We start from the raw sequence: 144,179 nt of genomic DNA, 5'->3' as shown, positions 1-144,179 counted from the left end.
TTTTGCTGTAGAGTCTGGATGGAGATCAGCATCTCCAGAGCATGGCTCTCACCATCCTCAGGTAAGTGGAATGAATTGTCCTTTGGAGGTGCTGCCTTGCTCCCTTAAGTAAGAAGAAAGCTTAGACAATTTGCTGCTTCACACAACGTGAAATGAATTCCAACCAAAGCGAGTTGGCACAAGCACCCAGGAGATCTGTGGCAGAGTGAAAAACTGAGCTCGAGTTTCTCATTCATCCTCTTTTAGATCCCTGTTTGTGGCAACAAAAATACAGTCACGTGAAAGTGGTTGCTACTGAGAATACTATGGCTCTCTGCTAAGGCTTTAGAATGGAGTTTCTTGCAGGTCCCCCCAACCGAAGATCCCTTGTGGACTCACAGTCTTTTTTATAGACCTGGCTGTGCTGCTTGACTGACTAATTAGGGATTTTAATATTTCTCCTTACACTTCCAGATGTTTTCTCTCATGGTAGAATATGCATTTCCCTAAGAGCAGAGGCCAGGAGCCAGGGAATCATCACATTCTCACACCTATAATCCATCACTGAGAAAAAGTTACAAGTTACCAAATTTGAAAATAAATTCTAAGATAACTTGCCCAAGCCTTTTAGTAATCCCTGCAGAATTAGGGAAAAGAACAATTAGGTAGAGAGAGCAGGTTGTGTCACGACCCAGACTGGACAGACCAGGGAGTTGTGTTTAATTCAAAATTCCCTTGAGCTAAATTAAGGTGAAATGACACCAAACGATCAGTTGTTAAAGATTTTATTCATGACAGAAGCAAACTGAACTGGGGAGGCATGGTAGTAGGTGGCAGGGTTTCTCACAACAGTAATTGGCATAAGACTACTTTTGTAAACTGTGTAACCCAGGGTAGCCATATACATTGATTCAGGGAATAAGATCCCTCCCGTTGAGTCACGAGGTTCAGAGCAGACCCCCTTGCTTTCTAGACTCCTCCTCAGAGAAGGGCCCAGGAGCGGCTGGATCCACTCGTAGTCTCAGACTTGGTCAGTGGTTTATGTCTTGAAATGGATGAGGTGTAGGGACTGTGGAAAAGGAAAAGGAAAGAGAGAAGAAGACAGAGAGAGAAAAAGGAAGAGAGAAAGATTTCACCCGTCCTGGGTCCAGCGTTGGTTCAGTCAGCTGAGGGGTCCAGTCAGCGACAGGTCCACTTCTGGTGGGCTTGCACACCCAGGGCTTCAGTTTGTGTCCTTTTATCATCCTTGCCCCTCCTTTGGGTGGGCACTTGAACTTAGTAGGCTAATGAGCAGTTTGTGAGCCTTTGGGCTTGGGGGTGGTTTGTGGAGTAACTTCTCCTTCCCTGCAGACACGGCCATTGTTTGATCTTTGTATCAGAACAGCTTATCAGAACAGGGAGCTGTGCACCCTCCAGCACACCCTCCCCCTCCTGTTGCTGATGTCTGAGCTGATGGGCTTTTCACCTTAGTTCCTTGCTGTGCAGGGTTTGTCCTTAAGCAGAACTTGCCCCACCACAATGTTTGAGACATTAACTCTTTCAGTCTCTCACAGGTTGTCAGGGAACAGGGTCAGGAAAAGCAATTGGAGAAGAGGGAAACCTGAAGTGAATTTCATGGTTTATTATTGTCATATGCTGAATAATAACTCATCCTGTGGCTGATGTCACAACTTCGATATTTTTTTTTTTTCTAACCATGTCCTGTGGATGATTCACGTGTAAACATGGTATCTGGCACAGTCCCACGAGCAAGCAGTTTTACAGTATCTTTACTACTGATGGCTGAGAGAGACTCTGGCTCACTTGACATCTAGATACTTCCAAGCCTTGCATTGATCCATCTGGCATCTTCATTTCCTCTTTACCATAATTACTTCATGGTTTTACCTTTCTTGCCTCAGAGAATATTACATAATTTTGTTGGATACTTTGTTAGATGTGCCTTTGCTCCAAATCAGTGTCCACCTTAGAGCTGTACCCTAGCGAAGGACTCGCACCCCTTTGCACTCATGGGAAAGGGACAGGAAAAAGGCCATTATAGATCACTTAATCCCTATGCCAGGAACCAACAGTAACATCTCCTGAAGTGAGCTATTTTACTCATTTTGTCCAGTTGAAGTCTCACTACTTTATTCTTATGGAAATGAATAGGAAAAATGCTACCTTCAAGGAAACATTTTCAATGGGTGATTCTCACTAAGGGTCTAACACTCAGAGTATGCATGTGCCCGTCCTGAATGCTTAGAAACAAACTTCTACAAGAAAAGGCTGTGACTATGCAACCATGCACATGCTATTATCTACAAAAGAAGGCTCTGACCAAATTTGTCCTCAGTCAGAAAACATTCAAGCTTTCTCACCATAATCTCAAAAGGAGTAACACTGATTGACAAAGAGGACTCAGAATTGTTTGAGGGACGAACCCCAAGTAGCTTTACTGACAAAGTCAGTATTGCATTAAACAAAGCATTCGCAAAGCTGTACTCCAATACAGGCTTAAGGAACTAAACATTTTCCAGACACCTTTTTAATCCTGGAGCTGATGGTAAAGGGCTTGCACTAAACATACTCTTTACAATGCTTGTTGTAAATTGTACAAGAAAAAAAATACATGTACCAGTGTAAAATGTGTCTCAGTCAAGCAATGGTCCTCCTAGTACATGTGCAGATCTACTTGCCTTAGGCAATGCCTGTATCACAGACTGCCTGAGCGACCTTGCACCAAATGGTTTGAAAGCCTGTGCCTCAGTTTCCTCACTTGGGGGAGTAAGGTAACAATATTCCCCTGTTGCACAAGCCTCTCTGCATTTGGGAGGTGGCACAGAGACCACTGGTACTGGAAACTTTGCAAAACTCAGACTATCGGATCTAATGCTGTTTTGCATTAGCAAACTATTTATTAATACACTGTCACAGCAATCAAATATTGTCCACAGCAGCTTCTGCGGTTCTCCACAAATAATGACAAGCCCTCACAAAACTTCTCTCTTAATCCAAGGGCCAGAGTGCCTGCACTGGTGACTCGGTTTCTTAATATTTCTGCCTTTAATAGCTGCAGCACTGATTAGATTGCTTGGAGTAGCCCATGTTCAGCAGTTTAATGGGTACCAGCCCAGACAGAATAACGGATCTGGAGACCAGGAAAGAGCACGAAGGTGAGCTGAGTGGAGAATATTGAGGCTTTTAAGGCAGAAAAGTAGCAGCTAGACATGGGGTAGCTGACTCACAGAGCATTGGTGGAGACAGATACCCTCGCTGATCATCCTCAGTCATTCATCACACTGCGACATGCCCATGAAAACCGGTCATTTCTAGAAACAATTTGCAAAATGCAAAGCAGATCTGGAAAGGGTTCCTGGGGCTCAGGGCCAGACAGACAGACAGGTGAATTATTGTAGAGTCTGAGCTCACAGGCTTTTCCTTCTCCTAAAGAAGTGCATTTCCATTCCTGATGCCTCGTATTACCACCTAGGAGATGTCAGCGCCTCAGAGAAACCACAAGTCCTTGCTCCATCCAGCATGATCCATTTTTCTGGCTCTGAGACGTTGTAAGAGACTGTGTTGGCTGGAAATGTTTGTCTGGACATTGCTGCTGCAGAGAGCCTCAACACTCTGTTGCTGTGGGGAAGTACGCGCAAAATGTCCCTGAGGAAACCACCATATCCGCTCGAAGCTAGCAGTGCCTTCTAAGCTGGGAAACCACCGTGAACACCTGGGCATGCGATCATGGAGGAACATGGGGCGGCACGTATGGTAATGAGCTCCGTGGAAATGGGCGGACTTTTTGGGGAAATCGTGGGGACTGGGACAATAAAAGAACTGCATACTCCCCTCTCAAAACCGGGAAAACACTGGAAAGAACTGAAAGACTGAAAAGGCAACTGAAGAGCACCTGCAGCTCTTGGGACTGGGACTTTGGCTGGAACCCGGACTTGGACCCTCCATCACCCGCATCAAGACTGAGTCAATGGGACGCTGCTGGATTTGTGGTGATAGTAACTAGTCTTGCTATTTCTCTTCCGTTTTCTTGCTTAGGTCTGCCTCTTTTTCCTTTCTCCTTCCCTCTGTCCTATCGCTATCATAAGCTGTTGTAGGAAATAAAACTTGCAAGGTTGTGCAGCATCTGACCTCGTTTGTGTCTTAATCTTGCTCTTGGGATCGTTTAAGAACCCTCCCCAATATTGGATCGGGAGAGACGTCCAGACAAGGAATACCTGCTCCTCCTTCTCATAACTACCAGACCCTAATAAACAAGGTCTGCCATGGAGAAAAAGGTCTTGGATTCAGTCCTGTGCAGGTTTTTAGGCCCCTTCATCCTGCAGATGTTTCTGCTGGCTTCATTCATCCCCCATGGGAGTTCATCTAATGTTGCAAGTGCTGCAGTCTCCTACTGCCTTGCTGCAGGTTCCTTCAGTGGAAAGCAGCTGAGGCTTGGGACGAGAGCTAGCAAGTAGTTTGCATCTCATACAGTGTCCTCAGACCTTTAAAATGCACAGGAAGAGGTTCAGCAGATCATACGTTTGCTGCAGTCCTTTAGCTACTTTGGACTTCACTGAAGGAAGTCATTAAGGAAGTCATACCGACGAACTGAAATTTCTGCTCTCCCCTCTGGTCAGCCCCATATTTTGAAATTATACAAACATTTCTTTATGTATGATAGCCTATAAGCATTTTTTAATATTGAATTGTAAATAATGCCAAGCCAAAAATTCAGAGCTAGAAACATCAGCTTGTCTCTTTCAAACGTCCTCCTGGCTTGCCTAAGTACTGGAGGAATCTCAAGCAAACATGTGATGCCTCAGACCACGTGTTTGTTGTGTTAGTTTGGCAAGTTGGCTAGGGAAGATGCCACTGAGATACAACACAGATCTGTGTTGTATTATACCATCAGGAGCTCATAGAAAGACACAGAAAAGGAGGTATAGGCGACTGTTGGTGTAGCTTTGACCAGCTAGACAACAACTAAGGCATGAGTTCACTTGTTACAAACAACGTCGTTTAAAAGTGCCTAAGGGAGTAAAGTTTTCCTTTCTTGCATTTTCATCACTATTATATTTATCAGACGGTACCACAAGGTAGTCTTCAAAACTGAGACCCTTTGGGTTTAAAAGGATAAATTTAGGCAAAGGCTTTTTGTACTGTCATCTCAGGAATGGATCCAGATGCCTTAGGATTCCTCCAGCCATTCTTCCAGCATTCATGTCCCAAAGGCAGAAAACACCTATCATTACCACTCTACTGTTAATGTAGCAAGTGACACCGAAATAAAAAGAAAGATGCTAACTCAGGTATGCAGGAATATTTCTAATTTTAGAAAATTCAGTCTGCCTATCGGAAAAGCAACCCTATGATTTCAGTTGGGCACAGTGCTCTTTATCTCCTTCTGCTCATTTATGCTAACGTTAACAGGTTGTATTTAAGAGAAATGCTATTAACTTAGACAAGTCTTTAAGTTGAAAGCTTACTTAGCTGTATTTAGGAATAAATGAAATAATCTACAACCATGCTGTTTTAAGAAGGTACCTTTGATATACCTGGGTAAAAAAAAAAATTATATATAAAGACATTCTATGTAAATTTTATTTAATGGATATATCCTTTCAGCATTTTTTTTTTAAATATAATGACACCATTTCTTCAGCTAGAGAAAATGATGAATTGCAGTGCTACAAGAAATGGATTCCTGAGGATGACAGGGAGGTAAATATTTTGTTAGGGAGTTATTGATGGTTTTATTTGCTTTTTTCTTATTTAATCTAACGATGACTTTCCCCTTTGCCTGTTCTGAGCCAGGATTCACTCTAACAGCTGGTGACCAGTCAATCACACTCACTAAGGAAATGATCAAATACCGGGGGCCTTTGTTTGCTTAGCCATGTTAATCTGGTATTCACAGCACATCCTTCAGTTCACCTTTAATAAATAAATCCCACAAAGAAAACAGCAGATGGGAATGAAGGTTGCTGTGCTTCTTTACAAAGCAAGCAGTAGCTCAAGCAGCCTCAGAAGGGATGGTTTTGCCCCCTCTACTGAACAGAACAGCACCCTCCTCCGCAAGCAGTACTGCTGCTTTCATGAATAGGCTCTCTGAAATAAGGTGCTCAGTGTAAGGGTGAAGAAATCAAGCCCAAAATCAGTTTACTGCTGGGCCAGTTCCTGGCTTTGCGTTTCCCACGACAGTCAAAAGGAAAATGGATTCCTGCACTGTCAAGACAAATTTTTGATTTTCAGGCAAACTTTTTCCTCCTGTACCATCAGACCCTGGAGCCTGATGCATGGTTACACTTCTTCTAACCTTGACACATCACTGCTATTGCAAAAGCTGCAACAAATTCCTTTTGCTCTCTGTTCAGGGAGAGTTTCACCAATTTCCAGGAGAAAACAACAGCCCCAGTTTAAATCCAGCCTGCAGTTTCTCTGTGCAGACAGTAAGAAAGAAAAAACAAGACGTGAAATGTAAGCCAAAGTACCACTGGTTTCCTAACCAACCTACTAAAAGCATAAAGACCCCGTCCTTGAAACAAAACAGTAAATGACCCTGTGACAACAAACACAATCCCAGAGAGGTCACCATATGCAGAAGTACATCCTCCTTTCTCCAGCACCTTTTCCCTCAGCCCCCTCAAATGCTGCCCGTGCAGGCTCCAGCCGCCTCCTACCTCTGAAGCACCTTCTTCCACAGCAGCAATGTTCTTCTGCAGAGTTCGACACCTCTATCACCCCAACCTTAATCACAGGATAAATAAAGGTCTGAGAAAGTCTACAATGGGTCCACCTTTCTCAGCCTTGTCCTCTTTTTTAAGTTGCGTGGCTCTTTCTTTTCTGAATGAAATCTCTGTAAGTACAGCTGGTAGATGAGTGTTGGAAATTGGTGCCAGGAGCTGGGGCTGAAAGAGAAGACAGGATTTCTCAGCAGGAAGGCGCAGGAGCCTGGGAGGGGGCAGAAGAGGGGCTGTGCAGCAGGGCGAGGGGCTTTGCAGTGAGGGGTTGCCAAACAGGGCGAGGCGCAAAGACGCATGCGATGATAACTCACTGGGCAAGTCTGTATTAGCGACTACAGTCTGTATTATCACCCCCCTTCCACCTTCTGGAAGGAGAGGGGCAGGAAGATTCCCCCCTGTGGGAAGCAGTCTGGGACAGGACGTGGGGGAGACATGGGGTTTGCAGAAGGGCTCTGAGCGAGCAGCAGAGGCTGCCGAGGTAGTGGTGCATCAGGAGCTTGGGGCAACAGGGGCAAGGCCTCTCCCTCCGTGCTGTGCCCCCACACTTACATTTGGACACCTGTGGCCAAGGCTACACTTTGGGGTGGAGTACACAGGCAGGAGCCCCACTGCCAGCTCACCCCCTGCTTACACACCTACCCCATGCACAGCACTGCTGCTTCCTTCTCCTTACAAAGGAAGGAAGAGGCATAAGCTACCCCTCCAGCACATGCAAGCACAGCAGTACACTTTGAAATGCGTTTCCTCTAAAAACATCCCAGACAAAACAGATGCCAAGATTGACAGCATAATTCTCTGCCTCCAGAGCAGCGGGGTACTGCTGAGACTGTCTACTGCACACAGAGAGAGCACTTTCCATGAGCCGTACCAACACACCCTCACCAGATATTGCTTGTTGAGTAAGTATTTGTACTAGCAGATCTTCCCCACATTGAGTTTCGGAACATTGGGCCATTATGGGACTTGGATTCCTCCCATTACGAGGCAAGAGCATCTTTTTAAAGAAATAAAAATAGCACTGCTAAATGGGTACAACTACCTCTTATATTACTAGAGTTACCACAGAATGCATCGTTGGTATAATTCCACTCAGTCTGGTTGACTTATTCTGTCTATGATTTTTTGAGCCCTGACATCTTACCAGTTTACTGAAAAGGTTTTTTTTTTTTTTTTTGGACAAAAGCCCAAATAAAATACTTGGCAGTCCATGTAATATTGGGCCTTCCTATGTTCCTATATCTCTCTTTGTCTAAAGCGGATAAATAAATCATGCATTTTGTTTTCAAGTAATGCTATCAAATGTCATACAGACATCAACTAACCCAAGAACCCATTAACTGACCCAAGCTTTGCTCCCCACGAGACGAAATGTTTTAACAGACTCAAGATTTAAATGCATTTTATCAAAACTGTAACATACATACGTATACATATACCTCACCCCTTCTGCTCTAAACAGAACCAGGGAAAAACTGAAAAAGCTTAATTCCAATAATTTACTCCAGAGCTGTCTTGTGGCTCAAGAGGCTGATTCACAGGTCAAAGAAACTCTCAATGAAATAGCAGCAGAGCTATTTTCATTCTCCGTTTCCCAAGAAAGAGTATTGCAGTTATGTTTGCCAATATTCACCGTTTACACCCATTAACCAAACATCCCTACTATTTATAACTTCTTGGGGTAAGATTTCATCACTTTTACACATATGTCCTTCTGCCTCTGACTAGACCCAGGATCCTACTTGAGGTTGCTCACTGAGTACAGTACGATTTCACCTTAGTAGACTTAGAAATATCTTTGTGAATGATATTTCACAGCATGGTCTTGCATGTCCCCTTCAGTTAGCAAAACATCATTGATATGCTCTATGTATCGGTATTCCTAAAGTTGTCCTGTTTATGTAAAACTGATTTTAAGTCAAGATGTTATGCAGCTGTTCCATAATTAAATTGGATACCATAAAATCTGATGTAGAAAGTATTACCGGGTTGCAGAAGGTAAATATTCATAGATCAAGCTTGTTCTCTTTAGCTTGAAAAACTAGGTAAGTTAGAGATCATAACTTCTAAAACCAATCAAATCCTTGGCAGATGTATTAACAAAAATAAAGCTCAGTGTTTTAAAAAAAAATAAAAATAGTCCGCTTTAGTTCAAGCTCTGCTAAAGTTACCTGATGTATAGGTGCCTAACATGCATTATGTGCAAGACATTCTGTACGCACAGAGACCTTTGTTACACACTTTCTTAACTACTTGCATTGCTTATCAATATTCACTCAGTTGTTCATATACGCATACTCATTTAAAGCAACTTATCTTAGTAGGGCTATTTTTATCACAGCTTTCTTTGAATACCGTCTCATTGTCAACATTAACTGGTCAAACCCTAGGTATACATATGATTCCCACAGGTACCCGCACATACAGAATCTGGCATTTGTGAGACAATGCCTGTGCAAAGGCTAACGAGGTGGGTAAAACAGTCTCATTTGGTGCATCCAAGATGGATGCTGCATCCTCTATCCACAGCGTAGACAAACACAAGACTAAGATTCATGTGATACAGTGAATTTACTGTGTGAGAAGGGAGAAAATGGAAGAGGATTTGCCTTCTGAACTGGACAGTACTCTTCTCAAGAGCAAGAAATGCCGCTTTTATTAACTGTTTTCAAAAATCTGCAGCTAAGAGGACTCCTCTGAGCTGAGTACTTAACAGTCCTTCTCCACTTGTACACACTTGACAAATACAAGTGTACTGCCCCTTAGGGTGTGTTTTGGCTTGATGGGGCTTCTGTTTGTTTTTCCAGAAGAAATTACCAGAAAGTAGTAAATGCCAACAGCTCTTCAAGTATGCTTGCATGTTTCTGTACGGTTTGTAGCCCTGCCTCCAAAGGAAAAACACATGCACACAGTTTAGCATTAAAAATACTTCACACTGTACTGATGGCTTTTTTTCTTCTGAATCTCACTTTGTAATTGTTGGAAGCAAGTTTTCTAGTCATAAAGTTAGCTGAGCTATTGGAAAAACTTGCTGTATATTATCATTATACTGCTATCGACCAGCATGGAACTTACTGTCCTGTAACTACATATCTCAGATTATAAAATACATATGCATGTGTTAATTTCAAATAATCAGTTATTTATTTCATAGCTGAAGAAACATATCTCAACGTGAGAAAACAAGTATACACCTACTCACTCAACTGGTAGTAAGCTTCACTGCAACACACCTTACAGTTTTAGTTTCTTTCCAGAAGTGAAGATGACAACAGAAAGACTAGAGTGAGTCCAATGCTGTTTTCACCTACCCTGAATGTTATTTCAAGTTATTGCCCTGTTATTAATACAAAGATTACACAGTGATATGGCTTGAAAGGCTGACCATCTTTCACGCACTCTGAAGAGTATGAGTTTTTGTACATGAATAATAGAGAAATGTGAATCAGCACAGGTAGATCAGTGATTTGTTTACGTCACACGTACAACAAAGTGTTAATAGGTTAATTTGCAATTTGTTTCATTTTTATCCTTACATCTCTACCACTGGTAAGCCAGTTGGGCGAGATCCTTCATTTCTGTAATTCCAACTGTTTTACACTGTACTCAATATTTCCATCTCTAAACACGGGCCCACTCAACACAAACAACTGATTTCAGGTTTTAAAAACATTTTTTGAGTTTTAAAACATCTCAAAGTTTTGTAACAGTCCAGTTGTATGTGCAAGTCCAAAACATCCCTTGCCTGTAAATCCACCAGTCTGATGCTCATTTACATCACAGGTCTTTCACTGAGCACAATGTTCCTGAGGTGGGTACAATGCAATATATGCCAGTGTAGACTCTTTTCCATTGCCAGGCAAGTTAAAAAGATGCTTTACTATGACTGATAATTCAGGCTGGATGGAAAAACACACAAGTAGAAAATGCTGATTTAAAAAACACCAAGGTACATCCTTTTATTGCCCACACGGAAAACCCATAGACCAGATATGGTTATGGAGATCTCTTCCTCCATCCCACTATTGCCTAAAAGGACAAGGGACAGATTTTTCACACTGCTTGGGACCCACAAAGATCTATAATTTGGTATTATGTTTCTGCATGCAGCCTCTGCATCATGCGGGACCAAAGAAATGCTCCTGCTGCCTTGCAGCCCTGCTACTCCACAACTCCCAGGACACCTCAGAGCTCTGCACATCCACATCGGTTCTCCTTGGGTGGACATTCCCAGAGGAATTACGCTGCTGTGAGCATGCAAAGCCGAGTAATCCAAGCCACTTGCAGGATACACAAAAAAATTGTACATTTTCTCCTTAATAAACAGTCCCTCTGGACACAGAAGTCACAGACTGTCTCTGCTCTGCAGCACATGGGATAACTGCCTCATCACAGCTCTCTATTGCCTCATAAAATATTAAATTCTCCTGGATCACCTTATTAGTACTCATCTATTAATAGCAGACTCCAAAAAGTCCTCACTCCTCAATTAATATTGCTCAGCCAAACATCCCATGCTTGAAAGGTCTCAGGATGACTACGGAAAGCTCTCTGTTGCAGGAACTAACAACCTTGAAAGATACCTTAACGAGGCCAAGAAGATCTCCTCAAGTTTATTAAAAAAAAAGTTGTGCTAACTAGTCAAAATGTTTGCATGAATTTGGACCAGCTTCTGTAAAACTTCCTCTTGTTCTTGTTTGCCTAGGAGTCACTCTTAGATTTTAACCCAGTCACCTTTGCACACAGGATTTGTTCAGAATTTTAAGTTTCCCTTAAAATGCAGAAAAGTCTTGAAAGCTAAAGTTATTTCCATTTTCCATACAGACTGGTACACTTGTAGAAAAAGCTCCACTGTCCAGAAGGCTGTTGACCACGGCCTTCATTTGCAGCTTGAACTACAGCCAATCCAGATCACTGAAGATGAGGACAAACACTCTGAATTTGACTCACAACATCATAAAAAGTCAGTGTAGTAAGTCAAGCACATGCCAAATAATTTACTTTTTACATATATGACTTCACTCTCCACAAGGATGAATCAGCTCAGCAGCAACAATCCCATACTAGTGGCAAAATACAAGAGTAATACATAGCAGTAGGTATCTTGCAAGTGCCACAAAAACGTGAAACACAAATATAGGCAACTTGCTGTATACAACTGATCACAGACTCTGGCATCTGAATTACAGGAAAGTGAGCTGGAAGCTCTATGTGTGATACCACCCACACAATTCTCCCACAAACAGGGCTCCTCTCTTGTCTGAGAACAGTAAATTTACATTGGGCTACAGCAAAACTATTTCCAACAACTGAAATGAGAAAAGGTTGTGGTATTTAATTAGGAATTTAAAAAAATGCCATCCATTAAATATAAACTGACAGGACTTAACTGTTTCTGTCTCAGTGTTGTTCATTGACCCCTTCTTTGCTTTCTTGAATAATAGCCATCATGAATTTTGGGAAGGGTGCAGAGAGGATTACTTAAAGTATAGCAAGGGCTGTGTCCTGTGCCAGAAGCTTTTAAAAAAAAAAAAAAGAAAAAGAAGAAAGAAAGAGAACTGTGGCAAATGGAAAGAATGACCACTTCAAATCTGCAAGCACATAAGTGATCAACAAATGCTGGTTGATAGCCTAACATGGCGAGTAAAGCAATCACAGTACGCCTGCTCCTGCCGTGACAAGGGCCAAATGAGAGAACAACCGTCAGTCAGGTGTCATGGCAAGCCATCACTTCTGCACAAAATTAAAGTACAATGGAAACAGGCTGAAGAAAGACAAATACAGAGAATGGCAGTGTGGAAAGATGCCCCTCTGCCTTACTTCAGATGTTCATCTATAGGAAGTGAAGGAAGAAAACAACAGCTATTCTATTCATGATTTCCTGCTGCTGCATGAGTGCTGAACTGGCATGATAACATCTTCCTCCACGCAGGTGTGCTAGAAAGGGAATGCTGCACACATCAGTTACTGAATTAAATTAAATAGATGCAAGTAATAAGTTCATAAACTGATCTCTAAATCGCTGCTATTTTTGTGGACAGACAAGGTCAGAGTCTCTGTCCCTGTATTTAGTTTCATCTACAGGCTTGGAGTCCATTTGACTCTCACTTAAAGTTATTCCTGATTTTACTCTTTAACTGAACAACGGTGAAACAAAAATGGACTTCTTGGATCCCTATCCCCATGGTTACTGGCAACTAATGATAAAAGGATGGTCACAATGCATGGGTTTTGGGTTTTATCTGTCATTTGACAACACTTCTAGTTACCCACTGGTCAGATAAACCCTACAATTAGACACTGCGTAGAGGTCTGGCTTATCAGAGCTCTCACTCCTCTGTCATTGGTCCCTCTTGTCCATAGCTTTTGTAGAGCCACAGCAAAACTGCCCTCTTATCTCCCATTGCATATACATAATGTACAGCTACACTCATCAGCTAGTCACAGACCTGTGGCACATGAAAGAGGAGCTGAGCATGACCTTCAGCATCAAAATCACCCACCTCCATGCTCAGAGCAGCGTGGCAGCCTGCCTCCCTCAGCGAGGAGTAAGGCTCTGCAAGCCAAAACAGAGAGCGGGCAATGCACTGCCTCCTACTATGGACGCTACCCTCACACCGTCATCAGTTTTAATTGTGATTCTCCTGTAGCAGCATGAACTACTCGTATCAAAAATGTAACGACGACAACAAAACATTTGAAACCAACTTCCTGTATTCTACATGAGAGTGAAAAATACGTGCTTTCCTCCAAACGATGCTGCTTTTTTTTTTCTTCTTCCTTCTTTTTTTGCTCTTTTTGCTTAATATTCAGCTGTGGGTTTTGCATATCCTCAGAGATGAGCACAACATAGCGGGTTCCTCACTGGACCTGTTCATGACAAATTTCACTGCCAGTTTCTAATGCTTCTTCTAGCAGCTAAGTTTTGTCCCTCGGTATGGTTTCAGGCTTCCCACCTGGCTGAGTTGTTGCAGTGTGTTCGTAGGTCTCAGCCTAGGATATTGCCCTGGAAGGAGCAAAATTTCCACTTGCTGACACTAGAGGGGAAAGCAGGCCTCAGTCTGTGACAGGCCCAAATTCCTCTTCTATCAGGGTAAAAAAAAAAGCAGGTACTTGGTACCAGACACCCTGCTTTTCCAACATATGCCACCTTTTTCAGGCTTCTCACAGACAGAGCACTGGAAGAAGGAAGACAATCCGGGGCTGAGTTATCCTGCAGTACTATCAGCATCTCTCAGCAGGATCCTGGTCTGACATTCATGAAATGGTCCAGGGCTCTTCCTGCCTACACATGCACACACACAGAATACCATCCATCTACTCTCATTCCTCATTTTCCTTTCCATGGCATTCACATTTTTGCTGTCAAAAACTAGGTATCCCAAGGAGAGTGTTGCAAGGAAGGTCCTTTGCAAAGCTGGTTCCTTACATGACTGTTTGGTAAGGACTATGACAAACCACTAAACAGGGATGTAAAAACCACAAAGCAAATTATTCTGAAAATCATGCATTACCATTTTTCTCTGCATTTTTTTCATGCTGCTCTGCAGTGTACATTTTCATATTGTGTTTTAACAGTGAGATTGATTTAATTGGCAATTGTTTATCTAATATTGCTACTCTCCTACATTATTATTATTTTTACAGGCATCAAAAAATTCTGATGAAAATGTTTTAAAGTTGAAAGAACACCCATAATAGAAGAAAGTTCCAAAATCATCTAAGAAATTTCCAAGGTTTACTTTCTTCCTCAGAAATACAACAAAATAATAATGATTTTCATTGCAATTTCATTTAACAGAAGTCTATTTTCTACCTTGTGAAACGGGAAATAAGTACAGCATTATTCTCAGTGTTAACATACTACTTTCAATTAGCTGTACCTTTATATTAAGTTTAGCTATGAGACATTTACTTGCATGCTTCTAAATATACAGTTGGGTTATTTCATTGTATAGTCCATGCTGCCTGGAAACTACGGAGCCAGAATTTTTTTTTTTTTTTTCTTAAAGAAGAGTTTTATTTTAAGAATATATGACCAAGAAGAGTAAAGCTGAGAAGAAGAAATCTCAGGAAATAGGTATAAAATGAACTCAGCAACCCTCTCTAAACTCTATATTGGTTCTATTGAGACTATCTTCTCAAAGCCACTTTGCAGGCTAAGTTGGCCATATGTCCATGCTGCCTAGGCTGCAGCAAGGCACCAGCCTTTGTTCAACAAGCAGTAACGCTTTGAAAATAGTAGGCTTTTGATGCACTTTCCAGTCGGCACTCATACGTAGTTTGGATGCATCTTCTGGATGCAAGCCACCTGAAACATCACTAGTCAATGTACACCTGGAGAAGAGGCATAGCCCAAAACACTGTATTTACATGGCCAGGTCAGCAGGATGCTATAGCCAGTGTGACCCGGAAAACTAGATACAACAATGCCACACAGTAACCAGTCATATCATCTCAACAGGGGCACCAAGCCAGGAGGTTTCTGATCAGGTAACTGCCACTGGGCTTCACAAGACTAAACTAACACCTGGGACTTGACCGCTTACAAGTCTGGGCCAGACAAAAGCCCTAAAACACGCAGAAATCGTAGACTTGATCAGCAACACTAACATAAATGAAATGCTTATGGCAGTCATCCCAGGAAAATGGTAAGTGCCACACAAATGGACACTATCCTCCAGTAGATGCTACACAACAGGGAACCTGTGGACATTGTAGTGAGGTGAGTGTTGGTCTCTTCTGTCACATGGCTGGAGATAGGACAAGAGGAAATGGCCTTGTGATAAATGAATTTAGTCTCAAACAGGATTCCAATCAAAGTTTACAATTTATTAAATGAATAAAGGCAAGCAAACAGCGCTAGGTGCGTCAGGAATCTCTGCTCTACCAAGACGCACACTGTGAAAAACAACTCAGCTTCTTTTATAGTCTAACATTAGTTACATATTCATACTAGGCGTGTCCTTCCAAAAGACTCTCCACCTCCTGGTTGTGCAGGTGCAGTAGTTCTCCTAGAAACTTCTCAAACTCTCCTCATTGGCTGAGGGGTCTTCAGTTCTCCTAGAAACTTCTTGAACTCTCCTCATTGGCTGAGGGGTCTTCAGTTCTCCTAGAAACTTCTCAAACTCTCCGCATTGGCTGAGGGGTCTTCAGTTCTCCTAGAAACTTCTCGAACTCTCCTCATTGGCTGAGGGGTCTTCTGTACAATGTATCTCCGACCAAGCTCCTCACTGCTCGGGCACGACAGCAGACATCCTGTGCAACAGGCGACACCCTGCACAGCACCAGCTGTGGCCATCAAAACCCAAGCAAGTTCGCAACAGACACCTCCCCCCCAACAAATGCATATAACAAATTGCTTACACACTGCCACTTCAATACACCCTCTATTCATACATACTAAAGATCAACCCGTTCGTAACCTCGCTTAATACTATGATAAGTGCCTCAGTTCTCCCCTAGGATCTCTTGTTTAACACTGCGCAGTTAACAACAAAACCAGTTTTGGGCTGGCAAACAAGAACTATATACATATCATCTGTTTCCTCCCGGCCTGTGGTTATACAAGGACCGACAAAATGGTTACAGTGAGGGTCACATTTTATTATGCGGCCCTAGCATTGTTTATATTGACACGAATCAGATGAACACATTTCACAGCCTCAAGTTGAGGCAAGGGAGATTTAGGTTAAATGTTCGGAAAAATTTTTTTTACTGAGAGGGTTGTCAAACATTGGAATAGGCTGCCCAGGGAAGTGGCTGAGTCACCATCCCTGGAGGTATTCAAAAAGCCATGGACGGGACACTTCAGGACATGGTTCAGTGGGCATGGCTGATGGTTGGACTTGATGATCTTGAAGGTCTTTTCAAACGATTCTATGATTCTATGATTCCCAGCCCAGCCAAGTATGGCCTTCTGTCAGAAAGCGACTGTTATGTCGCAAAAAAAAAAGCAAGTTTCATTGCTAAGTCGCGGACAAGCCAGATGGCTGTAGTTTCACACACCCACACACTCCAATGCTGACATTGAACAGGCTGGTGCCAAGTGAGGAAGGCCACAAGGTAATGATTTGGTGCAGACAGAGGATGATGACCACCACCCTCTCCTTCTGGACTGGGCAGCTTGTCCCAGACCTGGCACTACTCCAGACTTTCTGCCAGCTCATTTAGCCCACAGGCCAGTCCTGCAAATCCAGTCCTACCAAGGGATGCTGGTGCCACTCTGCCAGAAACAGCCTGAGGTGACAGGCCTTGGTTCAGTAAGAATCGGAAAAAAAAAACTAAACCCCAAAACAAACAAAAAAACCCATACAGAATCCCACACACAACATAAAACTGGCACAGGAACTAGACCCCTGCATGTGAACCAGCTGGCTATCCACGACCACAAGGAGTTCACCGCGGGTCACCTCAGCTCTCTTACCTGCAGCTCTGGCTGTCCCTCACAAAACAGCTGAACCCCTCCTGCCTTTCCTGTCTTGCTAGTAACATCCCACTGAACAGTAATCCCTCCATGATCACTAGAGAACAGCCAAGGAGGACACAGGGCAGAGCCACTTACAAAGGTAACAGTGAGGTGGCCCTGGGGTCCACATGGTTACAGAGAAATCAAGTACGGCACAAATGCTCGCCAAGACTAGGCAGACCATAGTCAGGTGCTGTGGAATAGCAAGTATCCCTCGCAGCACTCAGCCTTTCTGTACTGGTGATGTCAAACAGCATGAACATGGATGCAGTTGTCTAGCCAGAGCTACAGCCATGGGGACTTACTCTGAAAGTTGCACATACCTGGCCCTTAAAAGCCAGCATTTTGTCTCACAGTTCAACAAAGCCAGTGTTTATCTCAATGTGGTCACATAGCAAGTCTGTTTCTTTCACCTTCTCCCCAGAAAGTATCTCCTGTTCGAAAAAAAGACACAGATGGCCGCTGTTCATGCTACCCATCTGAAATTTTGAGTCAAGTTAGCTTTTGGTGCTTTGTTTCTATCACCAGATTCCTTAAAATTCCCACAGAAGTATGAAGACACTCGGAAGAGAACAGAGAACTGGTTGATTGATTACCTTGCTCTCCATCTGAATTGCATTCAATTAGCTAATGCCATTCAGCTTGTGACATCTTAGTTGCCTTAGGCATATACTGGTACAGCCCTGCTAAAGGCAGGTACTCTGATAAAACTGCATGGATAAAACTGGCAGAGAACCTGGTCTCACATCTGAGGCCATGCCTGGGCCAACAAAACCAAACAAAAATAGAGAATTTTAGAAGCCAGCTACTGAAAGTATTTAACAGATAGTTCCCAATAAAGTGTCTGCGGACAGAGAAGTGTCATTAAGATGACTACCTTTGACAAGACAAAAGAAAAGTATAATCACGTTTTGCACATCAAGAGACACACAGATTCAGCAATTGAAAGATTAATGAGAGAACGGGCTTATTTGCTTTCCTATCACTTCATCTTATCTCAGTGCTGGAGGAAATACACTAGAAAATTTCTCATGTAGGCGAAGTTCTCTGTTGAAATCAACATTAGTAGAGAGTACTGGTTGAAAATAGATGACACCTTAGTCTAGTATCTCTGCAAAGATCAATATTTAAGCAATATTTTTTAAGACCTAGAGAAAGGTCAGCAGGACCCTCAGAAATGCTTCTGCAGAAGCAACAAGCAGTAACCTCTGTTACCAGGCTTCAATTCAAAACAGATGAAAGCATTTGGCTGACCCTGGAAATGAACTAATGTTTTCTAAGGCTACAGATAATCTCACTAAGACCATTACCCAGCTCACAATGAACTGATAAAAAAGTTTTCACTACTTCTTTACGGAAGTTGTCTCTGTTATTTGCACTTCCCCTCCCTTCTTAGAGGAAACTTGTTCAGACAAATTTAAATTACATTTGAGGACCTGTATGAGTATCTCGTTACATGAGTTTCTTCTTTCCCATCATCTGAGCTGTGAACTCAGTGCCACTTTCTTTCGATGACTGGGAGATGTAGCTTGCCTTTTAATAAACTTCTCTATGGAGGACTCAACTCACAAAACACTCGGTTTACAGAGGAAAAAAGTTAAAATATGTTATCCTGGTTTGTCTCAAACAGATGGGGAAACACTCTGGAGAAAAATCCCAGCTGTCAATCTGCACTGCAGACCTCTACTTCATACCGATGTTAGAGGGAGTTCCATGCAGCAGATGTGTGCAGATGATGCAACAAAAATCTGCAATGCAGACAACAGATCTGGAATGCAGATCAGACACTAGGATTTTACTCACAGGCTGATAATTCAGCTTCGCTGTTCCCACTACAGAATCACAGAAATGCTGAGGCTGGAGGGGGGCCTCTGGAGATCATCTAGTCCAACCCCCTTGCTCAAAGCAGTGTCAGCTACAGCATCTTGCCCAGGACTCTGTCCCATCATGTTCTGAATATCTCCAAGGATGGAAACTCCACAACCTCTCTGGACAACCTCTGCCAGTGTCTGACTACCCCTCACAGTAAAAAAAAACCCAAAACAAACAAACAAAAAAACCCCCAACCCCAAAACCTTTTATTTAAAAAAAAAAAAAAGAGCTTTTTCTTATGTTTGAATGGTATTTCCTGTATTTCCTTTTTTGCCCTCTGCCTCTTGTCCTGTCACTGGGCACTACTGAGAAGAGTCTGGCCCCATCTTGTGTGCTCCCTTCCATCAGGTATTTATATTGATAAGCTTCCCCCAAGCCTTCTCTCCTCCAGGCTGAACAGTCCCAGCTCTCCTGGCCTCCCCTTCTATGTCAGATGCTCCAGTCTCTTCATCTTCTTCATGGTCCTTTGCTGGACTTTTTCCAGTAGCACTCCACATGTGGCCTCACCAGTGCTGAGCAGAGGGGAAGAGGGACCTGCTGGTGACGCTCTTCCTAATGCCACCCAGGATGCTGTTGGCCACCGCCTTTGCTGCAAGGTCACTTTTCTGGCTCATGATCTAAGTTGTTGTCCACCAGGACCCCAAGCTTCTTCTCAGAAAAGATGCTTTCCAGTCAGTCAGCCCCCAGCACATACTGGTGCATGGGGTTTTTCCCCGCCATGGTGCAGGACTTTGTGCTTCCCCTTGCTGAGCTGCATGAGGTTCCTGTCAGCCCAGTTCTCCAGCCTGTGGAGGTCCCTCTGGATGGCAGCACACCCACCTGGTCTACCAACCACAGGGTGCACTGTGCCCCATCATCCAGGTCATTAATGTTAAACAGCATAAACCATAGTTGTATAAGCCATAACACAGCCATGCTGGAGGACGGGGGACAGGGGCAGAAATCGATCTGTGTAAAATACATTGAATTAATTTGTGCTATTATAAAATTTTCATTAATTAATGTACAACTGCTTCAAAAAGAATGACATATAGAAGATGACAAGTCTGAGTTTAACCTCACTTCAATTCAGAAAAAAATGAAATTAGTTTGAAAAAAAGAGAGCAATATGGCTGATATTCTGCTGCAGCGCAAAACTAAGGAGCCTGTATTCTGTTGATACCAGCCAGCAATTTTTGTAAGAAGTTAAGACAGTTTTGCTAGCAGAAGAACTGATATGTCAGGATAACACAATTATTTATATTCTATAAAGAATTATAAAGCAAAAAAGCACTAAGTACATTTTTTTTTCTGAGAACCAATGCAATGAGCAAACATGTAAAGCCCAAGCAACACAAAGAAAACCTACATGTGAGGTCATGGCTTGCCAACATCATCCTCAGGTGCTCAGAAAGTGCCTTGGCTACATTAGAATCAGCATTAAAGCAGTGGAGAAAAAAGGTAAACTGTTAAAGGCCATACTGATTCGAAGTCTGTAAGCTTCACGGAGTTTTTGTGAAAGCCAGTGGGCATTCCTCAGATGGGAATTTGCTGTATCTAGCCCAGGCCACTTTGATTAACATATTATTCAACAGCATCAGTCATGATTCAGCTAAAACACTGCCAAGTTTATCGGATTTGTAACATTCATCAACAAATATGCACATTTCAGTGCACCAGCACTGTTTTGAAATACCAAGCCACACACTCAGCTGCAGTAAATCAGTATAATTCCACAGAAGTCAACTGAGTTTTATGCCAATTTACACCAAATTTGGCCCACTCCATTTACACTACTGCACTCTGTAATTCTTTTACTCAAGTACTGCAGACATTGCAGATAATTATATTATGAGCAACTTTAAAACTAGGAAGCGAAGAAACCCTCACAAGGAGGTACAGTGCCATAAGAGGAATCCAATTTTCCCAACATCTTCAGAATTAATCTGAGTATTATTTTATTATGAATAATGCTGTTTGGAATTAGGGCAGACTTAATTGTAACTGCTACAAGCAGCCGGTAGGATAACAAGCATCTTTTTGATTCAGGAGCAGATATTATTGGTGACAATTATGATACCGAAAAGCCCGTTGAAGAAACTCTCTAAGACTCGTTTTGGAGTTTTAGAAAGCAGGCATTCTTTATTGCAGCACTGGATGCACGGGGGATAGTTCCATCTAGTGTGCATGCCACAGCTTTAGCACTAACAGGTTATATAGAATAACTAATTGCATATTAATCAGATTAGTATACATATACATAAAAATAATTGCAACTGATTATCTTAGTACTGCCTACATCCAATCATGCACAATGAAGGATCCATTTGAGTCGAAGGGCTGCTTTTGTGACCACCGACCCATTTGAAGTTCTTGTTGGCTGTCCTTAAAGTCTTTATTCTTGTCCTTGTTCTTTGATCTTGAAGCTTAACGCAGCTTCAATCACATGTGGTCAGTTTCAACATTGTTCTCATCTAGCGTACAGGAACATCTAGTCGTAACAGCAAAGAACTGCAAAACTCATAACTACCTCTACTAGTTAATTGCTTGGCTATACTTTTGTCTATTGTTTCAATCATAGTGTTAGTATAAGATTTCTAATAATTATTTACCAAATCTCACTTTTACAGTCACCTAGCAGCAAACCAGTTTCCACAGCTGCTACAAAATATTAAAACCATCAAAATATTTAGACATACCATACAGAATGTATGGAAATATGCTACCAATCGTATGACAAAAGTCAATCTTGAGGTTCTAAGTACTGGAAAGAGAAATGTTACCTTCATTTTAGAAACTGCAACTACAGATGCTCACACTGATCTAAATGCTGCTTGCGCACATCATTTAAGAGGAAGGAAAAGCTTCTGATAGTTTTCCTTTTTACGATAAACGCTCTTCAGTAGCTCACATTTAAAAGAAACAGAACTTCAGGTCTAGCCCTTTCTCAGCTGAGCTGAGAGAAAATTTGCTCTGACAAGGAACTGCAAGTGCTCACATGAAAGAAGAGACAGATCAAAGGTACATACATAGCAGAAGGAAGCCCTGGGCAAAAATGGGGACCCAAAGCCCACATTCCTGCGTCAATTTCCACACCTTAGAATGAAAGCCTTTCCACCAAAAGAAGATACAAGATTGCTTCTTGCCAGAGTAAGAGCAGCACTGACAGCAAATTTAAACTATAGGCCTGGTTTCAAAACAACCTGAGTCAATTCATAAAGTTTAGATCAATTTATAAAGTTCACGTGGAAACCAAGTAACACATGATAGTTTTAGCAGTCTTGCTGTGAACACTTCAGCAGATTCAGATTCAAAAATTATTAGAACTAAAAATAAATGTCCCAATCTGCAAACTACAGACACAGTGGCTCTGACATCAGCAAGTGCTGAGTACTCAGATGGGTAGTGTGATAATTTCCAAATGAGACCTTTCTATGACAAAAGACTTTCTAGAAATTGCCAGCTGGCAGCTTAACATGCAAAAACCAGATAAAGAACAGCCATTAGCAAGTTAGGTGGGTAAAGGGTGTTGACAGTTCACAGCAGCTTTACTTACCTAGATGTTGCTATCTATCTGCAAAGCCACTGGTAGGCTGGGCTGAGAATTTCTGGCAAAAGAATTTCCAGCAAAATACAGCAGTTACCAAAAATCATTCTGCATGGAGAGGCAAACCAGACAAAACCTTCATCAGAAAGCACAGGGTCAAAAGAGAGATACACAGAGCAGGGGGTGCAAACAGGGCACTCCAAGCAACCTATAGCCTGGTATTCATAGCATTCCCATGGGAATCAACAATTCAATCCATTGGATGCGTGACACCTGCAACAGGTATGAGGATTTCCAATGTGTCCCAGGTAAATGTTTAGCATAGATTCTCTCTTGGGTTTCATGAAAAAAACAAATCTCAAATTTGTATTTCAATGCATAAACGGCTAGTGTCTTCCCAAGACAGAACACAGTTTTCTCTCCAGATCATTTAATTGTCATACTCAATTAAATGGAGCTAAGTATCCCTTCTTCCTCCTCCTTCAAAGCTCTTCACATTAAGAAGAAACGCAGGACATTAGCAAAGATTAAGCTCTTATCCATCAGCCTTAAGGTTATTTTGGGTAATTTCATGATTGCTATTGTTGTTATTCAGTTCAAAATATTCCTCAACTCTTACTTGCAGGTTTTGTGGTCTTAAAACCAAACCAAATCTGTCCCTGACTAGACTGGATCTGGAGAATGTTTTACCACATCCTTTAGGAAAGCATCACAGTATAATGTACCACTTAACTTCATTGCCATCAGCCAGCCATTTAAAAGCAGATGAAACTGTATAGGAATTTCCTCTGAGTACCTTTTTAATACTTCTTGCTTATACAAATTAAAGAACTCAAAGCTTCAGCAATTCATCAGTCAAAGACACTTCGCTCAGCTCATCACACTCTCTCTGACTGCCAAGAGTAAGAAAGCCACTATCCTATTTTCTCATTGGGAATGAAATATACACCGTGACAGTCTTAATTCAATAACAGGATGAGCAACTTATGGCCCACAGGACATGCACAGACTGCCAGGACAATAAATCTCTTCCAGAGCCCACATTCCCCTCCCCTCCCCCCAAGTGCCCTTCAAGGGCAGGCTGCAGGCTGGAGGAATAGGCCAGGTGGCCACCAGCCCCTTTCCAGTTCTATTTTGCCTGAACACCCAGCTGCTCCTCCCCATTAGGTGACACGCCATGACAGTCAGTTCACATCAGGAAACCCTTGACCTCTGCGTGTGCACAGAAAGACCACGTCACCCCATGGCAAGAGGCGAGGGTGTCATGGCATAGAATTCACTTAATCTACCCGAATAAGATATGTGGTCCACTCCACCAGGGTGATTAGACACGATTTATAGCATAACAGTAGTGACAAGAATACCTTTCATTAGCATCACTTAGAGTACTCAAAGCTGCAGCACAAGCTGTGACTGGTTCTTATGCGCTTGTGCTTTACATCTTTCCTACCTTCCCCATAGCAACACATTCTGTGACCTGCTGTGTCTCCTGCTGCTCTGTTCTCCTTGGGCTTTTCCTCCAAATATTGCCCTGCCTGCTTGTGTGGTCACATATGTCACCCCGTTCACAGCTACAGATGTGCCGATTAGCTAGAGAGTATGTTAGCACTGGTCAGCCAGACAGCAACTCTGGGAAGTCAGCTTCTCTCTCTCCTACCCATTCCTTCACTGGGACCCTTTTTTATCCTACTGTCAGTTTTCACAAAACAGAGAGGAACTAAATACCTTTGAGATGTCTACCATTCTGTTAAGCTACTGATCAAGTTCAGCTATGTTTAAGAAGTTAACAGGAAGGCTGACTGAGAGATATACAGCAATTTCCTTCAGAAAAGGATAGCCAGTTTTCCTTAGGAAACCATGCTAAAAATTATGTCAACGGGAATTGCAAGGCATCCCAGTTTGATATTAGTATGTAGAGGCTTTTAATCTCTCGTGGTGGAGACAACTAAATAGTGCATTATTAAACACTTCCTTATCAGAATAAAGGCTATCCTTAAATTCATGTCTTTTCCTATATATAACTCCCTGCCCATATACAGTTTCTTCTGAAAACCTGCAAGGAAGACTGGGCTAGCAACTTCAGTAAGCCAAGCAACTAAGCACAGCCCCTGGAACAGCCTTGTATACCCACGAGTGCCACACGGATATTTGAGACTCATGTGGTTGTAGAGGCATACCACATCTGGATTTAAAAATATGTTCGCCCTCTGTGTGTGGTGGGGGTACCGTAGTCCATGTCAAGGACTGGGGGTGATCTGCATGCTTACAAAGCCAGAACTGGCAGCCTTGCACAGCTGCAAAACAAATGCTCACAGTCTATTATAGTACAAGATTCAGGTGACATACATCAGGCAGAGAACTGTGGTCAAGGACAGGCATTAGGCAGTCCTCAAAGCGGGACTTCTTTGCTACCAGGGCTTTGCTTATCCATGGAGCTTCAGCTCAAACTCTCATTCCCATTTTAGAAATGGATTTCTTCCCTGCCTTTCAGAGGCACAGCTCTGTTAGGACACCCACAGTCCCTCTGAATTTCTCAACTTGGGTCTTTTGATGTGTCTGATATTTACAGGGACAGAATCTCTGGCTTTGCTTGTCATCAATAATACATCTATCCTATGAAGAGCAAGAAGTCTGTGATACCAAAAAAAAACCCAAACCAAAAGACAGAGAAGTCCATTTCTCTTTCAACTGCCTGAAAAAACACCTTCGTCCTGGACCCGTGTGGATATACACAAAGAGAGAAAGAGACAGAATGCAGCCTTTGAACAGTAACTGGGATAAATCTTTCTCCTCTGATCATTCCCCCTCAGACTCATAAATCTCAATCTACCAAGAAATGAGCGCATAGCTCTCACAAAGCATGACATGCACCTAGAAGGGAGGCACAATTAAAAGAAGAGAGAAGAGAGACAAATGATATGGGAGCCATTTCCTTAATGAACAGAACACTTTTCCCTTCTCATAATGAGTACCCATAAATAACAGGAAGAAGCAACAGGTTTGAATACAACATCAATGAATTTAAGTTTAATGCAAGTAAAGTGCCTTATAACAAGTCTGGATTGAGAAAGATGTCGAGAAGGGTGGTTTTCAGAGAGACTGCTTACATTTTAATGTTTAGCAAGACCTGAATCTGCAGTAGATGGGTATAAAAAACAATGAGAAAATGTCTGTCTGTTTTTTTTTTTTTTAACAGGTTAGGGCAAGTGAGATTCATCTCTCATTTTTGTGTGTCCTTTAAAAAACCAAGAAGAAAATCCAAATAAAAAAGGCAATAAACAAATACTGAGACCTGGGAGCGAAGGCGGGCTTTATTCTACCCCACAACTAGCCCTCAACTCCTGTTCTTCTGCAGTCATGGTCACAGCTCTCCTGCACAGCATCACCTCCCTCTCTGATTTTCAGACCTCACATACTAGCTTAGGTAGCTACAGCCAAGCTTTGGTGCTGCCCAGAGAGTGTCAAAATGTGAGAGGTGGTAAAGGAGTCCTGCAGGTCCCTCTTCACCATGTGACTGGAGATGGGCTCTTGCTAGGACTCAGGCAAGGTAGGGGGAAGGCTGGCTCATAGCCGTTATTCCCACTGATGCCACCTTGACCCACAACGACTGAGGCTCATGGGCTGACTCCCAGCACGCGGTGCTGTGACTGAAGTTTTTGCATTTGGAGCACAGCAGTATCACCTCTATCCTGTAGATCAAATGGCCAGTAGCTGGCATGAGCAAGAGTTTACATCACTCACAACTGAACCAGAAATACAGGAAGATTAGCTCCCAGCACAATTTAAGACTTCCAAAGCAGAACAGAAGCAGATAAGGAAAGCAAAGCAAACCATCCTTGGAAAGATAAAGGAACTTTGCAGCTGACATAGGAAAAGCAGCTATTAAGGTAAGCAGGGGTGTTACCAGTCTCAAGCTAAAAGCTGCAAGTATTTTGAAAGGTGACAGCAATTAAGAACACATGCAAGCCTTGAGCTAAAAAACACTCTGACTTGAAGGAACTGAATCTGCCTTTCTGGTTCCCAGGACATACAGCCTCAGTAACAGATGATATATATCACTTCCTAGTTCAGTATAGCTACACAGGTATCCAGTAAGGCTTGTCTGGTACAGGATAGAGGTTCTTTGCCTCATCTGCTGACTGTTCGGCTGCCTGCTACCCTGATTGATCACTTTGGAATCACTCCTGCCACAAGGTCCCACATGCTAGATAGAGCCAGCTGGACTACTCCATGATTCCGGACCAACTTCAGCTGTCACACAGGCCCTGAAACAGGATGGGAGGTTGCACTGAACATTTTGTCTCAGATGAGCATCTCCACTCTTCCCTGGATGTCTCAGTCACCTTGTACCACGGGATCTCTCCTGCCACAAGATCCAGCACAGCCATTACATCCCATAAGCACCACCACAGTCATATACCCCAATGCAATCTCCCAGGTCTCCAGACTCAAAATAACACCCCGTCTCTCCCATACATCAAAACCAAACAAGTCTAGGAGAAATGATGACATCTTGGACACATCAAGTTTTCAGCTGGAGCAGTGCCACCCTGGTGACTTGGTTCACTCCAGGCAGCAGTCTGGGGACAAATGCAGCAGTTTCTCTCATATCCTCCAATATAAAGCACTTCCACAAACTTCTGGGTGGTATTTCGAGAACAGCACCCAAACCCGTCTCTGGTTTCTCTGCTCCCCCTGCTGGGTGCCAGCCCAGCATTATCAAAATGCCTGCTTGGGTAGTGGCTGCCAGGGAGCTGCACGCAGAAGCTAAAGCAGGCTGTAAAGTTATTACACAGTCTCCTGAAGAGCTCAGTAATTACCACTGTTAATTCTTACCAAGACCAATAGCACCAATACTCTTTACAGGAACCAAGCAGATCAAAAAGCAGATCTGGAAGAGAGTTTCCGAGTTACAGACTTCAGTGTCAGCAATCACTGACATCTCCAGCCAATAGCCAGATCACGCAGCCCTGGCCGTACGCCCACCACCTAATATTCCCCAGTGGCATCAGTCCAGAGCCACTGCCAACGATTGTACAAACATGGATGCTGATCCATGCACAGCTCTTCAAGAAGAAAGTGATCACAGCTCCTGTAATTGTGAACTTGCATATTTTGTGCAAAGAAAGATAGTGGATATATCGGGTTTGTTGCATAAAGTGTGGGCCAAGAAGCTAATCACTTCTATGTGTCTAATTATACTTTTTTCCTTGTCAAAAGGGGATAATCCACCATTCTCCATATTCCACTGTATTTTCAAATGTAATTCAAATCGGGGCCTCCCCTGCCTTTACTAGACAAATAGACTAAATGCCAGTGAGAATGGATTTTAAATCTATATTTTAAGCACTGGAGTAGTATAACTAGTCAAGACACAAAATTACTTACAACTGCTCTCCCACTGCAATACTGCAAACAAGATGATACTACAAACTCTTTCAATTCTCTCTTTAGAAAGGTAATCAGCCTTGTTCAGACCAATCTTGTGCTTGTTCTTGGTATCTTCCGAAAAGAGATAGTAAAATAATTGTATAAGAAAATCAAGACCCATCAGAACACTTTTTCATTAGGGAGAGATCATGCACTTTATGAGTGAGAGATTTATGAGTGAGATCTCACTCTATGAGAGATTATGCGGGGTATAGAGAGGGGGTTGGTTTCATTTGGGTTTTGCTTTACATCTTAAAGATGGATTATTACTGCAGGAAAAGTACAACTGAAATGATTGAAATAGTCACATTCCTCCTTTCATGTTTAAATGCATTTCAAGCTCGTATCTAGAAGCTGAACAAAATCAAATATAGATCTCTTCCTAATTTTCCAAGCTACAGAACAATAAGTACTGCACAGTAGAAAACAAGATGTAATACAAGAGGTGGCAGCTGGGATTTCATGCTTCTTATATGTATTCACATAAAAAGATATGCAATCACAAGCAAGCGTGACTCATTTGACACTGGAGAGGCATTCTCTTTTTAGCTATGCATGAAAGGGATAGTTTTGCCATACACTGCTCTAACAGCAGTGAATCAGAACTAGTAAGGGAGTTGCTGCCTTTTACAGTTTGTAGCAGTCACATTCAAAAGCAAGACCTGGTTTTTCTCTCTGCAAAATCAGTTCATACAAGCCCAACGTGGCCCCACACGCCCCCTGAGATTCAGCCACCAGATTCCCAATTAAGACATGCTGAACTGGACAACTTGGAAAGCACATTTCATTCCCCAAAAGGCAACAGGGTAGCAAGATCTTCCACTAGTGTCTAGTAAACAAGAAACAAGGAAAGCCCATGCTTGCCAGGCAATCACTTACCCTCAGACACACCAGTCAAACTCTGTCACGGAAGCACTTGAAGATCATGACCCACAGAAGACCTTGATGAATCAAACATGCAGCCCATCATACAAAAGATGGTACTGCCTCCTAAGCCCCAGTTTGCACTATAATATCAACAAGATCCCAAACTGAATAAAAACACCACAGTGGTTTTATTTTCTCATGTCTTTAGACAGTTAATTGCAATGTACTCTCTTATCTTCCACTCCCCTGCACAGCTCAAGCACACATGGGTCTTCCTTTCTTTATGAAACTAGACAATTAAAATTTACTGTGTAACAACAATTTGTTTGGATTCCCATCTATAAAAGCCTCCAAAAATGCCACATTGTACAGTAATTGCTATACTGGTGAAATACAAAGGTTCTGTAATGTTTATAAAGCCATTTAAACTGCATTAGCAAAACTATTTTGCTTAATTACATTTTCAAACTCTTCATGCTATATACAAGCTCACTTCTTCCAAGAGTCACCCCTACTCACATAATCAAATCATGCCATTTGAAATGCTGTGACATTATTTTGGCATATAAAAAGGTTGAAATTATCTTGACAATGGCAACGTAAGGATTGCAGATACCCAGAATTTGTTATGAGAAGTGAAAGCTGAAAAAGAGTTAGATCTCTTGAAATTATACATTTTAAATATCAGACACACAAAGTGTTTAAAAGCCATTAAATACCACGGCTCACCATAAAAGGAGGATCCAGGTTCTGAAACACTTGTCCTGAATAATTTCAATGGAAATATTAAAGAATGAGAATGCCCTATGGAATTACAGGATTCATTTATATAGACTAACAAACTCACTTTATGGTAACATGTTTTTAAATGTCAAGCAGTATAAACAAGATACCTGAAATTACCACCTAATATAATGACTTAAACTTAAGTGCCTTCAAAATAATGATTATAGAAAGACTGAAATAAGTTTGACAGACTGAGGTATAATCAAAATCACTGTAGTCAAGAGAAATTTATCCAAAGCAAAAACCATTTTATACTTGCACACATGTATGTTTACTATAAGAAAAGTAGAGCATAGTTTTTCAACAACAACAACAAAAAGGCTCGAAAAACACTTGGAAAAAATCAATTCTGCCACTCACTTCGCTTTTGCTGGGCATGCCAATTTTCACATTTTGGTCAAAGATCACACGGCTTCTCTATTTTACCTCACTTTGAGAAAATTATTTTCAGAAAACATGCCTCCAAGAAACATCTGACAACTGTACATCTACATGATTAAATAAGAGAGAGGAAAACCCAGCAATAGATCTATCACACTTTACAACAGCAGCAATCGCTTGCTTGCAAGCCCCTGGCCAGAATCCTTCTCCTTGGTAAAACCAATTAATACTAGACAGTTCTCAAGACATCACATCAACAGAAAAAGGGTTAGCTCTCTCTTGCATTGATAAAGCACATCATCTGACCTAAACTGCAAGTCTTCATCACTAAACTGCTTTCTAATTAAACAGTGCCAACCTTCAAAGACATCTTCATATAATGAGCTGTCTTTGCCGACCATTTTGACTAGTTGCAGACTTTATATCTGTCTAGTTCATCATCTTTTAGGAAGGCTAATGAGGTCTGAGAAGTAAAGGACAAGTCCAGTCAATATTATTTATGGACCTCTTTTTTCACTGTTGTTCAGTACAGATATGCAGCATTGCGGAATCCTTTGGTAATGATTTCTCCCACCAAATCAACACTGCAGACTTAATCTTAAAAAGATATCCTCTCAAAGATAAACAAAGTAAACTCATATCTGTCAGAACTGAAAGATGTTTTCACCAATGCCTCAGGACTCTCCACTGGTGGTAGTTCATGTGCTAAGATTTCTTCAGGAGGTCTAGGGTCACTGATGATGGTTGGCTTTGGCCTTTCCTTGAGGTTGCTGGTCAGCCCACCGATAATGGTGCTCCATAAGCAGTTTTGTCATTTAGACCCTGCAAAACCAGAGAGTAAGCAAAATAAATTCATAGGCCTACTATCCAGCCTCTCAGCTGTCTGGAAAACAAAGATGCTCTGTTACCTTTTTACCTTTGCATCACCACCAGTTTGGGATTAAGCCTGAAAACCCGAAATAAAGCTCCAAGTGGAAATAAGCACTAGCTTTCAGGTCATTCCAAATCCAAGACCATAATCCTTCCCATAAAAAGATTTGGTTACAGAACAGGGAGTTTTCACATCTCAATAAAACACATCCTCTCCACATTATACTTAACTTATAGCTTAGCATGTATTGATGTGGCTGTATTTTAAGCCGAAGAACTAACCAAAAAACAAAGTACCAAATCAATACAATATTAATTGTTGAGTTTCTTAGTGCTTAAATTACAGATTTAAGGTATCACTGAAGGACTAGTATCAAAAAACTATCCTTCTTTTCTGTTGAAATTTCAACTTTTCCCAGTAGACATTCAAATGCCAAAATATTTCTATGGATGATCTTTTTACATTTATTTAGAAGTGTCACCAGGTGCCTCTTGCATGTCATTCAGAGAACCCATCCTCATCTGTAAGTCTAGTTCCACTGACAAAGTACAATTAGCATCCTTCAGTCAGATCTCCTCCCCACCTCTGCAGAACAGAAATCATGACTTACAGTTCATAAAATTTAAGTATCTGTTTCACATTTTCAAAAATTTCCAGATGGCTTCTGAATAAATTAGGCACTTCTGACAATTCCAGTGATACTACCACACTGAACACCTGTGTCACATTCTAACTTTCAAGTATTACAGAACATGCATGGGTGAAGGTCATGGTTTGAGCCCATCCCGTAACAAAGCACCACGCAGCTGCTCGCTCACCCCCCCCCCCCCCCAGCCTGGGTGGGATGAGGAGAAAATATAAAGGCTGGCTGAGACAAGGACTGGGAGGGATCACTCACCACTTATGGTCATGGGCAAAAGACAGGCTCAACTTGGGGAAAAAACAAAATAAATTTAATTTACTACCAATCACATCAAAACAAGGACAATGAGAAGTAAAACCAAACCTGAGAATGCCTTCCCCCCAGCCCTCCCTCCTGCCCAGCTCAGCCCCACTCCCGGTTCTCTCTCCCTCCTCCCCCCAGCAATGGGGGTTGGGGTCAGCTCGCCACACCTTGTCTCTGCCGCTCCTTCCTCCTCAGGGGAGGAGGACTCCGCACTCGGGCCCTGCTCCGCCGTGGGGTGTCTCCCGCGGGAGACAGCCCTTCACGAACTTCTCCAAGGTGAGTCCTTTCCACAGGCTGCAGTTCCTCACAAACTGCTCCAGCGTGGGTGCCTTCCACAGGGTGCAGTCCTTCAGTCACACGCACTCCACACGCGGGAGCCCACGCACTCCAGCGCGGGCTTTTCCATGGAGTCCCAGCCATCTTGGGGGGCCTCCGATCCCCCGCTTCCCTCCAGGGGCTGGGGGGGACAGCCTGCCGTCTCACGACGGGCTGCGGGGGCATCCCCTTTCCCCCCGCTCCTCCTCCTTCATGGACCTCAGTACCCGCAGAGGGGTTCCTCTCCCTTTCCAATCCCCTGACTCACCGCAGGTTTCCCCTCTTAACTCCATTCTCCTGGAGGCGCTACCGCTGTCGCTGAGGGGCTCGGCCTGGGCCAGCGGCGGGTCCGGCTTGGAGCCGGGGAAGCTTCCAGCAGCTTCTCACAGGAGCCGGCCCTGCGGCCCCTCCACCGCAACACAAAAACCCCAAACAGTGAGTTAGTAGATCCCACGAAGAGCAGCTAAGTACTGAAATAGGGGTTATTATTTCAGTTAAGAGACTTCTCAATATAGAAACCTTCTAGATATAGAAACCAACCAGTTAAAATAAAAAACACTTACTGGCAAATCATAAAAGCGGTCATGCATTTTTGTCATCTGTCTCGTTTGCAACTGAAAGGAGAAAATAGAAAGAAAAAGCATTCAAATTTAAACGTTACAGTAAGATTAAGGAAAACAGCAATTCTCATGCACATAAGGGAGAAAAGACTGTTCACAGTAACAGCAGCTGGATATATACACATAGATACATAATACTTTTTAAAATGCCACCAAATATATTACTTTACATGTTTGTCTGTCTGTCTGGTTCAGTTTGACTTTCAGAGTCAGGAGGGCATACCACAGGCACCTGCAAACATTGTCTTGTCCCACTTAATAAATGAATCGTGTAATTGCCCAACATTCAAGCATCAGCCATTAACAGTACATAGAAATACAGGATCGCAGTCATCCTTACAAATTCTATTTTATATTGGACCTTCTTCCAGGTCCTAAATACAATGTCATTTTTTCCGTTTGCATTAATGTGTATGGAAAGAAAAAAGCAAGATTATTCCACCTATAAAAGGAAATGCACTAGCAACTTTGGAAGCCCAGAGCAAATTTAATAGCAAATCAAATTAAATTTAACAATCTGTGCAAAGGAATCCTTTGACATTTGGAACTGCGTATAGATATCACCTAGAATAAAAATGCTAGTTTTTTCTGCCTCAGATTCATACTGGTGTAGCTCTCAACATTTCTGTGACCCAGCCAGTATGCAGTTAGTCAAGAGCACAAACAGCTCTTTGGGGTTCTCACAATATTAAACTACAGCTGAAAAAACAGAAGAGTTATCAAGGAGAGGAATTACCACCCATGACTTTTTATTTTTTGCAGCTAGAATATTTATGAGGAACAGCACTGATGGGCACATAGGGAGGGGAGCATATTATAGGTGCACATAGAAACCTTGCCAATTCTTTGCTTTCTTTAAAAATGCTGTTTTCTAGAGACAAGACCAATCAAGCTACGAAAGCCCACAAAAGGATACAAAATATGACCAGAACTGAGACTCACAGCTTCCTCGCAAGATAATGTCAACTAAACTACAATGGACTTTTTGAAGCCAGAAAAGACTGTTGATGAAATTGAATTCTTCTGACAAGTCTTAAGGTTGTAAGTTTAAGTTTGGCTTTACTTAAGACACATACCCAGTGTCACTCCAGCTTTCCCTACTTGCTCTCCAATCTTAACCTGTTGATTAAGGTGGCTCCAGCACTCAGTCTCGTGAACAGAGGGACTCTTAACAAATCCCTGCCTCATTTTGCCAGTGGATGGCGCTCTTAAAACACTGGTGCCTCTCCATCAGCCTGGGGAACTGGCCAGGCTAGCCCAAGCGGCCGCCCTGAGGTTTCCTGGCTCCTACGAGACACCCTTCCTTGGCTTGAGTCCATCACAGGTACCTGCAGCACAAACCCCAAACAAATAAGCCCTCCCAGGACACTGAGTGCAGAGACACCGGAGTGACTGTGCAGAGTTAGGCAGGTCCAGAGCAGTTCATCATTTCAGAGTCAAATCTGGCTCTGCTTGAGGCGATGGTGTGGTGAAGGAGAGGCAGCAGCATCCTCCATGGGGAAGGGATCAAGAATTGAACCCAGTGAGATCAAAAACCATGGCAGAAAACACTGCTATAGCCGATATGCAAAGGTCAAGTGGCCAAGCTTTGTCTTTAACTCAGTGACGATGGTTTGCACGGGGGGTAGGCTGAGAGATCGCCTGCCAGACTGGTGCCTTCTGGGGTCCTAGGTATCTCTCCGTATTGCAGCAGAGCCTGGGCAAATTCATAACATGCACTGATGTCTAAGTTGGAACATCAAGCAGACTATTAGGTCAATGAGGAAAGAGCCTGCTGAGGGCCTTTTAACTGCACTATTCTCTGCTTTTGAGTATTTCCCCCACTCCGGTGGCAGATGGCACTCCCTGGTCACCAGGGGCTTCAGGTTCACACAAGGTCTCACCTTTGTGCCACCCTCCAGCTGGATGTTGCAACAGGAGTTTCGGAGCACTCCACCCACCATCTGTGTTTGGGCAGCTCAGCTCCCAGACTCACAGCATCCAACACAACAGGTCTTGTCAACCCCCTCAAAAATAAGCATCTTCCAATTCCAGGCTGCTTAGGTTTCTTTTCGGTTGTCAGTGTCTTCCAAACATCTCACAGGGTCATATACTGAGTCATGCCCTTCCATCTGGCATACAGCCACATGGAGCAAAGGTGCAGATGGAAGAGCAAAGCAATGAGCAGGACAGAAAGCACTGGGGATGCTGAACCCACATTACTAGCAAGATTCCTGATACCAGTGAGCTAACTGCTGCCTGGGAATTGTCTGGGACCAACGAGGTGTGTGCATAGGTGAGATCTCAGGTTTGTTTAGCCCTGCAATCAAAGGGGAAGGATTCAAAAGCAAAGAGCATTTCTGCATTTGCTCTGTGTGAAAATCTTAGAGGATTTTACTTGATGCAGTTTTTACTGTGGAAATTCTGCATATATATCCTACAGTTGTCTTACAGGAGTCTTTGGGGACACAAAGAACTCACAGACCTACCTATGTGATACATGTAAATGAGAAAAGACTTTTTCTCCAGATGGCCTGAAATCTTCTCTACCCTGTGTTTATTCAAGTTTATTAATAGTAATAAGCTTTTGGGAGAAAGCAGGTATGAATTAATGAAGCTAGAGAAAGAAGCTGAATCTCTGAGACAGCAAGTCACAACCCACACAAAAGACGATTTCTGGTATTTCCAAAGATTTCCTGTACCGCTGTCTCTTCAGATATTCTTATTCTCCAGCCACACTCTACCCTTGTATGCTGAAGTCTAGGCTGATTTTCATCTCTGATTAGATGAGACTATCAGTGTGAAAACTGCAGATATTTACTTCATTCTCCTAAGTGAGTGGGACCTTCTTCAGTTTCCAACCCAGCATTTTTATTTTTATTTTTTTTAATACTAAATCATGCACAGTTGAAGTTATTTTCCATGCTAACCTGCAAGCAAATAAATCTTGGTGAAGGGTATAGCAACATGCAGGTAGCTTTTGAGTAACTTCTGTTCCTTCAGAAAGACAGCCATGACAGGCAGGAGACATCATCATGTAATCACCCCATTAGAGCAAAACATTCACGTGCTGTCTGTACTCTCTTGTCCAAGTAGACAACAAAATACGAGGGCTAGCCAAATTCCTTCTGTTTCAAAAGTATTATGGTGTATTATAACTGCCTGGAAATCTCAAGGGCCTCTCACTGCAATTATAAAAATATCTTCACAGGCATGATCAGTTCTTTGATTAACATGGATCACTCGTATGTGAGTCCACTGCATGCCCACTTCACTGGCAGGCTTCATTTTTTAACGTCTGCCCTGTTGAACTGTTTCCTACAGCTTGCCACCTTTTTCTACTGGAGGTATCAATTTCACCAATTTCACCAGTACGCCCCCTCAGCCAATTTAGCTTTCAAAGATCCTTTGTCAAACTTCTAGTACAATGCAAAGAAAAACATACCACTTCGTAGTATTGACTTACCAAGACTGACAGAAAACAGCACATCATCTATATTTTGCCATTAAGCAGCTGAAAGGCTGAAAAAAGAAAGTCAGGTATTTTTTACCCACCAGTAAACACATACTTTCAAGGAGACTTCTCTTTTTTTAATCAGCCAAAGGGCAGGTCAGCCTAACTGTATATTTCACGCTGCTAGTAAATTTGTCAGTGTTAGGAAAAGTACATTAGATAAGGTGAGAACACAGATACGTAGATAAATTTACACTGAACGTACAATCTGAATAAACTCTTCTCTAGGATTTTTCTTTTCTTTCTTTTCCCCTTCAATGCCACATATTTTGAACAGCATTCGTAAAAAAATCTTTGGATTGCCCTAACATATCATCTCCTGGTAATCTTCTCCTTTAAACTCAGGAGAATAAAAGATAGTACTGCGACTGCTGAGACAACTGTGCCCATCTACTTTTTACAGGCAAATCAAAGCAAGATCATCTCTGGAAACTCCAGTGGTTTTTGCTCTCAAAGACTATAATGCCATTAGATGTTTTATAAACTTATGAAGCTTGATCTTAAGAGTAGCTTCTTTTTTGTGCTTACCCATCTTATGAGACTTTGCCAGAACCTGACTGCAGTGCCTGTTATGTCCCATCATTTAATTTGTGTCAATTTATATCAATTTGTTCTTGCACCAGCAATCTCTTTAAGCTGAAGCATTTTTTTTTTCTGGTGCTTAATCCTCCTCTGACTCGGCCACAGAAAAACTGAATGCCCCCCTTCCACCATCATTTTGTGGACTAAACACACCATCATCATCTTGACGTGAGGAAACGGACTCCACCATCAGTGAGATTGTAAAGTAGGTATGTTTATTCAGCGCTGGGCAGCACGGGGGGTAGTCCCACCAAAGTCGTGCGCACCTGACGCGGCAGTTCGCTTCAAATTTATACAGTCAAGTGTTACATATACATGAAGTTTCGCAATATGCCTATACATAGGCATGATCTATCCCCGCTTCATATTAAAATTAGTTCCAGAAGTCACAAGGCCGGTCTTGGCTGGTTTTTGGGGTGGACTGCTGCTTCTTATGAGGGACTATCTCCTGCCCCAGTGTCACAGTCCACTCGGTGGACTCGTGATGGTTCGTTTGCTACGATCTCGAAAGTGCAAAATTAAGGTGATCAACACCAAAGGGGATAGCAGTAATCACACAGTAAAACTTTATTGTATTGCCTGTGAAGAGGCACGCGATAGTTAAGAGATGGGTGAAAGAAAGGAGAAAAGTAAAGTTAAGTTTAGAGAGGAGAAAGAGAGGTTATAGCTACCACCGCTGATCTCAAGACGTCCTAACGGTCCCGGGTCCAGCTAATGCTGCGTCGTCAATCGACATGGTCCTTGGTGGGGAAGCTTCAAATTCCCATTGTTCAGAAGTCATCTTTTATGTTTAGTAACACACCTTGCTCCACCTCTGCCTCAGGAGTCTCCGCCCTTCTCAGAATACAATTATCATATCTCCACCCTTCTCGAGAAAGGCTATCACGCAGGCGCAGGGTCAGTGTCCGAGGCGTGGTAAGTCTTGGAGGCGGGTAGCCTTAGACCAGGAGGTGTGTTTTTGTATTATAATGAAGCAAAGTTCGTCTAAAGTTCATGATTTCTTCATCAATGTTATGGCAACGGTTGCAATCCATCCTTTTTGACAGTAGCTATGCAGTTATCTCTAACGGCTCTAGCCAGGTACCTTCCAGGAGCCTTGTACCGCATATTCTGTCCTTGGGATTGGCCGCTGCACTCCAAACAGGCCGTTGTCAGGTAACGTACTGTTCATGTTCCTGATGACAATGTTGAGACAATGCTGATTTTCTGACCGACTCTTACACCCAGCCAGCCTCAACAATGCAAACATTAAGCATCACTTCTCATCCTCTTGGGCCAACAATGCAAACGTTAAGCACCACTTCTCATCCTCTTGGGCCACGTCTACCTCTATTGAAATTTCTTTAACTTCATTATAAGCTAGATAATTATTAAACAGTTCTTATCTACATCCATATATCTACTATATCTACTAAGGTTCCTTTGGCTCCCCGTTTCAGTCCCCCCTTTTCTAGAAAATAGTAAATTCTTTTACTATATCCAACTCTAGTACTTCTAATGCATTGTTTCCCTATCTAGCATTCTTTCAAAATATTTATTGGACTCGAGTCTTCGTCGCAACTGGTTCTTTTTCCATTCACTGTAGGAATCTCCTGTGCTTTGGAAACACCATAAGCTGCATCGAATTGTTGTACAAAGGATTATGAGCAGAAAAATGATTATTATTGCTGTCACAAACAGTTGTTTTGGCCATGTTAAATTTGGCAACCAGGAAGTTAGTTTTTCCCGTATTTCAGAAAATCCCCATGATGTGTCATCCATAGTGATAAGATGTAACTCCTTAGAAATTTCCCAAATCTTTTCAATATCTGTCTCTACTTGCTGTCTTTCATTTAAATAGGCACAACAGCTTTGATTTATAAGTACGCACACACCCCCTTCCTTTGCGGTTAACATATCTAATGCAAGGCGATTTTGTATCATTATCTTTGCCAAGGAATCAATTTCAGCTTGTAATTTTCCTAGAGCGTCAGCAGTAGTATTGGCTAAAGTCTTAACCACCGCTGATACATTGACTATTGCTTTTTTCCAATTCAGATACTCCAAGCATTGGGAAAAGCCATCGTACCACACTGTGGAATGTGGTACCTCGTTCTATAAGAGGGTTAGAGGTTCTTTTAGTCCTCGTGTGGTGCCATGGGGATCGGAATATTCCCTGTAATTTTCCTAAGATAGGGAGTGTTTGTGGGATTATTATTCCCTCTGTGCATTCTCCCCACCAATTGATAGGTAAACTCTTATGTGCCTCCCCGTTTGCAGAAAGGTACCAACGCCCGTCAGGGAGATTACAATTGGACGGCTCCCAAGGAAGATAACAACTCCCTGTTAGATTTCCCCATCCGGTATTAGCTATCCCTGTAGAGTGTGATTCATTACATCGAAAGCAAGTTCCATTCAGTGTCCCAAGAAAACTAGAAGTGTTGGCATAATGGGGGCGCATCATTATGGGGTCTCCCCCTCTGCCTCTTTCCATGTCTTTTAATCTCCAAGACCAATTGTATCGATTATTATTATGTGGGTCTCTGCTATCCAGATCAAGTTTATGCTTCACTATAGTTCTGGAACCATTTCCATATAAACAAGTATAGTTGGCAGTTCTATTTAATAGTGTTTTAGTGCTGTCTGTTCTGAGGGGGACACCAATAAACGGGAAGGTTTCTCCTTGTTTGGGTATTAAGGTACACATCCAACAGCTTGATACATTAATATCCTTTGCTAGCTCCTGGTTATATCTGACAAACAGGTTTTCATCCCACACCTTACACAGAGTCCCCACAACTCCCCATATTACCGCGTAAAAACTAAATGTCCATCGGGTTTTGTGGTGACTTTCCATGGAGTTTTGGGTGTCTTTTTCACTCTGGTGTGATGAATCCAAGCGTCCTGTTCCTTGATTCTGATTGCCGTAAAGGAGGTGAGTAGTACTTGGAATGGTCCTTCCCACTGTGGCTTTAGGGTTTTTTCTGTAAGAGACTTTATATATACATAATCCCCAGGTTGTATATTATGTACAGGTCCATCCAAACCTCTCCCTCGAGTCCCAGCCACATGCTTCCTGATTTTATTGAGCTGCTTACTCAGTGCTATCATGTAAGAGGTCACAATTTCGTCCCCAACTTGCACAGACACCCCTTTCTGTATTTCATAGGGTCGTCCATACAACATTTCAAAGGGGCTCAGTCCTTCTTTCGCCCTTGGTCTTGTTCGTATACGCAGAAGGGCTAAAGGGAGAGACTGAGGCTATGTCAAATTTGCTTCTTGTCCTAATTTCACAATTTGTTGTTTAATTAAGTGGTTCATTTTTTCCACTTGACCACTCGACTGGGAGTGATATGGAGTATGAAGCTGCCAATCTATACCTAAATGGCGGCTAATTTGTTGTACTATTTTTGAGACAAAATGTGGTCCTCTGTCAGAGGATATGGTTGCTGGAACCCCAAAACGTGGTATTATCTCTTGCACTAATATTTTAGTTAACTCCCGAGCTTTAGCTGTTCTTGTTGGGAATGCTTCTGGCCAACCTGAAAAGGTATCAGTTAATACCAGTTAATATCGATACCCCCCTTTTCTTGGAAGTTCTGTAAAATCAATTTGCCATTGTTGTCCAGGCCCATTGCCTTTTGCAATCTGGCCCATTTCCGGCTTGGGGTTATTCTTAGGATTAGTCTGGAGGCAAAGATCACATTGTTGAGTCACCTGTCTCACCGTGGTATATAAATTTCTAGCCACAATTTCTCTTATCAAATGTTTATACAGAGCCTCTGTCCCCCAATGCCTTTTTCTATGCTCCTCCCGTATCAAATGCCACAATAAGCAAGAGGGAATGATTAGTTTTCCCTGTGGGGTATGAGCCCACCCCTCTTCATTGTATGACCCTTCTAAATCTGTAATAAGCTTCTGATCTTCCCTGGTATATTCTGGCTTACCTTTTAGGGAGATTTGTCTATCAGGAATTAAAGCTCCTTCTATTTTTACCTTTGTTTTGGCCACTTGTTTGTTGAGGCCACTTGTTGAGAGGCCACTGGCCTCTCTGTCCGCCAGTTCATTCCCTTTTTCCAAATCTGAGCTCACTTTCTGGTGTGCCTTAACATGCATAATTGCTACTTTCTTAGGGAGCTGGACAGCTTCCAGTAACTTCAGAATTTCTTCTGCGTGTTTGATATTTTTCCCCTGGGAATTCAATAGTCCCCTCTCCTTCCGAATTGCTCCATGTGCGTGTACAACTCCAAAGGCATATTTTGAGTCTGTATAAGTGTTCACAACTTTGCCCTGGGCCAATTCCAGGGCGCGGGTTAGAGCAATTATTTCTGCCTTCTGTGCGGAGGTGTTCATGGGCAAAGCCCCCGATTCTATTACCTCTTGGCTGGTGGTGATGGCGTATCCCGCATGTCGATTACCATTTAGGACGTAACTGCTTCCGTCTGTGAACCAAGTTTCCCTGCTTTCCATGGGGCTGTCTTTCAGGTCTGGGCGGCTTGCGTATGTTGCTTCGATGGTTTCCAAACAGTCATGATGTACCGGTTCTCCTGTGTTCCCGCTGAGAAAAGAAGCTGGGTTGACAATGTTAGTGACTACAATCTCTACATCATCCTGCTCTACCAATATAGCTTGATATCTCAGGAATCTTTGTGGAGAGAGCCAATGTCCACCCTTTGCCTCCAGTACTGTTGATACTGTATGAGACACCAAAACAGTCATTTTCTGGCCCAGAGTAAACTTTTGGGCTTCCTGTATGTTCAGTATTACAGCTGCAACCATCCGCAAGCATCCAGGCCAACCTTTTGCAGTCGTGTCTAACTGCTTAGAGAGGTAGGCAACTGCCCGTCGATATGGGCCCAGGTTTTGTGCTAATATTCCCAGGGCAATGCCCTGCTTCTCGTGGGAGTAAAGAAGAAACGGCTTACTCACATCTGGGAGTCCTAAGGCCGGGGCTGACATCAAAGCCTTTTTCAGTAGCTCAAAGGCTCGTTCGGTCTCCTTGTTCCACTCAAGGTGTTTCTGCTCAGTGGCTGTCAGCGCATACAGTGGTTTAACAAGGAGTCCATAATTATAGATCCACAATCGGCACCACCCCGTCATTCCCAGAAAAGTCCGTAACTCTTTTACTGTCTGAGGTCTCTGAGTTTGGCATATTGCCTCTTTACGGGCCTGTCCCAAAGTTCTTTGTCCCGCACTAATTTCATAGCCCAAATAATTCACTTTGCGTTGCATTACCTGTGCCTTCTTCTTGGATACCCGGTACCCTTGAAGTCCCAGGAAATTCAGCAGACTCACCGTCCATATTATACAATCTTTCTCTGTCTTGGTGGCGATCAGGATATCATCCACATACTGCAACAGCTTTCCCTCCTCAGACAGGGTTTCCCAGGATTCTAAGTCTTTCGCAAGCTGATTGCCGAAAATGGTAGGACTATTCTTGAATCCCTGTGGCAACACCGTCCAAGTGAGCTGGGTCTTTCGACCACTCTTGGGGTTTTCCCATTCAAATGCAAATAATTTTTGGCTGGTCTCATGGAGAGGGAGGCAAAAGAAAGCATCCTTCAAATCTACAACAGTAAACCAAGTCAATTCAGGTGTTAATACGGTCAACAGGGTATATGGGTTCGCCACTACCGGGTAAGGATCTTCAGTTATCTTATTCACTGCCCGTAAGTCTTGGACCACCCGATATGACCCATCGGGCTTCCGAACAGGTAATATAGGGGTATTGAATTCAGACTCACACTCTTTTAGTAATCCCAACTGCAAAAATTTTTCTATCACTGGCTGGATTCTTTCTCTGTCTTCCTTCTTTAGGGGATATTGTTTAATTCTTACTGGCTTTCAGCCTTCCTTGATCCTAACTTCAACAGGTGGAGCACTTTTCGCTCTTCCAGGTGCATCAGTAGCCCATACCCCTGGGTACACTTGGTTTAAGATGTCCTCGTTAATGCTTCCTTCTAGGGGGAGACTGGTTAAGGTTAGGCTCAACATTTGAATATATTGCTGATCTTTTACCTCCAGAGTAATTTCTCCCTTTTCGAATACAATTTTTGCTCCCAATTGTTCCAACAAGTCCCTTCCCAAAAGTGCCTTTGGGGAGTTGGGCATGTATAAAAATTTATGAATGCCCCACTGTTTTCCTAATTTATATTCTAAAGGTTTACAAAAATATGCCTTTTCACTTTGGCCAGTCGCTCCTTTCACCATGACATAATCATCTCCCAGGGGCATCAAAGCTTGGTTCAGAACTGAGTATGTTGCCCCCGTATCTACCAAAAATTCTACCTCTTGTTGTGTTTTCCCTAGCTTAATTATAACCAGTGGATCCGCTAGGGTAGATTCCCCAGGTTCCCATCAATCTCCCTTCACATGGGCTACTGTTCTTCCTGTTTGAGCCCTCTGATCCTCCTTGTTCCTTGGGCATTCCTTTTTCCAATGACCGAATTTCTTACACAAAGCACATTGACCCTTGCCCAGTCGGGGCAAGTCTCGTCTAGGCCCTCTTCCTCTTTCTTCCTGGATAACAGTCATTAATTTCTTTTGCCCTTGCCTATATCCTTCCTCTCTGTTACTAAATACTCTCCATGCTTCATCCAATAATATTTCTAAATTCCTACCCTCTGTAGGGCTTAATTTCTGAAGTTTGCGCCTCATATCCTCTGTAGATTGACCCCAAAACAGGGAGACCAATTGTTGTACTCCTACCTCTGACCCAGGATCCAGCGGTGTGCTGTGGTGCATTACATCCCTCAATCAATCCAGGAATTCAGATGGAGACTCGGAAGGACTCTGTTTGACTGCATATAAAGCTGACCAATTTATAGTTTTGGGGATTGCCCTCTCCATTCCTTTTGTAATCCAATCCTGATACCCCTGCAATCTTTCCATATGTGCAGATCTATTAACATCCCACTTTGGGTCTTGGAGAGGGAAATATTCCTTAATGTCCCCTCCTGTAATCTTATAATGGTCTTCAGCAAGGTTCCCTGCTGTTTTTAAAATCAGCTGTTTCTCTGTCTCAGTCATATATTCCAGTAATAGCTGTATATCCTTCCAATCAGGGTTATGCTGTTTTACAATAAATTGGAAATGTTTAGTTACACTTACCGGATCACTCCTATAATCTTTTGCAACCTTTTTCCATTCCCCTAGGTCAGCAGTAGAAAAGGGTACTTTGATTAACATCGTCCCACCATCCGGCCTCACCGCCTCTCGGAGAGGTGCTTGTAAAGCTGTTGAGGTAGTTTTCTTCCTAGTACGGTAAGATACAGGGCTGTCCGGGGGGGTTGGAGTTCTATCCAAGTCTGCATCCTGTTCCTGTGGTCGAGGGGAAGGCTTAAACAAATCAGTTAGATCTTGTTCTGGTGCCTGATGGATTTTATTTGCCTTAGTACATCTTTGTCCAATACTACATGCCGAACAGCACCGCCTCAGTTTACCTCTAAGCTCCTTGTTGTTTTCTTGCTCAAGTGCAAGCACCATGGGGTCCTGTGGGGGTACCATTCCACAGTCCCTTTGCCACTCCGGATGGTTTTGGAGGGTGAAAAACATGTCTGCATACGAAACCTCATCCCATTTTCCTTCTCTCCTTAAAAATAGCATTAGTTGTAATAGAGTATTATAATCTATTGACCCATTAAGTGGCCACTTAGCATCACCTTCTAACTTATACAACGACCACCACTGATTGCAATATTTAATAAGGTTCTTTTTATTTTCCGTACCTCCGGTCCCAACAATATCTTTCCAGTGGGCAATTACACAACCCAGAGGACTCTTCCTCAATATTCCCCCTTGATTGTTTCCCATTTTATAACTTCTCCTTTTAATAAGCTTACATGCAAATCGTTTCTTACACCTCTTTATAGTTTTCTTCCAGTTTTCCTCCCACACGTCCCGAATTTCTGGGATTAAATTTTCCTTTCACACACCAATTTCACTATTTCGGCTACCTTTCCAACCACAAACAATCTCAACTATATACGTAGCCCATCCCCTCTTATCCCAGGGAGTCCAAACCTGACACTCAGGGCATTCAATATCCCCTCCACAATCTATTTGCAACCTCTATTTACACCACACACATTCCAGGACATATGAGGGCATACACTCATTTCCTGGATGTAAAAGACACCATTCAAATACCCACATTTATGCAATGCACCATACAGGGACTTTCTTATACCAACACCACAAAATGATTAAGATAATCAAACTCAAAATTACAATTACAACGCTAACATATAAATTTAAGTTCCAAATTATCAGGGAATCACACTTTTGTTCGTCTCCGGCCGTACCCCTTGTGGAGTTACGAAACTGTGGATCAGAACTCCACAGACGCTCCGCAGCTGAGCTGCGTCTCTTTTACTCAAACATTCAATTCACAGTTTTAGACATTTACACATTAACAAGCATATATACACATATAAATCTCAACATAACATTTCCACATACTCACACAAAATTTTTAACATTAAATTTCCAAACATTCACATCATACAATCATCGCTCCAGTTGACAACCATTCAGCAGCTGCAAAAATGTACCAAGCGCAATTGCAAGGGGGTCCACTTACCCCAAAAATGTACTAAGTGCAATTGCGAGGGGTTGTGCTTACCCTTCTCCTGCCTCTTATATACCAGTCATCGACAGGTCCGTCCTGGCTCCCGATACTGGGATGTAGCAGTCACCCCGGATTTGCTCGATCTACCCCCAAGATCGCTGGCGGCCGCTCTATCGGTCAGCAAATCCCCCCTTGTTACCATACAGGGTACCCTCCTCCCATACGGGGACTACGCTGCACGCCAGACGTCTCTGCCCGATTTACCAGCTGCCCCGGCCTGTACCTTTACAGGCTCCCTTTGTGAAACATACCGTTTGGTCCGTGGCTTCAGGAGGTCGTTGTCTGCTCCCGCGGTGAGCGGCTGGCAGCGGAGGCTCCTCCAAGGAAAGTGCTCAGGGCGCACCTAGGGGCGTCCGCTCCAGTCGGTCCCGCAGCCGAGCAGAGAGTCTCCTGGCTGGCTCACCAAACTGACGTGCGGAAATGGACTCCACAATCAGTGAGATTGTAAAGTAGGTATGTTTATTCAGCGATGGGGAGCACAGGGGGTAGTCCCACCAAAGTCGTGCGCACCTGACGCGGCAGTTCGCTTCAAATTTATACAGTCAAGTGTTACATATACATGAAGTTTTGCAATATGCCTATACATAGGCATGATCTATCCCTGCTTCATATTAAAATTAGTTCCAGAAGTCACAAGGCTGGTCTTGGCTGGTTTTTGGGGTGGACTGCTGCTTCTTATCAGGGACTATCTCCTGCCCCAGCCAGCCTCAACAATGCAAACATTAAGCATCACTTCTCATCCCCTTGGGCCAACAATGCAAACATTAAGCATCACTTCTCATCCTCTTGGGCCAACAATGCAAACGTTAAGCACCACTTCTCATCCTCTTGGGCCAGGTCTACCTCTATTGAAATTTCTTTAACTTCATTATAAGCTAGATAGTTATTAAACAGTTCTTATCTACATCCCTATATCTACTATATCTACTAAGGTTCCTTTGGCTCCCCGTTTCAATCTAGTTTTGCCTTACAGAATAGTGTCCCGATACAATGTCGGGGAAGGTTTCGATATGATCCCAAGAGGGAGATTAAGACACAAATGAGGTCAAATGCCGTATACCCAGAAGAGCTTTTATTATCAAAAGTCTCAAAAGTGAAAAATAGTGGCGATGGAATAGAATGGAAGAAAAGGTAGAAATTAAGCAAGCAGTCAGGATAGGATTGCTAGGATAGTCACCCCCATGGATCCAGCGGCGTCCCGTTGGTCCTCAGGCAAGCAGTCGGTGGTGGGAGTTGCAAGGATGGTCACCACCACGGATCCAGCAGCATCCCGCTGGTCCTCAATCTTCAATTCTTCGGCGGTGGGGAGCCCCACGGCTTGTCTCTACAGGTTTTTATAGGGCATATTTCGATGATGTCACACGCTGCAGGTTTCATCTATCATAGGACCTTTGTGTGATCGACACCAGAAGCCAGTATCTTATCAGCTCCAGCCCTGTTTCCTCCCCTGGATGCCTCAATGGCCTGGTAATCGTCCTTATGGACAGAGGCGTGTCCTGCTTAAACAGGCCATCTCAGAGACAAAGGGCTTGAGATAAACAGTTCACAGTTCCTTGAGATGACAGTCCAGTCCCTCACACCTAACAATCTTTGAGGCAAACAGCTGGAGATAACAATTCAGTCTCTTACAAATCTTCATATCCCCTCCACATCTTTATTGAACCTCTCCAGTGTCAATTCATTTCCTCACAGGTACCCTATGCAAACATTAGAGGCCTTATTCTCGCCTGGTCACACATTAGTTGTGTGCTGTGACACCCCCCTCATACAATTAACAGACTCTCAGATTATAGCAGAAGCTTTCATTATTAAGTCCCCACCCACATGATCTTTCACTCCATGCTACTTAATTTCAGCCCTTGCTGTCAGCCCCATCCTCTAGGTCACCTGGATCTTACTGTGAGACATTCAGCTCCCCCCCTGTACTGGCAATGCTTTGTGTCCTCAGCAGCAATTATCAGCGCCTTCCTTTTTTCTGTGTCATAGTCATTAAACAAAATGCCTAAACAAGGTCAATCCCACACAGGGATCTGAAGCACAATAGTACCCAAGGAAGGCTTTCCTGGTGGCTTTCTGACCCATTCATTTAGAAGCTAAGGTTCCTCATAAGAAAACCTATTCTTGGGGGATTATGAGTCCTATAAGGACATCAGAAAGGTCTCAGACCAAACGAATAATGCCTCATAAAGAGGCAAATTCTGCTTCTGAGAGTTTTTATCCAGCACTACATAAATTGCAAGCACAGGAACTGTGCAGCCAGCATGCACATTACTAAGCCAGAGATTATTCAGGCCCCTCCAGAGTCAGTCACCCAAAGAGTTTTCTAGAATGTTGAATCCCAGTACCACGCAGGAAACACCAGCAACTTAATATGATTTGAAGTGCTCGTGCAGTAAACATCAACAGTACAGGCAGTATAAACACACCTATGAAACAAATCGGTAGGGTCACAAAGTTACAAGAATATGCAGCAACCTCTTGCTGATAAAAAATATTGGATAACTTGACTGTCTCTCTGGACTTAAGATTCTAATTAGTTGCTACAATTAAGCAATAAATCAATTACACGGATGGAAAAGTCACAATATGTGTGTCGTGTCCCAAAGTTGGAGCGACTCAGGTTCGTGGATTTCCTTTGTCAGAATTAAGGTGAAATGACACCAGGGGAGTTCAAACAACAATCAACATTTATTCAACCTAGCTAACCTTGCCCAAGTACAAGTGAACTTATCAATATGAACCTTGCAACATGTCGTTAAGCCACTGTTTGAGAAGAGAAGGGAGGTGTAGAAAAAGAAATGGAAAAAGGAACATGAAATGTATCAGAAGGAGAGCCCTCCTGTTGAGTCACGAGGTTCAGAGCAGACCCCCTTTCTTTCTGGACTCCTTCTCAAAGAGGAAGGAGCCCAGGGGCAGCTAGATCCACTCCTAGTTTCAGACTTGGTCAACGGTTTATGTTTAAAAGGATGAGGTGTAGGGACTGTGGAAAAGAGAGAAGGAAAAGAGGGAGAGAGAGAAAGACAGAAAGAAAGAAAGAAAGAGAGAAGAAAAGGGTTTCACCAGTCCTGGGTCCGGCGTTGGTCCAGCCAGCGTAGAGATCCAGTTCCGGAGGGCGCGCGCTGAGAACTCGTTCTCCCTGCTTTTATAGTGTGTTAGTCGATGGTCTCGACATGTGCAGTTCCCATTCCCGGGGTTCTCTGGAATCAGTTGGTGAGCTCTGGGGGAGGTGGTTCATTTCGGAGTTGCCTCTCTTTTCCTGCTGGCACGACCACTTAAGATAGAAGCACAGTCTCATCTTCCGTGGGGCCTCCTCCTCCAGGTGCATACACTGCGCTCCTTCTCCTGGTCACTTAAGATAAGGAATTGCTGCTTTGGAGAAGTGCGGTCCCACCCTCTGTGGGGCCCTCTCCTCCGGCCACATTGTCCTGTTCACAGAACTGCAGTGTTTTTACAGAGGCCGTTTTCTCCACCAAAGTTCTTTAATGAATGTTTGAGACATTGATTATAATTTGTCAGACCGTCACAATGTGTCCTTGGATATACCCTGAAGATCACAAAACACATTTGAAACAAGAGCTGTGTTTCAAAATACTCCCGGAAGGCAGGAAACTGCAATCTTCACTTACAAGTAATAACCAAGAGGCATACGCCACCCAGCATTTCCTGAAATAATCCTAATGGCTTTTTGGTGCTGCTGTTTGCCTGGCAATGACACCATACACCAAACATTGTCCTTCTTCATTAGCTGGGAGAGGAACACCAGACACAACTGATGATTCATTTTCCTTATGAAAGGATCCTTACACTGTAAGTTATTTGCATCTGTGATGGGAAAGTTGCTTCTGCAGTGGAAAAGAAAACACTTTGTTCCCTCAGACAACTGAAGATGGTTGCTGCCTCACTCTGAAGGTGTTACTGATTTGTCATTGATTTATTATTAGTTAGAATTAATTATATTTAATTTTAATATTTTAGCAAAATCATATGTATGTTGTATTTTATACATTTAACCACCAACCAGTGTCTGCTGTGAAATCCCCTGTATAGCCCCGTACCAAGACCGGAGAAATTGGCTAAAATCATCTAGTAGGAACATTTAGAACTTAGATAACAAGATAAAGAAATTAAAATCTGATTATAAAAGAGTTTGGTTTGACTAAAAAGTAGAAAATTGTGAAGCATAAGTATGGGAGTGTTAAGTTTGAAATGTAGCCTTAGGAACTTAGGAGCTTAGAAAATGTATAATGTGTAACCATAAGTATTGTTCAAAATCATTTAACCACAGAAGTTTTGACAAAGATTGGTAGTCTTGCAGTGTTTGTTTTGAAAACTAAGGAAACCGTTAAGGACACCAGTTTGCTGCTTGGAGACACCTGAGAAGTCAAGAAGCGGACGACTGAGGAAGACGATGAAAGACCACCAGAGGACTCCTGAGGACCACCAGAGACCTTCACTGCGCCTGCGTGAAGGACATTTACATATGCTAATGATTTCCTGGAAGTCTAATGAATACGTATAACTTTTCTTGGAAATCTAATGAATATGCATCAATAAGTCTTAATATAAGGTGTATTGTTTTGGTGACAGGTGTGTGTGGTTTGTGAGAGGACTCGCCCACACACCCGGCCGTCAATAAAGAAGTGTCTGCTTATCTACACTAAATTGGTGTTGATAAGTTCTTCATTCCAAGCTTTTCGGTAACAAAGGGACTCCGATTCCATGCACCGATTTCAGAGCTTCTGTGTCTCATCGACAGCCACAGAAATGCTTTCAGAAGGGCAAGGTGGACTCAGGGGAATTGTAACAGAGAAACACGTGCAAAATATCTGTATGAAAAGAGGCAAAACTATTCAATGCCCTACTGAGCATCAGCCAAATTTCATTTAGAGGCAGAGATATAAACACTGAACTTGCAAACTCTGGCCCTGTTGGCACCTAAAGACTGGAGGGGCCCTGAAGTTGGGTTGTGGAGATGAAGGAAAATAGGAGCAAACACCAGCAACTGCCTGGACCAAACCCACCTTCCCTGCAGCAAGACCCACGTTAAACATATTCCTAACCTCAAAACCAAGATGCAATCTTGTGTGATCTATTCAAACTATCAACATAAGTTCTGTTGACTGCATATCCTCCAGCTCTCCCAGTTCACAGAACAAATGGCTCTGGTCACACAAGCTCCAGGCTGCTCTCACTCCCAAACTCTGCCCTGCCAGTCTTCAGAGTACAAAGAGCACAGCCCCTTCGCCTCCCTGGCCATACACACATACATACGCCTCTGGCACACCCAGTCACCAACAGCGTGTGATAGACCCATAATTGCCTGCTAAGAGCCTGAAAATGGCTATCAGAAAAGTTGTGAATCAGGAGACAATGGGAGAGGAACTATATAGGTATATAAAACTTCTCCACTGGGAGATGATGAAGCTACCTTAACTTCTGGCTTCTGGAATATGACTTTTTTTTTTTTTTTAACCTTGAAATGTCTGGGCTGATTTTCTACATTTAGCTGAGATTTCTTATTTCTGGTAGCTCTAACAGATTGCCCGTTACAGCAAACCCACTCACATCTTTCTCCTGAGGGTAACGATACATCTGGAAAGCTTGGTCCAGGTTGTGCACTGAATCTAAGACAGGTGGATGGAAATAATAAACCATGAGAACAGGGATTTTTAGAACCAGATTCTGCCCATGTGGGCTACTGTGACTTCCAGCTCACTTCCGTTAGTAAATACATCATATACACAATAGCATAGTGACCAGACACAGGGAAGTGGTACCAGATGTGGTAGCAAGACATTCTCCCGACTGGCACACCCTTGCCCACCAGCAATCCTCTGTCTTTGAGCTTCTTCACCCACTCCTCCACTGTTCATTGTGCTCCCCTGAACTTGAGTGGAAGTACAGCCATCACTGGATGAGCCCAAGCACCTTTGTCTCTCTCTCACACTGCACCCTTTACTCTTTTTTAGTTATACTTCCCTTGTACAAAGACCCAGGTACATTCCTGCGTAGCTGAGAGGCCATGCTCCCCACCTAGAAGCAGGGATGCAGAACAAAAATCAAGTGTTTGTGCCATTTCCTATATTGTTCCATAAGCAATTGCTGTCATAGGATGCCCAGATACCCCAGTCCCACTAGGGCAGACTGGAATACGAAGGAAATTTGAGTGAAAATCTGCAGAAGCTTCTTACTTCAGTACTTTCCCTGAGACACCACTTTTCTCTCCACTTCCTACTCTTTCTGAGCCTGGAAAAGCTCTCTCTTCCCAGCAGAAGAATGGGACACATCTGGCCCTGGCCTTTATCATCTAATCCAAGAGGCACATCCCCCATCACAAGGCTCTAAAAAATAAGCTGATCACCCTGCACTTCTGGCCACCACCTGAGACAGGCCACTGGACTGCACATGCTTTAGTCTGGCTCAGTTCAGCAGCTCTTGTGGTTTTTAAATACTGGCTTGTCACTCGGATATAGCCCTTACATATAGTCATCAATTACGATGTGGTTATACATCAAGTCCTATCACTCTGAAACCAGCCCGCTTGTGCAGGTGGACACCAAAAGTGTAACAGGCCTGACTTCAAGTCCTTTGCAAGTCAGCAGAAACAATCTGTTTTCCTCAGGGACACCAGGTCAAGTCCTGAGGAAGAAGCATACACTTTACTGAACCAAGCTCACAACTTCAGGCCTTGACTTCAAACACTGAACATCAAGTAACAGAATACAGACTGCTGCCTGTACTCCCCTGTGACACTGCCAAGTCACTATCTATTTCATAGCTCTAGATAATAGGATGATGTCTAAATGAAAGGACAAATTTCAAGTGTTTCACAGTAGACGTATTTAATTAATGGTTCAAACCTGCATCAGGGGAGGCTCGGACTTAACATGAGGAAACATTTCTTTACCAAGAGGGTGGCCAAACCCAGGAACAGGCTTCCTGGAGAGGCGGTTGATGCCCCATGCCTGTCGGACAATGCCCTTAATACCATGCTTGAACTTCAGGTCAGCCCTGAAGTGGTCAGGCAGTTAGACTAGATGATCGCTGTAGGTCCCTTCCAGCTGAACTATGCTATTCTCATTAAGAACGTGAACAGAGAAAAAGAAATAGTTTTTCCCACTTTGTTGGAATTTGTCCAAAGTTGCACAGCAGTTCAGCAATTGCATTTCAAAACGGTGTTTTGGCAGTCGAAGAAATTACACTGCCAATAGAGCTGCTTGTTTAGAAAAAAAAGGAGTGGTTTTGTGGAGGATGTGTGAAGGGCTCTACAAAAACATCTTTAAAGAGTCTAGGATGTTTCCCATTGAAAGCACTGATTTTGTTTGAAAGCTAAGGCTCTTTCAGCTTGGGCATCTTTTAGTTTTACAATGAAAACATTGTATTTCTCAGAGGAAACAGGGACTTGTACAAATTGAGTTGAAACCTCAGCTTCCTATTTAAAAATGTCTTTAAGGGAAATGTACAATCAGGCCACAACCGTGCAATGACATTAGTCCCGAAGTTAATCCCAATGGCAGTAGTCCCTAAATTAATCCCAGATGCATACCAGTTCACAAGGAAGCCATCTACTTGGTTGTCTGATTTATGAAATCTCACCTGGCATGTAAGGCTCACACTGAATCCCATCCTACCATCAACTTTAACACACTTGTTTTACCCATGCTTTTATGCTTCATAAAATGAGCTTGCATAAGTGTTAGCAACTCCAAGTCAGCACCAATTCTTTTGATAAAAATAACCTGCTACGATTGTCTGAGCAATCATAGTTAAATTATACCACCACTTACATACAGTTCTGTAACAATATTCGTCTAGTGGTTCTGATACAATAGAGCTTCTTTATGTAATAGTTAATGTTAACACACTTCAATAAGTGAGAAACACATAGATTGATATACTTTTCCAGGGGAAAATACTTTAAAGACTGTACATTAGTATAAATAAAAAGGCAAAACCCCTCAAAGTCTGGAGGAAGATGCAAAAGTGCTTCTTTACAAGAGATTTTTCATCTGCTCTTACTTAAGTCAGCTGAAGGGAAGATCTGAATAAAGCCATGGTGCTTTCTCCCACCCTACTCTGACCATGCACTGAGATTCAGTGCTTAGCACTGTTCCCAAACAGTTTCCCCTGAGACTGGATGAACTGTCAGATGCTACCATTATTTATAAACTTAAGCTCCCAGCCTCTCCTGCCATTTCCACATCCACTTTTAACCCTTCCAATAATGCATGAATCATCATCAGAAATCACTCTCCAGTCCATTAACAGACTAAACATTGCACAGACTCATAGAAGTACACAGGTGACTATCGTTACATCTGCCTCAATATTAGAGGGATCAGCACGGTAAAAATACCTGCAGTTAGCAAATATTCATGTTCATTCATTCCAGTACACACATTATGAAACTGTTATCATGGTAGGAAGGCTAGGTTGGTATTCCAGCAAGGAAGACTGCTTTGCTGCTATATTAATACCTTATATTATCATGCAATAATCCTGTGCTATACGGAGTCTCAGACTGGTTCATTGGAGGGGGGGGAAAAAAAGTGTATCGCTTTAAACGGCTTGCAGTATTGGGTCAAAAAAGGCACAGATGTTGCAGCAAATCCTTGAAACAACATAAACTCACCATGCTCGTCCGAGCCTATCCAAAAAAGTATTCACCGTGGCCAGACCAAGGGTTCTGTGCTGTGCCTGGCTAATACAACAGCAGGGCACCCTGCTTGGGAGAACCACTAATCCTCAAATGTAGCATTAAAGAAGATGAGACCAAGGCTACAGAGACTTTTGTTAAACTGAGCATAAGAAAAGAATCATACCTTCCTGAGCCTCAAAAGAATTTCTACAAAATCTTAGATATTTCTGCGATGACTTCAGGAGATAATCTTACAGCAAGTGACTCCTAACAGAATTTTCAGATGCCTTTAGGAATAAGGAAGGACTCTAGATGCAGTCTCGAGAAAGCATATGCCTGAGAAACAGAGGAAAACCAGAGTGAGGAGATGGGGAAGTCGAGAACGTTATTCGCAGTAGCTGCTCTCATTCGACCAGATCAAGACTGGCACAGTGTTAGCAGAGGTACGGAATAGATGTGAAAGCCTCAGACATTTCTGACCAGAGGGTAACACTGTGGGATGTAAATGGTAAGATTGTGTGCATTTTTTTTCGCAACACAGTAAAAAGTGAAGTTAAAAATATCAAATCCACCAGACCAAAAAGATACTCTCAAGTTATGAGAGGAAAAAATCCTCTCAGGAGATTGAAAGAGATGTACTCCATAAACACGCACATCTGTGGTTCCCAAGCCCATCGTTCAAAACTTCTGTCATCAGTTTATTTCTCCCATGTGTCTTCTCCAATTCAGTAGATGTCACTCCAGTGAAAACCACAACACAAAGCTGACATTTGCTGAAGATGGGCAGGGCCCCGTGAACTCTACTGTGGCACTGCAGACAAATCTAAACATCATCTTTACTCACAAATTTCCATTCAGTTCAGTGAAAGCAGAATTGCCTCTGAGGTGTGGGAATAATAAAGAGAAAATTCTCCTTTCGGTTGCACCTAAGAAAAGGCTTGCAGAGGCACTGGTGGGAAGCCTGCTGGAAATAAAGGGGCCGTGTGGGAGTCAGGGAAAGCAGAATATGCTTTCCACCACCTAGAAAAGGAGCATCTTTTTTACTGCACAAGTCACGCCCACCTTTAGCACTGCTGCTTCTTAATTGCAGTCCCACTAATTTGCAATTTTCTGCACATCAGTGAGCCAGTTCTCTTCAGAGGGAAGACTGGTATCACTGCTGAGAGCTCAGGTCAGGGCTTGAGCCCATTTTTCTGTATTCCATCATATGGAGAAAAAAAACCAAAACCACCCTCAACAAGAAGAGAGAGAACCTGTTCAGTTTCATCACTCCACTGCCACCCCATGAGGTTTTGTTTGCTTGTTTGAACATACAATCAAAAATATATTCTAGGTGTATCGAGGCTCAAAAGTACCTCCCTGCAATACCACAAACTCATGACGATCCCCCGCTGAAACATACACGCACAGCTCAACAGGTACCAGGGGTGTTCTGCTCCAGGTTGTCAGCTCATTAAGAAAAGGGATAGCATCACATTGTGGGCATCCAGACCTTAACTCCTCTAAAGTTCAAGAACAGTCACATGTGGGCATTTCATGCCCTGACTCCTACATTCCTAAGACAGATGTCAAAAATGTAGATTTCCTGGAGTTCACGGTTGGTAACAGCCTAGCAGATGCCAGGAAGGGCCACCAGAGACATGGCAGAAACATGCACAAGTCCTGCGTGAAATAATTTGTGTAGCTCTTTGAATACTGTTTCATAACACCCTTTCTCCAAATCAAAGCAGGTTTTCACATTGTCTGTCGCAGCATATGTCTCCACCAAGAACTAAAGACAAAGAGTGTGGGTTTTAACACTCTGGGACATAGTTTTTAAAATGCAATTCCTGGATTTTGTTACACTCACCCATCTGGCCAGCCACTGTGGTAACTAGGAAAGAAATCACTGCTTTTCGTACTGGCAGACAACACTTAGCACTTTCACAACAATTCACGGGGCTTTTGTACCAGGAAGAAATGAAAAGGACACGAGTCAACTGGCAAAACCCCACACTTCCATGCTTGGTGAAACCTCCCCAGCAGCAACCTGCTGCTCTCTGACCGACAGCTGCTCCCGCCCAGGGCTCAGCCCCCTCCCTCTGTGGCTTCTGGGACGCCTTTTACCCCTCTTCTTCACCCCTGCTGTGGCCCGGCAATCCCTGAAGCAATCCCAAATATTTCACTCACAACAGAGGAAAAACAAGCCAAGGAGAACAACCACCAAAAAACCCCCCAAACCCAGGGGAATGAAACGTTGTCACTGACCAGAGAAGTCGACGGAGGAGAACCGTGCTCCTTCTGGAAAAAAGCCTGCGGACAACTCTCCCCAATTTCCAGGCGCCTTGCCCTGGCACTCTGGGACCAGGTGCCCCCCAGAGGACAGCGCTGCCTCTGGCTCCTGCCCAGGCCGGGGGGGGGGGGCCACTCAGCGCCTGCCGCCGCGCAGCCATGAGGGGGCCATTTCCCCTACCTCTGCAGATGGCAGGCGCCGCCGCCCGCGGGAGAACGGTGAGGCTTGCGAGGTCCCCGCCGGCTGTCTGAGGGGGGCTCGGGCCCCCCGGCACCCTCGGGCGGCGGGCGAGAGCCGGGGTGTGCCGGCGCTCCCCGGCGGTCGCTCGCACGGGGCGGGAAGGCGCGAAGAACCTGCCCCTGCGGAGCGCCGGCCGGCGGGAGCGGCCCTTAGCGCGGGAGGGGCAGCGCGCCCTGTCAGCGGCGGGGCTGCTGCCCGCTCTGCTCGCCCGCCGCCTCGGGCTGCAGCCCCGACGGCCGCCCCAAGCTGGCTGGCGGCCGTGCAAGCCTGCCCAGCAGCCCGAGGTCGCCAGAGAATTAGGAGCGTGCTGGCAGAGAGCAGGCGAGGGCTGCGCTCCGCGGCTGCCTGGCCAGGCTGGCGGGGGGTGGGCACCCTGACAGAGCTTCCTACCAGGGAAGCTGCTGCCCAGGTGGAAGGCTGCAAAGACCGCACCTCCCCTCCTGAGCCTGCACCCGCCCAAGGTGTGCCACCTCTGGTGGAGTCCCTCAGCAAGTGGAGGAGCTGCAGGAGGAGGGCAGCAGTCAGCAGGCTACGCTGTATGGGGGAGGAGGAGAGAGCAAGAGAGTAGGAGTTGAGACTTTGCAAGAGGAAATGCTAGGTTCCCATTGTGCTGACCTTCCAGGAGCGCTCCGGGATGTCACAGGGAGGCTGCCACACTGGTTCAAAGCACAGACTACTATCCCCGACTCCTTTTCCATGCAGGCACCAGGACACGGTAAAACAAAACCCGGGCAAGGTCAAGCAGGACTTGAGAGTCTTGGGGGCACAAGTGAAAGGGACAGGTGCCCAAGTGATCTTCTCTTCTGTCCTGCCAGTCAGAGGTGGGGGTGTCTAACGGAAAAAGCCAGTCGAAGAAACTCTCTGAGGCTCGATTTTAGAGTTTTAGAAAGCAGGCATTCTTTATTGCAGCACTGGATGCACGGGGGATAGTTCCGCCTATGGTGCATACAGTTGCCTACAGCAAGCAAATCTCCTCTTTGTCTACTATATCCATATTCATTCATTAAATTTCCCTGAATTGTCATACATATTCATGGTATTTCCCAGAAATTATTTACATAGTGTCCACCCTTTCGGGCTTGCACTATTAAATGGGTCGGTGGTCTTTTGGGGTCCTCGAAACCCCCGGTGGTCATTTTCTTGCCGTCCGCTAATTGAACTCTCTCTCAAGGCACGCGCAGTGCAGGTCATCTCAGATGGTTCATCTCTTCTTCCCCATTTGCTGGTCCTGGCTGGTTTTATTCACAAAGCTCAGCAGAACTTAAGGCTTCTTATCTATTTGTGCATACTGTTACAAACGTCAAGGTTTTCTTATCTGTTACAAGTTTCAAAGTCGCTTAAGCAAGCACAAATTAAAATACAATGGAGTCTTAACTCCAGCCTTTACTCAAGGCATCAACTCACACCCTTTTATTGAGACTTTGGACCTATAAATCCAAAGCCTCAACATTTAAACTTAATTTTCATACATAATTGACTACTACAACTACAGCATTGAATCATTATACAGGCTAAGATGCACACACAAATTGTAACTATTATAATAACAAACAAATTCTTTAGCCATGTTCAATTTGGTAGCCATGAGGTAAGTTTATGCCATAACTCTTCAAATCCCCAGGACGTATCTTCCTTTGTAACTTGATGCAAAGCTTTTGTTTGTTCCTAAATTTCTGCTAAATTTGTAAAAGTTCTGCCACTTTGACTCACATACATACAGCAGCTTGTATTGTGCAAACACCTCCTATGAAGTCAGTCGTAAGTCAAGAGCCATTCGGTTTTGCAACACTACCTGGGATAAACGAGATACTTCAATTTGTAGTGCCTGTATAGCATCAATGGTTCTGTTTTCAATGTTTTCTATCGCAGCTGATATATTTACAATTGCCTTCTCCAATTCACTAACTCCAATTCAAGGGAGGAACCATCTGACAAAACTATGGAATCCTGAGGAACAATCTGCAATGGGATTATGAACTCTCCTGGTTCGTTTGAGAAAGGTTTTCACCCATCTGCTCTGTTTATGTAGTTTGTCAGTTATTGTCATATTGGAACTACGGCTCCCAATGTACATGCTCCTCTCCAACCTAATGGTAACACTTTCCAGGCTCGGTTCCCGCACAACCAGGACCATCCTGTCCCATTAGGGACTGGTAAACCAGTGTAATTCATTTCTGTAAAGGTTTTTACTGTTGAAGTAAGATTAAGACTAGTGGTTTAATTACATTTTGGGTACATTCCCATGAAAGCACCTCTATTTTCATCTTGTATGCACGGGAAGGACATACTGGGTATTATTAATGTGGTTACATTTAACACTGGAAATTTACCCGGTGGGTCCTTTTTCCAAATGCCGGGTTCAGTGCAATTAATCCAGGAAGGAAGGGGAACACCAGCTAAAGGTACTCTGCTTTCTGAATGTCCTGGTATTTGAGTACGAACCCAGCAATCATTCTTATGTAGTATCTGAGTGATATTTTGTGCTAGAATGAGGTGTAGATTTTGGTTCCAATTTGGTATTTGCCAAACTTGGCTCATCACTACCATATTCGCTACAAACAAAACATAAAATTCAGTCATAACGTTCCCAATTTCAGCTTAAGGGGAGACTTTTGTTCCACTGTCCATGAGGTGGGAGCCCTTTCAGTCCTGGAGTAATGAATCCATGGCCCTTTTCCCTGGACCTTGACAGCTGTGTAAGTTGTCAAGAGTACTTGGAATGGTCCTTTCCACTTTTCAGTTAGCGGCTCTGAAATCCATGACTTGATGTAGACCCAGTTGCCAGGTTGAAATGGATGGGCTAGTGTATTCAGTTCCAAAGGCCTGCTTGTTGTCACATACTTTTGCAATTCCTGTAAAGTCTTTCCCAAAGACATTAAGTAATTATTTGATACAATTATTATTTTTGAAATTTTTTTTCCGAAACTGAAGATTTTAGCAAAACAAGTCTTCTGTAAGAAGACTTGTGTTTGTCAGTGCAAAATGCAAGCTCGTCACACCCTGTGAAGACCTTTGTCTGAGGTCATGCCTTGAACATTCAGTAGATTTCTTTGATGAGTGTTGAATCGTTCCAAAAAGCTCTACACCTATATTGTTGTATCTTTTTTGGATAGTACCACGTTCAGAGATGACTTGTGTAGAAGCCGTGGACATGTCTATTTAAAGAGGAAGCAACTACCGTCTCTCTAACAGAGAAACAAACATACAGAAGCTGCGTGCAGAACAGCCTGGTGCAGAGCAGGACCCAAGTCAGTGCTGTGGCAAACTCTTATGCGAGCTAGAAGTCCTAAAGAAAGGCTGAAAACAATTTTTCACTCTATTATTTTACCATGGCATTTAGTCATCAGTCTCACACTGGGAGATATGGGGAAATAAAAAACTCAAGAATGAGGGTTCACTTCCTCCTTGGTCAGCTTTAAGCAAGGTAATCTCTTTCTAGTTTCCATTGTGCAGGTGTCCAGGCTGCAAGTTTGACTGTCGAGAGAGCTTCATTAGAGGGACAAAGAATTTGAATAACTGTAAGAGAAAATTTTGGTTATCTTAATCTAAACGTGGGGGCGGGGAGGTGGGAAGGGGCAGAGAAGGGGTCCAGTTCTGAAGAGTGCTGAGTACTTGACTTTTGCCATTGGCTTTGGCTGTTTGGTTTTGTGTTTAAATATAGGTTAAAGGGGCTAAATTGATGAATCTAAGTTTGCATGTCTTGGCTGTGAAGGACCTCCCATCCCTAGGGTAATCCTTCCAGCACCGGTGGAACAGTGGTACATCCATGTAAGGAAATGTATTATGCTAGTGCCTGTGGTGTGTCTGACCTCTAGACAGGCAGGACATTTCATTCTCTGTATCAATAGTCCAGCATCTTTCCGTTGTGCTGTTTCTCTGAAAAAGCATTAGAAAACAAGAGAGCATTTCAGGTCCGTAGAGAAAATAAAATGCTATACTGCTTTCCTGTTACAGAGAAGTAAACATTTACATTTAAAGCAAGTTAAGAAGGGATTTTCCAATTATTTTTTTTTTCTTTTTTTTTTTGTCATGACTTTTCTGATCTCCTAGCCTAATTCAGTTTTACTGAACAAAAGTTTATTTCTGGAACTGTTTATTCCTTAGCCATACATTGGCCTGTCAGCTGGGAACAGGAAATATCTAGAATATCTGTTCTCAGAAATGAGATTTTGTAATACAATGCTGAGAACTTCTGATTTCAGGGCCAGGATTTCTGAGCTGGAAACACATCATGCTACACTTGTCTCTGATACCATAACCCCAGTTGGCAGTATCACTGGTTAGGAAAGGATGGAAGGGACTTCTTTTCCAGAGTGGGAGGGTTCACAGTATTAAGCCACGTGTAACCCCAGCTGTGATGGTATGGTCTCACTTTCCTTTGGAAGCACTGAGGTAGAGAAGGGGTCTGCTTTTCTGCCAGAGAACACAGAGCATCAGAATGAGGAACTCCTGTATTTATCTCAGCATCCAGGATGTGAACCCTCATCCCACTTCTCTTTTCTCCACCTGCCCCCCTCCAAGTCTTTTACACATTTTAGTACTGATAAGGAAGGCCATGGAAGCCAGTAGAAATTTGCATTAAAATGTTACTTACATGGGAAGTTGCTGGCTGTATGTCTCAAAACTGTTATTTCAATAAACTCATGAAAATTTCCATTCATTGGTTATACTCGGGTTCATACTTTCAAGTTCTGCTATGACTCTGTGATGGTCAGACACTTTACATATGTGTATGTGCTTGTGAGAGAGAAAGCTATGATTGTCCTGTAGGTACGTGTCTGGAGAAGATACTGTTATCCACACAGAACTATAGCCCTTATACTTCCATTTGGTTTTGAATTAAAAACATCAGCAGTCCATGGAGGTTTATAGACAACAGTGCTAATACACTAATTCAGCTTTCTTAATGACAAATGGGCTGGTTTACATCAAAGCAGGAAACACTTAGCCTTTTGGCTTCTAAGAGAAAGAGAAAGTCTAACATACAGCATGGTTAGAAAGCACATATAGTTTGTCATAAGCATTTACCAGCCTCTACTTAACTTTTCCAAGCTTGCTTGCTCATTATATTTTTGGCCTGACTTGATTAAATACCAGATTCAAAACCATGCCCCAGATGGCTAAGTATTCTCATATACCTGTATAGCAATGTGGCCTGCATGGCTGAGATCACAGGGATCTGACTTACAGGCTGCTGCAGTATTACAGGAGGGGATAAAAATGACTTTGTACTGCTATTAACTACATGGAGGTGGGTCATGTCAGCTATTAAGAAACAAAAAGCGATGGAGTATCTCCTGGTGCTCCACCAGAAGCTGTTTCAGCTGTCTTTGATTAAAGTAGATAACTGATAATGACATGGAAGAAAAATTACACAAACTGTTTCATTAAATGATGTTCTCCCTGTTGGTCTTATTGCTGACATTTGTTCTCATTGGTTGCACTTCCACATCTCATATTTATTGAATGCTTATAATAATGAATATTTGCATAAGAATCATATAATCATAGAATAGAATGGAAGGGAACCTTTAAAGACCATCTAATCCAACACCCCTGCCATAGGCAGGGACACCTTTCATTAGATCAGGGTGTTGAAAGCCCCATCCAACCTGACTTTGAACACTTCAGTGATGGGGCATCGACAACTTTCTGGGCAACCTGTTCAAGTGTCTTACCACCCTCATAGTAAAAAATTAGTCCTTATATCCAATCTAAATCTACTCTCTTTCAGTTTAAGACTGTTGCCCCTTGTCCTGTCAGTGCAGGCCTTGGTAAAAAGTCCCTCTCCAGGTTTCCTGTAGGCCCCCTTTAGGTACTGGAAGGCTGCTAGAAGGTCTTCCCGGAGCCTTCTCTTCTCCAGGCTGAACCCCAACTCTCTCAACCTTTCTTCACAGGAGAGGTGTTCCAGCCCTCGGATCATTTTCATGACCCTCCTCTGGACCCATTCTGACCAAGTCCATATCTTTCTTATACCAGGGACCCCAGGGTTGGATGCAGTACTCCAGGTGGGGTCTTGCGAGAGCAGAGTAGAGGGGGAGAATCACCTCCCTCGATCTACTGGCCATGGTTCTTTTGATACAGCCCAGGATACGGTTGGCTGTCTGGGCTGCAAGGGCACATTGCGGGCACGTATCCAATTTTTCATCCACCAGTATCCCCAAGTCCTGCTCCACGGGGCTGCTCTCAATCCATTCATCCCCCCAGTCTGTATTGATACTGGGGATTGCCCCGACCCAAGTACAGGACCTTGCACTTGGGCTTGTTGAACTTCATGAAGTTCACATAGGTCCATTCCTCAAGACTGTCTCAGGGTCCCCCTGGATGGCATCCCTTCCCTCAAGTGTATCAGCTGCACCACTCAGTTTGGTGTCATCTGCAAACTTGCTGAGGGTGCGCTCAATCCCACTGTCTACATCACTCATGAATAGTACTGGTCCCAGTACAGACCCTTGAGGGACACCACTCATTACTGTTTTCCACTTGGACATCAAACCATTGACTGTAACTCTTTGGACATGGCCATCCAGCCAATTCCTTATCCATCTAACAGTCCATCCACCAAACCCATATCTCCCTGATTTAGCGGCAAGAATGTTGTGGAGGAACGTATCAAAGGCCTTGCAGAAATTCCAAGTAGATGACATCTGCCCAAGAGGATGATAAAGCTGGTGAGGGAAGCCTGCACAAGAGTAGTAGACTCTGCTGTTCTGTGTCCTGATTCAACAGGTCATATTCGTGTATGTTTTAATTCTTCACTTACCTGAACAAAGCATACAGATTACTGAAGACAAGACTATGCAGGAACTTTGTAACCATTGTGCATGCCTGAAACTTGAGGCTGGCTAGAGCATGGAACAGGGAAGCACACTTCAATCCCTACCTCAGCGATACGTGTTCGTCCCCCTCAGCCCATTTCCCAGCTCTGCTGTCCAGTTTTGGAAGTGGCAAGGCCATCGTGAATTTCTTTTCATAAGATCTATGCAATCATCTGGTGTCTGAAAAAAATCACCCTTGAATTCCTTGAGTTTTTGAAAAGATGTTTTTCACTTTGCCACCAGAGTCTTTAGCCTGCTGATTGAAAAGGAACTTTTTCAGTAAAATAGGTAGTAGATGAGAATCAACAGACCTGAGAGCGAAGCTCTTAGCCAAAGTGTTCTGCAGCCATCGCAACTTCCCCCATGCACCATGCACGCCAACCACAGCCCTGCTGACCTCAGACTGACTGTTAATGTTCACAGCTGCCCCTCCGCCCTCTCCACAAAGCTATGAGGGAAGAACAGAAACAGCTGGGCTTAAGCGGAGAAGGTGCAGACAAATGCCGCGTTTGCCTTAGAAGCCTTAGTAGGGCAGGCACGTGATGGTGAATGTTGATTCAAGATACAATTCCAAGTGAAGACGGTGTGCGAGTATCCAGCTCGGGGAGTTTTTACTTGGTTATATAGCCTTCTCACGCTGGAGATGCATGTGGAAAGGCTGACAAACCTGTGATCGTGCTGATATGAATGCTGCCCAGTAGTATTTGGAATAAAAGGTGCCTTTTCGTTAGGACTGCTGCTCTCCCTCTGTGCTCTCCTGCAGCTGGCAGTGGCTGGAGTCTCTCAGTTCCTTGGGTGGTTGCTGTATGTTACAAGTTTCCCTCACATCCTAGAAATGTTTCTTAAATGTAATGTAATGCCTTGCAAGGTAAAGCTGCTTTTATCCAGATTCCCCATCTTCACATTGAGGTGGGCTCATCAAGCTTTGCTGTGTTTTACTGCGTCCTAAGACTACAGCTGCTACCGTTAGGTTTTACCGTTCATAAGGAAAACCCTTCATTACCAGCCACTCTCTCTCCTGTCAGGACTCTGATGTTCTGGTTTGTGTCCGTGGGATGGTGTAAGAGAGGTGCTTGGCGTTTCCCTTTTCTCGTTGAAGGGTCTTAGGTCTTCCCATTCCCATTTCTTCTGGCAGAACTTCATCCCACAAGAAGTCAGACTGGCCAGCAGCCCGGACTAGAGCAGGAGTAGGCCAAGGTATATTCGGAAGCTGACTTGAGCTGTTGTGCTACCAAATTAAAATGACTGTGCAATGCTACTGCCACTAATCAAGTGAAGTTTTCTTCCAGCAGTTACAAAATGCAGCAGAAAGACTGCTAGAAATCTTTCCAGAAAGGGGAAAGCACTGGAGAGTGGGGAGGGTTACATCTTACCGCATGTCTGTGTGCATGAAGCCAAAAGCCTCTGGAGGAGCAGTGCGGGTTGTATGCAGAGTTTTGTGAGGCCTTGAGAGGCTTGGTTTGTGGTTTAGTTAAAGCACTGAGCCAATGCTGAGGTTGGTTCTTACAGAATATGAACCCCTTCATTTATTTCAGTGGCTGACTTTTGGAACAGGCAGATACCACTTTTTTAATTGCGCGGGTCTGGGTCCATATTTCAGCCTTGACATACTCTGTTCCCTTACCACTCTCCAGCGCTACTATAGTCCATGAACGAATTCACTCACAGCACTGTAATTTTCAGTGCTTTGCTAAGGATGGCCATCATCCCAAGGGACATTAGAACTTGCATATGTGTATTTTCAGCGTTGCTAACATTTTTTTTTTTTTTTTTGTATTTTTCTCCCATGATTGACTAACAGCAGTTTCTTCAGCTGGCTGTCATAGAATTAGTGAGGTCTTCCTAGGCGTTGCAAGCAACACATTTCTTTTCCTGCAGGCTGGATATTGCGCTGTTCCCTCATATTATTTTCTACAAAGGGGAAAACTTTTACTTAGGTCAGCCAGAGGAAGATCAGCCCCCTAACATGTATTTGGCTTGTTCAGCTGTTCCAGTGTTCCTGAATACTGAACATCTCTGTTCCATTTAAACAAACAGTACTGAAAAAAATCCAATTATAGTAGTAGTAGTCAGTGTGGAAAACAAAGCTATTAAACTCTGATGTATGGCTGGATCTGTTTAGTTCCTAAATAGCATAGATCAAACTGTTTCTTCCTTTACTTGTGAATTAGTAGCACAGATAAATTCTGCCAGAGAGACTAATGCAGTTTAGACATTAAAACATTTCACTCTTTTCATATACAAACAGTCTGCATGCTTTGGATACATAAAATCGATATGCAATTCCAGTTGCACATTAATAAAAGGTCAGTTTCATTTTCTATGGTAAATGCAGGGTACTGCTATATAAAGCAATAATGGGATGGACCAATGCATTAGGAGGATGCGTTCTTATTGCACTTAAAAGCTTTTAAACTGGAAAGCTATTTTTCTGGCTGAGGCAGGGTTTTGTCTATTAAATATTTCCTTGGAGTTGTCCCCATGACTCCAGTTCTCCCTTTTTGTTTCCTCCAGACATACATGCCAAAACAAATCCCAGAGCCTTCATCCAGCAATTGTACGGCAGGGAGAAATCTGGATAAGATTCCCAGCACAGCCAGTGAACACAATGCGATAAGTGGGTAACTGTCACTGTCACCTAAGGGCAGCCTGGGATACTCATGCTGTCCTATTGGAAGGAAGGACTGAACATGAAACTCAGGTTTCTGCAGCAGTAAAGTAGGACAGATGAATAAATGAAAACATGTTAATAACTATGCATTATTAATATCACTAGCAGGCCATTAAATCACCCATACGACACGCATTTAATGAAGGGGAATGTGTTGTTTGAACACTGTAATTGTCAGACTAACTCATCTGGCAGAGCAGCATGCTTTGCTTTCTGAGCTATGACAGTTTTGTGAGGTTGCCAGCAGAGTCAAAAAGGTTGGCATTTCACTGTAGAGATTCAGAATGATCTTACAGCTGAAGCTCCAAAGTCATGTTGGAGAGAGCTAAATGCAGTCTTCTTTTTTTTGACAGATCTCTATAGTTCCTTCATCCCTCTACCTGTTGGTTTCCAACTCTGTAGAAGCATTGTAACATTTTTTTCCCCTCAACACTTTGCCTTTTTAGGATATAAGTTTTTCAGATGGTGATACATCAATCGTCACCTGAGAGATAAGGGACAGTGGTTTATTTTGAGGAAAATTTTGAAGACAACACCTTTCCATTATGTTTTCTTCTCCTGTGTAACGTTTGTGCTTCCCCCAGAAGCACAGCCCAATTACTGCAGACTTAAGTTATTGTTTTAAATTGAACTCTTTATCAGGTTTAATAGGTAGAGCATTGTTAAAGCCTATTCACAAAACCCTTTACATCTGCAATTTAACTTTAATTTGAAATTCACCTTTGAAGGAATCAATATTTAGCAGGGTTTTGCAATCTGACTAAGTCTGCTTACATAAGGAAAATAAGCCTTCCCATTGCTGCATTTAGAGTAAGAATGAGTTTCCTTAAGTTTTAAGAAATTGGAAGAAGTAGGATTTATGGATAGGATGTTAAACATTTTCCTGGCAAGAAGACTCCTGAAGAAATGAAATACATTCTGTGGAATCGCTGAGTACATAAAATACCTAATATAAGTATCACTGTGTGTCATTTGATAAGTTTCAAGCTTTCAGAAATACCTATGAGTTCCTAAAAAGTCAGCAGTTTTTTCAGAGGAAGGCAGTGAACTAAGGCTATTTTGGCAGAATGGAAATGTGAAGTCAGGTATTTGAGGAAAGTCAGTTTCTTATGATTGAATTAAATCCCTCCTTTTTTTTCTCTTGTTTTTTTTTTCTTTTTTTCATTTTGTTATGACATGATATGGCAGAAGAGTGAAGCAAGAAGTAGTTTTCACTCCTCCGATGTTTCTTGTGTATCATTTCATACATGCAGAAACCTTCAAGACCTGTTTCTAATATTATATTGGTAAGAAAGAATTCTTACTGCTAGAGTGAAGTGGATAACATTTAGTCACTGAAGGCTTCTGAATGCAGGGTGTGAGCAACCCCGATGTGAGGATGTACCTGAATGTTTCTATGCATTCATGGTTGACAAAGTGATGTATTTCTTTATTTCTGTATTTCCGAAACTCTCAAACCATATGGGAAGAAATGACTGAAACAGAGGTTTCACATCTTTTAAGACCTTGTTATGACTTACCCACTGAAAAAGAACCGTGTTGTGCCATGGTGGTCACAGCAACAGGTTCCTGGTGTCTTGATAGGCCAGGCAGCACTGGATAAGGCATGCCACCAGTTTTACCTTCTCATCCCCTGTGTGCAGGTCTGTGGTCATTCAGTTTTTCAGGCAGTGCTTACCAACCATCCAACCATTCCCTACATTCTCCAGAGCAAAGGCAACGAGATAAATTTTGTGGTTTTACTCTCTGAAGTAACTTGCATCCTATTGCCAGAGTGCGGACAGTACAACTTGGGAGCCCTGTTGCAGAGTGGCACTGCTGTGATACCATGATGGTGATGTGAAATTCAAACCCAACAGGAAGAACGGCATCCATCTGAAAGACCAGCAGAGAACCAAATTGGCGCCCGTATGGATGATGCTTATATCCATGCTTACTGTGTCAAAAAAGCGGGGGCAAGACCTAACATTAGGAAAAGAATGAAAGTCCTAAACTTTTAGAGCCTGCAAGTGCTAAGATAGTGTGAATAGCATGGGCAGAGGGGTTTACACTAGTCCCATTTGCTCAAGACAAAGGGAAACAAGGATTCAGTTCTATTTTCAGCCTCATGGAAGCAAATCTGCATTTCTTGACTGCTAAATATCATCCATATCTCATACTGTTGCTCTTTCACTGTTTCAAAGAGAATTCAAGATTGATTGGCCTGAAGGGAGAGAAGCACAAGTGGTAATATGATTGTGTGCAGCCTTAGAGTGTTAATGCAGGAGTAAAAACTTTTGAGTTATGGTTGCTGTTTCTTTTTATCTGTTAAAATAATTGAATGTGCTTGACTTTGCTTAGACTTTGACATATGTGGTGCTCATGTTGACTTTTTTCAAAGTCAGCACTCACTGAAACTAGTAGAATAATTTCTGGCCCTTCTCTTAGATTTCTTGTTTCTCCAAGTGACCTTCAAGTATCCTTTCAAGCACGGTTTTTCTGTAACGTCTCTTACAATGACCAGTCTGTGCTCCAAATTAGGCACTACGTCGTAGCAAGACATCTGCCTTAAGCATAAGCAAGGTATTTTGCAGGTAAATGTACACTGTAGCAAAAGGAGAACAGGTTGTTTAACAGGAATATTTGACTGACATGAACAGAATTTAGTCCTGGCCTTTGCCATCCAACAGTTTTGTGAAATACTCTGGGGAACTTATTTGCAATCAGTGAATCTCTCCCAGGTTTGTATCAACCAGAAGGTCATTTGTTAAAGTTAGTGGTGCACAAGGCACAAGTTTGGGACACATGCAGAGGTACCTTGTAAACAAATATGACACATAACTTTCAGAAAATTAAAAAAAATGCCTCCAGCTGCTTTTTGTGAGTGACCTGGCCTTGTTGGTGTGCACTGGGAGACCATGAGAGCACCAAATAAGTCAAGTTTTCAGGGAAATTAGGCACTGGAAAGCCTAACAGAGATTGCAGTCTGTCTAGGCATGGAGCTTTCAATCCCTCTTGAGGCTGGGACGGCTTTAATGCCCAGCAGTTCTGTAAGGGGAAAGTAAGACACTGAAAATCAGGCACATCAGATAACTGCTGCACAAAGGTCTGGGTAAGTGCTATTTTTGACTATATTTTGATCTTGTTTTCTGTGTCTTAACAGTGATGCAGAAATTCACTGTAAGAGAAAAATTAAAGGTAGTGGTGGAGAATTTAATTTTTTCATGGACTTTCACCCAGAAAACAGCACAAATCATGATTTATGCACTGTAAAAACAACACTTTGGGCTTGAACATCTATTTAGCCGCAGCTAAACATGTTACATGAGACCATCATCACAGTTCATGTTTCATTTGCTGCGGAAGTGTAGGTATCAGCATAAAAAGGAACAAAACTTTGATCATTGTGAAATCTTATGTTAACTTTGTGCTTCTTTATAACCACTGAAAGCAGTTACACGCAGGCAGTGTTTAACGTATTTGTTCATTCATTTACCAAAAGGCATCTTCACATCAAAACGGTGTCATCAGCTGTAATATACAGTGTATATCTACCCTTCCATTTTACAGGAAAGAGATGGAGTTATTTGATTTATTAATAAACCAAAGAGCTTTTGCCATAAATCACAATTCAGCAGCTTCATTTCCTTACGTAAACTACTATTCTAATTGGATTTTCTCTCCTCCCAGATATTATCTGGTTAAAGACCATAATCACATATTTCAAGTTAATTGTAACAGAACACAAATACACAGACGGTTAGCTTCAACAATAAAGGACTTTTAGTTCCAAAACTGAGTCATAAATGAAAAGAATCCAAAAAACGAAGGAGGGAGAAAGACTATGTTGCATGGTAGTGATGGGGAGGTTGGGTAGGTTTAGTCCTCTCTTATTTGACAAGATCTTTCTTTTTTGTGAAGACTTTAGCTCTAGATTTTAAGTAGATTTTTTCTTAATTGTAAAGTCGCTGGCTTTGCTGGCAGGCTTTCTTAGCAGAAAAGGGATTCAGTCTGCAAACTTCGAATTGCTCTAGAAGTTGATGTGTCCGTACTGCACTGAAACCATGCTCTCTCTGCTGAGTTCAGCAGCCATAGAAAACCTGCATTTGATTACAATGGGTTTTATTATTAGGTGTCTCTAGGGTTCCCTCAGGGGCATTCATCAAAGATGTTAAGATTTCTTTCTTTTCTTTTTTTAAGACCACTGAATGAAAATTTGTGCTAAATTAACTGTATTATATATAGTATGTTATAATAAAAAGACAAGTAATGTTTCCCATTCCAGTCTTTTCCCTCCAATTTACAAATGCAATTTAAGCTACAGTGGTGACTCTTCTTTAGCACAATCCTTAGGCAGACAGACAGTATATTATCGAAACACCTTGAACAATGTTTACAGATTATTTTCCCTGTACCTTTTTTTTTTTTTTTTTTGCCAAGGAACATACCAGGACAAGGAAATGATCATGTTCTGGGGCAGCAGAGCAGGTGTTCCGTAGACAGCACAAGGTTTCCCAGCACAACAAGTTTTGGCATGACTTGGGAGAACTTCACCTTCTCCAACAAGCTTAAGTAAAGCCAGCTGCCAGGTAGCACTGGCTACTAGTGTAGTGTCTCTGTAACGTGAACCTTTGACTGCTGGAGGCAAGGACACGGGCAGAGTGTGTATAGTTTAGGAGCTGTAGTAACAGATTTCAGATGCCAAGGCCAGAAAGCTTCATGATGTCTGTTCTAGCCAGTGATTCCTTCCTCGTGACTGCTGGTGTCTGTGCCTGTCTGAAGTGAGCAGCTGAGGAACGAGGGCCAAAGGGGGTGACCGTGTGGCTTTACTGTATCTGTCCCATTCTACAGCCTAATGATGTCTTAGGTGCTGCTGAAGAACTAAGTACTTCCAAGCATTCCCAGCATCAAACTTGAGTCACCTAGAGAAGCTTAAGGCTAACCAGGAGAAATATCTAATGAGCTTAAATACCAACAGTATTTGTGGTGCTGAGAAGATCATCTGGGTTTCTTGCTGAGGCTCAGGTACTTGACTGCCAAATTTGACCTAATTTAGGGAGTCTGATTCTCAGCATAGCAATCTTCTTCTTTGCTCAGAGCTGTCCTTTGCTGTAGTCCTTTTTCTCCCCCTTTGTTTACAAGCTAAATTCTGCATATAAACCTGATTTTTTTCCTCCAGTGGGCTGTCGCTGTCTCTAAGTGACAGCCCATCTTTGCCATTCTCTTTATCATCTCTTGTTTCTCAAAAATACAGGAAAGGTTCCCAAAAGTGTCAGGCGTGGGTGGTTTGAATTGTCTCCTATATACTGTAAGCCTGTCTTTCTTCCAGGTGTAACTGGCAGAAAAATGAAGGAGGGTGTTGATGGTGATGCTGACATATCCTCTAGTTTCTTTTATCCCTCATTTAAAATCTAGTTTCTTTCACCTCTTCTGAGTAGAGTCAGTATAAAAAAACCAGACACACCTGTGTGTTTCAGAGAAGCTGGCAATAAGATTGTGTCTGTCCTTTGGTTACTGATTCTCAGTTGGCTATTCCCATAGTGTGTTCTAAAAAGTAGTGGTTGGGGTCTACAGCTGCTCAGCAAAACCATTACAAAACATAACATTTGCAGTGCTGAAACTTAATAATATGATAATTCACAATTGGTTCTTTCATTCAAATGGTGTGCAAAGCAGTTTTCTAAAGGTAGTCCTCATTGATGGAGACAAACAGCCTTCTTAGCAGCACCAGGACTGGGTATCTCTGATTTCAGTGCACAGTTTGTTTGGTCTGGCAAAGGAGGGAGAACCTTGATTTTTATTTAACAAAATCAAGTAATTACACTGTGATAGGATGTTTTTCCTCAGACACAACAAGGTGCTAACTACAGGCAAACATACATAGTCGGCAAAAATACCAGCTTCAGACTAATGAGCTAGAGAACCAAGAAGGTTTTTAAGTGTCAATTAGGAAAAAGTTATTCTGCTATATGTGTGTAATTTACTGTAGTAGATTAATTTATCTGTGTTGGCATAAAGCAATTAAGTCTTGCTCATATTTCAAAAGCTCATATTAGCTTTTTCATAACTGGCAGTATATTGACTTATGTTGTCCTAGATTTTCAGTAGCTTCACTGAACATGAAGTATAGTGATACTATTGAATATTTTGAGCCTTCCCAGCTAAATTTCATTTTTCCACTCCAGACCAAAGTCATTTGACTTCTCAGCTCGGCATCTTTTATCTAATGCTTTTAGAAACTCACATTCTTCCACTTGCAGAACAGAAAAGTCATCCTTGTAAGGGAGATTTTGGAAGGTATCTAAGGAATTTTGGTGCCCAGGTCCCTTTGATTTTCAGTGCCAGTGGTCAGTGTCATTCATTTTATTGCCTTTGAAAAAAAAAATGGACTTTAATACATTATGAAAGCTAGAAAAGAAAGTGATTTTAGCTATAATTTTCAGGTCTTTGCCCTAAGTAATTAACACTTTTATTATTCCAGGACTCAGAATTTGACCCCTTGAAGTTCACCAGTGTCATTGAATGCGAGAAGCCAAACAATGACTTAAGTAGGTTTCAAGGCTACATGTGAGTATTTCATATAATATCCTTCAGTATACACTCCTTTTCTCTAATACAGAATAAATTAAATGCTGGTTTGTTTTGGGCTGTGTTCTGTAAGTTGCAGCTGCATATTTAAGACTCTTTTAGAGGATCCTCACTTCAGGGTGAGATGGGAGCCTCACATTTCCATTCCTTAGGATGGATTTAGTTGTTAGCTTTGATCTGTTTACACTCCAGAAATGAATGCATGAAGCAGTGCAGTTACAGACACCGTTCTCCCTTTCCTTCCCTCCATGGGTCAAAAAAGCCCATCTAGAAATGGCAGGAAATGGAAGACCGGTCCAAGAGAGCCAACAAACAAACACAATCTGTTGTACACTGCTTTTATGAAGATGGGTCTGTTTGATGTTTCTTTTAATGTAAGTGTCATTGAGGAAAATCAGAAGGCAAAACTGATATTTCTACAGCTATGACAGTATTCCTTTCCTCTCATTCAGACAAAATAAAACAATTGGCTGACACGATGGGTGTGCTTGTACATTATTACCATGCAGAATCACCTATGGCCTTTTGACTTAATTCTAAACAAACAGAACTGCATTAACAGGGTGCTCATCTCTGGCCAATCAGTCCTGCTCAGAAGCAAATGTTTTAGTATGTGCAAAGCACTTTGCTTCTAACATAGCCAGGACTGTGGTGTGTAGTCGTGCCGATAGTGGTGACTTAGGAGATGCACTCTTGCACGACTTATTTTTCTACAGTCTGTAACCACATGCAGAGTGAGACCCCAGGTTATTTGATTTTTGTCTACATTTTAATGAAGAGAGTTTAAACAGACACTAATTCTGTTTAGAATACAATGATTTATCACCCACAGTAATTAGGAGTGATAAGCAATATTGAATTGCGTAAATGGCACAAGGTAAATTACTGGAGCTTGGGGAGTTTTTTATAGTGATGCTATTTACCACCTCACTTACTACTCTCAGATGTCACAGATTGTGTAGGATGTACTGTCAACTGGTGTAAATCAGGACAGTTTTTTTGAAACTACATCAGGTTGTAGTGTGGGAAAATGTATTCCTTTATGTAGCAGCACAAAGCCCTACAGTTCATTTAAAGATAAAAGTTTAGTATTAGACATTACTGCAAGAGGGCGTGTGACTGTCTACATTAATAGAGAGCCTGCTCTACTGCAGAAATGACATTTCCCGATATGGAAATGCAAGGCTTGGCAGCTTTTCTAGCACACTTCATGTGTGTGAATCTTAGTCCCCAAAATATTGAGCAGAGGTTGAATACTGTAGAAGATATGCATAAATTTGTCTTTCATTATATATTTACTTACATACTCCATGTGGAAAATGTCTGTAGCTTGTAAGTTACAGACCCATTCAGATTATGTAGCAGAAAACATGGTAGTACTTTTTGGAAGACTGTTGTTCAATATTGATTCTATTTAATCTTCTTTATACTTCAGTGTTTCACAAACAATGTGAATATATTTTGACACAGCAAAAAGCCGAGACATCAGTTTTGAATCTGGCAGAAAGCATCAGGTGATTTCCAGGTCTCATCAGCTATGCTGCAAGAGGTTTACAACTAAAGGACCACGGGGTGTTTGAAGTAAAGAGCAGGAACCAGCCCCTCAACAAGTAAACTCTCAGTCTCCTAATTTATCATGGGAGAAGGCTTTTTCTCCCCTCTTTTTAGATTTCCTTCATTAGTATCATGAAATCATGGGTCTATTTCAAATCATGCATTAGCAAGATGAATAGTAATTAGCACATCTGAATTGAAACATGTCATTGCCATGTCAAACTCAAATCTTAACTCTTGTTCAAAATCTTACCAGTAGTCACTGCTTGAAAGAAAGGTTCAGGTAGCTCCCAGCTGATACTAGCTCAACTGAAAAGAAATGTTACTGAGATATTTAAATGGGGATGGTATGAAGTAATAGACTTTCAAGAGATCCATATGTAAAAGCTGTGCTGAGACATTACTGTCAAAGTGTAGTTGAAGTTTGGACCACTTGGTAGGTTTCCGGTTTTGATTAGGACTACTTTTCTCTGTTTGAAATACGAAGAGCTCCTTTGGTTCTAATGTCTGGGCTGACAAATCTTTCGGGTAATAGAAATATTTGTGTGTGTCTGTGTGTGTTGTAAACATGTAAAAATTCTGTTCCCCACAGTTATTCTGAAACGTGATCACTACAGGTAACCAACGTAGCACAGGCAGGTCAGGGTAAAAGGAAACATGATCATAAAAAAAATCACAAAAATAGTGCAAAATGCATTGAGGGGCCTGGCCCTATGATTCTATGTTTCTATATCTGCAAAAGTGTAGTGTACACATTACTACATATGACTTCTTCCGTTACTTTGGCACAGTCTGCATTGAACACGCTCTGGATGTGCAGACAGACAGGCAGACTACTGGTTCTACTCAGGTGCTTGCTTTAATAGTGTTTTGCAGTTTCTGTATCCTCAGATATCCCAAGCATATTTCCTCATTTTTATTTCCCCTCTAAGAAGTCTTCTATGTAAAAAGAATAGAACAAAACCTAACATGCCCCCTGCCTGTATGGGTCTAGGCAGATTATGTACAGTATGCATGGCAAACATTCAAAAATCCCATGCTAGGTTCCAAAAATAAAAAAAAATGGCTTTAAAATCTTGTTTCTAGTTTTTTTCTGTGTGTATGGGCAGGGGAAGAGGAGTAGTAGTAGTAGTTGGCATTCTGGCTTTTCAGCTTTTCTCTAAAAATAAAAATTTTACTATTGGACAAGAACAGAAAGCTTTATCTGATCGTACCAAAATAAGTATCGCAAGGAATTATAATAATAATAATAATATGAATACATGACTGTATTTCTATTTCAAAGCTCTTCATAAGATAACAAAACCAAATAAATATAAAATCATGTTACAATTTTTTTAAGAAAAAAAAATTTAAAATCTATACAGTGATGCCTCTTTAATGTGCTATAGTGACACCACTTATCCTGGGGGGAAAAAAAACACAACAACCTAGACTAAGTTGCATCAGAATTGAGAGTCAGGAAGATTCTGACTGATGATGTGCACTGAGACTATGTTTAAGATTGTTGAATATTTTCTTTGGGAGTGTCAAGCCTTGGAAAGTAATGCTAGCTCTATAATTTGCTTTGTAAGACACTTGAGAAACCAGACAGTGAAAGAAAATACTCTTTTGAATACAGTTTTGATACGTCACATTGTTATGTAATGCTGGCAAACACATAACAAGGAAAAATATAATAAAAGGCTGAAGTGAGCTACCGTCGGACTTATTTTTGCTTTGCTGTATTGAACCAGGAGGCTTATTTCTACACAAACACTTTCAGAGTGCTGTAGCGAAGTAGTAGCTAACTGCATCTGGTCTGCCCATTTCTCCTAATTCGTGGTGCATGTATGTTTTAGATGTTTAGATAGCGCATATTTGCGGTGTCATCCGTGTGAGAAATTGCAGAGAAAAAGAACATTGCACCTGCACTTGCCAGTGCGTTTCCTCGTGGGCTAGCCTTCGCGTTCCAGGCGTCTGAGTGGCTTCAGCCAGCCACTGTTTTAAATACTGACAGAGAAAAGTTTCCTTCTTTGCCTCCAAAGTTATAGTGGCCTGAATCCAGAAAGGGGAAAAACAGACTGTTCAGCCTCTGTAAGAAGCTTAGGGTTTGTAACTCTGCAGGGCTAGAAATGGGATCTAAGCCATCTCTCCACCTGGACATAAAGTTATAGCCTTGGCAGGTTTTTTTATCAAAGTGAGCAGTTTTATTTAACTCTAGTTTTCATTATTTTTTAATCCAGACCTTTATGTCTCTAATTTTTTCTGCCTTTTATCATCAGTGCCCAATTGCCTTACATGTATGTTCTGTTAGTGAGTCACTGGGAGTGAGTGCAGACATGAAGGAAACAGTGAGTTTCCTCCAGCCCCTGCCAGCTTCTTTCTCCCAGATTTTGATTTCATCCATGTTTTCTAAAGGTCTGGTGAGCAGCAGGTGAGTTGATTGACTTCATTTAGATATGGAAAAGTAAAAAGCGGTACCAAACGCATGTAAGGATGAGTTGTGGTGAGAAGGCTCAGGCTGTGGGTGAGGGCAGTAGGTTGGGGTCTTGGAACCTACAGGTTAACTTCCGATGTTGCACCATTGCTTTGGAGCAGTTGTGTAAGCTAAGATAGTAAGAAGTCGTATTCTACTCTTAACTAAGAGCATTGACTACATAGCGTGTCCAGCATAACAGCATAATCTGCAAGTAGTCCTGCTAGACTGGGGAAGAGTACAAAGGATTCACCAATGTGAACCTTTTCTTCTTGCAGATCTCAGGATATTTGATATAGTTCTTCAGGCCTGAGATCCTAGAAGCATGTGCTAAAGTTAGAATTTTGGTCCTCATTTAGAAAAAGATAAGATTCTAACAATCAGAAAAGCATGAAGATATAACCCAGGTGTGAAGGCTTAGAAAATAGGAAGCAAAGAAGAAGAACTCCACCTTTATAAAAGGCACAATTTTAAGCCAGTTTGCAGATTTCAGGGGACACAGGATTTTAAATGCTCAAATCCAGGTAGCCATAAAATTTGATGTTGCAACAGCACAATGTTGGTTTTAGTATAGTGCATGTGCTTTTCCAGGATTTCTCTTGAACTCCCAGCTTTTACCAGTTTCCTATTGCAGTCCGTTTTTTAGACTTTGGAAGTGCGATAGTTTTGATGCTCTGAAAGTGAAGGCAGAGCATTTAAACATTTCAGACTTTGCTTTAATATTCTCTGAGGCATTGGGATACTACAGCTGATTAAATTAAATTTTATTTATTTAGAAAAGGTTTGAAATTATTATTTGGTTTGTCTTTTTTGCCTAATAAAACATTCTAATGTTGTTTTTAAATTGTTGTTATTATTGTTTAGCATTTCCCTGATGACTGTTAATTCTCATAAGGCTGTTTTCTGTATTTCTGTCAGCTGAAATTTGAGTCAGTCCATACACAGCAGACAATAACTTGTAGTGGAAACTCACTTTGTTCCGTTGTTCTCATGTGTTTTGGTGGTACTCAACAAGAATCATCAGGGCGCAGACCATTTCGTCTTTCTTAGAGAGTCAGTGAGACGCTTCTGAAAGGAATTTCTCTTGTTCTCACTGATGAACACATGGTATTTTTTTCCTTTCTTTTTCACTGAACTGATGCATAATATCCCTGGCACATCTTCCGTAGTATCACTGCTTCTGAAACACAGTCCTTTCCCAATTTCACCATATTTCTTTCTAGGATTTATTTGATAAGAACATGTGAATAGTGGGTTGATCATATGCACTACACAGCTGCTCTTAGGGGGGGCTGGGTTAACTGTGACTGCACAGTCAATTTGCACATGCGCAGAAAGTCCAATTCATTTCAAAGCATTAGATAGGCTGCACACATGCTGTAGATTTGGCCTGCATATCTCTAGTGAGCATTTGTCCAGTACCTTTGTATATCCAACAGCAACTGGTACTGCTCCAGCTGGGCTGCTGCATGTCTGGGATTCTTGGGTAGGTATTCTCAGTTTTCAAAGTCTGGCAGAGAATCTTCCCAGGAGGAAGATCTAAGGACCTTTTTCCCCATCAGGTTGACAAAACTTCTTAAACTTTGAAGATGTTTCCTGGGCTTGTTATATTACAGAGTACTATGATTTAAGAAGCCTAATGTTTTGTCATGCCGTGCTTTGTTCTGTTTTTAAATTTTCTGCAGCGTACATAAAAGTGGAAAAAAGGATGGACTGTTCAAAGAAAATCTTTTGTTACGTGGATGTACCATTAGAAATACAGAAGAGGTTGCAGGAATAGTAATCTATGCAGGTAAAAGCTGGTTTTCTGTCTGACGAGGCACACTGCCTTTTTAAGGTTTCCTTAAAATAATAACAAAAATCCATATGACATCATTTGATGTAATTGCTTCTGCAGGGCATGAGACCAAAGCTTTGTTAAATAATAATGGACCCCGTTACAAACGCAGTAAGCTTGAAAGGCAGATGAATGCCGATGTCCTTTGGTGTGTCCTCATACTTCTAATCATGTGTCTGTTTTCTGCCATCGGTAAGTGCTCTTTCAAAGTAGAAACTTAAGTATCAGACTGTCTTGGGATTCATGCACTTAGCTTTATCAAAAACATACGTGCCTGCCAAAAGATGAAATCCATAAAGCTGCCTCCATACTGTCTAGTTTTTGTTGTGTTTTCTTCTTTGAAATCAAGATGTCTTGATACATAAGGTCATCTAAACAGCTTCTTAGTATCAATCAAATATACGCTATTAGATACCAGGGATCTGAAGGCTTAGATTCTACTACCCTTGATAGCATCCAAAAATGTCCAGTCCAAAAGAAGCCACTTTATATGTAGTCCCCTCAAAATTACAGGTGGTGGAGTGTAACATGCCATTAATCAGTCAACAAAGTAATTTATGAGGAGAGAAAAAACATAATTAGCACAGTGCTATTCCCCAGTACTATTTATTAAATCAAGGGCACAGTGCACAACATTGATGCACTGTCCCTAAGGCTGCAGCTTTGACATAGAAGAAATAAATGAAAGTCTAAATCTGCATAAATCCAAGCAGAAGACTCTCTAGACTTCATGGAGCGTTTAAGGAAATGCTGAGGTTCAGGTTAATACTCTTCAGGCTTTTTTTCTGTTCATTTGTGAGAAAGATTTGAGTTTTATGTTTGGCGCCCAAAATGATTCTTTATATATGGCATATGAATTCCGTATCCTTAATGTTTGTGTGTTCCGTAATGTTTGTGTGTGAGTCATACGGCATACGCACCAGAATGTTTCCTAACAACCATGGTGTAGTTTAATAACACTCCTATGCCATTTTAATAAGTCTCTGTGTGCCTTTTTCCCGTATTGTTAAATGCTGCTTGAAGATGAGTATTTCCAGCTGTGAATCAGCCAGCATACTTGTTTCCACGGAGTTCATGACACTCTTTTATAGTGTCTCAGTGTTGGGGAACCCAGTCCTCAGGGCTGAAGTGCCATGGAAGGCTTAATTGCAAGGAGTCACTGCCTGCAGCTGTCCCCTCTGCCACTGCATCTGAGGTGTTGCCCCTAGAGCAGCAGCAGCGGGGTGTGCACTGCAGTGGCTTCAGTTCAGCTGAAACTCCTGAGATGCATGAATGTAAACAGGAGGAGGTGGCACACAGTAGGTGACACATGCGCCTTCCCTTCTGTCACTTCTGCTACAAGGCTAGAAACCACCAGCAGAGGGACAGAGCAAACTGCTGGAGGCGGTAACAACCAAAAAGAGCTGGAAAGAAATTTGCTTGAGCCCTTGGAAAGCAGAGGGGCCTGGTGCTTCAAGACGTGCAAAGCTGTGTTCTGTGAGAGTCAGGCAATTTTGGTACCTTCTGTCAAGAAAGTGGAAGTATGACACTTAACTAATTCTTTTGAAAATCTGAGTCAGGATATTTACAGAACAAGTCTTGTTGTAGGTCATTCTGAGTGTGGGGCTTCCAATTTTTGCTCTCAAGAATAAAAATACAGACGTCAGTAAAGACATCAGTATGGTGATATGCTCATATTGGTAGTATAGGGACAAAATAATTTTCTCACTCGACTTAAGTATTGTTTTTATTTTCCAAGAGTTCAAGGCTGAGTTTATGTATCAAGATGTAAAGGACTGTGTTAGATGTGGCTTACGAAAGATTACTTTTAAAGTAGACCTTTGTCCTTTTTTTCTGATTTCTGACATATAGTGAAGATAGTTTGAATGCTTCTTATCGTGGGGGAATTCTTCCTTGTTTTTAACCTTAAAAACATCAGGCATACCATTTTAGGACTTTTAGGACTGCAAATCCTAGCACTGTACTTAAAAAGGCAACTTTCCATCTCTTTAACAAGAATGTCATTTTCCCAAAATAATAATAATAATAATAATAACAACAACTACTTTATTTAGTTATCAGCACAATCAATGAAAGAAACACTCTGAGCAAGGCTTAGAATTTCTTCTGTTCTTAGTTCCTCAGCTTCCATGCTGTTGACTCTGCTGATACTATCATTTCATTAGTTCTGTAGGCATGGTGGTGAAGATTCACACAGTAAGATTAAAGTCTCTTCTGACTTTATCTAGCTGAAACTAGTTTAGTTTAGTAATAGCTGGCTAGTGATATACCCAGTGCAGTCAATGGAGTTCTTTCATTTTAACACATCAAATATTATTGAAATGAATGACTTTCTGAAGAAGTCTGGTTTTCTCTGCTGATTACAGAATGAGCCTAAACTACCAATTTAGACTAGCCAGCTCACTTTATTTGGATACAGTTATGCGAAATGACACTTGCATGCTGTCCTTGAGGCCAGACAAACCCCTTTCTCAAACCCCAAATCCGAAGGCAGAAAAAAACATGGGTTTAGGGCCTCTTTCAAAAGTCATGCAGAATAGTTGAGAACAAATACCACTTTCCCAGCTAACTCAACTCTAAGAACAATTTCATACCATAAGCATTTTTCCTTGGACTTAATTTGCATTTTTCTCTCTTTCAACTCTTCTGCAGGTCATGGCCTGTGGGTATGGCAATATGCTGAGAAGAAGAAACCAATCTTTGATGTTCCAGGACCTAATGGCAAATACTTGTCTCCTGTTTTAGCTTCAGTATATTTATTTCTGACAGTGATCATAGTTTTCCAGGTAATCAAGTTGTACATGCTGTCACCTGTTCATAGTTTGCTGTAATAAAGCTATAAATGCGCAGTATGTGTAGTACCCCTTCTACCACTAAGGCATGTAAGCAGCTAAACAAGCACTAAAAAGGAGTAAATTTAGTCTCTTTAAAATTAAATTTTAACTATAGGGACTGTGATAATATATTACCAGAAAGCTAAATTAAATAAACGAAGTGGTCTATCCAGTGGTAAAAAGATGATAACTTCTCCGAAAAAAATAAACAAACTGATGCACAGAGTAAGCTGTCAGAGCTCCCTTGGTGTTGGAGAAGATAATTGTCTGAGAACCTTCCCCGGAAGACTCAGGTATTTTATTTCATTTTAAACAAGTAGGAAGAGGTGGGATGCTGGGAGAAAACAAGCTTTATGCTTCATATCCATCCACTGTGGAACAACACCTCAAAGACTCTGGGTGCCACTTTGGGTACAGTGTCCTGGTATGAACATAAGTTGTATACTCTTTTAACCACTTTCCAAAGATACTGCTCTTAACTCCATATCTCAGCTAGATAACAAACTCTGCTAAAGGTTTTTTGGTCCTGAAGAGAAATGTATTGAGTGGTGAAGGTGACAGTAAGTTAAGAGAAGTAACAGAGACTCATGTCAGTGGGACATGTGGAAGTATGCCCAGTGGGACGTGGAGGCAGCAACTCCTTTAAAAACAGGAATGAAAACTTTTTACTCTAAAGTATTGGGTTATGATATTGGTTAAAAAAATTCACCACAGAATTCTTTAAACGCCAAACTTTAACTGTAGCTTTTGTTTAAATAACCACATTTGCCACTTATATACATGCTATAATTTATCCCTCATATCTAATTCAGCAAGCTAGATAATGTATGCAGTCAGGAATTTCTGTCCTGAAAAACATCTGCAGAGAAAAACTCAGGTACAAATTAGGTATTTCACGGAGTTTTGACAATCCTGAAGAAACAGTTGAAAATCTTTTCTGGAGAAACTTCTTCTCACATCTCTTTCTTCAGCAATTATAAAATGTGTTCTTCATTCAAATAATCTGCAGTGCAAAAGCCGAGGCCACAAAGATTGTACCTGTGGAGAGGTGAATGCTTCTGATTTTGTTTCTCGTATTCCTGCAAAGTGAATTTGCAAACAGTCTATTATTTGTGCAGAATAAATATATCCTATTCTTTCACATTTACAGGGTTCTGACTATACTGTCTGTTTTTGGGTTGGTTTTTTTAATTTTCCTTTCCCAGTTAGTTTCAAGCTCGCCTTATTAGCCTAAAAAAGATTTGCTTCTGTCCTAGCTTTGATAATCACCCTTCTAGACACAATAATGCATTTCAGCTCTGCAATTCACCATAGGTTTCCCTCACCTAACACAGTACATAAACTCTTTTCAAACATGATAATAACTTTACGGTAAATTCTTAAAGTACATAGCCTCTCTATGTTCTAGTCTAGTACCAAGTTAACTAGATTTTACTAAGTCACTGTATCCTTGCTTCTGTTTTCTCCTAATTCTCTTTCCTTTTGTGTATTCTAGGTTATGATTCCAATTTCTTTGTATGTATCCATTGAAATAGTTAAAATCTGCCAAGTATACTTTATTCATCAAGATAAAGATTTATATGATGAAGAAACAGACTCTCAGCTGCAGTGCCGAGCTTTAAATATCACAGAAGACTTGGGTCAGGTGCAGTTTATCTTTTCAGACAAGACTGGGACACTTACTGAAAACAAGATGGTTTTCCGAAGATGCACTGTTTCTGGAATAGAGTATTCCCATGATGATAATGGTGAGCTCATGATCTTTTTTTCTGTCTAACAATTGTGCTGTGGACAATCTGAAGTAGATATAAAAATTACTGTAATCTTAAATCAAGAAGAAAAACCAAAGAAATTGCATGTATCCACTCAGCAAACTCCATAATAGCTGTTTTCAGATTAGCATAATTTGATGGCTGTGTTCAGCTAGCAATGACAGTCTTATCAAAGTGTTCTGTAACATCTACAGTATGTTGTCAAGACAGTGAAAGCTCCTGGCTTTAGCTCCTGATATAGTAAAGCACTTGAGCACATGGCTAATTTAAGCAAATTGAAAAGTGCTGCTGGTATCACAATTGTTTGGTGTGTTTCAAGTATACTATGTAAAATGTCGGTTTTAAGCATACAGCCAGACTAGTGTCTGATTGAATACCTCGAACGACATTATCCTTTTGTGCTGCAAAATAAATGTAAACAAAGATGCTGATTTTCATATTAGCAAGAAACATAATCTGATCTAATAGCATATTTTATGTTCCCTTTGTCAGATTCTTTTCGGTGCTCCTGTGTGACAGGTGTCTGTGTTAAGGTATCTTCACTGCTATATGAACATTGCAGTTGAGAGAATGTCCCCAAGTATCAGGTTCTGGAAACACTAAAAAGTCACTCTTTGTCACAAGGGAATGTGAGGGTTGTCATCCCTGTGTCATCTCATCACCCTTTTAAAATTATGAAGTGATTTCCTGTTTTGTGATTTTTTTGTAATTTGTGTGATTTTCCTCTAACATTTTGTTGTTACCATTTTTGACATAACAGATCTTAACTCTTCAAATCATTGTCTGTGTGTGGGAAAATATTGATAGCTGGAGTATTGCATTCCGGTTTGCAAAAAATAAGTTTCTTAATCTACATAACATACAAAGATCACTGATTAGAAAGTTTTCTCAAAGACCATTACAGAAGGTCAGCTTATGAATAAGATACAGGGTAAGAGAAATAATCAAAATAGACTGGAAAATCTAAAACATGCTTTAGAGAGTTCATAAGATTCCAAATTGGAAAAAGATATTTTGAAGTTTGGGATTATGCAAGGATTGTTCTTTTTTTCTTCTACTTTAAAGTAGTACTGAGACCTTACATTTAAGGCACTCTTTTTCAAGAAACAAGGTGTTTGGGTAGTGTTATTATCCCAGTGTTACAGAAAGAAGAACTTAAACAGGGAGAAGCTGTGACTTCCTACCTCTGTACTATAGGTAAGAAAGAGAGAAGATGATGCTACTGCCGACTAAAACTGTGCAGAAAGGGTATTTTTATGAGCTTGGTATCATCAGCTAATATGTAGGCTGAACTCAGGCTCTGGAATTTGAGTATTGAGTTTCAGATATTTTTTCTTCAAATGTAATGTGTTTAACAGAAATCTAAGTTTGTGCATGCTTTCCTCTTAGGATTTCAGATTACAATATAAATGTTAATGAAAGCAGAGTGAATTTCACTACAAACAAAAGTGTCGAATACGTAAAATAAACTCATTTTTTCCCCGTCATTCTTTTCATGTATGGCTGTGGTTGGGCTTTGTTGTAATTTTAGTCAATATAAAATTTCTGACAAATGTAATTCTTAAATTGACACAAAATTTATACACAATATTTTATACACAGTATGTTATTCTTTTTCTTTTCTCCTCTACAGAAAATAGGTCTTTCTCCGTCATTCAATATATAAATGGTGATAGTTTCTATTTATTTTGTTCCCTATAATCAGGATTAATAACACAGTAAAAACTATTCTTCATTCAAGTCTTTTGTTAGGTCTATTCTCCAGTCTGATTTTCTAACCATCTCTTATCTTTTCTGCTGCTGAAACCTGCTTGTTTATGTGTGGTAAAATGTCTATCACAGCTCTTTCTGGGTTTAGGGAGTGCATCAGCAACATTTCATTGCTGTGCGCTTACTTGCAAATGATTTGTCAGCCGCTTTTCTATGTCTTATACCAGAGTATCTGAATTCCCCTCGGAGGTTTTGGGGCATATGTTATAACTGATACCATCCTGCTCTGCACCTCAAGTTTTGCTGAAGATTTCATGAATTAGAAAATTCTAAAATCTTTCACTTGGCAAGTGATCTGAGGCTGCCGTATATGCAAGAAAACCAAGTAAAATGCATCTGCCTTATCTATTTCAAAGATGGTCTGTGTCTTTCTTCACTTATCTGAGTAACTTTTCAGGCATAGAGGTTTGTTACTTGGAATCAAACTCGAGTAGCACTTTAGAGGAAAAAATGAATTTAAAATTGTTGTACACGAGTCAAGATTCAAAAGCTGAAGATAACAGGTCATTTTCTACTGTAAAAGCAGATAGCTCACGCTGGAAGAATCCTTGTTCTGAGCTCTTTGGCCTGAGTTTGTTACTCTGCTGTGGCTGGGTAGCAGTGCCTGTTATTCCAGTTGCTTGACCCTTCTCATGATAAGATCCTGTTTTCAGTTACGGATAGTTTTACAAAACTTTTAACTATTTGGTTCCAAGTTTTCCATGCCAGATGTTTGCCTCAGGCGTGAATTCTGGGGGCGAAACTTCAGTCAGAACAGCTCCATTCAGCCGTATCCAAGAACAAGGCTAAGATGTAACACTTTTTCCCATGCTAAGAAGTTTTGGCAAATTTTCCTCTGAAGTCATCTAGAGGCCCTACATTCTGGGGCTCAGCCATGCAAACAGACAGAGTGGGGAAGTTATGCCTACAGTGGCAGATTAAGGTCTGAAATTTCCTCACTTTGGAACTTTAATTTTCTGTTGAAGCATTTTTTCTGCACAATCTAGGACTGCTGCATATCTGTTAATTACTCAATCAACAGATTGTGCATAGCCTTCACAAATGTTCTCTATGCTGCATTACAAGCTTTTCTCCCTAAAATTTGTTCACAGTTATGAGCAGTTATCCCATTCTTTTCTGTTCTACAGGGATTGTTATACTGCATTTGTCATCATCATATCTGAGTTCCTTCCACTAGTGCATTAAGCAATGCGTGTGACTTTCCTTATGCGTAGCTTGGTCTTTCCCCTTCCTCCTCTCCCTGTGTGTGCAGTGCACAATTTGTTTGGGTTTGGGGGCTGCTTAAAAGCCGTACGCTACGCTGTGTTAGGTTTGGCATATTTGAGGAGCGTGTCTTTTTATTGAGTGGTGGGATTGTCCTTATTTTCTGTGGAAGTTTGTTCCACAAAGCCATGTAAATTCCTCATGTGAAAGGTGAGCTTTATGATTACGATGGAGAGTTCTGTTTTGTATCAGATGTGGACATGTTCATCATGGTTTTCATCACAGAGGCTTGTGTGGACCTTAAGCAGGGTTGAAGCAATTAAATGCTTCTAAAAGAAAAACTGAAACCCTGAACAAGACTTAATACTTTTTTTAGGTAGTATAGGGAACAAGGGGCAGTTTTCATTAATTTGCTGGAGAAAACATTTTCCTCCAGAATTCTCTATTAGCTCTAAGTTTCTCATGAGGCTGATGGCGCTACGCCCAGGAGTACTGCATTGTTTTAGTCTAGACAAGAGGTGACAAAAACATGAATAATAGAGGCCAATAAATTGCACCAGCACGGGTCAGAATCTCTTGGCCAACTGGAGGTAGTACAAAGTATTACTCATGGGTACTGCTGTGTGAGAGCTTAGCACTGAAGATGAATCCAGGAACGCTTGTGAAGGCGGTGAGGGAAAGTGTAAGAGTACTCAGCAGCAGTTCCATGATGCAAGCTCTATCAAGTATTCGTCATTGTTGAGGTCACCTGTAATATTTTGGTGATGGATTATGCAGTGATTGGGATCAAACTACAGGAATTCGCACTGCCTGTTTGGACCTTGTGGAGACTATGTTGATAGGGAAGGGATTGTTGTTACCTAATTTTAGATATTTGTATCGAAGATAGTCAGAGAACTCCCACCTCATGTCTGTGACCTGCGTTCTTAAATCTGTTCCGTTGTCTCCTTCAAATATTCTTCTTGATTCGCAGAATGTTAATCCAGGAGCAGGGTATGTCATGGACCACTCCAAGTGGAAGAATGATTGTCCCATTCATAAATGTCCTGGGCATTTATGAAATACCCATTGGCACTGTACTCTGGTTAAATCCCAGAATTATTCTTCCAATCAGTACTTCCTCCTAGCCCAAAAGAATCTTAACACCAAAAAAAAAGGAATTGTATGTAAAATTACGTTGCCATACCACAGCTCTTCCCTTCAGGCTAGTAGCCAGCTTCTAACAATTCTTGGAACTGGCCATGCACCAAGTCTGTCTGCTAATCCCAGAGATAGTAGGTGCCCAAAAGCTGACTATGCTTCTGAAAGTCATTATATGATTTAGCTACAACCAGATGCTCTTGGCCTGACATTTGTCCTAGTTGTTTTCCAAATGCCGAATTAATTGCACTCTTGCCTACAGGGTGTGATGTCTGTTTTTCTAGTTTTAGCCACCCATTGGATGGAACTTTTGACAAAACACGAGTTGAATCTCCACGAATGCAACCACACAAATCTGAAAAATCTGCATTTTTCATTCTTTGCATTCCTCCCTCTTCCTTCCAATGACTGTGAAAAAAAATCTAGACAACATAAAAATAAGAGATGTTTATGGGGGTGAAGGCAGATGATGAAAACCTCAGTGATTTTCTCTTGCTTAGCAAAGTTTCTTAATCACTAGATCTGAGAAAGAAGGAGTTTCTTTCTGCTTTCTATTTTTTCTTGCTGAAGAATAGCCAGCAACTACTTTTCATAGGAAAGTGCATTATATTAAAAAAAAAAACTCTTTCTTAGTTTGTGGGGCTGCTTCCTAGTGGGACTTTCTTACTCTTTTTGTATGTAGTCAAGAGAACATAGACTGCACATTCCAGCCATGTTGGAGAATTGGATTTATTTAAAAAAAAAAAAAAAAAAGGCATAAAAATCAATAAAACTTTTCTGTAAATTCAGCTGTTGCTTCCAAAGGGACTTCTCATCTGCCACCTTTACAATTGGACAATCTTCAGAAATCAGGATAGTCCATGGAGGCCTTCCCCAGAAAGATCACAACCTTAGCAGAACTGGGTGCTTCAGGCCCTCTGTGTAGCTTGTCTGTAGTTTCTCTTTACATTTGTTATTGCCTTTTGAAGAATTTTAATTGGTAACTGAGGAAAGAACCAGTGCCAGCAGATGTAGAACTCAGTACGTTGGGAGTGCCCCATTTTAAGTCCTATAGAAGACAGAATAACTCATATTTAGACACAGGTATTACTTTTTTCTAAGCATATACCTACACTCAGAATTGCTCTGGAAAATCTCCAGAAAAGTAGGAATGATCTCCATTTCTAAGTGGAGTAAAGAGTTCTTAATGAAGGACTTAAGGTTATTCATTGTAAGCCCCTGGGGACGCCAAGAGAGGAGAGGAAGGAAAACCTTGGTGTTTTCTAGTCTCAAGACTTGTCCTTATGGGGAAGTTCTTGCAAAATAAATTAAGATTATGTTAGCACACTTGTACAAATTTATAGCATGCTAGCTGCTCTACTGACTCTTTATGCAGACACTAGAGTGCTCTTCAAAGTGAAATAAGCTTGCACTCATAGTAAGGAAAGAAGGTGCTGTGGTGGTGTGAGTAAGTACTGCACATCTAGATTTACTTCATGATAGTTCAGTAACAGCCTTATTCAATGGTTTGGGGCGAAATGGAGTTATTCCATGGTGAAATCGGGGCACACACACTGACAGCTGAGTTATTCTGGTTTAGGGGTTCTGCAGTTTTATTCTGCTTGAAGGGAAGTTCTTTAGGGTTTCCTGATCCCACTTTTCTAGTTAGCGGAATATCTAGCTGTGTGGCAGCAGTGTCTCTGCCAGCCTGCAAAATGGATGCCTCATCATAGAACATAGGTAGCATGGAAAGTAAAACAAAAACAAGCAAAACCAAAAAATAATGAGATAAAAGCTTTTTTAAAGTAAAAGAATGTCTCTTCAAATACTTAGCAGCTACTACAGGAGTTTTATTTATAGCTTACTGGTGTCTTCTGAAAGATGGAAGAGAGCTCATAGAATAAGTATTAATTATTGTTTCTTCTTTGTGCCATAAATATAAAATGAACTAGAGGATAGTGCAATTTGACTTTCATGAATTGCATTGCTGTGTTTCTCAAAGTTGATTGTGTCTTTGCCCTTAACAAAACTCCTTCTATCAGACAAAAGATCAAGGCCATCAATTTTCAGTGCTGAAACTGAAAAGCATCCCGCAACAATGTCTTTCAGGTTATAATGTTCACAGGAAAAGGTTCTGAATTGGAGAGAGCTGAGTGGGTGGAGAGAACAGCATGTTCCCGAAGAAGCACGCTTTGCACAGCTGAAGGGTTGTGAACCTTAGCCATAACATAACGATTGAACCAGGGTTCATTATTTCTTCAAAATTCTTAATTCTTGCTGCATAATACGTAAGACTGCACTTGAGAAAATGCTGAAAGGTGCTAAGGCCTGTTTTTTTATTATCAAGCTTACCTTGGTATAAACTGAAATAACACCATTTGTACCAAAAGAATTACATTTGACTTGGTTAAGTGAGATTCTAGTCTTGTATTTGCTTTCTCCTTTTCTCCTTTTTCTCAGTGGCAGAAACAATTAAATGAATGTGCTACAATGAAAACGTGTATAGAGAGCAAGAGACAGCTATATTACATAGACTAGAAAGGACTGCGCTGTTGGTATAATACTAATAAATAAGCTGAGTGCTGCATTAGGAAACAGCTTTTGCTATGTTGAATAAAAAAAAATATTTTTTTGATGTAACGTAAGAAAGAACAAAGAGCAGTAAAGAATACAGAGATATGGTACGCAAGCATAACTGTGTATTGTGCATGAAATATATTCTCTGCTTAACCATAGAGTTTTTATACATGGAATAAAATGATAATCAGTTCAGGGTCTTTGGAGTCATGTATTTCAAGATGTATTGTCAGAGCAGAAGCTTAAATTAGGTATGATTATTAAAGAAAATGTGTCCTTTTTTTAAAAACTCTGCTCGGAAGGGAGTTGGACCAACTGGGTAGCACATTTTGCAAAGCTGAAAAGAATAATTGTAGAATAATTGTAGCCAGTCCTTTCCCTGTCAAGGAATATTACCTGTTACGAGAAGAAGTGCAGTGTTCTGTCAGTCTACATTCAAATGCCCAGCATCCACAGTGAGGAAGATTATCCCTATGGCAAATCCAAGCCTTTCTTATGCTTTTCCTGAGAGAGGCTGTGTCCACATGTTGTGCCAACTCTCCTTGAGACTGGGTTTGCTGCTAAGTGCCTTAGTGAAGATGAGGCACAAAAACGTGCTTCTTATGATTGATTTAAGTCTTAAACATTGGTAAAGTGCAGAAAACCTTACTAGAGTGTCATCTTGAGCAATGTTTTTTCAACCTGCGGTTTCCAGCACGTAACTAGGAGCCTGCAGAAGATAATTAAGGCAGAGCTTGAACTGTCAGGCTGGGCACTGGCCTCCACAGGCCTCATCGCAGGATGTGCACTCCGTCATACCCCCCCAGATGTGCACTCCATCATACCTCCCCAAGTGCAGAGAAGGACAGAAGTCCTTCCGTCAGTGTGCTGCTCCGTTCTGGTACTTGAGGCATCCTCTTAAAGTGACACACTGTGATGTCCACATGGCTCCTTCCTTCCTCGCATCCCTGGGTTTCCTTTGGAAGGAAACGGGGATGCTGGGGTGGAACAGTGAGCAGCCTGGCTCACATCTTGATCGAGGGCCTGGATCAGTGCTTTGACATACTGCAGATCACTTTGGGCCCTCAGTGTAGACTCCCTCTGACACAGACAAACCTATGATCAGTTGAATTAAGTTCACAGTATAGGGGTCTGCACTTCCACTGGGAAAATGCATAGAGGCTTACAGAGCAGAAGAGAGTGGGAATTAGTGGGCAAGAGTGATGGGACAGCTTAGAACTGTGCTGTCCCAAAGCATGTGCAACAAGTTGCAGGAAGCAGCCTGTGCAGATGAAGTGAACTTTATTTCCTTGCAACTCGTTACCATGCAACAGAAGGGCCAAGGTGACCAGGGACCTCCATGATTTTTTGAGCTGTCTTCTAGGTTCTGTCATGAATCAAAGGGCAAGGTAGGCACTGAAAGGAGAAGGCAACGGTGCTGTGCTCTTCTGTTTGCAGCTGTGTGACTCAAGGAGCAGCTGCCCTCAGAGCGCTGAACGTGCCGTTGCTCAACCTCTTTCCCACCACATAACACAGAGCGTGAATCACACCAAATAATGCTAATGAAGGAAGCTCCTCAGTCATCCACAGTTAGTCTACATCAGCCTCAGGGCCTGGGCTGCAGGTCTGTATTCTGGCTATTGGGCAGAAGTGATCTGCAGTGTGCCCTGCAGTCTCTTCTCCGTGTCTCCAAACGCACTGTGGCACCTTCTACCTCCATGGCCTGAATTTTCTTCAAGCAGGAGCCAGAGTGCAGCACAGGATGTTGCCTACCTGGGCATGCAATTAGACCAAGGACCAGGTGTGCATTCACAGCCAGAACTGGGAAGCTCTCCCAGCTCCCACATTTCAGACAGAGCCTATACGTGTTCCAAAGGAAGTTGAAAAAAAACCTCTGATGTATGATACTGTACTGATAGAGCTAGCACCATGTACTGTGTGTGGTCTGATTTCAACTCCTCTGACTGTTTTCTGACAGCTAAAACATGTTTGAAAATTGCAGCGGATGGCGAGGATGGGTTTTTCTTTGATCGTAAAGCTAGCTACGTTAAAAGTGATCCCATGCCAAACTCACTATATGTAATGTACGATTTTTCCCAGGAAGTATTTTGGAAGAAAAATCACCTTCTTTTTTTTTTTTTTTTCTAAATGCCTGAGTGATTAACTTACATGCTAGTGATTTATCATTTGACATTAGGAAAATCTGATCTCTTACACCAGAGAACCGAAACAAAGCCAAGCCACAAGTATGTAACTTGTATTGTATATCTGGATAGTGTGGATTATTTTGAGAGTATAAAGAAAAGCCTTTCAATGAATACCTAATGAAGGAATAAATAGATACCTGTTAGAGTGGCATCTGCCTGCCTAATGAATAACCCAGGTTATTAAATGCCCAGGGTCTTTAGGAGTGGAATAATATATTATACATCAGTTAGAGCCTGCCATTAGAAGGGCCGGATTCCACAGCTGTTTCACACCTCTTCTTTCCCTTTCCTTTTTAACTTCAGTATATCAAACTGCCAGGATTGGTTTCTAACATTAGTTGTTGTAGTTGGATTCTTGACTGGGGAAGCATTTATCTAAAATATATCATTTGGAAAAACTCTTTCATGCTGTGTAAACTAGGTATTGCTCACTGCAGCAAATACTGAGAGAAACAAGTGTTGCAGCAGGTGAGGGTACCCTGGTTGCGATACTGCATGCTGCATTGTCCTGCCTATCGTGCTGTCCAGAGAGGAGGTGACGGACTCCAGGGTGGTTTTAGCACTAGGCTAGGAGTCAGGAATCGGGGTTCATGTCTCCACTCTGCAGCAGATGGCCCTGACCTTGAGCAAGGCTTTTATGCTGTCTGTACCTCATCTCTGTATATAAAATACAGGCAGTAGTGCTCTGTAGGTGTGTCGTTCTGAGAACATTTCAGATGTCAGTTAACCGGTGCTGGGTAGATGTGACATTTTTGCTGTGAAATGTCTGTATTCTGCATACTTTTCTGTGAAATTTCTGTATTCTGTTGGAAATGACAAGAAAATTTTCTGGATTGTTTATTTCCTTCTCAAACTGCAAGTGAAGACCAAATTATTTGGTTGATTTCATCAGGCTGAGCTGCAGAATAGTCTTCAGGAATGCAGTGAGTTACTGCAGAGTCTAACTGCCTTTCAGAGAGCGTGTGATGATGAGGGAGGCAGTGTATTGCATTACATTTCTAATTATGTTATCTGCATCCTCCGTTAGATACTACCATTCAATTAAGATGAGACTTTGTTATCTATCTCCTGATAATGGAATCATTCATTATTACCGTGAAAGCACAGTATAATATTAAAACCAGATCACTTTAACAAACTCACCATGTCCCTCTCCCTCTCTCAGCCACATTTAACATATGCAACATTTCTCCCTCTGTATTTTTACTGATAGCCAAACGCTTAGCGATGTACCAAGAACCTGATTCTGAGGAAGACGAGGCAGCCCCAAAAGGAGGAACTCTATCCCAGCGTGATAGTATCTGCAGCCATCAGAGTATCAAAGTAATCCACAGAAGCCAGAGCACCAAAACCCACCGACGCACAGGTAGCAGAGCTGAAGCAAAAAGAGCAAGCATACTCTCGAAGCACACTGCGTTCAGTAGCCCAATGGTAAGTCATGAGAACTAATGCACAGTGTCTTGTATCTTTTAATAGAACAATGTCCTGAAAAGGGAAAGGTAGAGAAATCTATAGCACATTGTGTACCTCTTATAGACTGCGTCGTGGCATTTTTTCTTCTGTAGTCACAGCTGTGTGTACAAAAATAATCAAGTGTTGGCATAGATCTTATCTAAATATCTTCTTGTGGGAACAAGCTAAAGGTAAAGACAATCCGAAACCTTTGTTTTAGTTATACCTTGATTTTGAAAAGAAAATGTATGCCTTCTGTTTATCTACAGAAGGCGAAAGTAGCATAAGGTTTGAGGTCAAAGATTCTAATTGCTCTGCATATGCCTCTTCTTTTCTTTTTTGTCAGAGGATTTTAAACTAACAAGTGCTGGGCTGGACAGTGTGTATTCCAATTCTTAGACACTGTTGACATACACCGTAGCATAATTTTAGTGTGGTTGAAGGTTATCAGTGGATTGCATGTGTTTTATTTTAAAAAAAATAAAAAACTTTACTTCGAAATGTTGGTGAATTTATGTTGTTACAACTTTGCTTTGTTTAGTTTATTTTATACTATTGTAATTCAGTGGAAGTTTCACATGAGCTGATTGATAATAGAAGAGCAGAGAAGCCAAGTCTTGTCTATCTAGGGATTTTGTGTTGTTGCACTGTTGACACAAATTCACCCTTAAAACAAATTGCAAATATAGGCACAAAGATGCTGTTTGCACTGGTGGAACTTCTTGATTTCAGTCAAGAGCAAGCTCTTTTGGTACAATTCCAAGGTGCAGTTTTTACACATGGAGTTCTGTGGTTTCTCAGATTCATCAGCTGCTGAGCATCAGCAGATAAAATTCTATTGAAGAAAGAGCCTTAGATCAGTTTATCTTTTAATCTTTTGTATCCTTGCATCCTCCTATCTTAAGAAATACCAGAGCTTGCTGTGACAAGCAATAGATTAAGTAAGTGGAAAGTACTGATGAAATAGAGTGGAAAGTGCTCTGTGTTTCAGTGTAAAAAACCACATGAATTACCTTCAAATGTGTGGATGGTTGTTGTTCTCTAATAAACAATCCAAGATGGTTTCATTTTATTCTGCTGATGTAAGGCCGAGCTTTGAATGTCATTGTTGTCTAATTTTTCCACTCTTTTGGTCTCTGTAGTGTACCACCCTTTAGTAATAGATAATGAATGTCTTGAACTAGACAGGAGAGAGGGAGGAATATTAGTATGTAACTCTTCTCCCATCCACTGCACCCAAAGTAGATTAATATTGCCGCTATAAATATCTCTAATGAAATAGTTGATAACAGTTACTCACCTTTCCATTTCTATCGGTAGACTCGTTGTTAACTGTTTATTGTCTAGAATGAGTTTCTTACAGTCCTCTCCACCTCCATTCCGTGGTGTAAGGCCACCATAAAACTCTTGATATTGACACTGCTTTGGATGCTTTGATTGCTTCTTGCCGCTCTGGAAATTTGCAGAATCACAGATATTAATCACTGCTGTTTATTACTAGGAGAAGGACATCACACCTGACCCGAGCTTGTTGGAAAAGGTGAATGAATGTGCAAAGCATCTGGAGGTCATGAGGAGCCACGAACAGCCATTATCCCATCTGAGTCCAGAACTATGTGACATTTTTGACTTCTTCATCGCTTTGACTATATGTAATACAGTTGTGGTAACTGCACCAAATCAGCCCCGACAGAAGGTGGGTTAAAGAAACAGCAAAACCGAGTTTAAGCCCCTTTTGCGTTGATGCTAATTTATCTTGTAAATTGGAGAAATGAAAACCTCCTGTTCTAGTGAGAAACAAGTAGACTAGTTATAAGACAACTCTTAGAACCGCTGTGTGATTGAGCGGGTTTAGTTAAGCATTAGTTAAATGGAGTATGTCAACTATTTCACTTACCTTCAAGGTAAGATATGCTTTCATTGACAATTTCAAGATACTTCTGAAACTTTCCCGATTTCTTGCACTGTAACTTATTCATTTAATAAATGTAAATATGCGTGTATGTGTGGGAACTAATTTGCAAACGTGCAAGACTTTCCAGAAAAGAATATAAGCTGTCTGTGGATATTTTGAACGTATGGATTAAATTAAGAAAAGGCTGAGACATTTTTTAAAAGTTCAAAATGAGAATATACTTGAAAAGCATCGCTTAAAACTTTCAAATTGTGTAAAAGATGCATCTTAAGCTCATTATGAGAAATAATGATCATTACTGCTTAAATCGGCCTAAACCAGTGTCACTGACAAACGAGAATTTCAAAAATGCAATCCCAAGATGATCTGTAAGACGAAAATATGATGGAATGTAGTATTAAAGCTAGCCAGCAGCTGGAATTCCCATTCTGGAGAAAATTCTGAGAGTTCTTTCTGTTCCAGATTGGAATAAAAAGTGAACTAGTCTGCAAAATCACATGGTTTTGTGCCAGGGAGACATTTGGAGAATGCTCAGTTCTGCTGTTTCAGGAATGCTGCACTGTTATACAGTAATTTAATATATATCACTATGAGTATGCTATTACTATTAATAACATTGTATCTGTAAAAAGATTTAAGTAAACAGAGATGAGTGATAAAACTGAAGCAAAATGCTTTGATGCTGAAAGAGAAGAGAGCGGAAATTATTTATTTCAACATGTTCCTATTGAGACTGTTGTTGACATTGGCATATTCTCATGAAACTTTTCTGATACCACATTCTCGATAGAAAGCTCTTCCATCAACTTTCTTTTACTACCTTCACTGAATATGCACAAAGAATGCCAATGTTTCCTACTAACGATAGGTTTTAGAATGCACTACTGACGGTGGTGCAACATTGATAGTCTATCCATTAGTCATATCTGAGGAGGTGAAAGAAGAAAAAATGTTTTTAATACAAACATACGTGCTTTCACACAGAGGCACAATTCTAAAGTTCCGGTAAGTTTTTTGCTGTTGAGTCAGTTTTGTCCATATACTTTCCTTTCTCAAAATACAAATGCCATTACTTTTTGTTCTCAAAGAAATACTCCTCTTTAGTTGGAGCTGCTTAGGCTGAATATCAACGTCAGAATTCCCGTACGTCTTTTCTTTGGTTTTTGTTCATTGGTTTGTTTTTTACTTCTCAAGGTTAGAGATCGATTTGAACTAAGATCTCCAGTAAAAACCATAGAAGACTTCATACGAAGATTCACTCCAAGTCGCTTGACCTCTGGATCTAACAGCAGCAGTTCATCTAGTCTAGCTACAAGCAAATCAATGCACAGATTTGGTTTAAGTGTGCTTTCACCTACATCTACGGATAGCACTTTATTAAAACTGGAAGAGAAGCTGACATACTCTGCGCAGATGAATAACAATGGCTACAGCTCCCAGCAAGGCCGAACAGCTGTGGGGAGTGGACCTGCGGAAGGCGAACTCCGTTATGAAGCAGAGAGTCCAGATGAAGCTGCTCTCGTCTATGCAGCAAGGGCATATAACTGTTCTCTGGTTGGAAGGCTGTCTGACCAGGTATCAGTGGAGCTACCTCACCTGGGAACATTAAGCTTTGAAGCATTACATACATTGGGCTTTGATTCTGTCAGGAAGAGGATGTCGGTAGTCGTTAGACATCCTCTCACAGATGAAATAAATGTTTACACTAAAGGAGCAGATTCAGTTATTATGGATCTTCTTCTACCCTGCTCTTCAGGTACACCTCTTACTTACCTTTTGTGGGATTGGGGGTGGGAGTTCTGGTTAACTGCTGAAAAACTCATCATATCTTATTGCCTTCTCTAGCAAGTAGACCTGCCTGCTTTTGTCCTGAATATAGGGAATGGTAGAATGGCAGTCGTCTCTCTTCTTTTATAATACTTTGTTATTATAGCAAATTTTCCGTAACAAATGACTGGTTCCTCACCTTGCAAGAATGAGTTAAATTAATTTCTGTATAAGATCTTCTACTACCAAACTTTATTTTGAAGGAATTTCTTGAAACTCTGCCAAAGCAATTTACATTTCTTCATGAAAAACTGCCTCGCGGTGCTTAGCTATTTGAGTATTTTATATGAAACCCAAGCACTTCCTATTGCAGCTCCCCTCTCTGTTTCATTTGTGAATCTTTACGTCCTTTCGCTGCAATACATTTGCATAAATCAACGCATTTATGTTGGTTTGACTATGACGCTACAGGCCACTGTGAATCGATCAGCCATCAGAACAGAAAGGTTGTGGCAAAAGAAGGAGAGATGCTGTTCAGACAAGAAATCTTGGCTTCAAATATGTAGTTGACTAGCAGGGAACAGACATGTAGCTGTGAACATGGGGTACTTCCCTAAAAGCATGGAGAACTTCTCCAGCACCCAGATGTCTCATGAAACAGGGACAACTTTAAATAGCTGCTAATTGTAATCAGTTGGATTCAAGAAGAACCCTGTAAGCTTTCAGAAGTTAGACGAGACACACAGGTTTCAGTTTGCATGAATCAGTTTGCATCTAATTTACTGTATTTTCAACACTGAATTTAATCCAGTGTTTAAAGGTTCTGCCAGTATGAATGGACAGAGCCCGAAAGTGCTAGAGGTACTTCCCATGTTTCACTAATGCATTGACTTTGTGGTTACTTTGACATTAGTTGGAGTAAACAATTGTGAAAGGCTTATACTATGTAATTTTAGTTTAATGAAATACAGAAAAATGTAGGCATTAGTTTTCTGTTTACAGCCATATAAATCAAAGCTGAGCCAAAAAAATTAAGAACAACTTGTCCTTAACTAACAACAAAGTATTCATGAATAATTTTCTAGTAAAGATCTGATATCACAGAAGGTATGTAGAGCATCTGTGGAAACTTGTTTCCTTCCGAAGTACTAACAGAGAATTTGTAGTACTGAGAATTTCTAATAAAGTACCTAGAAAATAATGTTTGGAAATGAGTTCTCAGAATGAGAACTGAGCATTAAAAAGAAAAGATTATTTTATGCCAAGTCTCAAATATTTTGTCACCATATAACAGACTATGTTTGCAGCTGCTATGTCTGTTCACAGTACACTCAACGGATCAAGGAATTTTCAGGCAAATTCCAGGCAGATCTAGGACCCACCTAGGTAAAACCAACAAGGCCAGTTAGAAACCAAACAGCAACATTACGAAAGGTGGTATATATCAGCGAAGGGGGAGTGAAGTTCCTGAGGATCGGCGCTGGCAGTGAGCAGATTCTGTAGCTGGACAAATATAGCCATTCCACCATCTTTACAGGCAGTCAAATTGAAAGTGGCTTTGAAATTGTGCCTTTTTTTTTTTTTTTTAATTTTTTTAGCCCAAATTGAACTATGAGTTTTAGTATATTTTGCTTTTGCAAGAAATGTAAAGTGCAGCCACTAGAACCTCATAAGCAGTTTCCCTTGTTTTCTAGCCCTCTAAGCCACTGCTGGCTTCAGTAATTCTGTATGTTTCAGCGGATCTGTCTGAAAAAGTTTGACATTTCTCGTGAGCGGCTTCACTCCTGGAACTGAATTCGTGGTCTCTGCCTGCAGTATCCTAATGTCAGTGGATATGTTGTCAATTCCTGAGGGAATGGCAGCTTTTTCCCATTACAGGGAGGTATTCCCCAGGTAGAGGGAGCCTCAGAAGATTCGTGCGTGGCTATTATCTATACTGCAGGACCTGTTGGTGGTTTCATCCTGTTCTCTGGTGATAGTGGAACATGACTGTGAGAGGAGATGTAATACTACAAGAATTCAGGCATTTATCATTTCAAGGAATTGACCAATAAGTGAATCGACATGACAGCTAATCCCAGTGCTTGCTCTTTGTTATCTTAGCGCCTCAGGGACATGTAAATTGTACACCAGTCAAGCGTGCATCTTGAGACTTTGTGGTACTTGTGCTCTTAGACTGAAAGACTAAGTAAGGCAACACTGTGTCCCTAATCTCCCAACAATAACATCACATTGCATGACTGGGTCCTATCAGACACGAATGTCCTGTTTGTTTGGGAGGAAGAGCATTTTAGAATATGACATGAGGAGGAGCCAGAAGCAAATGTATTATGTTGTAGCTTCAGTTGTGTCTTGTAGAAAATCAGAAATCGCCATAAGCTTCAAAACTTAAAAAGTTTCTGAATTGACTCAATTTGTTCTGCCTGTATATCTAGTTGAGACTGTGAAACGCGACGTTTTCTGATAGCTTTACAGATATTTCCAAAAGCCTTGAAATTATTCCCGAGAGTGTATTGTTTTTACTTTATCTCAAGAGTCACCATGTTCATAAATAAAGTCACTGTTTGAGTCAATAACCAACTCACACAGGAACTGTGAACATAAGTCATTGAGAAAACAATGACTGGGCTGGCTTTCTGCAGCTTGCGATTATGGAAGGAAGTGAAGCAAGCAGAACACGACTAGCACTCTATCATTCTTCTGGAGAAGACTTATTTGCTGATTTTCACTTCCATGGTGCACATGGTCACGCTGCTCAGCATAGACACTGCATCCCAGCTAAAAAGAATCTCCACAACTGAGTTTTGTCTGCAAGAGATTGCTTTCCTCCTTTTAACTTCTGAGCACAAGATGAATCTCAGGGCAAGACTGATGAGGCACATGAAGAGCTAGGAGGGGTTTAGCTCTCATTGATGTGCTGGTGGAGGAAGGAGATACAGTTTTCCACGCGGGAATTGAGAATTCATGTGGAAAATGGCGTGCACATCTCTGCTTGTAGAGAATTACTGTCTTTGTTCATTGGAGGTGGTATAAGCATTTAACATTGTGATCACTGCATTAGTGCCCGTGGCACTCAGACAGATCTGAAGTGATTAACAACACTTAAAGTGATAGGAATGACTTTTGGTGTGTTTAAGCACCTGTTCAAGTTTGCACCATTTGAAATCAGTGGGTGAAAAATAGCCACTCCCATAACACAGTTTTGTGGGGGATATGCAAGAAATATGGCATTTCTCTCTGGAATAGTAATGTACAACAATAAATTAGGAAGAGTGCTTGCCTACTTTATTCTTCTAAAGTTAAAAAAGCTGACTCCCTAATACCAGAAGCCTACAAGAAGGTTTGCTGCAGTATTTGTCCCAGAAAAAAATTTCTTATATTACACAGCCAAGTCACATATGCCGAAAAGATTATCATGCACAAATAGAAAGGAAGCTAAATGAAACTATTAGGTTGCCAGCTTAGTATATGCACATTTCTACTTCATGTTGCAGCTGAATCTTGTTGTGAGCTGGTTTAATAGCTTCTGAAGGAACCTTGTGGTGTTTTTGTCGGAGCCACAAGCTATAGTGTAAGAAGGGGCTTTCCAGTTGCAAATAATATTTGTAGGGATATTCTTCTGCAATAACATATCTGTACTGACGCTTTGAGGAAATCTATAGTGATAGCATAGGTAGCATTAACAGATAGGTGGACAGGCCCACCAGAATATCCCTACCAGTATTCACCACATGACCTTAATCAGAGATAGAACTAAAATAAAGGAATGCTTGAAATACCACTGTCTTTATGCATTCCTTTAGGAACAACTGGGTCTGTACACTCCCAGCTTTACAGACCTAGAGAGGATAGGACAGTCTTTAAAGGTGAGAAAATAGCCATACAGTGAGTAAAATGTGCCGATACATGGTTGAGATAACAGGAACAAAAACCAGAATATTGGGATTCCAAGCTCCCAGCTCCTTCCTTCCTACAACATCAATACTTGTACATGTTTGTGCTGGAGCCTGTGAACGCCTGGTTAGACACTGTGCTGCTGTACAAATATGAAAGTGCTGAATGCTCTGTGAGTTTATAGACAGACAGATAGACATGTATATACGTGGTCACACATAGCAAGATCAAATTGGGTATGAATGCACACTGGGAAAATGGGCAGCAAAAAGTATAAACAGTAAGCTATCTGTGTCATCTAATTTAGATACCTGTATTAAGTGCTTAATATAAGGGTATAGTGCCTGTAGTTTCTCAGTATGGTCAGTTGAGAGATGTGAGCACATCCAATGGTGAACTGAGATCATACGTAGTAGGCCTCTTCAGGTGGTCAGACTTCTGGTGATGAGTGGTGTTCACCTGACTTTCTGACTGGTTACTGTGCAAGTACCAGTAACACAAATATTGCATTAAGGAACAGCTCCAATTACAAAATTATAATTCTGAAATTATTCTACACTCCCAAAAAAACATGCAGACTTTAGAAAAAGAAATTATATAACATCAGGGAATAGGAAAACCTGCCACAAGGTACTGGTCATTCTCACTCAATGGTTCCAATCTAAAAACTTACCAGCTTGTACATTTACTTTAGTACTAACCCTGCAATTCATATTCTTTAAGAGTGCTACTACAGTACATTGTACATGAACCTGTCTTGATCCTAGATGATAAAAAAAGATGCGTATCACCTGTTTTTAACTTTTGAAGATAAGGTAAAGAGATGGAACAAAATGTGTTATCGTCATATTCATTACTCTTTTTTGAACACAGTGTGAGCACATTGAACCAATCCCAGCTAAAAAGAGAAAAGGAACAGATGCTCAGTCCTGATTTTGACTTCTTACACATGGCTTTAAGTGAAGAGTAAAGCTAAGTGGAAATTGTGCTGCTGCCTTCAAGGTAGAAACTAGCTGTGAGGTCTTCACAAGTGTAAATTGTCTTCTAAATGAAGTCACAGTCATACCCAGAACTTCTTGCATTGACTCAGGCCAATAGGTAGTATCAGTACAGCAGTAACAGAAGTACCTTCATACACTTAGACATACAAAGCAGAGCACTGTTTCTGGTTCTTCTGAGATATTAACCTTGGGGGGAAAATGAAGTGCTATATTTAAGTGTCGTTTTTTTTCTGCACATGATGAGATGTGGAGAAGCATTTGTTAGTAGTGTATTTGAAATCATACTTCTCTTTCTGAGATTATTGTTTGCTGTGAAGATTATCATGATTTCTTAAAGCATTCAGGCCAAACAAATACTTAAGGAGTAAGAAAAAGAAGGTCTTTCTAACGTACTTTCATAATGACTTTTGAAGAGAGAAGACAGAAAAGAGAGAACAAAAAGACAAGATTTTTTTTTTTCTAAATGGAATGTTTTACTTGAGTTTCCCAGGAAACATCAGCAGCTCTTTAAAAGTATCAGTTAGAAAGTGTTGGTACAGTGAGTACTGTAGAGAAGTTTTTATTCTCTGAGGCCATTCAGCTGCTGTTAGTTTTCAATCACTAATTTCTTTTTTTACTCTTATCTAGATGACCCTCGGGGCAAACATCAAAAAAAAAAATCCAAAGCAAAACCCAGAATTACCTTAATCTGTATGCTGTAGATGGGCTGCGGACCCTCTGTATTGCAAAAAGAGTAAGTAAATGCAAACTCTTAGTTTGCTTTTAAGGAGCGTCTCGACAAAGATTACTGAAGGCATTTATTAATTTGTTGTTCTTGATTCATAACTTCTTTTTCATTTTATTCAATAAAGTATGAATGCCTCTGCATCACGTTGACTGTGTCCTCACATACTCTTTTTAATAGGTACTCAGCAAGGAAGAGTATGCCTGTTGGTTAAAAAGTCATTTAGAAGCAGAATCCTCTATTGAAAATCGTGAAGAACTTCTGTTTCAGTCAGCACTGCGGATCGAGAGGAATCTGCATCTGCTAGGTAATGAAATGAGAGCTGGACATGAAATTAAAATGTGTTAAAAATTCTGAACGCTTGGCTATGAAATCCGTTCTTTCCCTTAAATGGTTTCTGACAGTACAGAAATTGGCTTCTTTTGGACTTTGTCATGGCTGTCATGTGCAGCACCACAAAGGAATGGGATATAATTAACATAACAGATATACCCTGTTTTCCTTGCTCCTGCCATCATTTTATCACTAGTGAAATGAGTGGAGTGATACCAGGGATGAATTTGACACAATATCATAAATGGGAACTGCTGCTCTAAATAGGAGGAGGAGTTGGCCCAAACTGTCTACAGAATTTCATTAGCTTAGTGCCACTTCAACATGTCAGAGACTTCCATGACTCCAGGGGCACCAGAGACACCCATAAAGCAAAGCTCATAAACTGCATTTGTGAGAGGCATCAACTCTCATATGCATCAGGTTCAGCACATGCACTCAGGGCCTGTGTATTCTGTGGAAGGAGATTGCAGTACTTCATAATGATGCAGTTCAAATCAGTGTACGTAAAATGTATTCCCAGAGCTAAGTCATATTCTTCCTCTGCTGAGTTGAGATGTTGAAAGCACTGAGATCCTAAAATGTATATATATTCAGTATTACTCCAAGCATCTAACTGCTTTCTCTGGCAAAGAAACTGGGACAGCCATAACGCTATTGGAGATAACAACCTTCACTAACTGCCAACATGCCTGTCTCTGGGAGATGAGATCCACCTCACCCAGCTTCTGATTTATCTAGTACAGATCTCTAAGGCTCCCCATATAACCAATGGAGAGACAAAAAAGGAAAGTGCAGGTCATTTGGTCTGTCTTAGATACCCACTTTAGGATTAGATGAATGATGCCCTTGAAGTGTCTGTTTCTCTCCTCTGACTTAAAGGAGAGCATGAGGTGACTGATTTGGACCACATTAATCAGGAAGATTCCACCATGGTTGTGCCTGTTGGCTCTGGCTGCACTCCTGGGGGGAGAAAAAAAGAAAGTGAAATTGAACAGCTGGACAAATAAGTGAGCTCTAGCTAGAAGTAAACTACCCGTTCAGTCATTCTCCAAGAACCTCATGCCATGGTTTGTATCTTGCAGTTATCAGTTTTGATTAGGTTATGGGAATAAAAAAGTGAGTCTGGAAAAGGAATATAATTTCCTTTGTACACTTTTTGGATAATAATAGCTTTCCTGACATTGCCCTAAGAATGTGTTTCCACCTACGTGACTGGTGCTCAGACTTCAGGTGGACTTCTATTGCTAAAATGTTTTTTTCAAGGAACAACCATAGGAATAACAAATAACTGAGGAAAGTTTACTTTGCTTTCCCTGTTGTTCAGGTAACTTGCATGTCACCTCCTCATTCTCTAGTAGTGAGGGCTCACATTTCCTCACATTGAAGCCTCTCTGAAACTCAGTGGAGCCCTGATGTATCAGTGGTGACACTGAACTTGGTCCTGAGTGGCTTTTGCTCCAGTATTTGAAAATCTTGTCTCTCTCTATTGATTTATGAAAGCATAGAAAAGATACTCAGTCTCCTATAGAGAGGTAGAAAGATACATTGAAAGCGTGAAAAAGCCACATTTTACTTTCACATCATAGCCAACAGATTTATGATTTATTCTCTGCTATATCTCATTTGGCAACCAGTGTCTTTCTGCAAGAGCAAAAAGCAGCAACAAGGCAGGAGAAGGTTTATGTCTGCAGCCTAATGTGCTGTTGCCAAGCTGCAGTCCTGCTGTCATTCCCCTTCAAAAGGGAGAAATCTCTAGTGACCCAGCATCTTCTAGTTGAGGAAAGGCAGTTAAGACCCTTAAGAACTGAAACGATCTCCTAGAAGCAACAATATCTTCTCTAGCAAGATTCAGAAGAAACGGTGAAGATACAGAGGGGAGACAATAAGCAAAGATAGATCAGCATTGTGGACTTCTGAGACTAGAAGTGTCATCAGATTGCTGTTGAAGTTTTGAATTCTGGATTTGTTGTTGGCTGTTGATGCAGATGTTTACTCCATCTACTTTCCGCTCGTCTTTCTCGATACCCCAAAAAGGCTGCCCAAATCTTGCAACCATTGGTAGTTTAGCTAATTCCCAATAAAACTTCTGGGTTTTTTTGAAAAATCCAAGCTTACAATTTCAGGTGAACCCTAAGTGTTCATTTAATGTGGAATATTTTGCTTTTTCTATGTGCTTAGGTGTAACTGGCATTGAAGACCGTTTGCAGGATGGTGTTCCAGAAACCATTGCAAACCTGCGCAAAGCTGGGTTGCAGATTTGGGTTCTTACTGGAGACAAGCAAGAAACAGCTGTTAATATTGCATATGCCTGCAAGCTACTAGATCACGATGAAGAAATCATCACTTTGAATGCTGAATCACCAGTAAGCAGATCCAATACACAAGTTTACTTGTGAACTAGCTTTGCTTTATTTTCAACTTGTACAATTAAATGTTTGATGGCTTTTTTTTCCTTTCCCTCTCTTTTGTTTCTTCTTTTCCTGCTTCCTCCATAATTTTCAGGTAGGACATGTCTTTGAATACTTTTCAGTGAAACATGCTTCTAAGTCATAGTGTCATGTATCATAAACTTACTGAAGATATGTAACTGTCTGTAGTGGGCTCCATGAGTGAAAATATGCCATAGCAGGATAAATGCCTTTCTTTGGTATGCATTCTCAAAACATCCCTAGTTTTGCTTATTGGCACTAGTGGGTCTCCAAAAGCAACCTGTTATTAAACATGTGTTGAGGAAGAAAACAATTGATTACCTATTGAGAATTTGTGCTTTATGTTACACCACTGAAATGTAGTATTTAGATAACGCAGTCATTCATGTTTTCTCAGGTGGCTTTTTCTCTGGCGGTAGAAGCAATACTTAAATTTCGATGCTAACACTGAGAGTCCGAAAACCACATCTAAAGTAATGCCTTGCTTCCTAACAGACCTTTTCTAATTCTTCTGAATTACTGATCTTTCCTGTGCTCAACTTGTTGCAAGCAGTCACAAAGAGTTTACTGACACGGTCTAACATACAAGGAACCAGACTGATAGTGCTATAGTCCTTTAATGGGTTGATAAAATTGGACTTCAGATCAGCAGAGGAGAGGTAGGCCAGCAGTATCCAGCTCCAGTTTCTTTTGAAAAGGAAGAAAAGATAACAGCATTTTCCGTTCTTGAGTGTATCAACTGAACTGGTAAATTGATTTTTCCATGATCTTTCTTTTTTGTCATACTTTGCTGTAAGACTAACGACATTTCATTTTAAAAGTTCATATATTACATCTTTCAGTTGAGTATGGCTAGAGAGAGAATTCAGCTTAAATAACCTTTAATTGGCCTTTAACAATGCATAACTATTTGATCTGAGTTGTAGGCGTGTACATGGTGTTCATCACCATACTTAACTTGGTACTGATACTGATTAGATCATTTCCCAGCACTGTTATTCTGAGAAGGAGCTAAAAGAAATTAGTTTAGCATACAATACTGCGTGTTAAAGAGGAATTAGATTTTTAAGTCTTTTGAGACCTCATTGCTGTCATATCTTCTGCAAGAATTAAGTGTTTAGAGCAAATAGAAAAGATTATTAGAAACTAAAACTTTAACAGTGCAGCAAATGTAACACATTCCCCATATTCTTTATGCCTAAGTATACAGCAAACACAAATGTTTGAATACATGTTCTTTTCTCTCAAGAATATTTATTTTGCATTTTTTTTCAGGAGACATGTGCAGTCTTGCTGGAACAGTGTCTGCAATGTGTAGAGTCTAAATTTTCAAACACCACAATAGACGAAGCTGCTGGAAACATGACTGTTGGGTTCACCCCTCTCTATCCACCCTCTTTGCCTGTGCTTTCCAGCTTGGGCCTAGTGATTGATGGAAGGACTCTAGCTTATGCCCTGGAACCTACACTAGAAGATAAATTTCTGGCGCTAGCAAAGCGATGCCGTTCAGTACTGTGTTGTCGCTCTACCCCACTCCAAAAGAGCATGGTAGTGAAACTAGTCAGAGACAAACTCAAAGCAATGACCTTGGCAATAGGTAAATATCTCAGTTTAAACTAGCCTGCTTTGATATATACTGTGCCTTGAGAATTTTGATTTTTTGACTTGCAATGGGACCCTTCCAGCCGCCTGACAACTCAAGTAGCCTTCCAGTTTTGCCTGAAAATGTGTCGGACAGCTCTAACATATTTACTCTAACATATTTATTCAAAACCAAGATAGAACTCTGGAGTAGTATTTGGGATTTCTTCCTACAGAAGTTAGGTAATCAGGACCCAGGTATGCTATGAGGTTTTGGCATGTCCGAACACAGCTGTGAAGAATTGGGCTCGCTGATGCTGTGCAGAACACCATTTTCCAATCACTGTATTACACAGAACAACATTGTGCTTGGTGTTGTTTCGTCCAATCATGTTTAAACTCAAGGTTCTGCGTTTTTCATCACAAGTCAGCCATACAGCGGATATGAGTTGGCCTTGTCAGTATAGAGAATGGGTTTATGACTGGCATTGTGCCACTGCTTTCACTTCTTCCCAGCTAATCGCTTAGTTGGCAAAGGGGAGATTTTGTCAGTCACCCTGTTTTAAACCTGGCAGCCTCTTCCATGTTTGCATGGTTTTTACATAGGAAAAGTCAACCAGCTGTTCTTTCCCTATCTCAAGTTTAGGCTCACGTTGCATTACAAGACATGATTGCAGCATATTTTGTCACAAACACAGTTTCATCTACTTGTCTTGGTTAATCATAGCAGCAACACATGTGGGTTGGGCATACCCCATGAGAAACCCTAAGTACATATAATAATTGCCAGACTCCTGTGACGTCCACATCACCAAATGTGTGCTGATTATAGTAATGCTCATGCTCACTATATTATATCAGCTCAAATATGCCTTCCTCGTACTGAATCTTTGGCTGACTGACTGTGGACATAATCGTTTGCATGTGTTGTCAAAAATGTCTGGGTGGTTAGTGTGAATTATCCAGAATGCTTAAAAGCACTAGTGGAGACTGGGCTGCTTGTGTTTTCATTTCTTTCTGAGCATCTCAAGCCTGTGAGTTGAACTCGAGCTCCTGCTCTGCCTTAAAAGCCTAGCTGTATACATCCTCCCTTTTAATCAACATGAGCTAACTTGGGGTTGTGTCGCACAGTCACAAAAACATCAGCTTTGTCAGGTAAGCAGATATGTGCTCTTATATGTGCCAACAGCAGGGAAACTGGAGTGAGGTGTGAATGTATGCCGTAGCCACTGAAGTTTAAAACCAAGTGTATTGTCGTCGGCTAATACAGTTTCCTTTTCCACTAGCACTCTGGCTGCAATTTAAGAGGTTAAGAAGTAGATACATGTCCCATTCTGGTATCCTTTCTATGGCACCTATCATTTGTGGTGTCACGATTGGAAGCAGAGCAAGGGATGGTGACTGTGCAACCGTTCCAGTTAAATCTGCCTGTGATGGGTGTATTAAAGATCTCGGACAGGTCAACCCGAGTCAAGAATTCATCTGCTTTTTAACTTTATTGTATTTTTTACTCTGTAGACATTCTCCTTGGCTTTAGGCCTCCTTGCACATTTCATTCTTAGTCATACCTGATTGCAGGCAGAGAGTTAATCAGGAAGCAGAAGTATTGGGAAGCTCATTCTCAGCCTTCCAGTGTTTTAGCGTTTGTGCACTTCAGGCCAGATAGTTGGAATTTTAGGTCTTTCTTAAAAAAGAGGGGTTTGTTTTATTTTTACTTTTCCGATAAAAAAAGTCTACAAAGATATGAATGTCTTGGCAGCTTTGCCAAGCTTTGAACCTTATATTCCAAAGATGGATCCTTCCCTACCCCACATCTCCCTTGCTATACTCACCCAACACTCAGTACACATCTCCTTTACTATACTCAGCCAACACTCAGTAACAACGGGCTTTCCTTTGCTTTGCTGCTGCTAACTGTTCCTGGTCTACTAGTGACAATACAACTGTGTCTTGTCATCTTTAGGTGATGGTGCTAATGATGTCAGCATGATCCAAGTGGCAGATGTTGGTGTGGGGATCTCTGGTCAAGAAGGCATGCAGGTAATGTTGCTCGTTCACTGAAAAGCACTGCCGTGAAAGGGTGAAACAGGTATTTCCCATATGTCAGCTTGACCAAGCTGCCTTTGGATAGCCAACACAAATAAAAGAGAAGTGGCAAGTTGTGCTCAGGAGTGCCAGTTGTGTGTCGTAAGGATGCTTTCGACTTGAGTTTGAGCTTGTGTTTGTTCTCAGATCTGTGGTAAGTATAAACACGCTACCTTCTCAGAAAATTCAACTTATCAGATCCCTCTAAGCAATATGTTTTAAGAAGTCATTTGTTAAATACTGGTTTAAAGGATGAAAAAAGCTCAGCTATGCATTATTTAGGAAATAAAGGTTTACCTTATTCTGGCTTTTATTCTCCTCTCTCCTGGATTGCTTGGGTATACTTCTCCTGTGGAGGAGCTGCACAAGCCCATCCAGCTGATGCAGCTTATTTGCATGGTGTGGTGGTGACCCCTAGCCCAGCCACCCACACATCTCACTCACTCAGCCTATTCAGACAGAAGAACAGTGAAGAAAGAGAAAATTGCAGCCCCTTGCTCTCTACACACTCTTCCAAGTCTTGGTTTTCTCCCCATTTCCTGCCACAGGGAACAGCAAGATAACGGGACTTGCCCTGTAGTCTTTTGGATGTGTTCAGCCTGTCATTACTGTATTTACGACTGTATAAGAGAAACTTCTCCCATCCCCGGAAGAGAAGATGTATATGTATAGGATGTATTACCTACTGTATTACCTATTACTCTACTGCTAGTGCAGTTCAGTTGCATTGTTAGCATCAGACGTGGCAGTAAGACAGAGAGAATGAGGAAGATACCTCGTTTTCATAACCTACCATGTATTTGGGGTGGGTGCAGACTGATTGTGTGAGATAATAGAGTAGCTGAGTATATGTCAAAGAGCTTTTCAGAGAAGATGGGAAGTGTTTCCATCCTGAGGACCTGAGCAGATGAGCATGCTCCTTAACTTAGTTACTGGTGCGTGGTTCTCTGACCCACTTGCATTTTTTGCAACACTGGCTGGAAGTTTTGCTTGAAAGGGAAGAAGGGCCTCCTTCACACGGTGTGCAAGTTGGCTATAGAATATTATTCCATGGGATTTCATGAATGCTGTAATTTATTTGGGTCAACACACAAATTTATGAAACAAAAATTTAACTGAGCTATGAAATCAGATGTCAACTTTGTGCATGTTCTGACATGCAGATCACCAGAAGCTAGGACAGTACTCTGGAGAAAAGTCAGTAGATGTTTTTCTTATTTATTCATATACTCTTCTGAAGGCATGCTCTCTTGGCCATTGTTGGAGGCAGGATACTAGGGAAGAAGGGCTTCAGCCTGACCCAGCGGAGCTATTACACTTGTTCTCCTTCTTGTAATCATCCAGTGGGTTCAGTCAAAGTAATCTCCAGGGCAAATGGATGTCCATCGGTGCTCTTCAAACAGACAGATTGCAGGCCCGCAATCCGTTAAAAATGCTTCTCCAAGCTGTTAGCAGCTGTAAATTAGACTGGAAAGAAGCTACCACAAAAATATTCAGCTATTTATTGTGCATATGGCATCCCAGCCATAGACCCTATGAGTGTGACTTTGATGGCCGGACAGGGCAGGAGAAAAGGAAGTCTTGGATTAAGCTGATACCGAGTGCATTTGTTGTTCCACAGCCTTCACCAGGCTCCGAGAGCTTTGCATAACTTCTGCAGTATCACTCTGCAGGCAGTCCAGGCTCAAGCCCAGAGGAGACTGTTTTTGTGGGGTCCCCTCCGAGCCTATCAGTTCAAAAAAGTCTGCCCCAAACTCCTTAGGTCTTACTATCTCTTATGAATTTACCAGCTCCTATCATTGATGTATTAATTCAGATCACTTTTTTTCCTAATGCAGGCATATAGTGCTTATAGCACTTTTTTTACTCCTCTCCCAATTATGCCACTTTCAGTTGAGCTCATACACTTCCAATAACCAGTCCTCAAATGCCCCTGGCTTTTGCAGGTGTATTCAAATCTGAAAGCTATTTGATCATTAACCCATTAAACTACCTGGGTTTTTTCTAAATAAAAGTTCAACAGAGTGGAAAATGGTTATAGATTCCTTCCTTGGCTGCAGGGTCCTAAGGAACCGTGCAGGCCTCTCTACTGTAAACAACTGTCAGAATCTTACACATGCAGGTACTCAGAAGGCGTTGAGCATTTAGATGTCTAAAACAGCAATACTTTCTGATTTATTTTCTTTCCACATTCTGTGGAAGCATGTGGAGCATGAATCACTTTTTCCTGTGAAAAAGCTGGAGGAAAAAAATAAAAATGTGAAAATCAAGGGGATATTTTGAGGTGAAATAAACATGCAAATGTAATTGGATAACACTATCTTCCTCGCTGTGTTCCTCACTGTAATCAAAATGGAATAAAAAAGAAAAAAACCCCTACACTTATCACAATGTGTTGTGAAGTACTATGTTAGAAGCACAGCTGAAAAGAAGCTAACGGTTTTGTTTTAACGTTGGAATAGTCTGAGATGGGGTGGAGGACAAGAAGGCAGACATAGCACAGCCCTATTCCCCTCAAACTGCAAGGTAGCTGTATGTCTGCAAGACAAGTCAGACTATCCTGTGCAGGGAGGTTATAACAAGTATATCTCAGTACCTGAGAAATCCCAGGATGTGGCAACATATTAAAAAATATCCCAGTGCTTATACACATCCACTGCTTAAATTACATTATTACACCTTCTCTTGCATACTGTTTTAGAGTTTATTTTAATAGCTTCTACAAGCACTTACTTGGGAAAATTGAGCCCTTTTGATGATTTACCGAGAAAGGGAATTACGAAAAATTAAAAGGAAAGATGTCTCTCATTTTAAAATACAGCCAAAATACACCCTGCAGAGTGTAAAGAAGACAGTGCTCCTTTGGAGGTTTTCACCTTTCCTCATGTTTTTGCTGAACTGTGAGAAGAAAGGTGATACCAAAATAGGAGAGGAAATGTAAAATAATATTAAATGAAATCTTAGTGTGATCCTAAGAATAAGGAAAACCATGAAACAACTGTGATAACACCATCATTTACAAGAAGGTCTCATCTAGATGTAGAGTACCCTGAATTTTAGTCAGAAGTAGAGAGAAACTGGGTGATTTGTCAGTCTGCACAGTCCCAGAGGAGTCTCATCTAGTGTGATATTTTCATAGGCAGTTTTTGGAAACATGCGTTTTTAAAAATCCCTCAAAATACTGATATCTCAGGCAGCTCAGTAAACTTTATAAGCCAGGATTGCAAATGTAATTAAAACTAATCTTTTCATTGTTTTGTCTTTCAAAGTCCAGTAATTATGATGCAACCACTTAATTGTGCTTTTCTTATTTTATTCTGTGGAAATTCATTTTGCCCTGTAAGTACCCTGTAGTTTTTACAGAGAAAGCTGTTACAGCCACCAAGATGTTCACACGCAGGCCCTGAGCCTTCATGCTCATGCAACTGCAATTGCCAGCCATTCTCCCACCTCTCACTTTTTGCTGCTGCTTGTCACCATCTGGAACGCAGACTGTAATCTCCTTTGGGCGAGGACCGGGTCACCTTGCATGTTCTGCCAAGCTGCTGGGTTTGCTCACGGGTATTCCAAATCAGTGCAGCAATTGTTGCATTTCAGATTCACTGTAATGGATTTCATTCTTCATCAGTACAATTTCCATTGACTGTATGAGTTGAGAAGATGACTAGATTCACTGTTGGTGTTGAAAGTGACACTTTACAATAATGATGCCAACTTTTCTTTCATTAAAGGCGGTGATGGCAAGTGACTTTGCAATCCCAAGGTTCCGGCATTTGGAGAAGCTCTTGCTTGTTCATGGCCACTGGTGTTATTCCCGACTCGCCAACATGGTGCTGTATTTCTTCTACAAAAATGCAGTAAGTGTTTGACTTGGCAGCTTTATGCCACCACATGTTTCCAGGGTTTATTTTGTGCTAAGTGAGCATTAGGTCAGCCTTCAAATGGTATATAAATAAGCTGCAAAGAAATTTGCAGAGTTGAAAGGCAGCTGGCTGCCATTTGCAGAAATACAGGACCTGCTCCATAACAGCTACAGTGTGCTGCTGAATGTGCAAATTAGGTAACAGAAATAACAAGCACTGCTTAAGAAAAGTTTCTTTATAGAGCGGTTTTGCAGAATTCAGCTGGCTAGACACAGCAGCCTAATGCCAAAGCCATCCAGCATTGGCCCAAAGTAGCTGTTGAGCGTTGTTTTCTCTTCCTGACCCTATCTCGTCATTGTTTATGAATCACTGTACATATTCCCTAGTCACCTGAGATAATTTGAGTCCTCTCTGTGTCTCAGATGCAGAGATTGGGAAGGTTTTTTCTTCATTCATCTTACTCCCAGCTAACCAAAAGAGTTCATTAGAAAGGAAGCACACCGTAGTAAAGAACAAACTATGGGTCTGCATTTCCTCCCTGGTGTATGAAATGGGACTTGGTCCAGTAGTGGGCAATGACCCAGTAGCCGCTCGACTCCTTGGCCCTAACAAAGGCCCTTTGCATTGATCTTGGAGTGCAAAAATTATTGATTGATGTGGGGGGTTGACCCTGGCTGAACGCCAGGTGCCCACCAAAGCTGTTCTATCACTCCCCCACCTCAGCTGGACAGGGGAGAGAAAAATACAACAAAGGGCTCGTGGGTTGAAATAAGGACAGGAGAGATCACTCACCAGTTACCATCACGGGCAAAAACAGACTCAACTTGGGAAAATTAACTCAATTTATTACCAATCAACCAGAGTAGGGTAATGAGAAATAAAACCACATCTCAAAACACCTTCCCTCCACCCCTCCCTTCTTCCCAGGCACAACTTCACTCCCAGATTCTCTACCTACCCCCCCCCCACAGCGGCGCAGGGGGACGGGGAATGGGGTTTACGGTCAGTTCATCACACATTGTCTCTGCCACTTCATCCTCCTCAGGGGCAAGACTCATCACACTCTTCCCCTGCTCCAGCATGGGGTCCCTCCCACAGGAGGCAGTTCTCCACAAACTTCTCCAAGGTGTGAATCCTTCCCACAGGCTGCAGTTCTTCACGAACTGCTCCAGCGTGGGTCCCTCCCATGGGCTGCAGTCCTTCAGGCCCAGACTGCTCCAGCGTGGGTCCCCCCGCGGGGTCACAAGTCCTGCCAGAAAACCTGCTCCAGTGTGGGCTCCTCTCTCCATGGGTCTGCAGGTCCTGCCAGGAGCCTGCTCCAGCGTGGGTCCTTCCCACAGGGTCACAGCCTCCTTTGGGCACCCGCCTGCTCCGGCGTGGGCTCCTCCCTGGGCTGCAGGTGGAGATCTGCTCCCGCGTGGACCTCCCTGGGCTGCAGGGGGACAGCCTGCCTCACCATGGTCTTCCCCACGGGCTGCAGGGGAATCTCTGCTCCGGCGCCTGGAGCATCTCCTCCCCCTCCTTCTGCACTGACCTGGGGGTCTGCAGGGCTGTTTCTCTTACATGTTCTCACTCCTCTCTCCGGCTGCCGTTTCCGTGTCTCCCGCAACTTTTTTGCCTTCTTAAATCTGTTATCACAGAGGCACTACCACTATCTCTGATGCGCTCGGCCTTGGCTGGCGGCGGGTCCATCTTAGAGCCGGCTGGTATTGGCTCTGTTGGACATAGGGGAAGCTTCCAGCAGCTTCTCACTGAAGCCACCCCTGTAACCCCCCCCCGCTACCAAAACCTTGCCACACAAACCCAATACAATCGAAAACTGCCTAACAAGACAACCAAGAATTCCATCAGCTGGGTGGGAGTCACTGGCAGGCACAGAGATGTGCTCACTTGCGACACCTACAAATCACCTTGGGAGCAAGGGATATGAAGAAGCAGGAAAAAGAGGAGAGCCAAAGCTCTCAGACCCCTGTTTGCTCCAGAGGGCAATGTGTGAACTGTGAGCAGGGGACTGGATTTTATCCTCAATATCAGAAAAAAAAGTAGCTCTCAATTTTGTAAAAGTTGCTTTCCAGATTTAATCTAACCCTCAATGTTTTTAATCAGTGGCAACTTTTTAATGCAAATTCCTCTTGGCCTGACTAATCCCCATCTGATCTCAGTCTGAAAGTAGGTATTTTGTCAGGAGAAGACCATCATTTGCTCAAAATTTTGAACGTCGTAGGAATACCTAAGGGAGCTAAAGAATTAATAAAGCGTCTTTGTGTTAAGACAAGCATGTTAAAATACCTTCTGTGGTCTGATCAGAAGCTGCATGCAAGCACCCTTCCAGACACAAAAGAAAGAAGGAACTTGGACAGTCTGAACTGCTGCCTGAGCCTGAAATAGCAAGCAGATTTAAATAATGCTGCACTGAGTGGAGTACCACCTGTTGAAGCACAACAGTGAAACGTGCTGGTGTTCAAATGCCTGAGTTTGCAGGCTGGATCCTGAATGACGCTGAACATCTGTACTCCCACCCCCAGTGCTGTATGTTTCCAAGATATGCTTTGGCTTGACAGTATCGAATCTGAACTTCCAAGAAGTGTATGCAGAGCCATCTTATATTAAAATAAATAAAAAAAAATGAAGTAATACACGTAAGACATTCCAGCAATCAGCAGCCAGAGATGTTGTTTATACATCTACATTTTTGTTCAGCTCTTGCAAAATCTTCCATTTCCTTTGGTACAACTACCCTTGATTACGAGTATTATTTCTTATGCCATTTTTAGTAAGACATTTTCAGAAGCTGCTGCCTCAAGGCTAGAATATAACTGAAAAAATCTCTTTGTGTTGGCTCTGCTTTGGCAGCCTTGAGAGCTTTCTGAGCAATACTTGTTGCTACTGACTCTAAAACTGTAGTGGGGTATCCAGCGTATACACACGAATATGTCTGACACGGTGCCTGCCCTTAAGGAAAGAATATTCAAAAATGAAAGATGTGAGCACCTGATCCTTTTGCAAGGAGACTGTTCTAGATGATTCTCTGCGGAGAGTCAAGATAGCTACCCTGCAGATGTTCTGTAAGTTTTCTGTTTCCTCAAGTGTTTTTTTCCTCATTTGCTCATATTATGAAATTTTCCATTCTCCACTAGAACCTCTCTAACTCAAAGTCTAAACTCCAAATTGCTGCAGAAGCCATTTGTAAATTCAGATGACTTATCGAAGAAGATGTTTGGCTTGGTGGAGATAATAAGAATACAAGTAAAATATCAACTAAAACATGAGTGGAAATATCGGAGCTTGATGAAAAAGGGATTTCATGTAAACAAAATTCTACCTGCACAAGCATGCACTGCTTCTTCCCCTTTATGCATTATCTCTGCAAGACAGCACTGGACATTTTTTGACATATACTTCATTCGCTGAGGAATTCTGTCTGGGGCCACATTCATAAAACAGTCTCGTCGGGGGGAAAAAAAGGAAACCTTTTTTATTTAAAATCTAATACAATTTTTATGTAAGTTTGGTTTTACTTCTTCAGGGGGGTAATTCACAGAAGCAAGAGGGGGCATTATATTTGAAATTAAATTAAACACTTGTTTAATCCAAATAAAATTTCAGGGGAAAAAAGTCTGATTTAAGCTTGGTTACTGAAATGTCATTTATTTGTACAGCTTGCTTTGACAGCACTGCTGAGACCCATACTTGAGGTGGTAGGAAAATTTTCAGCTGACTGTATTTCCATCAAACTACCCATTTTTGTCAGAGCCAGACTGTTTCCAAGATAGGTGAATTATAGCAAGGCTCTAGAGAGGACAATTTCTTAGGTCCAGGATTAGCTGGATTTTGTTTATTTCAAATGAGTGAGAGAAAAGTGTCTAAATTCACATAATTATTGCAATTCCATTTTGAGAAAAGACTCAGGAAGTTTTGTTGTTTTTTCGGTGTGGAAAGGAAATAAATTTCAAAATCTCTTCAGTTTTGAAATGAAACTGCCATCTCCCAGCCAACTGTACTGAAGAGGGTAAGCTCTGGTAACTCAGTCTTGTTTTGGCCAGAGGAAGATATTTTTCCTGAAATGTATTTACAGAAACATTTCTAGAGGTGATCCTTAAAAAAATACTACCATTTAACTTTTAATAGGTTGGTTTATAGCATGGGCTTACAAACAGCGAGACGTATGTTGCTGCTGATATACAAGCCACTTCAACATAGACTGCAAACATTGCCTGAACATATATACACAATACATCTATATATATACACATATATGTATACATTTATATACAGCAGGACTGACCCCCTTATTCTGTGGCAATTCCCCTTCACAAGATAGGCTTACTCTCCTTGTAGCAGTTTTCACTAAGCAGACCATAGCTTTTTTGTTCTCCTATGTTTAAATTTCAACCACATTTTGGCATACAGATAGAACAGATCTGTATTTCCACTGTACATCTAAAAATGATGAAGGGTTAACATACTCCAGCTGACTGAAAGCTTTTGAGAACAGAATACAAAAAGAAGAGAAAGTGAAAGGAGAGGTCACCTCATTTCCCTTCTTTGTGGTTAAAATGGGGAAAACCCTAGAAGGACAGTTGCCAAGGTTTTTCTGGCCGCCTTCTGTTTAGCGTTAATCACTTTACAAAGAATAATACAAATTGCGATTTTAGGAGGACCAAGCCTGGGAATATATTTCCTTCCCTAGGAAGCTGCCCATCTTCTTCTAGGCCTCAAATCCCCCCTCGCCAGGTGAGATCAGCACCTCTCCTGAGCCCTAAGAACCTCTGGATTCTCCATGCTGCAGAGACTGTAGAAGAAACGAGTTGTGTGGTTTGTTCCTTTTTGGGTGATTCCAACCCAACTACGTGAACAATCCCACTGCAGCTGTGTATGCAGCTGATTTCTTTATACAGCTGAAGTGTAAGGGAGACTGAGGAATCTTTAGAACACTGCTAATTTGCTGAATTTCAAAGCGCAGAGATAGACTAGTAAAGACAACTTGGCTAGACCTTACAGTTTCGCTTCCCTTGCTGCTGCTAGTCTCATGTTGGTCTTGCAAAAAAGTTGTGCATTTACCTATTGTAGACCAGCAGAGCCTCCCAAAACATCTCAAGCCAGCAGAGGACATTATTGTGGAAATGCTTATTCTTATGATAGTAATGCAAGTACTCGTATACCTAGAGGTCAAGGATGGTTGGGAGAGCTTTTTACAGTTAGTTAAATTGCACCTCAGGGTTTCACTTGAACTGAGAGTTAATTCTGTGTGAAGTCATCCCTGACACCTGAGGTCTGAGGTTCCAGCAGCACAAAGACTTGCAGGTGTGCCAAATGTTTGCAGCTTAGCTAAGTGGTCCGGGCATCAGGAACAGCGAGTTAAAGACTAGGTATCCTTAGAAGGATTGCTCACATGTTTAGCATTCATAGACAAGTCCTTACAGAACTGGAAGCAGAATGGTTTCAGAACACAATGGGATGATGATCCTGCTTATCTTTTCATATTTACAGCATTGCTTGGTCTGTTTCAGATGTTTGTGGCCCTTCTCTTCTGGTACCAGTTTTACTGCGGGTTCTCTGGCTCATCGATGGTTGATCAGTGGTATCTCATCTTCTTTAATTTACTCTTCTCTTCTCTTCCACAACTGATTACTGGTGTGCTGGATAAGGATGTGCCAGCTGAAGTGCTAATTACTGTACCTCAGCTTTATAAAAGCGGACAGAATATGGAGGTAAAAACTTCTTGCTTTTTGTAATTTTTTTCCTACACATCTTTAGTTTCAGCTGAAAACCAACCCTGCTCCTGAAGGGTGGATGACTGATAAAAACAGTCTGAGAAGTCACTATTATTATTTCGTGATATTTCTCATCTGAGTCAAAGTATTAAATGCCAAAAGTACATTTAAAACAAACAAACAAAAAAACCCCACCCAGCTGTATTTTGAACTATGTAACAGGAGAGAAGCTGAATGCTTTAAGTCAGCCTAAGCTGAACTCCTCCCTCATGGTCCAGGCTCACAAATAACCACAAAAGTAAAGCAGATTATACCTTGTCGACTAGTGCAGACTTTCACAGAATAACCTCATAGTATGTACTCAAAACTTCAGGTCCCAGCCCTTTACAAACAGGCAGAAGAGAAAGATGGCTTTAGGAGTAAGCATGGAGGTCGATAGACTTGGACTTTGAGGGAGATAGTCACCAGCAGATGACAGATTCAGCTGAAATGTCTATTGAAAACACCTTGGCCCCGTCTGCTTGAATTGTACAGTGAAAACAGAAGGAATTGCAGGAGGGATTCGAGCCAAACCATTTCTGGTAATTACACCTACAGTGGACTGTGGGAAAATCTTTCTGCTTGGCAGAACTATCCATATTGAGACATTGCTTCCAAGGCAAAGGCCTCTCTCAAAAGTATTTGACATTGTGCCCTCTAGGAGGAGACAGTGAGTGGTTTTTGCCTCTAGCTGTACACCTGCATTTGGTACCCCACACATCTAGTGACGTTGCTAGACACTGTCCTGGAAAGACGAAAGGAGAATTTCAGTGCAACTTATTTTTAGTGCTTTAGTCCAAATTCTCTTTTTCACCCAGCTGGTTTTTTCCATTTTGCTGTATTTCTTCTGTTCGACTTTAAAGATCTGTAACATTAATGCCTTCCTTTCTTGCACATTTTTAAGGTGGTAAAAACCTTGTAATGGCTTAAGCTTATTGGGAAGTTGTGTCTGCCTGTCTTCAGCTGGCAAACTGAGGAGAGAAGTCTCCTGGGTTCGCAGCTCAATTATTTCTCATAGGCAAGCCCAGGGACCATTCTAAGTTTGTTTGAAATCTAGTGAGCGTATTCTCTGAATAGTTACCTAAAAAGGCATTTTTAAAAACTTGCCAAAAATCCTGCTTCAGGTAGGCTCTCTTTCAAAAAGGTATCACCGATTCAAAGTCTACAGAATTATAGAATAATTTAGATGGCTCTGGAGGCCATCTGATCCAGACGCCTGGTCAAAACAGCTTCAAAGCTAGATGAGGTTGCTCAAGTCTTTATCTAGTCCAGTTTTGAATGTCTCCAACAGTGGACATTCCACAGTCCCTCTGAGCAACCTGTTCCAGTGCTTAACCACATGTTATTTCAGTAGGCCAAAGAACACCATAATTCTTTCTAGGCAGCTTTCAATTCCCATTTTTAGGCTGCAGTGATATTCTCCATAGAGGAAGGGAGCCCTGATGAACCCAGTGGTTGGAGATGTAGCCTCTATCCCAAAATTAAATAAATATTTTGCCATTTACAAACTCTGTTTTTCATTATATCTAGGTCTTTTATATGACCATCCATACCCCTGCAGTTGTATATTTCTTTAAACCAAAATGTTAGTTTAATATTGTTTCTTAGCAAGCAATTTTGTGCACACCCAGAGATATATGTGTGTGTATATATGTATGTTTTATATACGTATTTATATCATAGCATACATTGCTGCATGAATTACTGCTAAATGTCATTGTCGTGGATCTTCTTTTCTAAGTATGTGTGCATTTTCTGTTTTCTCTCTTGTGAATAACTACCCTGTGCTTGTATGTACGTGATGTAAAACCCATTTACTCATGTACTTACACCTCAGGTTGCTCCTCCCGAAATCAGTGGTCTAACTGTAGTGCGCAAAGCCGGGCACCTTCACAAATGTTTGCTGACCTGAGTGTCAGATTCAAATTACACCCTCTGCCAGGAAAAAAAAAAAACAAGCAGTAGAAGTGTCCTCCCAGAACAGAGTGACTTGCAGGTGGACTCTTCATACTTCGTCCCCGAGGGTATCTAACTGATGGGCAAAGCTGTGAAGCTATTTGCAAAAGCCCTTAAAAGCGCCCGTTGGAATATCCCCCTCAAAATACCTATCCCAGCAAATAGCATTTTCATTAGGCTCTGATTTTCTTGATTGTTTTTTTTTTTTATGCCACAGGAGTACCAACCACACATGTTTTGGATGAACATGATTGATGCTATGTATCAAAGCCTGGTTTGCTTCTTCATCCCCTATTTCGTAAGTGTTTAGTTTAAGCCATTCTATTTCAAGCATTTTGAAGAGAACTGGCAGCACAGCTTTGGCTAAAGTCTGTCTCCTTCTTTACAGACTTACTATGATTCGGATGTGGATATCTTCTCCTGGGGAACTCCCATCACCACAATAGCTCTTTTCACCATCATGCTACATTTGGCTATTGAAACCAAAACTTGGGTAAGGTACCCCAGCCTACATAGAAACTTGTTGGTATACACGTAATTCTTTTCTTAGTGCCATTCTTCAAAATCAGAAGATGGTTGTTTCGTTTCCTCAGCACATTCTGTATTTAGCAAGCATTTTAAGCAAACATGAAAAAGGTTTTAAACTGTGATCTGCTAACAGCTTTGTAGTGTTGTATCTATAATAAGAATTTTTGAAAATACAAGGCTCCAAACTCTTTGCCGTGCATGGATTTGGCTCCAGAAATTAAGAAGTTTTAATTCAGAATCACAACAAATTTCTCAGAATATAAAGAGTCATTATTCTTTTGTTGGTTTTCTGTTTTAGACTTTTCTCCACTGGTCGTCTTGCATCTTCAGTATCCTTTTATTTTTCTTTGTGGCTCTGGTTTACAATGCTTCCTGCCCAGTATGCCATCCTCCATCCAATCCCTACTGGACTATGGAAAGGCTGATGGGAGACCCTGTGTTCTATTTCACTTGCATTATATCACCAGTCGTTGCATTGCTGCCCAGGTATTCTATCTTCTCTCATGTCTTTTCTCATATATGAAAGCACTTTATGCCTATGGCTGGGAGGGCAAGAAGCATTTTTTTTTTTCCACTCTCCCTCTTTCTTTTTGCCTTACCAGCCAAGTCAATTTTTTTCAGCAGCTAATTATATGAAGTCAGGTTGCCTAACCTCTTCTGTGCTCCTGACCACAGGAACAGACCACAGGTCCTGGCCATAGACCACAGGAGAGGGATGATTGTAGACTGTTGGTCAAACCTCATGGCCGTGCAGATATTTGCTACCCTGTGAGGTTTTCTGTGATGCTTCCAGATTCAACCCATCCTCCCATAGCATGCACAGTACAGAAATTCTGATAGTGTATTGCGGACTTACTTGCCTATTATGGATGTAAGAGGCCTGCTCTGCAGATTGATCCCCGTTGCCTTTGATTCCTCATCAGGAAGACTGAAAGACCATGTGTAATCACAAGGTGGATCACTGGCTAAAGCTGCAGATCTACTACGCTGCTTGTTATTAATCAAAATATTAGCACAGCATTCAGAGCTTTTCCTCTGCAAGCTTTCTTGTGTCAAACATAAGAAAGGCACATAAAACTCTCTTATTTTTCTGTGTTGTACTTTTGTCTTGGATATTTTCTCTTAATAATATCTTGGCTACTTCCTTCTTTCAGTTCTTTTCACGTGCACATTCTCCTCTTGCAGATTTCTGTACAGAACCCTTCAGGGAACACTATTCCCAACCCAGCTGCAGCTTGGACGCCAGTTGAGTAAACTATCCCCACAGAATCGCACCCAGCTTCTGACCAAGTTGAATGTAAAGGAAACAATACGTCAGACACAATCCTTTGCAGACAGCTTCTCACCAAGCCCTGGCTCAAATGCTAGTGATTGCTATAAGGCTTGTAACCAAAGCACACCTTTGCCAACACCTCCTCAGACAAGTGAGTCACTTTTCCAAGAGCACCCAAAGGCAGAACATACAACAGATCAGACAGTGGCTGCCTCTCCCGAGGGTGCTGTGTTGTATGGGGAAAACAAACTCCCCTCATCAGCAAGTAGTCTGGAAAGGTCCACAGGATTTCATGAAGTTAGACACGGCACTTCAGAGATGGAGTCGTTGCCTGTGGGAGCAACATTCCCATGGAGCTCAGCAGTCGACCAAGCAGACTTCAGTTTGTTGAAGTGGATCACATCAACTCCGCTGTTCAGTCGCATTGGGACTGTTTTACAGGTGTCATCCAGCAGTTTACAAAATGAAACACAGGACAGTAGGGGTGTGCTTGGCTCTTCTTTGCATGTGGACTTCAAAGGCTTAGAAGAACAGAGCTCAAATAACTTGCAGGACAAAACGAAAGGGACCCCAGCTGATTATTGTAAAAGTGACAATTCCGAGACCACCTTTTTATGACATGGGCTTTAAATATATTTATATATTTTCTATTTGCACACGTTTATAGTGAGATTACTCTGTTTGTTTCCAAAGATGAAACAGAAAATCAAAGGTACAGAATGATTATTTAAGAATGTTTAAATACAGTATATTGAAATAAGAGCTTTAAATATAAAAAGAAACACTTGAAATTTCCATGTATATTGTTTTATTTTTTCATCTCATTTTGTAAGGAAATGCCGTCTCTTTGTTTTTCAGATGCTTCTCTTTTATTCTGACACATACTGTAAAAGTAAAGGACCTATCTACCGTATGCAAAAGGATTAGATTCAGCAACAATTATTGATATCATTATAGGCCATTCAGTAATCAAGGAGGAAAAACCATGATAATAAATAGGCACTGTATTCCATCCATCATCAGCTTGCCAGGGTGTTTTGTCACTGGAGCAAACCGTTAGGCAAGACTATCGAATTATTATACACCTCTCTGTAAATGTTAATGGTATCTTACCACCGCATTAATAATACTGGTATTTTATAAGTGACACCATATTTTGATGTTGCAGCCATAGCATTTTATGTGTCATGATAAAACAATAAATAAATGACCATCCATATTGCAAAGTGACTTCCCAGTCTGGCATTAATAGTAAATCAGCCCTTCACTTGGAGCAGCTAGCATTTGGCCGTTCATGGCCTTCTATCAGGCTGTTCAACGTCTGAAGAAAAGCTGCTGCTTGTTTGTGAGGAATGATTTTGTGGCAAAGAGCTGGTGCATGGTGTCCGCTGTAGAGTTTGACCTAGGAGGGTCTGTGATCTTCCGTGCTGAAGCACTACCGCGCGTAGGCTGGTTTTGCTGAAGGAGGCAGTCCTGCTTGCTAGCGGGTCACGGAGGACAGGCAGGGTGGAGTTTTGTTAGGCACCTTCACCGTTGTTTCAGCCAGGTTAAATCAAGTCCGTGGTGATCAAGAAGGGGCATCACCAGCTGCGAGGGTGCAGTGCTATGCAGAGGTACTTAAGCCCGCTCTAAGACAGGCTAGCTCCAGTCCGGAAAGTAGGGAGCTGCACTGCTTTCTGGGGTTATGCCTGAGCCGAGCTTACGTGGTTGCACATCACAAACTGCCTCGGGTACATGGGCGTGTGGCTGCGCTGTGCCAGGCGGATGGATCCCGGGGGGTTTAGCCTTGGAAGGCTGCTTGGATCTTTCATACCTAGTCACCGTGACTGTGTATGAAGTAGCTGCTGCACTTCTTCATTTCCTCATCACAGGTTTTCAGATGGCCTTTACCTTGCTTGTGTAAGGCCAGAACTTGTTCATGCCACGCTCTGTGCCAGGAGACCTGCCTCCCGCACGGATTGCCTCAGCCCGTTACGCCACAGTGCCCGCCATTGTGACACGTGCTAATCCACTCGGGATCTTTTTTTTTCAAGATTTATACACTGGCCTCTTTCCCAAAGACAGAATTGATAATATGAAACTGTAAAATGCCAATGAAAGGAAGAGAAGAAAGCAATCTAAATAAGAGCTGTCAGCCTGTAAATACGTTACCCTCATGAAACACGACACATCTACATGTAACTAAACTGCATTTGGGGATTAGAATTGACTAGGGACAGGGCAAAGACGCTAGGGGACTCACACTTTCAGTCTCCCGTGAACAGCTTTAAGCATGCGATTAAAAAAAGTGTGCCTGAAGCACAATTTCTTCCTTCTAGCCTCTAGTTAAAGAGGAACATGGGTTTGTGTGTGTAGATTTGAGCGGAAGAAAGCACACCTATTGACTCATTTGTTACTGGCTGAAAACGTCTTGACGTTTCCCTGCTTTATATTAATTATGATAGAAATGGGGCAGTAAGTGGGCACTCGGTTTCCACGAAGGTAGGTGGGTATCTATCTGCGCTGTCGGTGCCAACGCAAGCTGGGAGCCACGGGGGGGGGGGGGGGGGGGGGGGGTGTCCTGACACACGCCTCTAAAGCAAGGCAGAGTCCCACACCCTCAGAGCACTTGTTCGTTTTTGCTCTCTGGAAAGGGAGCCTGCGGGACTCAGCTCAGGTGGAGAAACCTCCTTGGCGAGTGTTTCTAGTTGGGTGAGACAGCTCCGAGTTTAGACATCTCTACTTTCTCTACCAGCCTTCCCGGTCTCTGTTGGGATGACTTTGCAGGTAATTTTTTGCAAGGTTAGCTGGCTGTATTTAACACAAACTGTGCAGAGATTGCCGTTGTAAATAACTCACCTGTGTGGAGCTGCAGTGTCTTTTAATGTCAACAGGGAAGTCGGATGACACTTTGAAATGTGTAAATGTTGCCATCTGGTTAGAAACATTCCTCTGCTTGTAAAACAGGATCTCGCAGGACACAGTATCAGATACCAGGTAGGCAGAGTTCATAGGTTTGCAAGACCTTAAATTCAGTCTGAGAGTGTCGTGGAGTCATAGCAGGAGCTTCCCATGGATGTCATGCATGTGTGCTCGCTCTCAGTTACTGCAGCAGCCCCAGCAGGCAGGTGGGGATCGCTTGCGCTCATTGACTCCTCTGCATCTTTCCACAACATGTTTGGTGTCCCGCAGGCATTCATGAGATGTGTCCGGTGCTGGCAGCAGAAAGGGCTGGAACATCACTGGGCTTCGTCTCAGAGCTGTATTTGGTGATACGCTCATCAAAAAGAACCTAAATGCCTTACTAGCCGTGCCTTTGTGATGCAAGATTCGGTTTAGTTGTTGTGCTTTCAGTGTTTCAAAGACTTTTTCTAGGTAAGGGATAAAAGTGTTCCTCTGGGACTGAGAGATACACATGCGCTGCCAGATAGTTGTGTTAAGTTGCCACTGTGAGGGTGAGAGTAGGACATGTGTGTCATATATTTAGGGAAACTCAACATGACTCTAGCTCTAGATCCTCAGCTGCTACAACGATCGTAGCTCCTTCAATTTCTTCAAGCTGACTTACCCCAGCTGGGAATCAGGCCTCAACAACTGCTGTATTTTGTTGCAAAAAAAAATCCTTACCGATACGTTTTGAAATGCCTAAATGCTCCCTTCATACTAAAGGATAACATACCTTATTATGGCAGCAATCCTGCAAACATGTTTGAGTTTAATCTTAAATAAACCAAATAATCCCGCTGACCTTAATGGAGCAGTGCCCTCAGCAGGATTGATTGCGTGCTGACGGGTAGATAGGAAGATGTGCCACACTGAGGCCTCCGTGTGCCAAAACGAGATACCTAGGGGCACAGAACCAGGTCAGTAGTAAGCAAGATGTCTCTGTTTCCTTCTGGGAGATAAATTGTAAAATAATATAAATAATATGTAATTTAAACCACAGTTTGGAGAAAAAAGCCTAAACAGATTTCACATTTGGAAAGAAAATATTAAGCAAACTAATTCTTTTCATTTCAAAATAAAAGTTCTCTCTTCAGCTGCCAGAAGACAAACACATCAAAGCATGTTACTTGCTGGGCTTTAGGGCTTGTCAACACTTTGAAGCTGCTATTAATATTTGAAACATTTTAACTAAACAAATACTAATGGCTTTTTGAAGCTGTATACATTGATGTCAATAAAATAGCAATAAACTTCTAAAGTTATTCTTGTCGGTGCAGTTGAGCAGTTGTCATATCAGGGAAAACAAAGCTTTAAATTCATGAGGCCAATGCTCAAAAAGCATGCAACTGTTTATTAAAAGATTCCACAAGGCAATTAAAACAATGCCCGGTTTCAGTCTATTACCACCAACAGCCCCCTGTACACTCTTTCAAATATTTGCACTGAGCTCTGCAAGCACTTCTGCATCTGCTCAACATTGCCGGCTGAAGCACTCCAGCTGAAATTACTGACTGAGAAGAGAGTTGTGAATTAAGCATCACAGCATTCCATACTTCTTACTCTTATTTATGGGAACTGACTTCCCGGTGACTTAGCTATTTTATAAATTTCTCTTGGATGCGTAAAGGTCTTTCAGAAACAGCCAGAACTCTAATCTCAGAAATTGTATCTCCCATATATGCCAGCACATTGGAACTGGGCATACAAATGTCAAAACAGGAACAAAACAACACTCCAGTATTTTTCTCCAAGATTTTCTAGCTATACATCACTGTTCTGTGTGCTCAGACAGTCATGCACCTGTTTGCCATCCTCTTGCGCCGGCTGTGGAACCCCGATGGCCATTAAGTGATCTTTTATGCTTTTCATAAACTGGAAAGCTGATGACAGTGCTGACTTCTCACTGTGGCAAAATCCAGTGGCACCCTGTATTGATTTAAGTGCTTCCTTGATGGGGAGAGCTCATCCTTTACCTAGTAAAATTTCCTCAGACTCTTTCAAATTATTCAACCAGAGACTGCTCTTGCTTCCATTATCCAGCTTTCTCAACTACCTTGCATTGAACCTTGACTTGTCATTTATTCACACCCAATCCTGCCTAGGGCCGCAGCCTGTGCTTGCTCCCAGTACGTCTCCTGCAGACTCTGCCCACTTAATCAACGAGTGCCACTACGTTACGTCTTGGGCCAGCTTTCTAATGTCATGCTCACATTTGGCTCTGCTCCAGGCTTATACATCCCAAACATTGTAGGCTGATCACCCGATCAGCGTACAGCAGATAGGGAGGATTTGGGGAGGTTTAGCCATTAAAGGTGCTACACAAAAGGGTTTTGCACAAATACCAGTTGCAGTGTGTGGAGTTGTTCAGCTTAGAAAAATAAACTCCGTCAGAACTGCATGTGGTTGAATCATCTGGGAGTGACAATTCCTGCCCTACTCATAAAACCTGCATCAAAACCTAAACAAACAAACAAAAAAAGTGTTGTGTTTTTGCAGCAGCTAGTTCTTGATTCAGACTGATCAGTGCCTCGGGCATTTTTCAGTCCGGTATTACATTCAGCAGTGTGCTTTTGTAATGGAGTGCACGTGGCAGTTCAGAAAAAATGATGCTGACACAATAGGCCATGCACTGTGATGGAGTGGTAGCAGATATGTGTCAAAGACACTGTGGAAGCCGCTAGAGACAGGGTTATGCAGATGTAGCAAAGTGGGGAAGGAAAGGCACTGCTAGATGCCACTTGGAAGGTAGGTGGAGAGAGGAGGGGACCTTCAGAGCTTTCCAACCACTTCGGTTTTGCAAAGTGGTTCTGCACATCTCCCTCTCTGCCTGCTGGCAGGCTTACTTGTACCGACCTTACACTTCACTAGAGCTACACCACGACTGAATTTGGCTTGTTGTCTGCAGCCAAGCACAGATAACAGGGACTGATGCCCAGCTGACGTCAAGCAACGCAGCTGTGCTGACTCACATGGAGGTAGGTTGGCGCTTGCTTTGCAAACACAAGTACGCTGGCTATGCGCCAGTCCCTAGCCAGTACCTGTGACCATGGCAGGTCCCAGTACCAGTCCCCGGGATCCTCCCTGTGTCAAAAACCAGGGCAGGAGCCAGAACAGGGGAGACCCCCGTGTCCTCCCATGCACGCGGGACTGCTCACTAGACTGAGACCGCACATTTGTTTGCAGTGTCCAGGACAACTTCGGGCTGTTAGTGACCTGGAAGACAAGCAACAGGTAACATGGCATGGAAACTCTTCCTGTTCATCAAGAATCCCCTGAGCTATTGCATAAATGTCTCCATGTTGTTCTCCCATGCGTTCCAGTACGAATCCTGGCCATCGGAAAGCCCCTGGCATGGCTGCACTTCCTGCAGTTGAAAACGCTACGGGGAGTTCGCTGCTGCCATCAGAAGCGGCCCCTTGAAGCACCTGTGCCCGGGGCCACTGCACCAGGGGTGATGGGCACCTTCGCCGTTAGCAATAACTCCATCGATCACCACGTGTGCCGCTCGCTGAGGCTCCTTCATGCCGAAGGAGACACCGCATGGTCACAGCCCACGTATCTTCCAAAACAACAGCAAAATGCTTTTGCCCTGACTTCAGAGGTTCACAATAGGGAAAGATTTACAAATGTCTCTGGTTCTGGACACCCAGATCAAGACAAGTGTTTTCCAGTTGTCCTGGGCTGTGAAACCCTGTAGTGCATCAGACATTCAGAGGGATCTCTGGTGCTTTATGTGGTTCAAAATTTTCTGGGGTTTTCTGGGGGGGCGGCCACCCCGAAATCCCAAAATCTAGAATTAGAAGCCACTGTTGAAAATGGTAACGGTGTTGTGAGGACTGTGTTTTATTCACATGGAAAAAGAGCAGTTAAAAGAAAGGACTAACTTTTAAGGAAGGTTTTTCTATATAGCTGCATGAGAAATTATCTCTATTTTGAGCAGCAGCTTCCATGTGGTTTTAAGTATGGCTGTTTGCTCTGTGCAATAATGTCTCCCTTGATACATGAAGTGCAGCACTACATAAATCCTTCCAAGAGGAGGATTAGCATATCCTAGCCAGGGCGGGCAAAGACAGCCAGGTCCTGCAGCCAGCTCTGCTCCTGGAAGGACTTTAGCTGGTTCAGCTCTCAAAGTACTGTTTCATCAGCTTGTCTTGCATAACGCTCGCCTGTGATGTAGCCTCCTGAGAGGTATGACTAAACAAGAACCTTGTTAAAAGCGGATTAAAGACTTCAACATTTAGCGTAGTCATTGGTGTTGCTGCAGCGTGCATAGCACATGGATGGAAATAGTCTTTTAGTGAACACTTGAAAGAGCTTTTTGAGAGACTGGAAAAGGTGTCAACGAAGAGCTGGCACAAGGCAAATAAAAGCTGCTCAAACCTGGTGGAGTGCCTGCTTTCCTCTGCAGGGAGATGCCCCAGGACTTTAACTCCTCTTTATTAGCTGGGCAGTTGCCCCAAGCCAGGGCAGGGTGTGGGTTTCCAGAGGCAATGTTGACTCAGAGCTGGAGCAAGCGGCCTCTCACTCTGGCCCCACAGCCCTTTGGGTGCTACAACCTGACACGGCACTGCTGTAGCTAAGGTTAGTAGTTCCTGGCCCAAAGTTCCCAGTGGTATGTTGCTTGTGCTTGTTCATCACGTTTTTCCAAAAGCTGTAGGTTTTAAAGTCTCCAGTTTACTCCCGGACGGCCCATTTTACGTGCATGAAGGCACCGAACTGTCCCTGCAGCCAGGCTTGTGTGAATGCAGTTCCCACCTTTCCACCCTTCCCTGCTTTCCTCCCCAAAACATGGAGGCCACAAAGAGGCACTTGGACCTTCGGAAACCCAAACCACAACAGAGATATTGCTCACCATTTACATGCCTGGAAACAAAAGATGAGTGTGGCTTCCAGGACCCTTTTGTTAACGAAAACAGCAGAGACGCCTCTTGTTTAAGTAGGATACATCCTTTGCATCCTGCACAACTGCCCACTGAAGGGGGTTCAGCGACAGCTGATGCTGCTCTCCTCCTATTCTTTACGTGGAAATGCTCCAAAACTTAGAAGCAAGAAGGGGGATATTGAGCTTTTCACCGTGAAAACCTGAAAATGCAAAGCTTTTTTTTTTTAATCAAATTGCTGATGAAAGTGTGGGGGTTATATTTACTAAAAACCCACATTTCCGAGAAACTCTTTCAAATCAGCTGTGTGTACTGTTAGAGCTGCATGAACCAATTTTATCCCGAGTGGGCTGGGTGTTTGCAGTTTGTGAGATCCCTGTCATTTTGCAGACACAATTAACTTCATAGCTGGTTTGTTTTGCTAAACCCCCAAGAACTCAATAAAACCATTATAGCTGAAAGATTCAATCTTCAGCTGCACGTAAGATGACGGAAATAGAAAGATCGGGTTGGCGTCAGCTGGAAACCGAGGGCAAACAATGACACCACAGGAGGCATTGCAGGCAAAGGCTCCCCTCCCCAGGTGCCCATGGAAATGGTCAAGATCAACAAAGGTACCGAGAGCTGCAGTTTGTCTGAATTTTGAAGCTTAAAAGTGAATTAATTCATTTATATCCAAACGTACTGGTCGTGTGTGCAACTGTCAAATCCAGGCAACACCATTTTCTGCCCATTGAGTGTTGCTTTAAGTGGTATCCTCAGGCCCATGGCACAAGAAAGCCGGGCTCTTGGATTATTCAGTGCTAAAGAGAGAAAGAGAGATGCTGGCTTTTCTAAAGCAATAACCCATGTGGTTTTCTTGCATTCAGTTGGCTGCTGTTGTAGCCCACTGGCGACCACCCCCTTGCCAGGGTCTGATATAACCGTTCACTGGGATCTTGTTCCAGCCAATTTTACTTCCCTGCGTAGCACTACCACAATTTCATCTCACATACTGCAGCCGAGATGTGTTCTTTGTCCCGGAGGTCCATTATAAAAATAAAATACAAAATGTCACATTTTTGTAAGTGGGAGGGCGGCTGACAAGGCACAGCTCTGGGACATGAGTTCTCCTAAGGCTGTGTGCACCAGGATGTGCTTTACCGCATAAATAATTTTACAGATATAGGTGCACCATGGGATGGAGGGAAATGCTGCTTAAAAAAAAGAAAATTCAGCCCGTCCCCTTGTCTCCTCCACCTCTGCTCTCTGAGTGCGGGGTTTCTCCTGCCTGGCAGCCCTGTGCCAGGGACAGCTATTCAGCTCATCATCCTCCTCCATCCTCAAGGATGGGTCCGCAATTGGCATCTCCAGCGCAGCCCAGAGGTCACCACCTCCGGCCGGGCAAGGCCAGGGACTGCTCTGCTCTTGGGAGCCATCGGAGCCCACCAGCTGGGTTTTGAAGAGGAGAAAACTTTTATTTTTCAAAGGAAGCAGGATGAAGCACACAGACTTCTTCAGGTTTAAATAATCAGCTCTTGAACACTTCTTAGAGGTAATTTGGTGTTCTCTGAAGAGAGAAGCAATTTACATTTTCTGTTGTTTGTTGGGAGCAGGAAAAAAAAAAAAAAAACAAGGAGAAATATAAGTGGATGTATTACCACAGCACGGATTTTTTTTTTAATCAACTGCTTGAAGTCCAAAAAAACCCTTGTATCCCTCTATTGCCAGCACTGGCCTTTGTTTTCAGCCACTTGTTAGCTACAAACAGAAAGTGCTTCTGCACGGGGCGGGGCGGGGGGTGGGAGTTAATTAAAAGCAAAAACTGTATCATTTATTTGAAAGCAATGTGGAGACTTTAAACCTGTAACAAGGTGCCTTGAGACAAAAACTCAGCTTCAAGGGTCTCCGTTTAGGAAAACCACATTTTGTTCCTTACAAAACTGAAGAAGAAAGGGAGAACTATAATCTGGCATATTTTCAATTATATTTGCTTCAGATTTATGTGAGGCTTATCCTTAAGAAACGCATTTGAGACAGGTTTATGAAGACATTTTAAAAGGTCAGGGTATTTTTAAACCGCCGTTAACCTGGAAAAACACCCCTGCTATATTGAAAATTGTTTTTCATGCCTCCCAAAAAAGCACACACACTGCTAGCTAACCCTATACCTAATTACTACTTTCCCCCCCCAGTTTTCAAGGGGGGGGGTAGGTTTCTGGGAAAGCTGTCCCCAGCCTGAAGGTACCGAGGGTCCCTGGGGTCCCCACAGGGTGCAGGAGTTCAATGGGTGCTGGGCGGTGCCTGGGCATGGCGGGTGCTGGTGTGTGTCATCAGGCTGTGACAAACCTCCAAAACAAGCGATCCCACAAAAGCAAACTTGTCTGCTCCCTCTTGTGATTAACAGTTTCCCATGCAGGTCCGGCCTCTTGTAGAGCTTTTCCCAGGCAGTGCAAGGTAAGCAGCCGGGCTTTAGACCCAATAAAGAAACAACACACAAGCCAGCAGAGAAAGAGTGGGGGGAATTAATTTCGTTTCTAGCATTAAAAAATACAGAGATGCCACAATGCTGCTTATTTTTAGTAAGGCATTTTCTTTCTTTTCCTCTCCTTGGTAAGGCTCCATAAATGTTGGCATTCAGCATCCCTTTCTCTGGTCTTTTGCAACCAAAATGGAGACATGTTTATAGACTGACTGGGGACCAGGACACTTCCCTGACCTCAGTGGCATACATTCAGTCAAAAGGCATAAGCTGAATAAACCACACTGCTTACATTTAGGTGCCATGTCTATAGGAGCCAGGGAAGGCTGGTTACGAAGGCAGTATCCTTCCCCTGGACCAGCACAGCTGGCAAGAGTGAATGAGCTCTCCTTTGGTGACAGGGCGGCAGGATGCAGTGGGATGCGGCAGGATGCAGCGGGATACGGCAGGATGCAGCGGGATGCGGCAGGATGCAGTGGGATGCGGCAGGATGCACCGGGACCCGGCAGGGCACGAGATGTGCTTGTGCCGCAGACGCTGCCCTGGGCTCGCCAGGCTGCTGGTAGGGATGGGAGGTCACCCGTGAGGAGGCAGCAGCTGGCTTCCTCTTGCAAATTCCTAGTGTGCAGATAAAAGCCCAGAGTACATGCCCATGTTTGAAAGTCTGCTCAATGAACAACCATTGGGTTTATTCCCTTGTGGAAAAACCCAGGGGATTTGCAGGCAGGCCTCCGAGATGAATGCAATAATGTCCGAGGAGTATTTCTCATCTCACTCAAAAGGGCAGAGCAACTTGACATCTCATTTTGGCACCAAGTGTGGCTGTCTCTTGTATTCACAGGCCAGAGAGAATTGCCTTAAGGGCCACGTAAGAATTACAGACTGAACTGATCATCTATCAGACTACTAGGACAGAGGCTCCCTGCTTGTTTTGGCCGTTGGCCCGGGAGGAAAACTGACAGACAGCTCCTGTTCAAGCCGTAAAATGAAACCCAGTAGGCACAGAACAGCTCTCCCACCTCTTGTGCCACCTCCCACCCCTCTGCCAAAAAGCCCCAACCACCTCTGCAGCCAGAAGTTCCCCTCCAGGAAGCATCCACCACCGGCCCCTCCTTGTTTCTTCCATACGTGCTTGCTCCGAGAAGGTGACAAGGTTGGTACCAAAGCACCTTGGGATTTGGCACAAATAAAATAAAGAAAGGCTGGGCTACACATGTGGATTGAGACTACCCTAAAATTGAAGTTTTTACGCTCAGCATCTGTGGAGACAGGCAGCTCCAGACACTCACCCTCACCTCTTTTTACACCCCTGTTTTCACTCTGTTTCCACAACCATCCATCTCTTTCTCCCAACCTGAGAAGGGACGCTGCTTCAACGATGCTGCTAACCCTAACAGTAACTGTGAAAAAGCTCAACCCTTTGTTTTCCTGTCACTCCACAGGCTGCCTTCACTTGGGCGCAATCCACAAGTTTCTTCCACAACTCTTAAAAAGTTGTATGACTTCTGTTATTAAACTACCAGCACTTTAATTTGCTTCTCCTCAAGTGCATTGCTTAATTTAGGAACGCGGTCTGTTTATCTAGGAACAAGCCAGGCTTCTTTTTATTTATTCATCTACTCAGTAAAAGACCATCAAGTTTTTAAAGTGTTTGTTTCCCGAAAAAAATATCAAAAAGCAATTAAGGCAAATCAAGTACTTTCTCTTTCCCATAATTTGATTGCTGTCAGCTGTATTCATCTAGGAAGGCGCTAGCTGATTTCTGTGCTTTTTGGGTTTTTTTTAATCATTATTATTATTTTCTAGCTGAGGTACTTCTGGAGTTACTGGCCATAAAACAACCAGGATGTAGATCAAGAACCCAGAACATGGCAGTGTGTGACTGCAATGCAACCTACCCCCAATATTGCTTTTAAGTCTGGCTGCTCCCTTCTTTTTCCCTTTTTTGTTTTGTTTTGGGTCTGTTCTCAGACTCATTTATTGAAGGAAAACCTCTGCCCGAGGAGTGGGTCCTTCATCATGCTCTCAAAAAATTAGGAACCTGTTTTATTTTGGCCTCTCATGGCAGGAAGCTGTAGTCCAAGCCCTGCTCCACAGGGAAATCCCTATTCCTCTGGGCAGCACTCTGCATCTCCAGGGAAATATTTCCTAAAATGTGGGATTTTTTTTTTGCATTCCCTCACCAGAGCTGCCATTACTCTTGCGCACCTCACATCATCCTGGGCACGCCCTGGCAGCATGACGAAGACCAGCATTGCCCAGTAGATTAAAGAGGTATTTTGCCAAGAAAGGTTTTTCAGAGTATGGTTACTTGTGGCAGGTGGATCATCCGAGTGACAACTGATAAAGGATTTAGGAGGCTTGAGCTGAATAGCTGCTGTTCCTGATGTCTGGGTTTGTCCTATTTCCTTCAGCCACCGCCAGAGGAGGGTCCTTTGTGCCAAGAAAAATCCTTTAATTAGCCAACGTGCTTACTTGAAGCTCTGAAAATGCCGCCTCAGGTATTTTGATCACAACTACATCATGCAGCCAGGGAAATCTGTGGGAAACACTGCTTTTTGCCTTTTTTTTTATTTTTACAGTATGTTGGTGACACAATACAGCCAGGAATTCCCCTTGCCGGGAGGGCGACATGCCAGGATGGGCTGAGAAGTGCTCGTGTCCCCAGTCCCATGGGGAGCTGGAGGCAGCTCCTTGTCTTTGCCCCCTGCAAAGCCACTGTGGGCTGTAAGAGCAGAGGATCTTCATGGCCTTGGAGAAACCTCACCAAAAAAAATCTCCTTCCTGGGGAAGGGGCAGAGGTATGTGCCCGCCCTGGGCAGCTGCGGGGTAAGGGGTGCCAGGACTCCCATGTCCAGACTGAAAAGTCTCTTTCCTTCCCTTCTCCTGAACCTGAAGTGCCCCCCCCCCCCCCAAATCTACACCAGTATCACACTGTATTGGTTTTTTTCCATGCAAGTAGCAGCCAGAGATGTGTGAGGGCTTTGGGGAGCCCAGAAGGACAGGGGATGCACCAGTTTGTCCCCGTGCAAAAGCACAGCTTGCATTAGGAAACCTGGGAGGGTGTTTGCTCTGCACCCAAGGGAAAGTCCTGCGGTGACCAGAAATGTCCAAGGGCCTGGACCTGTGCCTGCTTGCACCACCAGAAACTTGCCACAAAGGTCTGGGGGTCAGCAGAAGTATGGGATCTCATTTCTCTGTGCTTTTTTTAAGATGGAGAACTGCTTGGCTTGGATGAGGTTAAGGCCAGTGGTGGGGAACCTGCTGGCTCTCTGGGCTTCACCCAGGTTAGTCCTGCCCTGGAGGCTTGGGTTGCACCTTGGCAAAGAGCCGGCTGCTGAAGAGACCAATGATGGCACAGGAAATTTTTCTGTATAATACTTGTCCAGAAGCTGCATACAGTCTTTTCCCTCTTCACCTTCCTTCATCCCCACACCCTCCCAATCTTGTCCTGGGAAAATTCCTCCACCGACAGGGCTTTAATCTATTTTCTTTCCTGAATCATAGAATCACAGAACGGTTTGGGTTGGAAGGGACCTTTAAAGGTCATCTTGTCCAACCCCCCCTGCAATGAGCAGGGACATCTTCAATGAGATCAGGTTGCTCAAAGCCCCATCCAACCTGACCTTGAACACTTCCAGGGATGGGGCATCCACAACCTCTCTGGGCAACCTGCTCCAGTGCCTCACCACCCTCACAGGGAAGAACTTCTTCCTTATATCTAATCTAAATCTACCTTCTTTTAGTTTAAAACCATTACCCCTTGTCCTATCACAACAGGCCCTACTAAAAAGTCTGTCCCCATCTTTCTTATAACCCCCCTTTAGGTACTGGCAGGCTGCTGCTATAAGGTCTCCCCAGAACCTTCTCTTCTCCAGGCTGAACAACCCCAACTCTCTCAGCCTTTCTTTAATGTATTTTCTTTTTGCGTCCAGACTTAATTCATATTCGTCTAGCTATACGATTACTGGAAGGATTAGGTGCATCTAGAGACAGCGATCAGATACATCCTTTGTAGCAATATGGACTGTGAGATAATTTATGCTCTGCCTTTGGAAAAAGTCTAGTGGAAAGCACAGTGAGGAGAAAGAGGAAAATTAACCCCATCTGTTGCTTACAGTATTTCTGAATCCATTTCCAATGGATTTGGCTTCCCTGCAGCATCCACCCAGCCGCCTGCTCCAGCAAGAGCAGGGACCCCACTGCCCCAGGCAGGGCTGCCTCAGCACCGGGAATCACTCGGGGTCCCATCAGAGCCGTTCTGGGAATCACTGTCTTTTTGCTGGCAAAAGATGGGAAAATGAAGCTGCTCTTCCTGTGAGCAAGGGTATTTTAACCCCAGAATCATCACCCTGGCGATGTTTCAGCAGCCATGCCTCAACGCAGAGCTGAGGGTGCTCTCCGGAGCCCTGTGTGAATGTGACCATTTCAGTTCAGCCTGTGGGAGAAGTGCAGGATGAGGCCAAAAGCTGTACGCCAGGCAGAAAGCCTGCAGCTGAATCAAGAAAGGAAGCTGTGCTTTCTGTAGGCCAGCACCTCACCCCCCAAAAATGAGTCTCTCCTTCTGGCAGAAATTGCCCTGGATTTCTTTTCATGAAGTGGTACAAAAAGGGCTTATTAAGCCATTTGTTCTGCAGGTAGGTTAGGAATAGAAACAATCCTGCACTTTAGTTTGGTCTAAAAAAGCAGATATTTCCCAAGTTTCGCAACTTTCTGGTTGAGGTTTTGGACGGAGCCCATCACTCAGGCGTGAGGAGACCCAGCTCTGCCCGTACTGCTGCTGTCAGTGGTACCAGACAGCGTTTTCCCCGTAAGGTTGTTGCCATACCCTGAAACGCCTGGAGTGCTTGTGAAACACCAAAAAAGCACAACCCCTCTGTTGTTAGTGTTAACTGGAAGCACTAATTCCCCTTCCTCATGCAGAGCCGGGCAGAGCTCAGCTCCTCACCTTCACGTTTCATCCCTGCTCATCCAAAGTTGCCATCTCTACCGCAGCAGCCATACCATGTCCCTTGCTTTCGCATCTCAACCCTCCTCAAAAAGCTGCTAAGGAGAGGACAGCAGAAAACCTCTGCATTTCCTTTTTTTCCTTTTTTTTTTTTTTTTCCCTTTTGCATTAAATTGTACACAAACAAGAAAACAGATTAAATAACATGCCTTTCAGGGCATACGTTTCATAATACTATAGAGAGTATAAGCTTTTAAAGCAATTCTCTCCACTAAAATTAAAACAAACTGATCTGAATGGCATTTGCTAGGCTCGACGGGGGCTGGGGGATGCTGATTTCCATGCTACTCCTCTACAGCTTGTTAGCAGGCATTGCAAAACATATGCACTTCCCTTAAAAAGGCAATTAGGAAGTTATTATCCATCCTTCGAATCATTTGACAACGTATGCACTTGCATCACCGTGGCAAGGAAATTCTGCAACTGCTTGCACGCAGGTGTATAGAAAACCAATAAATCAGAGTCCTTCGGGGGATTGTCCCATCTCCCAGCACCTGGCCCTTGGCCCAAGGTACAGGTGGGGAGGTTGGTCCAGAAGCTGCACTTTTGTGGTACATATAGTTATTTACCAGTGGGGCTTGTTTTCAGCCCTGCAGGGCCAATAATACAAAAAGCCACATCAAGACTGAGATGAGATAAGAAACTGCAGAGGGCCTGGAGTCTTAGGGAGGCAGATGGGACATTAACAGCTGGAAATGGCATGGTTTTTTTCCAATATCTACATGTTCCTACTAGATTTTTGCAAACCACACACATCTGTCAAAGAACTCTTCCCCCCCCCCCCCCAAAAAAAAAGATCTTAAAAGTCTACAGTGTTAAAGCACTGTTAAGCACTTCCTTCCATTTTTTTCTTTCTGAAAAGTTGGTATCGTGGTACCACGAATCCGAGTGTAAGTATCCCAAGGAGAGAAGAAAATCATAATTAATAAATGTTACTTTCAAAAACAACCTGCTTTTAGGGCTCAGTAACATCTTAACTTTATAATCCTGTGTCTTGAGACTTAGCAGGCCCTGAAGCAAATGCTGTGCCTGATTTCCATTGCCTTATATCCTTGGGCCAGCAAACGCCAAAGAAAAGCTGAAAGACTTTCAGAGGTAGCCCAGTACCCTCGGCATCAGCATTTCTCTAACCTCTCCCTCAGTTAGAGAGGAAACAAAGCCCATGTGAAATCCTAGACAGAGTAGTTTTCATTACCTCCGTCTTCCAGCAGAGACCCTGTGTGATTTCAAAGAGCAATATCGATCTAGATATATTTTGATGACAAAAGTATGCATTATGTTTGCCCAACTAAAGCACTTTTGAAACCCGGCTGCTTTAAATTGTGTTTTGACTGCGTGGAGAGACCCATGTTTTCTGCATTTAACTACTGTATTTTCACCCAGGGGGCATTTTGTTCTATAGCCATCCTTTAATGGTGTTAGTAACATTTAACTCAGCATGGAGCATAATGATAACAGTCATCTATTTATTCGATGGAGCTGGTAAACTGGAAGAAACATGTACACAAAAGAAAGGAGAAGAAAGGGGCTGAGCCCAGAGAAGTACAGGGGCTACCAGCTGCGGTCTGAAATCACAAACTTTTGCTGGTAAAAGGGAAAAAGCAGGATAATGGATTTCAGTAACAAACTCTTTCAGGGACAAAAATATGACTAAGAGATTGTGGGTTTTTTGAGCTTTGAGGTTACAAGTCCTGCAAAGATGGAGAGATGACTGCCTTTAGCAACGAGCAGCAGAAAGCTTTCTTGTAAAAGCCCAGCAGGAATTTCTTTTGGTACCTATTTGGTTTGTAAACATAATTCAGAGGCTTTTTACATGGTTAAACTAGAGACACTTGCTCTTGCAGATTAAAAATAATTAAAGCTGGACCTGAATATCATGTGATGCTTTGGGGACCAGCCAGACCTCCCCAGCCTGCCTTGTTTGCAGACCAAGCTGTTGGACAGATTTTAATTCACTGCAGCTTTCGTTGTGCCATAATCCGTAAGGCAGACAAGAAGAGAAATAAGCAAGCAGCCCACTGTCGAGGGGTGAGTGCAGGTGGTCAGTACATTGGTTCTCAGCCCTGGGAGTTTTCTGAAGGCTTGCACTCCAGCACTCTGCTGGCTGGACCTCCTGGCTGAGCAACCAAAAGCAGACCCAAGGCACTTGCTCAATAGGACCAGGGTTTCTTATTACAGGTGTACCCATCCTAATCCCATTCAGAGTTCTTCATCCTTTGTAGCAAGGTCTACATAATGAGTATTACTCTCCACAGTGAGATCAGAGGTTTTCCTGAAGAGGGTTTCCTCGTTACGGAAACGAGATGGTCACAGGCTTCACGGAGGCTGGAGGACATCCCTTGGGCTGGCTGTGAGGTGCTTCCAGGCTCTGCCTCAGAGTGTTATCAAGAGTCCTTGGAGGCCTCTCGAGGAAAATGCCGCACCCCCAGGAGACCACCACAGCGGCGGTTTGGCTCCCGCCTGCTCTTGAATGTCCAAATTGCTCCACGCAACTATTTCCAACAGAAGTGTCTTTGGCTGTTGTCAGGCAGCATAGATACTGGAAGGAGATAGACATTTCTCCCTTTCATTGTAGAGGAAATCTCCACTGGTCTTGTAGAAGGCTAAAGTGAGGCTTTGAGGAAAACTCTGTATTTTCTAAAGATTTTTCCCTTCATTTAAAAAGTTGGTAACGTGAGGCCGAACAGCCCAGAGCAATGTGGCTGCGCTCAGGAATTGCAGTAGTCAGCATGTCTATCCTGGAGCGTCTGAACTCTTGCGTACACCTGCAATACGCTTGGAAAAAAGACAGTCAGAAATGCCCTTTTTTTTTTTTTGAGATAGCTGCATGTGCCCTAGTGTAATGGCTGCCACACCATGGTCCCACTTGGTTGTAGTTAATACCAGCAAGAACACAGCTACAACATGGGCTTTTACCCTGCAGCTTACCCTCTCGGGAAGTGCTTCATTGCCTCGTAAAACACAACAGCGAGAGTGTTACTCCTGCAGCAAATGTGCTGCGGCACTGCACTCGCTGTCACCGCACAAGTGACATGAGCAGTTCCTCCCTCTCGCAGGGCGTGCGCTTGACTGCAACGCCCTCAGAGCAAGGACCTTCACCTGCAGCCTTGGGCATTTTGGTGGCTTTTTTGCATTCTTGGTGAAGAACTGTTTGGGGAGCGAAGGATGGATTTTAGGTTTATCCGTTTTGCTTATTGTTTCTACCTTACTGTTTTCTTTCTCTTTCTGGTTGCAGTTAACACAAAGAGGGGAACAAATGACGAAAGGACAACTGAAGTACCCCCTCCTTCTCCACAGGGCTATTTTCAAAATGTAATCAGCTTTGCAACTATTCTCCCAGGAGTATGTGCACGAGAGGCTTTAATTAAAGTGAGAGCACAGTGGCTGCAGCTGCCCTTGCCGTGGCGGCAGGTAGCAAGCGGCAGAGTTCATGCAGCCGCGAGCAGTGGCAGCAGCGCTTTCCTCATGGCTTTGCTTGGCCCCAGCCAAACACAATGCAAGCACACGGTGATCACGCAGAGGGTCTGACAGCTCTGCAATTCACAGTTTTTTCCCCAGTGTCTGGTGCATGAAAGCTTCACCAGCACAGCTCGTGGTTGCACGGGAGGTGTGATGTACTTTTCCTGCGGCCGACACAGTTAAGCCAGAGCAGCAATATAGCGGTGTTGCTGCTGTACATCCCTCCATCCAACAGCAGCTTAGGGTTTTTTTAACCAAAAAACTAATAACTTCCAGCACAAGGACTTTCTTCTGCCGGCACCGCTACATCACCACAGGAGGAGCTCTCCTGCTTTACCTGTGCAGAGTTCAGTAGCAAAATACATAGGTATCAATATGGTCTCTGTGGTCATTTACGCAGGAGGGATGTTTGGAGACAGAGGCAGCCCCAGCGCAGGCGTAAGGGAGCAGCTGCCCCAGGCGAGGAGGTGAGCGGCAGCTCTCTTAAGGGCTGATCGCTCCCACAGCTCGGTTACGTGGCCCGTGGCTACAGACGTAAGGACTTGAGCTGCAACAACAACCTCCAGGGACATGTTTTTTAAGCTTCCTTGAACTCATTTTTGTTCTCGGCCTGCCACAGCCTTTGCCAAGAGATGATACCCTGCTGCTGTTGTTGATGTTGCTGCTATCACCAGACCCAGGCTGTCCATCCATCCATACCGCCACGTGAGCCCGTTTGCTGGCTCTAATCCAGATTTTCAAAGTACTGAAGAGGGTTATTACTATATAATGCACTCGGCCTAATCATAGGAACATGGTAGAGCTGGAGATGGGTTGACGGAACTTCCCCAGGGGAAAGTCACCTACTTGGACCTGGCCTTACAAGCAAGGAGTGATATTTATTTACTCTATTACAAGCCAAGAATAAGCTGTCTGGAGCACATCCAAGATGACCTGCTTCACTACTGAAGAAAAAGCATCAAATCAAACTGATGCTCGTGCCTCTGCTCTCAACCGATAGCAGGAATTAGTATTTCTCATCCAACCTCCTCCTGGCATTTTATCTTCATACATCGGCACTGGCTGGTGAGCTGATCCTGCTAGCTGGGCTGAAAGTTGTGTCCCCGGCTTGTTTTACACCAGAGTGCTCTGCTGCAAATGTGGGAAGCGGGGACCGCTTCCTAACGGCAGAGTGACCTAGCCAAAGCAGGCAGATAGGCAGTGCACCGCAACGCCTGCTCTTTGGCTTTCCTTCGCTTTTTCATGACCATCGTTGCAACACTTTCCCTCCCCAAGCATCCCACATTGCATCCAGGTGAGCAGCCCCAGAGGCGAGTCCCACATACTGGAGGAAAGCAGGCAGTACGCTTTGTAACTTACACCTCTGATTTTGTTACAGGAGAGAAAAGTGCTTTCATTGCCCTACTCTCAGTAGTCTGGCACCTGGCTTTCTTGCCTGTTGTTTTCACCAAACACATTTTTTTGGTGTGCTGGATCTCACACACATCAAAGCATAAAGACTGTTAAAGTGTATTTCACAAAACATGCTTTTCCTACTGCTCACAAAAAAAATGGGAAGGGGTTACTGTTGTCCTGGCACATAATAAAAATGTCAAATTTTTTCCCCCAAAAAATGCAAACCAAATTTGTTTTCGAGTCAACCCTCCTTTCTGAAGATCAAAAGCCTTCCTCTTCCCAAAAGAAATTCAAGGCCACTAAACCCTCGTATATTTTAAGGTGGAAATAATGTTTCCCACGAGGACTGGAAAGCTGGTCACAAGGCACACATCCCTTCTTCCTTCTGGGCTACTTACAGGCCTATGTACAACATACATTTTAGGTACAGGTAGCCAGAAGGCTACACTGCGTAACACATCTTCATGGATATGGCTGTGACAACGGGGGGTAGACTGGGCGGGCAGTCTCTGAGCATTTCTAAGTTGCAGAAGGCTTGAGTCCATGTAAGAGTGCCTGAGGTAAGGATCTCACCGATGCATTGCATCTGCGTGAAGCAGAGCCCTTAAATATTGTCTTTCCGTCCCTTTCATGCAAGCATATTTCTATTTTTCTGTATGTGTGGAGAGAGAGAGGGGGCGGGGAGGGAGAGAGAGAGAGAGAGAGGCAGACAGACAGACAAAAAAAATCCACAAGGTTGCCTTTTTTTATAGTAAGACACACTATTCAACTTAGGGCATACATAAATGTATCGAGGGATGCCTGACTATACCAGCCTCCAGAGAAATATATATGTATTCACACATACACTCACACATGGGCTACGTGTAATATTATAGGAAGCTTAGTTTGAAACTTCCTCTGTTTGTTTCATAAGTGCCTCAGCAGAATTGCATAAACAAGCACAATACAAGGATAGAAAGGGTGGGGGAGTCATTTTTTATAACATACAGTAGTACAAGTAGCTGATAACAGCAAAAAGAAGTGATTGCCTCAGAAACTGGAAATCTCTATAGCTGAATGGTGCATTTTCTCCCTTTCGACCTCAAGAGCATTCAGGAGTAAAAGGTGATTGTCCTACTTTGCTGTCTCATTCAAATCTGGTGCTGCAGCTGAATTTGAGCACCAAACGTGCACTCAAGGACGTGTTTTTCTGCTCTTGTTGCAGACATTCACTGAGTAACAAATATTTTAAAAAAGGATGCCAAAATTAAATTCCCAGAGGAAGGCATTTTTCAAAGATTTCTCATCATTGACAATAATTTTGTCTAGTAATATTCAGGAAAAAAAATTCTGAAGCCTTTCAGCTGGTACCTGATTGCCATGAATGCTCAAATTAAGGAAGCACAGAACTGAAGGGTGCATTATCAATAGTTATCATGTTAACAGATATGATTGCTGAGGGATGTGGCTGATAGCCTTGCAAATATTGAGTACAATCCCCTATTTTATTTTTTTTATGTTTTGCTTGGCACA

At 42.4% G+C, this 144,179-nt stretch overlaps 1 protein-coding gene and 1 long non-coding RNA gene across 2 annotated transcripts; one reads left to right on the top strand and one right to left on the bottom strand.

Annotated features, from left to right (window-relative positions):
- Window positions 1-15,867: 15,867 nt before the first annotated feature.
- LOC115334563 lies at window positions 15,868-29,026 on the bottom strand. Its single transcript, XR_003921155.2, has 3 exons — window positions 29,015-29,026; window positions 23,255-23,260; window positions 15,868-16,059 (listed from the first exon to the last, which is right to left on the bottom strand). It is a non-coding gene; the product is annotated as an uncharacterized LOC115334563 (long non-coding RNA).
- Window positions 29,027-58,196: 29,170 nt separating this feature from the next.
- Window positions 58,197-123,762, top strand: LOC115334488 (phospholipid-transporting ATPase VA-like). Its single transcript, XM_029998648.2, is given in 22 exon segments — window positions 58,197-58,201; window positions 58,643-58,706; window positions 72,563-72,648; window positions 78,367-78,473; window positions 78,579-78,710; window positions 81,171-81,304; window positions 82,848-83,100; window positions 93,193-93,410; window positions 94,933-95,127; window positions 96,541-97,102; window positions 102,636-102,658; window positions 102,661-102,741; window positions 102,913-103,039; window positions 105,247-105,431; window positions 106,773-107,094; window positions 109,042-109,118; window positions 112,895-113,020; window positions 118,537-118,737; window positions 120,953-121,033; window positions 121,124-121,228; window positions 121,562-121,749; window positions 122,449-123,762. Coding segments are annotated over 22 exon segments (3,978 nt in total). The 3' UTR covers window positions 123,155-123,762.
- Window positions 123,763-144,179: the final 20,417 nt, after the last annotated feature.

Source organism: Aquila chrysaetos, chromosome 23 (genome assembly GCF_900496995.4).
Source record: "Aquila chrysaetos chrysaetos chromosome 23, bAquChr1.4, whole genome shotgun sequence".
Lineage (NCBI taxonomy): Eukaryota > Metazoa > Chordata > Aves > Accipitriformes > Accipitridae > Aquila > Aquila chrysaetos.
The sequence above is the reverse complement of the archived record's forward strand: the minus strand, read 5'-3'. Positions and strand labels throughout refer to the sequence as shown.